At 38.9% G+C, this 144,179-nt stretch overlaps 2 protein-coding genes, 1 long non-coding RNA gene and 1 other non-coding gene across 6 annotated transcripts; 2 read left to right on the top strand and 2 right to left on the bottom strand.

The window, feature by feature from the left end:
- Nucleotides 1-11,418: 11,418 nt before the first annotated feature.
- On the bottom strand, nucleotides 11,419-52,038 carry LOC140847950 (uncharacterized). Its single transcript, XR_012128298.1, has 4 exons — nucleotides 51,951-52,038; nucleotides 21,554-21,689; nucleotides 19,603-19,726; nucleotides 11,419-13,825 (listed from the first exon to the last, which is right to left on the bottom strand). It is a non-coding gene; the product is annotated as an uncharacterized lncRNA (long non-coding RNA).
- Nucleotides 29,767-39,374, top strand: LOC108401867 (carbonic anhydrase 3). 3 transcript variants are annotated; one of them, XM_073229784.1, is made up of 7 exons: nucleotides 29,878-29,926; nucleotides 30,682-30,879; nucleotides 33,009-33,127; nucleotides 34,811-34,903; nucleotides 35,963-36,025; nucleotides 36,871-37,026; nucleotides 38,401-39,374. In XM_073229784.1, exons 1-7 carry the CDS (start codon nucleotides 29,893-29,895, stop codon nucleotides 38,518-38,520), a joined length of 783 nt encoding a protein of 260 aa, XP_073085885.1. In that variant the 5' UTR covers nucleotides 29,878-29,892; the 3' UTR covers nucleotides 38,521-39,374. The 3 variants fall into 3 exon arrangements, with proteins under 3 accessions (XP_073085883.1, XP_073085884.1, XP_073085885.1); XM_073229782.1 differs by lacking the exon at nucleotides 34,811-34,903 and having other exon boundaries at nucleotides 29,767-29,926; XM_073229783.1 differs by lacking the exon at nucleotides 33,009-33,127 and having other exon boundaries at nucleotides 29,767-29,926.
- On the top strand, nucleotides 51,886-67,605 carry LOC108401866 (carbonic anhydrase 2). Its single transcript, XM_036998260.2, has 7 exons — nucleotides 51,886-52,058; nucleotides 53,147-53,344; nucleotides 60,274-60,392; nucleotides 60,890-60,982; nucleotides 62,017-62,079; nucleotides 63,864-64,019; nucleotides 66,833-67,605. Exons 1-7 carry the CDS (start codon nucleotides 52,025-52,027, stop codon nucleotides 66,950-66,952), a joined length of 783 nt encoding a protein of 260 aa, XP_036854155.1. The 5' UTR covers nucleotides 51,886-52,024; the 3' UTR covers nucleotides 66,953-67,605.
- A 13,818-nt stretch (nucleotides 67,606-81,423) lies between these two features.
- LOC118968344 (U1 spliceosomal RNA) lies at nucleotides 81,424-81,587 on the bottom strand. The gene has a single exon (XR_005055962.2). It is a non-coding gene; the product is annotated as a U1 spliceosomal RNA (small nuclear RNA).
- Between the last annotated feature and the right edge of the window lie 62,592 nt (nucleotides 81,588-144,179).

Genomic DNA, 144,179 nt, shown 5'->3' on the forward strand with positions numbered 1-144,179 from the left:
TAGTACAAGAAAATATCTAGATCTTTATAATGAAACATGAGCAATGTCCATGAATTTAAAGCCATTCATTCATTTATTCAACAAATATTTTTGAGCTCCTATAGTACTTCAGGCACTGGGCTGGATACATAGACCTTGAGAAGTTCACTAGTAGAGGAGAAAACACACTGACATATGGTAAGTGTGCATGATGAGCTCTGCTGTTCTAAAGATGCACCCTTGGCACAGTGGGGAAACTTACATCTGTTTGGGAGCAGAGGAGGTAGCACTTGAAAGGTAAGTAAGTTGACAAATGAAAATAAGGATTCTCACAAGTGGGAACAAAATTGTAAAAGAGTGGGATCTAAGAGAGCCTGTCAGGTATACGAGGCAGAATGCTTTTTTGCAATTAATAGAAACTGACGCTGGTTAACTTAAGCAGAAATTGTGATGTATTGAAGGGATACTTGCACAGCTCCCAGAATGCTCAGGAAGTCTAAAGAACTAAGCACAGAGTAGAGTTAAAACTGGGAAGACTGGGTGGCTAGACTGGCGCTGGTGGACGTGGCTGCCTCCCCTTGAGTCCTCCATGACCAGCCCTGTCACTGGCCACCATTCTGCCTCTGAAACCACTGCCCCTTGACACTGGACTCTGCTGTTGCCAAAGCCACAACTGATATGAATTCTGTACTGTGCCCTCTTCTTGGGGACTCTCGCTTCAGGGATAAAGTCCTTGGAAGAACATGCACATGGCTGAGCCCAGGGCTGTGGCTGCAGGGGGCTCAGGATGGGAAGAGCTCTCCTCTTCCATCTCAGAGTGAGAAGCACGGCTCACCTCCCCAAGGTCTTGGCATTTCGTCCAGCAGGAAAGTGGTTTGGATGGTTGTTATTCAGCTATTGCACCATTCTCTGCTTTATGGTGCTGGGGCTGGGAATCTGCAAACCATGTGTCCCCTTGGGCAGCTGGGGCCCTGATAGATTCTACTGATAGGTGGCACTAAGGGGATGAGCAGTTGGAGAGGAAGCAGGAGTTTCCGCTTTCCTCTTCTGCTCCATACTCGTGTCAGTCACCCCAGAAATGGGTTATTCAAATTGATGGAGATAGTTGTTCCAGTCTTGAGTTTTTTCCCACAACCCAGGACTCATCCTCTTTGCTGCCTGCTGCCCTGAGGGACCTGCTCCACCCGCCAGGGCTACCACTTAGGCATCTGGGACTTGGCCACGTGGCGACCCCTTCCAAGCTGCCCAAGCACCGGTAGGACTGCGCCCTTTCTTCTGGCATCTGGATGCCAGCGCTCAGGCCCTTTCAGTAATCTTCCAGGCCCTGCTAACCCACCCTCTCCACGCTGTCCGCATTGCCCTGATTACTGCCTTTGCCTTTTCAGTCCCCGGATGCTCAACTGATTCCTCACATTCAGTTCTTTCTATTAACAAAACATAATTGGTTTTGTTGTCGTTGCTTTTGTTGTGTCTTGGATCCTGAATAACACGGCATCACAAATGACACATATGTAAGTAACTTGTGTTTCTGGAGCGTGGAGTGTGCACACAGCGAGTTGTGCTGCCTGCGTCCAAGGGTGAGCTGTCCGTGGAACTGTTGACCTTTGGGAAGTTTATGCTCCAATCTTTAGACAAAAGAGGGGTAGCAAATAGTTCTCAGTATGGAAGTGACAGTTGAATTTATCTGTTAGCACAACCCTGGTAATAATTATGGGATGAACTGGGAGGGTGGGTTTAAAGAGAACACTAAAGAGCATTGCAAAGGTACTGAAACTACTGTAGCAAAAACATAACTGGTTTGGTGACCAGTAAGTCATTCATCAAGAAAGGGAATATTGAGGAGGAGCAGATTTGCGGGTTCAAATGAGGTGACCAGTTTAGGAAATCTCAAGTGTGAGGTGCTTGTGGGACATGCTGGTGGAGGTGTCTGGGAACTGGAGACACACTTTTGTGAGGCCTACATTTGTTAAGTCTTTTGCTTATGAGTGGGAGGTGAGTAATCTGGTGAGATGATAGAAAGTTGAGATTTCCTGCACCTGTCAGTGGGTCCAGGTGTGCTAGGCTGGCGTGCCAATCACGCAGGCAGGCACCGTGGAACCAGAGCCTTCCTGAGGCCTGGAGGAGAAGAAAGAGCAAGAGAACAAGAGTTTGTAACCAAAACATGTATGAGCCCAGCCCGTGGAGGAGACCAAAGGGTAGGGGAGGGATAGAATTGGGAAAGAAGTCAAAGTCAGGCCCTAGAAGCAGCAGAACAGAGCCAGAAGGCTGAAAAGTACTCACTGGATTTAGCAATTAGTGGATCCCTGTGGACCTTAGAGAACACAGATTCAGAGGGAAAGGGGTGCAGAAGTCAGTGGGTAGAAGAGGGATGGGTGAGGGAACATATCTAGTCAACAAGGCAGGCCTGCTGCTTCCCGGAGAGGAGCTGTGGAGGCTCGAGGGAGTCAGGGCAGAGTGACTGGTGGCTTTTGGGTTTGCTCATTTTCAGAGGTGAGTGGATAAGATTGTTTACCTGCTGAGAATAAATAGGTGAAGAAAAAATTGTTGAAGACGTAAAAGAAAACTGAGAAAACTGTGTTGGTAGGGTTGAAGTTCAGAGCTCATATAAATGAATCGTGTTAGGTTGATGAAAAGAGTTGTGTGTCTACCAAAGGAAAAGAAGATGAGGGTGGAGAAGGGGCAGTTAATTTTGCATCTAGAAGCATCAAGTCATTGATGAAGATCAAGCCTGACAGCCTGAGTAACTCTGAAATTGCAATATGGGGTGGCAGTGGGTGCTAGGCAAGGCACAGAGATGGCAAGATGGCTGGGAAGAACAAAAGAAAGAGGTAAGGAAGAGAACAGAAGAGAATTTTCATAGACTGAAGAAAGCACAGCCAAGTCATTTAAAAACACATCTATTAAATTTTATCAGACATACAGGGAAGACATAATACCCATTCTCCTTAAAGTTTTCCAAAAAAATAGAAGAGGAGGGGATACTCCCAAACTAATTCTATGAAGCTAATATCACCCTAATACCAAAACCAGACAAAGACCCCACCAAAAAAGAAAACTACAGATGAATATCCCTGATGAATGTAGATGCAAAAATACTCAACAAAATATTAGCAAACCGAATTCAAAAATACATCAAAAGGATCGTACACCATGAACAAGTGGGATTCATCCCAGGGATGCAAGGATGGTACAACATTCGAAAGTCCATCAACATCATCCATCACATCAATAAAAAGAAAGATAAAAACCACATGATCATCTCCATAGATGCTGAAAAAACATTTGACAAAATTCAACATCCATTCATGATAAAAACTCTCAGCAAAATGGGAATAGAGGGCAAGTACCTCAACATAATAAAAGCTATTTATGATAAACCCACAGTCAACATTATATTGAACAGCGAGAAGCTGAAAGCTTTTCCTCTGAGATCGGGAACTAGACAGGGATGCCCACTCTCCCCACTGTTATTTAACATAGTACTGGAGGTCCTAGCCACGGCAATCAGACAAAACCAAAAAATACAAGGAATCCAGATTGGTAAAGAAGAAGTTAAACTGTCACTATTTGCAGATGACATGATACTGTACATAAAAAACCCTAAAGACTCCACCCCAAAACTACTAGAACTGATATCGGAATACAGCAAAGTTGCAGGATACAAAATTAACACACAGAAATCTGTGGCTTTCCTATACACTAACAATGAACCAACAGAAAGAGAAATCAGGAAAACAACTCCATTCACAATTGCATCAAAAAAAATAAAATACCTAGGAATAAACCTAACCAAAGAAGTGAAAGACTTATACTCTGAAAACTACAAGTCACTCTTAAGAGAAATTAAAGGGGGCACTAACAGATGGAAACTCATCCCATGCTCATGGCTAGGAAGAATTAATATCGTCAAAATGGCCATCTTGCCCAAAGCAATATACAGATTTGAAGCAATCCCTATGAAACTACCAGCAACATTCTTCAATGAACTGAAACAAATAATTCAAAAATTCATATGGAAACACCAAAGACCCCAAATAGCCAAAGCAATCCTGAGAAAGAAGACTAAAGTAGGGGGGATCTCACTCCCCAACTTCAAGCTCTACTATAAAGCCATAGTAATCAAGACAATTTGGTACTGGCACAAGAACAGAGCCACAGACCAATGGAACAGACTAGAGAATCCAGATATTAACGCAGACATATATGGTCAATTAATATTTGATAAAGGAGCCATGGACATACAACGGCGAAATGACAGTCTCTTCAACAGATGGTGCTGGCAAAACTGGACAGCTACATGTAGGAGAATGAAACTGGACCATTGTCTAACCCCATACACAAAAGTAAATTCAAAATGGATCAAAGACCTGAATGTAAGTCATGAAACCATAAAACTCGTAGAAAAAAACATAGGCAAAAACCTCTTAACACAAACATGAGTGACCTCTTCTTGAACATATCTCCACGGGCAAGGAAAACAACAGCAAAAATGAACAAGTGGGACTATATTAAGCTGAAAAGCTTCTGTACAGCAAAAGATACCATCAGTAGAACAAAAAGGAACCCTACAGTATGGGAGAATATATTTGAAAATGACAGTTCCAATAAAGGCTTGATGTCCAGAATATATAAAGAGCTCACACACCTCAACAAACAAAAGACAAATAACCCAATTAAAAAATGGGCAGAGGAACTGAACAGACAGTTCTCCAAAAAAGAAATACAGATGGCCAACACACACATGAAAAGATGCTCCACATCACTAATTATCAGAGAAATGTAAATTAAAACTACAATGAGGTATCACCTCATACCAGTAAGGATGGCTGCCATCCAAAAGACAAACAACAACAAATGTTGGCGAGGCTGTGGAGAAAGGGGAACCCTCCTACACTGCTGGTGGGAATGTAAATTAGTTCAACCATTGTGGAAAGCAGTATGGAGGTACATCAAAATGCTCAAAACAGACTTACCATTTGACCCAGGAATTCCACTCCTAGGAATTTACCCTAAGAATGCAGCAATCAAGTTTGAGAAAGACAGATGCACCCCTATGTTTGTTGCAGCACTATTTACAATAGCCAGGAATTGGAAGCAACCTAAATGTCCATCGGTAGATGAATGGATAAAGAAGATGTGGTACATATACACAATGGAATACTACTCAACCATAAGAAGAGGGCAAATCCTACCATTTGCAGCAACATGGATGGAGCTGGAGGGTATTATGCTCAGTGAAATAAGCCAAGCAGAAAAAGAGAAATACCAAATGATTTCACTCATCTGTGGAGTATAAGAACAAAGGAAAAACTGAAGGAACAAAACAGCAGCAGAATCACCAAACCCAAGAATGGACTAACAGGCACCAAAGGGAAAGGGACTGGGGAGGATGGGTGGGTAGGGAAGGATAAGGGGGGGGAGAAGAAGGGGGGTATTAAGATTAGCATGCATGGGGGGGTGGGAGAAAGGGGAGGGCTGTACAATACAGAGAAGACAAGTAGTGATTCTACAACATTTTGCTATGCTGATGGACAGTGACTGTGAAGGGGTTTATAGGGGGGAACTGGTATAGGGGAGAGCCTAGTAAACATAATATTCGTCATGTAAGTGTAGATTAATGATAAAAAAAAAGAAAAAAGAAAGAAAAGAGGGATTACTCCCTGATAGGATAAAACTAACTGTAAATCAACGATTAATGCATGCTTTAAATATCCTTAATTTTGACCACTTAAAGGGTGTTAGATGATCGGCTATGGAGGTACATTTTTCTGATAATATTCCTTTCTCTTAAAAAAAAAAAAAGAAAAAAAAAGCAGTTCCTGTTTGGTGACCTCCAATGAGTTCTACACAATGGTATAAAGGGCATATAAAAGTGTAGGCAAAGGGTCTGTTTGTGTTTATACAGAGGATCAAAGCCTAATTTGGCTACCCAGAAAATGAACTAAGATACAATATGAAAAAGAACTTCCAACATCAGCACTCTCTGGAAGACTCATACCAGAAGATGATCATCAAAAAACCTCAACAAAGATCCAGGCGCTTCTACAGCTGTAGCTGCATTCATCCCACCAGTTCCTGAACTTACCATGGGAATGAAGAAGGAGATATCTAAGCTGGCCTGTGCATATAGTAAAACAACAAATTTGACTGGATCTATACTGTTGGAACTCAACCAAGAATTAGGAGAAGTGCAAATTGTAGTGCTCAAAAATCTTACAACTACAGACTATCTACTGTTAAAAGAACATATGGGATGTGAACAGTCCCCAGGAATGGGTTGTTTTAATTTGTCTGATTTCTCTCAGACTGTTCAAGTTCAGTTGGACAACACCCACCATATCATAGATAAGTTTTCACAAATGCCTAGGGTGCCTAACTGGTTTTCTTGGTTTCACTGGAGATGGCTGGTAATTATAGGTCTGCTTTGGTTATGTAACTGTACTCCTATTATGTCAATGTGTGTGCGCAATTTAATTAGTAGTTTAAAACCTATACATGCTGAAGTTACTCTACAAGAAGATATGTCAAAGAAATAATCAATCTTCCCATGTTTTCTTACGCCTGCTACTTCTATAGCTTTTCTTCTTCCTTCCTAATTACAACCCTTAAATAGAATTCGTGCCTCATATCGAATTTACCGAGTATCATAATTCTTCCAAGTGGTAAAGATACCTCAAGACAAATGCTGGGCATAAAAGCTGCAGGGCATAAATCTGCAAAGAAGTAAAAAGCTAACCTTTTCAATCAATAAGGCTTCTCTCTCACTTACCAACTTTGCATTTCCCTGTATGGCCCCGGAAGATGACTGGTTAGCCAGAGATGGGTAAGATTCCTCAAAGGAGGAACAACCTAAGACAGGCACAGTCGCAGGGGGCCCATCAGGTGAGAAATTGGGGATCAACAGAGGTGAGGCTTAGAACCTCACCCCCCCTGTTTTGAGAGAAATCTTCTGCATCCGTGGATGTTTTATTGCCCTTGACTAGCTTGGAGTAACACTTAGTCTACAGGCACACACCTGATCATCTACATTTGCTCTCTTACAACACTAAACTATGTTTTCTACCTTTATCTTGCATCTACCTACCACTTCAGCATTTTATTAAAAATAATAATAATAAAGAGAGAAATGTGGGATCCACATATAAATCAAGTATAAAAATCAAATGAATATTCATATTTGAACTGATTGTTTATAGTTCATAATGCATGATCAAAACTGAAAGTTTCTGTGATGACTGCCCTTATACTGTTCACCATGTAACTTATTCACTATGTAAGAACTCGTTCTCCATGTAAGAACTTGTTTGTTATGCTTCAGAATATTGGAGACTGACGAAAATTAGGCTTGGGATGGATTAATGATTGTGCATTGAGCATTGACTACCCTATACAGAATTTTATTGTTGTTAACAACCATTTGATCAATAAATATGAGATGCCCTCTCAAAAAACAAACAAACAAACAAAAAAAAAAAGTACAGACTTCCAATTGTAAAATAAATAAGTAACTGGGATGTAATGTATAGCATAAGGAGTATAGTCAAAATATTGTAACAACTTTGTATGGTGATAGCTGGTAGCTAGAATTATCATGTATATAAATGTTGAATCACTGTGTTGTACACCTGAAACTAATGTAATACTGTGTATCAACTACCCTTCAAAAAAAAAAACACATGTATTAAGAAAAATGTCAATGGAAAGAAGTTTTATTCCTGTCCTTCTCTTTGAAACAAAGGCTAAGTCAATGATAAGTATTTAAGGACCCAGAGGAAATGTGAATTTCATTCTTCAATGTTATGCTGACACAGAATTCCTTTCCAAAGCAGCGAGGTAGTCAGTGTCGGCCCACAATTTAGCAGGAGACCTGCTGTGGAAAGCTATAGCCAAATGTGAATTTGAATTCAGAAACAAGATGTCAATCAGCGCTGCAGCAGAGGGAGCAGAAGTTGATCAGCTACTCTGGGAGAAGTCATGAGGGAGGTGGGCCAAAATTATGAAAAGTTTAATTTAGGGGCAAGCAGAAACCTCAGGGCATGGAAGAAGAGAGTAAATAGTCCAGACAGCACCAGGATGGGTGGACAGGAGCTGGGCTAATGGCAGAACACACAGAGCCCCGCTGCTGGTGGGACCAATCATATGATTAGCATCCTTCTGGTTCCCTTCTAACAGAGTTGTCCTGGCTTCCTGTCCTTGGAGCCATTCAAGTGAGGATCCTTTTGGCCTTAGTCTCAGTAGCCTTACAATTATCCTCCACCACTTGAGCTCTATGGATGGAGTCTTTTAACTCCATGCATCCAAAACAACCTTCTTAGCATGGGTGCTGTTAAAAAGGAGAGGACGTACTGTAATATTAAAGCAAGTAATCAACTTCATGAACTTATCAAATCATCTCTCCTAGTCAAAAATATGTTCTTTGAGCAGGAATTACACGTAGTAAGTATGTTTGTCAAGACAGAATTGCTATGCAAGGAAAATCCTTTTCTTTCTCATATCTTCCTTCTTAAATATATTAGTTCCAATAAGAATATGCCCTCTGGGTCTTTAATAAAAATAATTTGATAGATCATTTGGGGGTTACCAATCCCACTAATCTTTATGATGAGCTTAATCCATCTCCTTTATAGGCTTACTTATGACCTGCTTTTTGTTTTCTGAATGCTAGCATGGTGCTAATGTGATTGAAAATGAATTTAATATTGTTCTCAATTGTATTGTGTAACATTTCCGTATCTTTATCTGAAGTGTAAAGATTCATTGATTAGAAACAAACTCTTAGTAGAAAATTAATGCTGTCTGCAACCCAAATATGTGGGCCTGTCTTAGCATCTGGCTACTCTAAAATGAATGGCATGGTCTCTCGTCTCGGAGCTTTACAGTCCAGTGGGAGAAGTAAAAATGTAGAGTAAGTCCAATGTCATGTATCAACTGCAAGAATGCAGATAGGCACAAAGTGCTAAGAAGGACTGAGGAGAGAGTAACTCTTAGGTAAGAAAGAAAAGGAGGGATAAAGGAGATTTCAACCCACCTACTCTTGCTGAGTTTGGGAGGGGCACTTCGAGCTGCAAGATCCTGAGAAGTAAGTAGTGTTGTGTCTGGCTGATGAAGACAGGGTGGATGAATGTTGGGGAATGTATGTGACATATTAATGACTTTGGACTAAATTGAGACTTATTCTAAGCAGAGTGGATGGCATCTTTAAAAACAGTGAAGGGGTAAAAGAATACTTGTGTTCAGGAAGTATAAGTAGTTTGGTATGTGTATCAGTTATCTTTGGTCTCACTAAAGTTGTGCAACAAAGCATCCTAAATCCAGTGGCCTACACAGCAGCCATTTATTATTTATCATTAATGTATGGGTAGTGTGGGTGGTTCTGCTGACTGGGCTACATGCTGCCCATCTAGGCACTCTTAGGTCTGTGATCAGCTGGCCTGGGGCTGGGAGATGGCCGGCCCAAGGTGATGCCAGCTAAGATGACTTGCCTCTGCCCTGCGTGGAATCCCATCCTTCAGCAAATCAGCCTGAGCTTGTTTTGTGACTGAGCAGGGTTTGGAGAGAGCAAGTGCACCAGGCGTGCGGAGGAGCACTCATGGAGGCGGCGCAGCACCGCGTGTCCACAGCTCACTCTGCCAGGCCAGAGCAGAGTCTCGCAGTGGGAAAGTCAGCAGGTGCTGAGTGCCACATAGCAGAGTGTGGAGAGATAGGGAAGTGGGTCATTTTTGCTATCGATTTGTGTTACTATGTAGGAATGGAAGGAGCATGTAACAAGGTGGCAGGAGGTGAGTCTGGGAAGTCTATGGTACCCCAGGCTTTGCAAATGGAGGTAAGAAATATGAACTGGTGGGTCCAGTGAGACTTGGAAGGATTGGAGGCAGAGAAGTGAAAGGATCAGCTTCTCACTTTAGGAAAACAACTCTGAGAGCAACAAAAAGGATGGATTGGAAGGACTATACCTTTTCCTTGTAAACAAATATCTGAGATGGAACTCTGCATAGTTATCTATTTATTTATATCCCACCTCATTCCAAAAAAGATATGATGCTGCAACTCTTCCATAGTTGCTCTGAAAAGTATATGTATTTATGCCCTGTCTACTTCTAAAAAGAATTTGAAGCAGCTCCAGTTGAATTCTGCCCAAAGGCCATCTTGGAAGTATGTCATTGTCTGTTTTCCTGAACTACTATAAACGAAGCTCCTGGACCGTCTGGCCAGTGAATATTCCTGGAGGAGAAATAAACTGAGGTGAATTTGGCTGCTTAAAAACACATGTAAGTTCTTTATTTAGAACCCTGACTCCATGGTGGCTGAAGAGAAAGAGGCACGACAGGCAGGGTGAGCTCAAAAAGAATCGTTACCATTCCAATCATCTTAGGAAACATGGCAAAAGTTTCTGCTGGTAGAACCAACAGCCTGCTTGCAGAACAAGGCAGAAGTGACCAAAAAGGCACTATAGAGAAAGAACCAGCTGCAAAAATTTAAGTTGCTCTTCAGTCTGTTAATGTTGGAATAAACTCGAGACAGCCTATTTTGCTTTTGCTCTTACATCTATGTACAGAAGCAGAGTAGAAGTGAGGGTTAGGAGAGCTCCAAGTTTCACAGGATGGTCTTTCCCCAGTAGGTTTTGTTTTGAATAAGCAAGAAGAAAAATTCATTTCTTAAATTCAGTGTTAGTCAGTGTAGTCAGTCCTACGGTTTCAGGATAAGAACCCTGACCCTACCGTTTTTATTCACTTCACATACATTTATTGATGACACAGCGTGCAGCTGTGTGCTAAATACTGGGGTTACTGAGATGAGTAAGATAATGATCTTAGTTCTTGAGTAGCTCACAGACAGACACAGAATAAGACAAAGGGCCACAGATCTTGTTAAGTGCAGAACCTAAATATGAACAAAATGCTGTGAGGACAGAAAAAGGAAGCAGAGCCTTGCTCTCTCGGCATTACTGCCCTTTGGTCTCACAGTTCATATTCTTGAGACAAAAGGTGAAACAACAGTGTTCTAGATTGCTGCACCCTAACATGGCCAGAGGTTCCTTTAATCATGGACCTCTGTTACGCAGACAATAGGCTGTGCTTCTAGCTGGTGTTAACACGTAGACTTCGTTCATCCAAAATGATCCCAGAGAGCTTGCAACATCCATAGTGCGTACGGACAGTTTAGATGTTAGTTTTATTTACAGAGATGATACTATTAGCTAAGTTAATGTAAGTCCTGCACTTCCTGGAGCAACTCCAGTTTATGCCTCTCATCCCAGAGAATTTATTAATAACAACCCCTGAAAAGAGTACTAGTTTCGATAATAAATTATATGGTCATCATACCAATACCAATGACAGATCCTTGTTTAAACCCCAGCAACCCAGCTGTTTTTTCTCCAGATTTTTTTCCCTTTTTTTGTGAGTTCCAAGTTATCCACATGCTCTTGCACAATCGCCTTTTTGAACAGCGATGTGAACTTTCACAATGTCTGGCCCAGTAAGAATGTTGTTTTTGGTGTGTGACCAGGTTTTTCGCAGTGCAGAGTTGACTGCTGTGCGTGGAGATCATGCCCACAGGCACCCATCACTCCCCTGCAGTAACGGAGAGGGAAGCTGGCCCCGGGGACAGCCTGGCAGCCACAATCTTGGCAAAGGGGAGGAGAGGCACTCCCTCAGTACACGTTGCACAGAAAAAAAATTCACACACCAATCTTGAATTTTCAACACTGTGTTATTTCGATACTTGAATATATTAAGTACTTGTTATGATTTCTAAAATACACTGAGAATAAAAAGTTTGAAAGAATTTCTAACGGTGCTAGGACAAAACCTTTTCTACTTTGAGTATGTGTGGAGGGTAGGGATTTTGTCCTCTCTTTTTTCCTCTCACAAATTATGCATTGATAATTCATGCAAAGTAATCACTCTTCAATTGGCTGTCCTTGGGTACTTTACAAATCGGATGTGACTCAGCTATTTGTTTGGTTAGTAAGCTTTTATGGCTTGGATTTCTCTAGTAACCACTAGTTGGGGTGGGTTTACATTGCGTTCTATTATTACATGAACTCCTAGAAAGACTATGCTTTTTAGGCCAGTTTTGAGTCTGAGCTTTGCCAGTCTGTAACTGCAGGACCTGAGGTAGGTACTTACTTTTTCAGCCTCAGTTGCATCATTTGTTAAATGAGGATAGTAGGGATTAGCTCTTTATGTTGTTGTGAGGGCCCTAATAGGGCTTTATATCTTGCAGAGGTGTTCAGCAAATGCTAATTTCTTTCTCTTTGCACTCTACTAAAGAAAAATCTCTCTCCTAACCTTTTGACTCTACAATTTTGGGGATTTGATCTTACCTCACCCCTATGAAACTAAATATAATAAAACAATCTTTGAGTATGATATCCTTAGATAATATAAAATATACATCCTAGGAAGAATGACACCATTGTTCCTCAGGCTTCAGATTTGGGGGACTCTTGTTAATTCAAATGAAAGCGTCAACCTCAAGGACATAAGAAACTGACAGGCTACTTTTCATTTGTAAATGTGAAGTATTGGACTTAACGTTTGTTCGTTAAGTACAGCTTTCTAAAACTGGCTTTTTTTTGGTAAAAGTTTAAAAACATGTAAGAAGACAGGTTGCTTTAGTAGTAGAGAATCAGGGCCCACACAAAAAGACTAGAAACCGGCACTTGTGCAAGAAATACACTGCAGCATGTGAAGAAGATTTAGAGGGTGAACTTGAGAGATCCAAAAGGTGAAATCCCTTAGAGGACATATGTCTATTACAAGTCACTCACAATATAAGTCAAATGTTTTTTTAAAATGCCACTCAGAGGAACAAATCTCTCTCCTGCTGGGAACACACACGCCCCATAGCAAGTGCAGTGGAAAGATATTTGACGAGGACTGGAAAAAGGACAAGTATGCATGGAAGTGCTGGAGAAGGAAGAACAGGGCACAAAAACAGTGGGATATTTTACATGGATGGAAGGCAGGTGCTGTGTGCCAAAGTGAGACTTATAAGAGGCAAACATGGTGATGATACCAATTTGAACAGGGAAATTAATCATGAAAATAGCTTCTAATTATTTGTGCAAATGTTACCTTTGCAGGGAAAAAAATGAGTACCCTTTGTGAATCATGCTCTTCCACCTCTGTATTAGCCTCTCACCTTTTCTCTTTTCTCCGAAATACAAATCACACTTTACAATGCTTCACAATTCACTTATCAATTTTGTGTGGTATTATCTCTTTCCCCTTGCTAGAATGAATGAGAGCATGTACGGCGGTCGATTTTTTCCTTTGCTCACCTTTATATTCCTGGTGTACAGCCATACACATTTCTTGAACAAATGAATGAATGCTCACATAAATCAGCTGTCTTAGGATGTAACAGGTGATGTCTTCTTGGACAAGGGAATAATGCATGTCAATGTTATTCAAAATTGATTGAGTCATACACTCGTGCATAAACATTGGTAGAGTATGATGTGGATGGAAGATCTCCAAAAGCTGAGAATTTCCATTGTAATGTATAACTAGGAAAGATTCCTTAGAATGAATCCTTTGTTAAGGTGCTTTTTGTACATTTTGGTTGTTTTTGTTTATTTGTTTTCTTTCCAGATGTAAATAGTATCGATATGGTGTGTCAGTTTCCATTTGACACGTACAAAAACGGCAGTGAGTACATCCCAGATGTAAAAGGACCAGAGGACTGCATGACTTTAACCTTCAGGAAAGACTGAGAGAGAAAAGCACAAACACTGGGGACAAGGTCAAACAGAGAAGAGAGTCACACAAATAGCAAGAGTGAATGTGTCGTAAATTCTGGATAGGCAGTTCTCATCTTCATCCTTACTTCCTTCTCCCTGCAAAGAGAACAGTAAAAAGCACCTGGTTAGAACTTTAGTATAAAATTTATAAGTTCTATTATTCAGTGACAATTAGGCAACTATAGTCCTAATGTTTAGCAGGTCAATTCTGACTAAAGATAAATGCAAAGTCACTTAACTAAAGGAAAAGCCAAAAAGGGTAGAGACATATAAAAGTAAGAATTGTGTAGGAATACTACCATTATACTTGTTAGGATCCTGGCTTCCGAGGCTTCTCCAGAGAACAAACTACACAGGCATAGAGATGTAAATACAGGCAAAGTCTTTATTCAGCCAGCAAGCTGGGGTCGACAGCACCTCCCCTGACACGCAGGCCGAGTCCGAGCTGCCGACCCCCAGGCAACTTTAGGTATTGCTTATATAGGATTTTCACAGCGTCACACCGAAGCCCGCGCATTTCTACAACCAATAATTTTTAAACACATTCTATATTGTAATCTTTCAGGAAACACTCCAGCTGCTTGACCCCTTCAATTGTTATCTCTTGCTTACCCAAGCATGTCTATGTGACTTATTACGGATCACGCCCCCAGGCTGTTGCCCACCTCTAGTTATCTAACTTAAAACAGGCGCATTTCTAAGCTTAGCCTCGGATTGTTTATTCAAAACTGGATGGCCCATGCTGAGAACAAAGCACACAGGCAGTTAGGTTAAATGATGTTATTAGTCCTCTTTCCTGACTCTTGATGCCCCCTGCCCTCCTTTACATACTAACATTCAGAATGAAGTAAACTTTGTAAAAAATGTGAAGAACAACACATTAGCTATTATGCCTGACATGTCAAAGCAATTTTAATAAGTCATGTTTCTCTGATTTTTATTAATCCAGGTATTTTGCAAAGACTATTTCTTAGAGTAGATGCGAAAACTTTAAGAGGATAAAAGGGAAATGGTCATCTGTTTACTATCAAGGGGAATGATCTTTAAATTATAAATGGTACAACAAATAAAAGGATTATAAAGAATACAATGAACAATTATATGCTAACAAATTAAATAATTTAGATGAATCAACAAATTCTTAGAAATACATTAAGCTAGCAAACTAAAAAGGAAATAGAAAATCCAAATAGACCTATAACAAGTAAAGAGATTACACCAGCAATTGGTAAACTTCCAACAAGAAAGGTTTAGAATCAAATGGCTTTACAAATGAATTCTACCAAACATTTAAAGCATAATTAACTCTAATCCTTTTCAAACTCATCAAAAGTGAAATCTTTTTCAAACTTTTCCAAAAACTTCCAAACTCATTCAATGAGACACTCAAGCATGAAAAACAGATGGCAAGAAACCTTCAGACCAATCTCCCTCACGAATAAAGATGTAAATCAAAACCACAATAAAATACTATCACACCACTAGGTTGGCCTTAATAATTTTTAAAAAGGGGATGGAGAACAGGATGGCTATTCCTCAGAAAGCCAAACAGAATTACCACATGACCCAGCAACCCTACTCCTAGGAATATACCCAAGAGTATTGAGAAGAGAGACAGATGCTTATACACCAGTGCTTATTAGAGTATTATTTTTAACAGCCAAATATGGAAACCATGCAAATATCCATCAACTGATGGGTCTTATATATGGAAAATAGTAAAGAAGATAAAAAGAAAATTAGAGCCAATAAACAAGTTCAACAAAGTTCTGGCATACAAGATAATGCAAAAATCAATTATATTTTTATATAGTGGCAATGAACAACCTGAAAGAAAAATTTTTTTAATTCCATTTATAGTAACATTATAAGAATAAGAGTGTTACAAATAAAATCAACAAAAGGAATTTGAGACTTAATAGCCTGAAAATTAGAAAATATCCTTGGAAGAAATGAAAGACTGAATAAATGGAAAGACATCCTATTTTCATGGATAGAAAGACTTGATATTGTTAAGATGGCAATACTCCCCAAAGTTATCTACATAGGAAATGCAATTCCTATCAAAATCCCAGCTGTTTTTTTTTTCTGAAACAGGCAAGCTCATGCTAAAATTCAGATAGAAATGCAAAAGACCCAGATAGTTCTTTCTTGAAAAAGAACAAAGATGAAGGACTCACACTTACCGATTTAAAAACTTGCTACAGAGCTATTGTATTCAAAGAAATGTGGTACTTGCATAAGGATAGATGTAAAGAATGCAGTTAGACACATTTGTTGTTGACACAAAGCTGGAAGTGATAGTTAACATGCACAAAGAAAGAATCAGGATTCAAACAGATTTCATTAGACTGAAAATCTGGGCTGATACTAATACAGGATGCAGGGAGAATTGGTTTAATGGGAATTTACATGAAAAAGACTTAATCTTTAATTGAGAGCAAGCTCAATATGATCAAAAGGTGTGAGCCAAAAAAGCTAAACCATTCTTATCTTGCATTAAAAGAAGTGTAGCATCCAGGAAAGGGAATGTAATTGAACTTCCGGGCACTGCTGTTGTCAGACAACTTCTGAATTATTTTATGAGTTTTGTTCAGCTGTTGTTAAGAGTACTGACAAAGTGGAATATGTTCAGAAGGGAGACATCAGGAGTTAAACTGTGTCATGTGAAGAATTGGAGATGCTTAGCTTAATATGAAGCCTTGGGGAGGGCAGTAGAGGTGGGAGGAGGGACATAAAACAGCTATTTTCAAAGATTTAAATGGATATCCTAGGGCTGATGTTTTAATTCTATTCTGTTTACTCTCACAAACAGAACTAGAATCCACATGAGACAAGAAGACAGATTTGTGCTCATAAATTATTTTCAAATAATTGGAGTCATGGGAAATAGAAAAATTTACTTTGTTGTTTAATGAGCAGTTGTTCACGGGAATCATTCAAGAAGAATCTGGATGACCATCTGTAAATTGGGGTTCCTGGAACTTAAAGGTTGGACTCAAAGACCCATAAGATCCTTTTGAACTCAAGGAGCCTAAAACAATCATCCTAGTCATTACTATTGTATCAGCTAATATGTAGTGGGAAAGCTACTATAGTAAATACCCTATAAGCATTACCATATTTAACACTGAGAAGGACTTAATGAAATATTTTGTGATCCCCATTTATAGACAAGGACACTGGGATCTTAGAGTAACTTTCCCAAGGATACATCACTTGTAAGTGCTGGAGCCAGCACTCAGACTCAAACTGCTTTGATTTCAGGGTCCTGGAGCTTAAATGCTCTCCTGAAAACTCTTTAATCTGTGATACTTAATGGGTTATAATTGACTGTGATTGTGAGATAATTTGGTCTGTTCAGAGTGAATTTAGATCATATCATTAGAAATCTGAATAAGTCAAGGTCAACAGGAACTCTTATCTTTGTGGAGAGTAAATGCCTGTCCAGCGGAATTGACACGTTCAGTGTTTAAAAAAGCAAACAGCTTAGCTCATATTTTCATTCTTGGATTATTTTAAATGAGACAGTGCCAGAATATGCAAAAGAAGATAGCTTGGTTTCAGATTTTCATTCCTGAATTGGGATTTCAATATGCATGCCATGCTGGCAGATGCCTATCAAGGAATGGAAGGAGTAAGGGATGGAAACTACCGTATTTAATCTTCCATTAGGTAGATTACTTTTGTATAACTTGCATGGTGATTTTAATTTCCTATAAATAGTGAGTTGGTGACTGATATGTTGTTTGGGAAAATGTGTTTAACTTCAACTTGTCAGTCCTGCCACAAAGTTTAAATCTTTGAAAGAGAGGAAGGTTAGTAGTGTTTTTCTTCAATAAATTTTCATCTAGTTGACAGCCTCTCTCTTCCTCCCTGTCTCTCCCTGCCTACATCCTTACATTCCTCCTTCTTGCCTGCCTGCTTTCCTTCAATGTATATATTACATGGCTACTTGATGTCAAGCACTTGGCTAGTTTTGGGCTTATGGTTTGAGCAAGGCAGTCCTGGTTTCTGCCTTCATGAAGCTGTTATTTAATTGGGACCTAATTAACCCAGGACAAGTTTTACCTATTTTACATTTCTCTGTTTTTTTAAGGTAGTAATTACTGAATGCTTATTAATACCAGGCAGTATTCTAGGCACTTTACATGTGTTATTTTAATTAATCCTTAAAACAAACACTTCCCCATTCTACTAGTTCTACTAATGAGGAAGCTGGAGCTCAAGGAAGCTACTGGCTCTAAGTAAGTGGCAGAGCTGGAGTTGGTACCTAGGTGTCTGGAACTCCTGAGTTCCAGCTTTTAGTTGCAATGCTTTGAGGCCTCTCTAATTCTATTTCAAAACTAGCTAACCAAATACATACAGGTAGACTAGCTAACCAAATACATACAGATAGGTGACCCTTGGTACAAAATGGGTTTGAACTGAGCAGGTCCACTTATACATTTTTTTTCCAATCAATATATTGGAATTATTTTTTTGATATTTGTAATAATTTGAAAAACATTTTCTCTTTTCTAGCTTACTTTACTGTAAGAATACAGTATATAATAAATACAGCATACAAAATATGTTCCTTGATTGTTTATGTTATTGGTAAGACTTCTGGTTAAGTAGGCTATTAGTAGTTAAGTTTTGGGGATGCAAAAGTTATATGCGAATTTTCGACTCTGAAGGGGGGCAGTGGCCCAGCCGTTGTGTTGTTCAAGGGTCAAATGTCAATAAAAGCAAAGGAATGAACAAATGAGAATGTGCACTAGCATCAGCTGTTCTTGCTACAGCTGAATCTATGTCTTCCTTCATTTGGTAAGCAACTGGAGACCTTATGCCTCCTTTTCCCAGGCTGCTCTGTTCTACACCAGAAATTTGATATATTTCAAGAAAAGTCATAAAATGGAGAATCAGCAGAGGCAATATCAATAACCTATTGGGTTACCTAAATCTCTAACTGATAACCACTCCCTATATCCTAGTGTAGAGGAGAAAAAAGCCTTTTTCTGTATTTCTGTTGTCTTGTTTTTAATGGCAATCAGGTTGAAATGCAGAATTGAGTTTTGTTTCTTATTTCTTCCTGTGCAGCCGTACAAATTCCAGTGATGGCACTATGGACTCCCTTTGGGGTCTGAAGTTTCATTACATAAAGAAAATGTTTACTAGAATCATAATAATGTAAATTATTAATCCCCCCTTGCCTTCTGCTACCTCTACTGCCACTCCATGTAGTAGTCAGATTGACCTGCAAAGGCAATGAAATCATATCACTTCTCAGCATTATACTCTCTAGTAACTTGCCATTACACCAAAGTAAAAGATCAGCTCTTCACTGTGACCTAAATAGCCCTACATGGCCTGGCCTCTACCATTACCTTGCACCACTCTCTCCAGGATTACTGCCCTCCCCCACAGTGTTCTTGGCTTTCTGTCTGCTTGAAATGCTCTTTCTTAAATTCTTCCAATGGCTAATGCCTTTCCATGCTTTGCTTCTTTTATTTTATCTTCCCAGGAAACTCTTCCACAATTGTCATAGCTAAAGAAAATCTCTCTTTTCCATTCTGTCCAATGGATTATTCCCTATAAGCCATATAGTTACTGTCTGTTCCCTTGCTTTTTGTTGGTACCACCCAACAAGAATGTAAGCACAATGAGGAACACTCTCTCATCTCTAAATGTATCTCCAGTGCCTGGAACAGAGTTTGATACATAGAAGGCAATAAATAACAGTGTCAAATGTAGAAATAAGTGATTTTCTTTAGTTCAATTGTAAAACCTATTGAATTCGATAAAATGCTGTTCCATTAGGAATTCATAGAATTTGGTATGAGAAATGTACTAATAGGACTTCAGAAGTAGTAGTGACTATGGTTACTCACCTTTATCACAGGCTGGAGAACAGTCCTGAACCAGTCATTGAACAAAATAATTATACTTCTTTGCTGCAGTGACTTAGACCTTATGGAATGGAGTGTAGTGACCTCAGAAGTTTCTGTCTGTTGGCTGGTAAAAAGAACCATTTCTGAGAGAGAGGATTTGTGCTAAGATCTGTGACATGTCATTTACCTATATCTGTAGTAAAATCTAAATTGAAGATACATGTTCAAGTCAAAGTATATTGAATTTATGAAATAAATTATTATAATTTGAATTCTCCATTCAGTTCAATGCTTACATTTCTGGATTTTAAAGTTGTTCTACCTTGTTAAAAGGACAATAAAATTCTTTACAGGGCAAGTAGTAATGAAGAATTCTTTCTACTTTACTACTGCCAAAAAGAGACCTCCTTTATTTCCTTAAATAATGTACTTAGAAAAGTTAAAATAGATTTTAGTAACATAGTATTTCAACAGTGTGAAATGTGAAAAAATGGTAGTTCTTAAATCAGATCTGATGGATTGCTTTTTTAAATTCAGTTTTGGGCTTGTACCACTTTTTAATTATGGCAAGGGGAAAGTTCGTGCAGTATTGAACATACTCGGCTTCCATTTATTTCTCTCATCACCCTGTCCCAGACTAGACAGTGTAGTTGGTTGCAATCTGACTAATGAACCCGGGACAACAATGCCCATTACTCATCCTCTCAGTCAAATATCAATGTGGGAAGTTTGTGACTTAGGTCTAAGATGAAAAGATCTGACCAGCTCTTCCTCTCAGGCTGAGTTCTGATGCTTGTGTGAAAAAAGAGTATCTTAGAAAAGTAACTGTGAGTCTGAACACAATGACTGCCAAATAAAGAATATAGCCTTGTTTATTTTGGAAGAGCGTGTGCATCAATCTGGCTGTGAGCAAGGAATTCATGTGTGTGCTTCTGCCCAAGAGGGACAGCAAGGTTCATCTATATCACTGAAATGGAGATTTCTCTGCATGAATTGCCTTCTCAATCCCTTCCTTGGCACCCACTGAAAATAAAAATGTGTTTCAAGTCAATAATAAATGATTACTAACTATGCATGAAACTGAAAACCAAAAATCTGGTCAGAATGGACACCCTTGGGGATTCAAGCTCTGACAGAACAGAGAGATGAAGTATCCTAAGGGTTAACATCAGTAGAATAGGAATTTAATGAGGGATTAACTGGGGAGGCAGGGGGATAGATCTTCTCCAAGAAGGAGCAGGACACTCCTGGTCTCTGATCATATTGCTCCTCATCTGACCCACCGTTTTTCCACTAGCTCTTGTCTGTTCTTCTTATGTATCAGGTCTTGATTGAAACTTTCTTGGCTTTGAAGTGTGGATATGCTTTCCAATTTTTCCATGTTGTTGACATGGACATAAATATTAACAATGATAAGGTTCTCTGAAGAGTGAGACATAAAATGCTTTCATTGCTCTGAAAAAGCAGCTCTGGCTTTTCCATACATTGCAATTCTCTTTTAAATCTCATACAAGTACTTTTCATTCAGTTTATTACATTTTCAATAGGATATTCTGAAAAATCAAAATTATGAAAACTAGTTCTGGCTTCTATTATATAATATTTTGTTTCAAGGTAAAAATATATTAGATCTTACAAAAGAATTTATTTTAGTGCTAAAGTCCTTAAAGTCTTTTGAGTTTACAAGATACTACCGATGTATGAAGAAAAAAACAAACACTTTACTACAGAAAATTCTGACTTGGAACTACAATTCCAAAAGTTTCAGTTGTATGATACACTGAATTGGCTCCAGAAAAATATTTACTCTAGCATGTAACAAAACACATTTGTTTTAGTCATCAATATCTATATTGATCTCTTTCAACAAATTTAGCTTTACAGGGTTTCATATAATTAGCTAGTTATATTGCATTATGCTTTTCAAGGTCACATAGAGAGAATACTGTACCCTTTTCTTAGGGAGATGTTGAGCTTGAATTTCAGAGAGGATATATCGCGTCCTGCCATCTAGGGCGACGGCAGGAGACCGATCACCGAAGGCCTGGTTCGTTAGGAATCTTTATTATGGGTGTCCGAGCATCCATCTAGCGAAAGGCAAAAGCAAAAAACAACCACCACCACTTCCTCCAGGGCAGCAGCTTATATAGCATATCCCAACCAATCAGCTGACTGATCACGCACCAAGTTCAGTCTTATTGGAAGCATGTGAAAAGCATGCTATGAGCACGAGCACGGAAATGGGGACAAGCCAATCATGGAGACTTCCTTATGCGCTGAGCTGTAGGGCCAGGAAGGGGGGTGTCTAGGAAGCAGGCGCCATCTTTAGGGCATTGTCCAGCTAGAGTGGGGCTCAGCCTCCGCCGTAGGCCAGGCCCCCACAAGGATATATTAAAAATTTTACAATAAATAATTCTTCTGCTAACGCAAGGTAGTTTATATTTCAGAGCACATAAAAGCAATAGCTCTGTGCAGTTATTCATTCTCCAAGTGGAACTTCCCCTACCTAATTTTATGTTTTTCTTATATGTGAATATGTATTATAATTACCTTGAAGAGTATGTAGCTTACCATATTGTGTTCTGTAGTTGTATTTTTCTTTATAGTGATTATTACCAACTAAGGAAGTTTCTGGTTTAAGAAAATTTGCCTCAAAATTTCATACTAATTTTAAGTTATTTAAATGCCAAAGACCAAGCTATATGCCAGAGATTTCAGTTGACCATAATACATGAGACATTAATATCAAACAATTATTAGAGAATTCTAAGAAAAATGATAAGCCAATACATTGGACAACCTAGGAGATATGGACAAATTCCTAGAAAAGGGCAACCTTTTAAGACTGACTGAGGAAGAAACACAAAATCTGAACAGACCAATTACCAGCAATGAAATTCAATGGGTAAAAAAAAAAAACCCAACAAACCTAAGTCCAGGATGAGATGGCTTCCCAGCTGAATTCTACGAAACATTTAAAGAAGAGCTAATACCATCATTCTTAAAGTATTTCAAAAAGTAGAAGAGGAGGGAGTACTTCCAAAGTCATTCTATATGGTCAACATCACTCCAATATCAAAAGATGTTAATATCATATCACAGTAAAACTGTAAATAGGGAAAGGATGATAAAAGGGTACAAACTTAGAGCTATAAGATGATGAGGTCTGAGGATTTAATGTTTAACATGGTATATGTATAACAAGTCATACAACATAGTGATTAACACTATTGTATAATAAAAATTTGCTAAGAGAGTGGAACCTAAACGTTCTCACACACACAAAGAGATTAATAGGTGAGGTGGTGGATGTGTTAACTAACTAGATGGGAGGAATCCTTTCACAATGTATACATATATCAAGTCATCACTATATACAACTCTCAATAGCTGACAATTTTGTGAATTATACCTCAATAGAGCTGAAAAAAAACAAAATTATGCAATTATATCAACATAAATTATTTTAAGGATAGATTCTGTAAACTGCAGTATTTATTTGGCATAAATATAATAAATTAGTGTGGTGTATCTCACAAATTAAAAGATTCCTAATAATCTTGATTACTTAATTTTGGGAAAATAAAAAATGTTTACCATTAAAATATGCTTACTATAAAAATTAAAATAATTAGATATTTTTCTGCACTGTTATTCAGAAAGTTGATGAAAGGAAATCTCTACTGTCTCTTAATGTCTTTAAGACACCAGGAGTTTAGGTCTACAAGTTTGTGCCTTCTATTTTTAAAAATGACTCTTTCTTCTTGCATGAAAACTATGCAATTCTTAAGTATTTATTCAATTAAATATGTAAAGTGATAATGAGAAATGAGAAATGTTACTTTTCAACTGCTGGCATGTGTGTTCCTTCCTGTGGTGCTCAGAAGTGAGGGAAGCACCCAGGGCAGTTATTACTCTGAGATGTTTTCTGACCAGCCTGGGGTGGCAATGCTTTACAGAAAAAGCCAAAAATGGAACTGAGGTTTTTCTAACTAATATGGAGGTGAGGTTGGTGTTTTTTTTCCCCCCAGGGAAGCAAAGTAATATACAACACACTGAAAACAGTACCTCCACTCACCCCCAGAAGAAATGAAAGTCATAGAACAAATTAATCAATACAACTCTGATAGTGACTTGGCCTTGAATTAGAAAGGCAGCAGGGAGGAAAAGAAAGCAGGCTTAATAGAGAGCTGATCTTAAAGATGAAAGAATAACTTTCTGGTGTGAAATCTTATATTAATGCTCACTACACAGTCTATACAACTGTTGATATAAAGAATTTAGCTTCATCAGGCATAGATAATAGAAAAGGATAATTGAACCAAAGAGGACAGTGTGTAAAAAGGCACAGAGGTGGAAAAGAATAGTGTTTTATGGGAAGAGTAAAGGATGCTCTGTATCTGAAGCAGGTGAGTGGGTGGTTTTGGAAGGAAGAGACAGGGACCATGGGCAGTAGGGTGAGGGCCTCTGGAAAAAACAAAACAAGATAATCCATTGTGGGATTTGCTTTGGCCTTCTGGGAGGGCCCAGATTATTTTTCTGACTTTACCCAGGTGCTGCTTTTCTTCCTCCAGCCCTAAACAAATGATTTGCAACCTGGGCAATGTAGCAAGCAAGCCCAAAACAACATAGTAGTAAAAACAGGAAGGATTCCATCTTGAAAATAAGATTTCATTTTAAAACCCAGTTTGTTAAAAAGTAACTTGCTCAACATACTCTTTAACAAACAGACAATAACTCAGCCCACCTTGCAAACAAAGCAGGCAGTCTTGAGTGATATGCTCCCAGACCAGGAAGCTGCTATCCTGGGAGGAAATAAGAGCAGTAAATTTCTTATAACCAGGAAGACTAATAAGAAATGTCTCTTCAAAGATAAACATTTTGGGACCACTTAGTAGGCTATATCCTTAGCCCTTTGTCTCCCAACTGCCTATAAAACCCCTAGAACACACCACCCTGGGACTCTTTTGTCCCCTCCTGGCCTGAGGCCTCAGCTCTGTCCTTTTGCTTTATCTCTAAATAAATGCCTCTGCCTTGCTCTCCCTACCTTGAGTGTTTGCGAAGTTCATTCTTTGACTCTGCAAACACGAACCCCAGCATCATTTTGGGTGGCTCTCTTGTCCCTTCCTGGCCTGAGTCAGGAGCTCTGTCCTCTTGCTTTATCTCTGAATAAAAGCCTCTGCCTTGTTCTACCTTCAGTGCTTGCGAAGTTCATTTGACTCCACGAACAAGAACCCCAGCATCAGAAAGGCTGGGATAAGGCTGAAAAGTGGGTAGGGGGTAGACTTCTGAAGACTCCTGTATGCCATCTAAAGGAGTTTGAATTTCACTTTTAAGAACTCGTTTATCAAATAATATACCAAAGAAGTGTTAAGCTTTGTAGGAATTACATTCTTTTTAGTTCTTATTACAGTGCTTAGAGTTTCAATTAATTCTGACCTACTAGATTAATACATTTTGCACCTAATTGGCCACATATGATTAAAAAGATTGCTTCAACTCCCACTGTGGGAAAGGTCAACTGGCAATTAGATTGAGCAGCTCTAAAGAGTTCAAAGAAAAGGTGAATGCTGTATCAATTTCACCTTATAAAAGCAGAATGTGTCCTTCACCTAGTATGTCTGCAGGTTTGTATCTATACTCAGTGACATGCACAGAAGTCACTGTTTATGCAACAAAGAGCAAGGATTATTTAGGGCAGGTGACGGCCCAGAGAGAAACTGAATAAAAGGACAGAGAAGGGTACTCCCTTTGTTGAGTGTCAAAAACACTGGCCTGCTCTGTGATAAAGGCTTCCCCATATTATGTCATTTAAGCCCCACAAGCATCCTGCAAGACAGACATTACTCTCTCCATGTCACAGATGAATGCTTGAGGCCAGAGAAAAATTTAGGCAAATGGCCACCTAAACGCTTTGAAATGTTAAAAAAATACTTAATGCCATTTGTTAATTTTGCAAACAAATTCTATCAGTAAGTTATTAGAAACTAGACTGGATAATATAAATTTCATCCTAAAAAAGGTATCATAAAGTTTGATTAATGAGTTTTTCTCTGTTTGAGATGGTAATAATATACTGTATTTTAAAAGAAGAATTTGTATTTGTAACAAAAATAGTTTAACTTCATGAACCCTGCTGATCAAATCTCACTGCATAGATTTGGAGGGTCCCCACCTTTGGATTCATGTTCTCACTCTCAAATAAAGTGACCGTCTTTTACAGACACATTTAACTGAGGGACATCAGTTGGGACAAGGCCTCAGGCTGCTCTCCAACAAACTCACCATTACAAGAATCAAAACTGAAGATCTGATCAAGGGACCCAACTGTCACTGGTGACAGATTCATAAACTGGGCCTGTCACACTCTTATACAATATGGTCAGTCAAGCTTCTCCTGACAAGGTTTTTGGAAAAAGAAATAACATGGTCAGGGAGGAAGGTAAAAGTTATATATGAGAGCTAGATTAATTTAAAATTCCAATTTTTATTAGCCATTTTTACATTTCTATTCCAGAACTTGTTCCACACACACACACAAAAATGTAATAGAAAATACATGCCCCTATAACATATAAAATATTTAGGCAATTAAAATATTATGCAATTACTTTAAATCTTAATTTATGCTTTGATGAGAGCTTAATAAGTAGGCAATTTCTCTGCTTTTTTTTCTGATGCACTAGGACCAAATGGTATCAACTTGCAGAAGATTTGACTTAGTTATATTACCTTTTATCTTGCAAAGTAAAATGCCAAATCAAGTTTAAAAACATGTTTAAATTTTACCTTTAATAGTAAAATTAGATCTTTCAAGTTTGTAATTTTAACATACAACCCAGTTGAAACTTCTACCTCCCCTAAATGACTTTTGTTAACCCAAATTATCCTCCTTGGTTGCCTGCTCTCAATCTCTCTCTCCCTCCATTCCACCTTCCTTTCCCACTCTCTCTTCCTTCCTCTGTATGAGAACACTCATTTTGGGGCAAAAATCATACAATTGCCCAATATATCAACTTTCCAGTAATAGTGCGGGGAAAAATGCTGTCGATATGTTATGAGATAATTTGTAGTTAATCATTCTAGCTCTTTTTTTGGCATTATTTATCTCAGCACATACCCAACAGTTTTCTTTTTTAAGCCTACCCCTCAAATATCAAAGTCCTGGACACAATTTAGAAATATCTCTTTGCTCTGTCGACAGGGGATTTTGAAAGTTACAGGCAAACATGCAGGAGTAAATTAAGTTGTAGGTGATTAATTTGTGTGGGTTCTGAAAAATGTATTATGGTCTAAAATTACTTGATTTGATATAAATTGTCTTGAAATTCCAATTTTTATTAATTTTCTTATAAGAAAATACAATGAAAACACCAAACAACACACACCTAAAACTATTAAATATTTCACTTTGCAAATTCCACCTACTGTGCCATTGTGAAGTCTTCAATTTATTATTTACACATAGTGCATAGTCTCTTATTTATTTTTAATTAATGACTTAAAAATTTCTTTTATGTTTAAACAGTAACAATATGAAGAATTCTTAGACTATTGACCTTGCTTGGTATAAAGATTTTATTAAAACCTTTATCAGGACCTGAATAGACATTTTCTCAAATAAGACATATACAGATATCCAATTCATATGAAAAGATGCTCAACATCACTAATCATCAGGAAAATGCAAATAAGTATCACTTCACACCTGTTAAAATGGCTAACAGCAAGAGAAGAAATAACAAGTGTTGATGGGGATGTGAAGTAAAGGGAACCCTCACAGAGTATCAGTGAGAATGTAAATTAGTGCAGCCACTAGGGAAAACAGTATGGAAGTTCCTCAAAAAATTAATTCTTCTTCTTGGTATTTATGCAAAGAAACACTAATTTGAAAAGATATATGCACCCTTATGTTTACTGCAGCATCATTAACAGTTGTCAAGATATGGACATCAGTCCATCAGTGGATAAATAAAGAAGGTGCATATATACAAGGAATTATATTCAGCCATAAAAAAAAATCTGGCCATTTGTGACAATATGTGGACCTAGAGGGTATAATGCTAAGTGAAATAAGTCAGATAGAGAAAGACAAATGCCATATGATTTCATTTATATGTTGAATCTAAATAACAAAAAGAAAAAAAAAACCGAGACAGACTCTCCATACAGACAACTAACTTGGTGTTGCCAGAAGGGAAGGGAATGGGGGTGTGGGAGAAATAGGTGAAGAGATTTAACAGGTACAAACTTCCAGCTATAAAATAACTACACCAGGATGTAAAGTTCAGCATAGGGAATACAGTCAATAATATTGTAATAAGTTTGCATGGTGACAGGTGGTAACTAGACTTATGCTGGTGATCATTTTGTAATGTATATAAAGGTCAAATCACTATGTGGTATACCTGAAACTAATATAATTTGTATGTCAACAACAGGTCAATAATAAAGTTTTTTATTTGTATTACTACTGCATCAAATAACATGAATTTAGTTGTCAGTCTTCTAACTACACATACCAGAAAAAGAGACTGCAACAATTTAATTTACTAAATCACAGTTCACTAGTACAAATAATTATGTACTTAGTAAAAAAATTTAAACACCATCATCAACCACAAACTACAGTGCCACACTAACACAGTAAAGCAGAAAACTATCCCAAGGCATCCCAGCTCAGTAGACTTTTTCATCTAACAGTGACATATTTAAGCTCAGAGTCTATGGGCATTTGATTTGCTGTTTTGCTTGGTTTTCCAAACTATTGCAGGTCCTGATTTCACATGGCTATTGTGTGGATCAGATGATCCCTGGTCACAAGAATACGCTGGAGAGTGACTCCCCTGGCTATGAGTGTGGTCAGTCACTCCACATGCTTTGGGGATGAGCTATCTTTTCCACGATGAGAGATTTCCTTTTCAAGTTTTGTAATCCCCAAATACGAAATACTAGTATTTAAGTCAAAGTAATTAAGGAAATACATGTTGCAATATTGTTCAAGATAAGCACTGGAATTTGGCTTCTCTCTCCTGTTGTGCTTTTTAAAAAATAAAATTATTACTGACCTGGAACAAAGAAGAATTTTGCAATATATGCTTAGAATTATAAACATGTACTACACTGACTTCTTGAATGTGAAACATAACCAGACATTTAAAAATACAGACATTTGACTTGTGCACACTGCATATGATAGAGTCTCCTTTCGCATGGGTCACTGTATCATAAAACAACTTGGGCAGGGGAGAAAAAAGCAATTCCGGAAACTCTTTCCTCTCTCTTTTCTTCCAATCTTTCATTATGTTTTGGAAAAATAGATCCTAACGTTTTCAACAATATGACTCACTTTATGTTTATGGACTTCCAACACTCCAGAATATTCTCGACTTTTCCCTGAGCACTACAGCTCACGGAGTAGGAGAAAATCGGTGTCAGGTTCCTGCTCTGCGTTAACACGGGATGCAGACGGCTCCCGAATTCCGGGAGCTCTCGGTGGTGATCCAGCGCTCAGCGTTCTGCAGACCAAAGGGACGCGCGCTAGGTTGGGAAATGCCTCCTGGGGTGGTTCCGAGGACTGGGCATGGTCAATCTCTTTAAGGATTAATTGGAGTTACAGAAACTGCCCTTCCGGCCTCTTGCTAACCATCCTTTGCTCCTAGGGTTTTACAAGTTGCCTGCAAGGGGCTCAAACATGGGTCAGGCAAACAAATGTGTTCTTTCCAGCCACCGTAACCGGATCGCCAGGGCGAAATACCGTCGCAGAAGCGGCCGGACACCGCAGCCAGCCAGCCTGCCCGAGCTAAAAGCTACTTCTAAGTGAGGCTGCAAGCGCCGCCGGGGTGCAGATTTCAGGCGGTGGCTAAGCACAGCTACCACACCCCATCCCCCACCACACACACAAAAATGCATGAGGGAGGGAGGACCAGACAGACGAAAGTCGTCCGCATTTCTGCGCGTCGGCGCCACTCGTTAGAAAGTTCTGCAGCTTTAGGACACGGGAGGGAGAGGCAGACTGGCCGGGAGCCGCGATCCAGTGAGACGGCAGGAGGGGGCCCTCTGCCCATCTCCCCCACCTAGACAGCTGTCCAGCTCTTGGAATTCATTGGCTTCCCCCACCCCGCCTCCCAAATACCACCCCAATCCAGTTTAGTCCCCCGCCCCACCCTCGCTGACCGAATAAGGCCATGTAGTGTGTGTGGGACCTATATAAAAGGTGTGGGCTCGCGGGGACTCTGCACGACGCCGTGGAGAGAAGGCAGCAGGCACCCAGTGCCCACGAAGACGACCATGGCCAAGGAGTGGGGCTATGCCAGCCACAATGGTGAGTGCGGGCAGCTGCAGCCCCCAGCCCCCGGACCGTGCCAGACGAACTCCTGGCTTTGCAAAGACAGTGGGCAACTCTAGGGAGTGCGCTGGAAATTGTGGGTGGAGTAGTCCATGGAAACTAACATTTATTGAGCACTTAACCAAGTGCCAAAAGCTGCTGACCCTTTTTTGTTTGACTCATTCAGTGCTCCTGGTATGGTGCTGTTACCACGCCCTTTGGAGGAAGTGAAGTGCACAGAGGCTCTGTAACTTGCCTAAGATCACATTGCCTCTGACTGAGGAGTCCAGTTCTGATTGTCCCCTACTCCGTGATTTTGGGCAAGCACTTAACATCTCTGAGCCTGGTGCACGCATTAGAATCCGTGCTCTGCCTGCTGCTTCTGCCTAGCCTATGGAAAGAGGAATACAGGTGTGCCCTGAAAACCACATATGATCAGTGCCCTGTTTTATTTCCACTGTATGATTTAAGTTGGCATTGATAAAAGGTGATGAAGTCCACTTCAAAACAAGCCTTTGAGGCCATATTCTTGAGCAAGCAGAGGGAATACACTGAATTAAATAGAGTCTCCAGGTAAACTGTTAACAAAATTATGAACAGGTCTTAAATGCTGAAGCTTGCATTGCCCAAATTGAAATCCAAGACCTTTTCACAATCACTACCTAGTTTCTGTGTATTTTGCTAGTTTAGTCAATTAGAAAGAGAACTTGGAATGTGCCACCAAACAAATCTTCCTTAACTTGATTTCCTAGGCCCTGACCACTGGCATGAACTTTACCCAATTGCCAAGGGAGACAAACAGTCGCCCATCGAACTGCATACTAAAGACATCAAGCATGACCCTTCCCTGCTGCCATGGTCAACATCTTATGACCCTGGCTCTGCCAAGACCATCCTCAACAATGGGAAGACATGCAGGGTTGTGTTCGATGATTCTTATGATAGGTCAAGTAAGTACAACACTTAGGTAGGGGCACAAGGACATTTACAATGTTTATATTGGCAAAATGTGATTTATGGCACTGTAGCATTAGTGGGAGGAAGGGGCACTTCATCCCTGAAAATGGGGGTATTTGGTTCTGCTCTGGGCGTGAAGAATTATATTCATGCATTAAAGAGGAATGTCTCACTTTCTAACCTGGGGCACTCTGCTGCTGTAAAATGGTCTGATGCCTAAACTAAAACTTGGCAATACATTCTTGAAATGGAGCTCAATTTCCATGAGTGTTCTTCAGGCTCTGTGACCACCTACACCTGAGGGTTCTTGGGTTCCTTGACCATGGCCCATAGAACTAGGCTCCCATTCCCAAGCGAGACAGAGATTCCATTCTACAAAGCAAGGAACATAGCAAAGAAAGCGGGCATTTTCATCCCCTGGTGTGTGGGTGGGGCCCAGTCCAGGGGAGAGAACAGGACCATTGTGTGAGTCAAGAAGACTTGTCTTCAGCGCTCCGGGGTCGGGGGTGGGGGTCATCAGATTAATCCTTTGGTGAGTTCTTTGGAAGTATCTGACAATCTCTTCTTGAGCAGTGATTTGTATCTGTGTGAAAATGAAAAATCACTAGTTCAAAAAATTTATTTTACCTACACTCTTAAGCAAATCAGTGAAAAAAGAAGGTTAATTAGAAATGCTTTATTTCACTGTAAGGAACCTGTCTTTAATATTTTAGTGTCTGGTGTCAATAATATATTTTCTTACTATCACATTTGTCAAAAAGTTAGAATATCCTTGATGTACATAAAAAAAATACTCTCTGTGATATGAAAAGTTATCGAGTCATATTTCCTACCTACTAGAGGGTTCCAAGTAAGAAGTATCATAGAAAGCCGTATTTTCTTAAACAATAATTTCATGTGGTGATGTTACTTTTTTCTCCCTTCTCCATTTAAATCAAGCCATATTGAAGGATAAACAAAAAAATTAAACACTATTAGATTGAACCACATGAAAGTGCCAATTTTGTAAGCGAAAATGGTTTAATACTGACAATTTCATATGTTGATCCTAATAAACCGAACTCATATGTCCAGATAACATGTTCCTAATGGTTGAACAGGAAAAATGCAATGAATCAAACCACTTATTCCTACATGACCAAGCTCATGCAAATCTAACTCTATTGCTTTAGACCTCTTCTATGGCTTTCAGTCTGCCATTTCAGCACCAATAGTTGGTCATCCTTTCTAGAATAACTACTCCCTGAATTCTATTTTTACGTAGCTTATATTGCTAAATCTTTATTTTAAGGTTTCTGCATAGTTTTACTATCATTTAGAAAATATACGAACCTCTAAATCACTCTGCAGGCTGAATGAAGTGAGACCAAATTAAGTGATGGGTTGAGATATTTGGATAAGCTTGAATTAATTCTACTAAGAATTATCTAGTTTTGCTGTCCACGTTGATTGATTCCCTGGGAAATTTCTGAATTTTCCATTTCCTCTCATTTGAATAGACACAGTGTAAATTAGATGTGGCTGAAAGCTCTTGTGTGCCTTCTTGAAGAACAGTGTAGCTGGGGGCAAGACATGGAGAAGGAATTCACATTTGCCCAGTGATTGCTGTGCTGGGCATTGCGATGAGCACTTTAAAGTCCTTAATCTCATTTAATCCTCACAGCGGCACTGAAAGGTTGGTATTATTATCACCTTCATAGAAATGCAAACATGAGTTCAGAGAAGTTTAGCAACTTGCCTGCGATCACACAACTAGCAAGGGTTGGCGCCAGGACTGGAACTAAATCTGCCTGTCATGTTCTTCCCACTGACTGGTGCTTTGGTCTGTTCTATCCTTATTGCCCATCTGTTGTTGTAATTTTAGTCTCATAAATGTTAAATAGACATTTTAAAGATAATAAAATGAGCAAACAAAACAAGAAAGAAAAGAGAAATTATTTGTTTGGGTATATCCCAAGACTGAATTTTGGTAGAAAGAGACCAGTGTGCTTGGGAATGGCATCATCTGCCCGGCTGACCAACCACCTTTGGCTCCTCCGACCCTGGCTGTACGGGCCCTTGTTGAGAGCCGGGCTCTGGAAGAGAAGCGTGAGCTCGCTGACCTAGCTTCTCTGCATCTCAGTGCTGAGAGGCGGCCCGCTCACGGGACCCTACCGGCTCCGCCAGTTTCACCTCCACTGGGGCTCCTCAGACGACCACGGCTCTGAGCACACTGTGGATGGAGTCAAGTACGCCGCGGAGGTAGGAGGAACCACCAGAATCCATTTTGGGTCTTATATGGTAAAAAGTGAAAAATAATGACAAAGCAATATCCACTGCTTTTGTTTCAAGCCTGTGGTAGTTTTTAACATAAGCAGAAGCTGCCCAGTATTCTAGGCTAGACAGTTAAGAAGTGTAAGTGTATTGGTGGTGTTCATGAAGACTTTCAAGGTTAAGAAATTGGATATTGGTTTAATTTCAAAAAAGAAGCCAGGATGCTGAATGGCACTAAAAAGGTAAGGTAGCTAACACTTATTAAGTGCTCCAAGTATTAACTCACTTGATCCTTTCTGCAACTCTGAGGCAGGTCACAGTGGAGGAAACTGAGGCACAGAAATGTTACATAACAAAATCACACAGCTGGTTTGTGTTAGATCTGGTGCTCTTCCTTATTCAGACTGGCTTCTGAGTTCATCTTGTCCAGTACCCTAAGCTGACTCTTTTATAACATTGTGGTGCTTTAAAAATAGCACTTTATGATTCTGGCTAATGCTTATGTTCTAGTTTCTTAATAAAGGGTGTGCATGTGTGTGTGTGATTATATATACATATGTATTTATACACACAGATAGATATAAATACAGATACACACAGCTTAACATGAGGAACTACTTACTACTCTTTCAGTTCATCCATTTAAGAAAAGCATGATTTGTAACACAGATGAAGGCATAAAATTATAAGGCAATAAGACAAGCCCCCTGCATGGTCTCTCTATAAAGCCAAACCTGTAAGGGGTGACAAAGCCCTGAAGGTGAGATCCAAGGTCAAGGATCTGGTCAACACAGGACAGTGACAGGAACTTTGGAGGCATTGTGGACATTCTCTTAGGCAAAATCACCAAGTAACTTAACTGCTGGTGAAACTAAACTCTACAAGACCCACAGTACTTCACGGTGGCCACTCCATTTCTCTATAGCCCATCTAGAAAGCCAGTGACAGGATAGATTAATTACTAAGAAAGCCTTCTAGACATTTTTCCCTGCAAATGGGGAAAGTTTAGTATGTTTCTTATAAATGTGGGCAAGACTGTAAAGGCAGTTTGGCCTTCACACATGGGATTGTCTCACACTTTTGTTCTTGAATAAAATGTTTTTTAATTGCTATGAACTCTTGAATTGTGTTGCTATCCTATGAAATTCAATATGGGAAATTTGACTAATTGTTGCTTATGTTATAAATTCAGATAAGGTCACCACTGGGTTCCAGAGCACTGGCTGCACAAAGGAAGTAGATATGAAAATGCCTAAGGATTTTCCCCTTATTTTTCCTCCCCTACTTCCCAATTAATTGTGACTTTAGAGTGATAGCAGATTTTTTTTTATAGCTCTGTGTTTCACTGTTTGATTTGGTCAGAAAAAGAACTGATGTTATACAAAGCTAAAGTAAACATTCGAATTGGCTTAACCAAATTTCAGTTTTTACTGATTGCTTTTTACAGAACTCTAAATCTATTTATGATAATTCTATACACTTTTTATTTGAAGCTTTAAGAATTTCACCAAAATACTGTATGCTAATACTTAGAATTCTATCAACTTCTATGAGAGTACTCAGCAATCATAGGCTGTACAATTCTTGGGTTTATTGTGAATACTTTTATACTTATTTCCTTATTCTCAGAATTGACTTCATAAATACATAACCTGTGTTTGATGGTTTCAGCTTCACTTGGTACACTGGAATCCAAAGTATAGCAATTTTGGAGGGGCTCTGAAGCAACCTGATGGAATAGCTGTGGTTGGAATTTTTCTGAAGGTAGGGTCAAAATTGACCATATTTTTTCTTTCAAAACTTAGTTCCTTATGAATGCTTAGGATAGCATGAGTTTCACTGCCTCCTTCTATTTAAAGGGGGCAGAGAAATGGATTTCAGTATGCATTCACCTAATCAAGGTATTTCTGCTAAGCTCAGCTCAAAATGTTTTGCTTTCCCTTAGAAATGTATGTTTTGCCATCTTCCAGGACTCCAGCACTTCTACGTTTTCTCAAGATGTGGGGTGTGTGTGTGTGTGTGTGTGTGTGTGTGTGTGTGTGTGTGTGTGTTGGGTCAGTGGCCAGAGAGCCTTTGGAGGAGCTTCTGCTGGTGGCAGTGAGGGCAGGGGATGCATTTTTCAGTACCCGTTCCCACTACTCCATTTCAGTTGCACTGAAAACCAGAGAGCTGATGCTGGGAATCAGCGTGATGCTAAGTCTGGCTGGACGTCTCCTGGGCTTAGGGTGGCCACCACTCATATGATCCCAGGCTAAGACAGCACCATGGAATGTGTGTGTTGTTGAGCCAGCCTTGGTTTAAAGAGGACTTAGTGTCATTATCACATGTATTTAGTGGTAACATAGCCTAAATTTTAAGCCCGAGGTGAAAATCTAGCTTCTTTCTTTTCGAATGACCTAATTTGTTCTATGTTCTGAATTCACTGGGCCCTTTTCGGTGCTTAACCATAGCAGAACAGCAAGCAGAGTGAGTCTGAACAGAAAGACAATGAGTTTACTTTTAGATACACTGAGTCCATTTAGTTTTGCTACTATAAAAAAAATAAAAGTAGAATGACTTTGCAGAGAGGGTTAAAGACACAGAAGTAAATCAACATGTAATTTTGTGGTTTGTGCACTGGAGGCCTAGAGTTCAAGTTTAGTTCAGAAAAAACATACTCTAAAATCTTGAGACAAAATAAACTTATGTTTTTGCTTTGTAGAAGATATTCTGGCAGATTTATAAACACTAGATGCAGATGAATGGATCAGAATCAGTTTTTAAGACAATCCTAAATTATGGAGAAGAGAAAAATAAAATTATTGGTCTTCTATTTTCTTACAGATAGGACCTGAGAAAGGCGAGTTCCAGCTGCTCCTTGATGCACTGGACAAAATTAAGACAAAGGTAAAAAAAAAAAAAAGTTTTTCCTCCTAGAACATAAAGCAGGTATGTCAATTTTTAATTTTTAAATTTTTAAGTGTATTTATTTTCTCTAGGGTCTGTTACTAAGTTTCATAATTATGCTCAGCATACATATAAAAATAAATAAATGCTATTATATTTGTATGGTTTATAGTTATTACAGCAATTTCACGTACATTGGCTTATTTAATCCTCATAGTCGGCTTGTCAGATATTTACTTAATGAAGTGGCTGAGAGAGCAGTTAAGTGGTAATCTCCTCTCCCCAACCCCCCACCCCCCACACATGCGCACACGGCACACCTACAGAACTAATGAATGTTTGCCTCCTGGTACCCTTTTTCTCCTGAGCTCTAGCTATATATTTTAAATCTTAACAGCAGACTCTTCTGATTAACAGACTCATTTTAACTGACTTTGGGATTGTTCTAATCCAAATGGCTATTAAATTTTATCACTAGAGAAAGTATTCCCAATGTAATATTCAATAAAAATGCGACCCTGGCTTTTTTATCTCAGGAACGAAGCGTGAACTTATATGAAACATTTCTGTTAGCGTTTTGATGGAAGTTTCCCCTTTTTCTTCAGAAGTGATAGAATTATTGCTCTCCCAATAGTAAGGAATAAAATATTTACAATGACTGTGCTCAAATTACAGCATACAAACCGCCCCCATCCCCGGTCCTTTATTTCTGAAAGGCGCGTACTTAGTTTAAAAGCTCCGTTTTCTCCATTGCATCTGAAACCTTTTCCCCAAATGGTGAGACCCTCGGAGCAGGCGGGGTGGGCGGGTTGCGCCCGCTCACCGCGCCTGCGCCCCGTTCCCAGGGCAAGGAGACGCCCTTCACGAAGTTCGACCCGTCCTGCCTGTTCCCCGCCTGCCGGGACTACTGGACCTACCACGGCTCCTTCACCACGCCGCCCTGCGAGGAGTGCATCGTGTGGCTCCTGCTGAAGGAACCCATCACCGTGAGCTCCGACCAGGTGAGCGGCAGCCCCGGGTGGAGCCTTGTGAATACACGGACTTAAATCGCTGGCTGGCTATATAAGATGAAGAAGCTAAATTGAAAACTGCTAGCTGCTAAATGGGTGTTTACCGAGTTCAGACGGTGCAAAAAACCGATGCGGATCACTAGAGAGTCCATAGTTTGCCCTGGTTAATTACAATCAGTAGGTTTAACTTTCTAAAGCTTATTTTCCAAAGGGTACCGGGATAAACGCAAATCCTGTAAAAGTGGCTGTGATGCTGTACAATAACTTGAGTTTGTGTTGTAGAAAGGCTTAAAGGTTTAGGTGAATGAGTTAGTCTTTGGAGGACCCGCAAATACTGAGCTCTGATTAGGAGGTGGTAATGGTACCTGCAGGCCTGGGGAGAAGGATGCTAATGGAAGGGATTTAATATCCCTGTGAGATGTATACTATTTCTCCGGTTTTATAGACAAGTTGAGGCTCAGAAAGGTGAAGTAATTTGCCAATGATCCATAGCCAGGTGCAGGACCTGAGATTCTAACTCTGGTCTGTCTGCTCCCAATACCCCTTGATTTCTTTGCCTGCCTTCTTAGAGGTTACCTCAAGAATGTCCTTGCAGCATTTATTAAAGACTTGCAAGGAAAGACTGTTTGGGAGAAAATATGTGGGCAGGGATGTGGAGATGAGCAGATTAAAGCAAGTGAACAACAGCGCCTCACACTACAGGTCATAAATATTTACTGAAATCATAAATCAGTTTGCCAGTGCGTCTCTCTTATTTAAGACAGCATTCCTATTTCTGCCAGTTGTAGACAAGTATATATGACCATTTCTATCAAAAGAGATGTAATGTTCAGGTTTATTTGTATTAATATTTTGAAAGGGGAATGAAATTTTCTTAAGATGAAAGGCTAAAAACATTTTAATATATAAATACAGTATTACTAATAAGGATTTCTTAAATTCTTCTCCCTTAAGAAAAAAAGTTCTTAAATTCAAAATGTAGAGTGACTCCAACTTATTTCTGCTCTTTTAAAAAATGTTGATGCCATAAACTTTTGCAATGAGGGCCAGTTAAGCTTATCATTTGCATTGACCTTGTCATCCCTCCCTACATAAGGTATAGACTTCATACTGACCCCTCAAATTAAAATGATTGTTTCAGAATTCAGAAGGAAAAGGTTTTGACCAGAGGACATGACAATGCTGTATAAAATGAAGTGTTTTTACAAATAAAGAAAATGTTTCTATTACTCTAGACTAAACGTTGGAGACAAATCTGATGGTTTGGTTGCGGTGATTAAAAAGCCAGTGATTTCTAACTCTTTGTCACCATGTGTGACACTTGGTCCAATGTCATGCTGACAACATTCCCTTTTCCTCTTACAGATGGCCAAGCTGCGGAGCCTCCTCTCCAGCGCTGAGAATGAGCCCCCAGTGCCCCTGGTGGGGAACTGGCGTCCTCCGCAGCCTATCAAGGGTAGGGTGGTGAGAGCTTCCTTCAAATGAGGCTGCAGGAGCTTGCCCTCCTCAGGAAAGGAGACCTGCCACCGTTGGAGAGCTTGGTTCCCTGACTCCTTTTGGCGCTTCTTACTCCAAGTATATTTCAGTTTTCCACACTGAGCAATGAATGTGAAAGATGCTCTCACCAGGAAACCAAAGTTACTTATGACAAGATGTAATGTGAAAGCATCTGGCCTTTGTAATAATTACCTTTCCTATAAAAGTAGCATTTCTAGTAAGGTTTCAGAGGAGAAGAAACAGAAGGAGAAGGGTAATGATGTAGAAAAATGGCTAATGGGCACCAATTTTCTGTCACCTTAAATTTCATAGAACTTCAGTATTACTGTTTTCATATAATGAATTGTCCATCTTAAAGAAGTAATGGGTAATTCTATTAATAATAGAGGTAAATGAAGATCATATGGCAAGTAAAGATAAGCCAGAAATTAAAATTACTCTAGACACCAAGAATTGATATGGTATATTTTAACCCTTCTATAAAACCAGCAAGAGTTCCATCATTCATTAAGATTTTAACTTCCGTAATGATAACCTGGTTTTGATTACAATGAAAAGGAAAATACATTGGATCAGTTTAAAAAATTTGACCTGTATTTGAATTTCTTCTTCAAAAAGATGATTGACTTTATCCTAATACTTTTCCTTACCTGAAGGAGGGCCATTTATTTTTAATTTTACCACTTTTATCTGTGCATGCTTATTAAAATAAAAACTGCCTCTGACACCTTTCTAACTTGAGAATGGAATTAATGATTCTTAGAACATGCAGGAGTGAATGACTGCACTACAGGTAAAAGCAGTTGTACTGATCAAGACTAATAAAGACATGAATACATGAAGTTGTGTTGTGTTTCTTTAATGAAAAAAGGGTTATTAAAAATGACAAAAATGGAGTAAAACTAAAAATGGCAAACTCTGTAAGTTTGTTTTCATAACTGAAAGATGGTGATAACAGACCCAAGTTCTGAGTTTGATTGGAGGTTACATTCTTTATGAAGTGGCTCAGGCAATCAGTGAGGCCTCAGTCGGATTAGGATTCTGGGGTCCATGGATTTAGGGGCATGGAATCAAGCCAGACTGTAGCTTTTATGTCCTTAGTTTTCTCAATATCCATCAGGATGATGCTGGTGTATTACTGCAAAAGTCCATAGGTTGACACGTTTAAAACATTTGATATCCTTAGATGTCTTAATTTGCAGTTAATGGCTTCGACAGCTCTTTCATCACATCACTGGTTAATAAGTTAACTTACTTTAGAAAATACCAGCAAAATTTTCATTACCCTAAGGAATGAAAAGGGTATTGGGTCAGGAGAGTCTTGTGATGCTGGAAGTCAAGTAATTTGATGGAGTCCTAGGAGGCTAAAATTATTTAATAGATTACCACTTGGGTGAAGTAAAACCAGGTTGGTCAGTGCAAATGGATGTGTTAATTAAATCCCTTGGAATTAGGAGGTGTGGAGCATTCATCAATTAGTGGTAATACACAAGCTGATTCTCTCAGGGTACTTGCTTCATAATGCTCAGAGCACTGTAAAACTCTATCCAGAAGACACTCTATGCGGGGGAGGAATGTGTAACTTAATACTGGTGCTTTCTCAAGTGCACAAGCTCAACATGGCTCAAACTGTTTTAAGAGAAAATGTCCGTTCAAGGTTGGTTATCTACCTAGACCATGAGTTCCACGAAGGCATGGATATGAGTCTTGTACACTGATAGTCCCCTTATTGACTAGTATTGTGCCTGGCCCTTAAATAAGCACTCAACAAATATTTGGTAAACAAATAATGTCACAAGCATAGATAAGCCCAGGACAAATACTCGCCTTCTTGAACAATACATAACATGATTAAGACTTGTACTAGTTTTTGATCATCTTGTTTAGTTTGGATCTCTTTACCCTCAAGTTGGTAGCTTTCCAATAGAACATATTCCATCCCCCGCCTCCACCAGGTCATCACCAGTACTCACAATTATCACCCAACTTAAAATGTGTTTGACACTTCTGCCTTCACTCAAAGTGCTGAGTTATGATATGACATATTGAAGGCACAACGTATGTCCTTATTCAGTAGAGGGATCATTTTCATGATCATGCACAGGTTTCCCAACAGTTGCATTTCAGCATGTAGAACGTGTAGAGGGGACATTGCTAAGAGCTGCTGCGGTGAAAATGCTTCGGCATCTACTGCGTTTTGTTCTTTAGGGTATAATCATTGCAGGTATTTAAAAATTTCAACCTAGGGCAGAAACAAATGTGAACTAAGGGTGTCATAATATTTCTCAGATTATTATATTTTTAAAAGTCTTTGAATGGGGCATCATTAACAAGAATTTACTGAATATAGGGTACTGTTAGGTCTTAAAAGTGCTCATGCTTTAGAGTCCCTTCCCCTTTAAGAGAAAGACAGAATGTATTCATGAAAGGGTACGTAACTCTTCAAGACCGCTGATCCACAATTCTTTATGTGCAATCAGTGAATATCTCTGTAGATGAATGGGAAATATTCTACACAGAACATGTAAAATGTGGATTTCAGTACCTAACTATAATCATTTATATAATTAAATAAATATGGATGATAATGATCAGCTATAAAGCTCGGATACTTGTGAAAAAGTATTGTTTCAGTTATCAGATAAGAATTGGCACAAATAAAATTACTCTAAAAAAGATACATATGGTCCAAACCACATCACAGATCACACATAAAATGAGATTTTTGTTTCTTTTCTAATGCCTTCTTATTTGATATTAAAAGGAACTCTGGACATGAGCACAATACATTATTTCAGCAGAGAAAGAGTAAGTGAGAAGAGGTAGAAAAAAATGGTAACTCTAAATGTCATATTTAAAAATGTTTCATTTAATGTATGAAAATATAATGATCTTTAAAAAAACCATCCCCTAAGGTAGCACTTGAAAACATAAAATGCAAATAAGGCCAAATCATGTTACACGTTATTTAGGTCACTAGATGGCAGCAAAATTATTACAAAATGACTGAAATGACAAGCTATGCTGTTTTATTCCTGTTGCAGACCAATGAGGTTTCCTTTTTTAATCCTGAACATCCTACTTCCTTTTCTCAAATGTTTAATATTAACTATTAATATCTATGTACAAAAGAAAGATGGTGAAGGATTCTTACTTTTTTTTTGAGACTTTTTAATAGTCAAAGTGAGGCCTAACATCAGAAATTAATATGTATTGCGCTAAAGCTTAAATAAATGAGAAAACATTTTTACAGCCCTGTTCAGTCTTTTGGAGGCCTGGGTGCCAATCACGCACCACTTGTAGGCATGTGGCCTCAGGCAAGTTAATTTCTTGGTGCCTAAATTTCCTCATCTGGGAATAGGAATGATAATAGTACCTGCCCAGGTGGTTGTTTTAAGGATTAGATGAGTTACTATATACAAATCTCTTAGAATAATTATTCTAACATGTGGTAAAACTCTCTATAAGGGTTAGTTACTATACTCTGCAAATTAATTTTACTTTAGCCAAGAAAAATTATAATGCCTACCTGATAGGTAAATCATGTTTTTCTTTCTGTATTAGTAACATTGTGAATCCATATCTTACCAGTTCAGCTATTACTAAAGGAGTGACTATAATGGGGCCTCTTGCCATCTTCCCCCTGTGCTTGGCATTAGAGGAATGGTATTTAAAAACAATGACGGTAACTCTTGTCCCAACTACACTGCAGGAAGAACAAGATGTGGGCATGTTAGAAACCAGTAGGAACCCACAGTACACTGGAAGGGGGATTTGGGGAGGGTCGGATAATTTTTTCTGAAGAAGGTTGTGTTCCAGGAGGTCTGCACCTTACCTGAGGAAGTAAATGACCAGCAAGACATCCAGAAATAAACCGAACAAGAGATGTGGGAGAAGTATAGTATGCATTCTGTTTTACTGACTTCTCAGTGTTGGCAGAACAGAGTCCCTACAAGTGCTGCCTGAAGTGGGAAATCTATCCTATCATGAGTATGGAAAATCCCCTGCCATGAAATTAATTTGGGGCTTGTCTGGGCATGTCATAAAATCAGAATCCTGAACGAGATGCATAAATCAACCTGGGGGAAGAGTTTATCCATTTAGGGGTGACTCAACTCCAGTTGGACTAAAGGAAATAAAGCAGTCTAAATGTAAAATCTAGGATCAAGGGAATGACTGGAGAACTAATGAACTTCTTCAGATTCAAAGTGTTTAATGGCAGTGGTCTGAAAACTTGACAAGGCAGGTAATCACAGGTAATCAGCAGGAGTAAGAGCGAGTCTAACGGTGTAGTCACAGGGGATCAAGTGCACTGCAGAGGCATAAAACCCAGTGATTTAAAAGCTAATTTTAGCCAGGTGAGAATCGACTCTTTGCAGTAAACAGGAAATCAGATTCTCTCTTGTATTTAAGTCATTCCCAGGTAGAGGAGCCTGGAAACTCAAGGAAAACATTTTGGCCATTAATTGTACATATTCTCTGTTTTAATATGTCCATAAATTTCTATCATACTTGACTCATTTGAAATTTGGATGGTTCCAAACACATTTGCTAAGGGAAAGTCATTTCCCCAAAGGGCACTTGACTCCCATGAAAGTGTATTGCAAATGGAAGTCCTTGAAGATGCTATGCCACGTAGGTAGAACTCACACTTCGCTCCAATGTGGGTTTAATGGAGAACCTAAGGCAGTCAGTGGGCAACATGGATGGAGCAGGACCCCGAAAGACAGGGCCTCGCAAAGGAAAGAAGATGGTATAAGCCGAGCAGAGCAGGAGTAAGGCAGAACCCAGTCCTGGGAAGAACATATAACTAAGCAGGAAAAGGTGTAGGTAAAGAGTTAGCAATAAGGAAGTTGCAGTTCAGTGAAGATACAGGGGTTGGGTTCTTGCACCAGGAACTAATTTTTGGAGTAACAAGAGTACTTTCAAATTATCTGTAAGCTATCTGTAATGTAAGTTGTGTGGTGTGTGTGTGTGTGTGTGTGTGTGTGTGTGTGTAATGAATAATGGGGACAGGGAGGTGTTAGGAGGGTAAGAACTTTGTCTTGTTATACTGCTGAGGCCCTAGTACCTAACCGTATCTGGAACCTAGTCAGCACTGAAAAAGTATTTGTTGAATGCCGGGAGGGATTGGAAAGATGGATGAGCAGATGGATAGGTGGACAGATAGATGGATGGATGGGGCAATGAGAATCCTAAACTACTGAATGCCACTCTAAGAACATGAGCTGGTGGAAGCTATGTCCTCAACCTAGGAATGTCAGAGACTGCATCTCAAAGAGCTCCTGGAGGAATGCAGGCCTTCCTATTGCTGCAACTTGGGCTTCTCAGTAAAGAGAATGGCAGTGGGAAAAGAGAAGCAGCCCTACATTTATGCAAACATTATCATTTGAAAATTTAAATTTTAGAAATGAATTTAACATAGTATAGAAGAGACATGCTTTAAGAGATATAAAAGGATATCCTCTACCCGGATATTTATCTCTTTTAGCACCCGTGCTTCCAAATGGTGCCAGTTGAGGCCGTAGGTTGGCAATGAGCCGGCAACATTGGACTATGCTATAGTAATTGGCATGATTCATTCATACCAGTGCTTAAACTTTCATAAGTTTGCCTTAAATTTCTAATTAGTGACTTTAATTCTCCATGTCATTCATTCACCTTTGTATGAAGTTGCTCACAGTAATTATGCATATGTAATAAACATTATTCTTCCTAACTCAAATATTTGTGTCATGGCCAGAAATGAGCAAAGTATGAAACTTGAGAATTTGAGGAAGGTTTTCAACTGACACATTTTGCCTCACCCCAACCAAATAGTTGGTCAATTCAGGGAAATTTCCTGCTCTCCACAAACAACACAAACATATATGCCAATATACTCATGTACTTGTAATTACTACCTACAGATTACTTTATAGTATAGTCAAGAATTCTTTGAAAAAAGCTTTTACTCAGACAGTGAATTTACTAGAAATCAAACTCAGGATCTATTTTGGTGGTTGTTGTTGGTGGAGATGGTATCTTCTGGCTTAACCCATAGTTTGATATGTAAACCCCTGACTGCCTATAATAGTTTTTTTATATAAAGGGCTATTTTAATGATATTTCATCAGAGAAGGTCTAATCTGTTCCTTTTAATTTGTTTTCTTTAACAAAGGGCCTGTTGTCAAGATTGTGAGGTGTACTAAGCCTCTTGTCCTTAGCAGCTTAATTGATATGAAACATTGATTAGGCCCCAAGAGGGCTAGAGTGTTTCAGAGGAATTATGAAATAACCACAAGATGTAAAGTAGAAAGTTTGCAGCTTGCTGAAGAGCATAGTGCCTTTAACTGGGCAAATGAATTCAATATCTGATACGTACTTTAAAAAGTACATGCAACTGATTAAAGAAACCCTCTTTCTGAAAGAATTTCATACTTCCTAAAAAGCATTTAGGTGTCAAGTGGGAAAGAAAGAAAAGTCAAGGAACTACCTACCTAGAAGCCTCAAGGAGAAGAAAACAATAGAAAGAAAAGGGCAACCTTCAAATATGACTCAAAAGAAACTGTACTATACACGGTGGCAACTACAGAAGGGAAGGGCTTATCAGGCATGACCACAGTGCCCAGTATGCTGGGCATGAAGTACATGTTCAATAGTGATATCAGTGCAGTTTGAAAGAAGGAACAGATAGCGGAACCAAGGGTACAAGTGACCCGCAAAACACGGCTCTAGGTCACCTGGACCTCTGGGCCAGCAATGGGCTCCAGGCTCCTTCTGGATGATGCAGGTGCAGTTTAGACCTTGGACCCCCATCTAGCAATTCTAGAAATCATATATGTACAGTATTATACAATTATATATATTATAACATATAAACAAAGTAGACTTTTAGAGGGCAAAGAAAAATAACTATAAATACAAGTGCTCATATTTTCTTCCTGCCGTGGAGTGGCCCTTCCTGGCACCTCCAGGGTGTGTACACTGCACTGTGGGGACAGCTCCTTTGAAGCCTTCTGCTAACAAGATCAGGTGTCAGTCTCCTGCCACCTGGTCAACTTTTTCTGTTCTATGGGTCCTTTCTGTCCTGGGCCACTGTTTCATTCCTGCCTCACTGAGTGGCGATTAGCTGAGTATGGAACAAGAAGAGGAGCATTTGGGGTAGGAAAATATGTTCTGCCTCTAGTTTAATGACTCTGGTTGAATCCTGACCTTTTCCTCTTTGCCTTTGATTAGGAGGAAAAATTTACTTGTAATGCCTACAATTCTCTTTGCATGGAAATGTTCAATTGTTCTTGTTTCTAAGGAAGTACAAAACTCCCCATACAAGGTAGTGATTTATAGCAAAAGAGAAGTTTAATAATGTGATGAAGCTATTATTAACATAATCAAGCTATCACGATCTGGATAAGAAGGCATCACGGAAAGTATGTGCGGCAAAGTGAATACACAATAATCTCAAGGTACAGGGGCCGAATTTCATTCTTTTCTACCAAATCCAAACAACAAAAGATGAATGAGGGCATGCTATGGGCTCATATGTTGCTGGACACATATGCATCCCTTTTTCAGACCTGTCACAAAAGCATTACCTTATAGGTACTCTTCAGGCGGGGTTTCAGGATCTTGGCACTGTGGACATTCTGGATTGAAGTATTCTTTGTTATAGACATATTGCAGAATGGTGAACACCATGGCTGGATGCTAGCAGCACGCACACTCTTAGCTGTGACCACCAATGTGTCTCTGGACACGTTGCCCCCAACTGAGAACAAATACTTTCAGATGAGGTGGACTTTAATTATTGAATTGAGTATTTCTTGGGGCCACATGTGGCAGCTGTCATGGAACATACAACATTTAAAATGTATAATCTGTATTTCTAGCATAATTGTTCCACTTAATATTTCCATCCCAGTTCTGGGTTGAAATTGAAATTTGGTAACAATGTTTGAATTCTCCAGCTCTTAAAAAGGAAATGGATTTAATTACTTGTAAAAAAGGTTAAATGTTACTAGTTATGAAAAAACAAAGACACATTTAGGAACTAAATTTAAAAGTCTGAATAACAGTTCACTAAGGGAAGTAGAACTCATTAGATGTAGAGTTGGAGCTATTCTTGCTACTTTTATGGTTAGAGGGGGGTTTGGTAGAAAACGTTAAAAATGACCAATGTTGATATAAGTTTCTGTTTTACAGAACAGTATTGCAGACATAATCCTAATGCATTGCTACCCTAACACCAGGAAGCAGGAACCTTTATAAGCTCCTGAAAGGCACTTAGCTGGCTTTCAGTGAGGCATCATCTCAGATAACTAAGAGCTCAAACTTCAGAGTAGGACTACTTGGTTTCACACCTAGCTCCATCACTTCCCAGAGGATACCTGGGGCAAAGTGACAGACATCTATGCCTCAGTGTCCCTGGCTGCAAAATTGGAACTTGGAGGACATTCAGAACTGTGCTTGAAGCATAATTAGTTTTCTGTCTTACTTTTACAAGAGTACAAACTCCAAAAACATTCACTGAGTAAATGTGAAGTTTTTCATCCAAGTTAGAAAATCAAGAAAACCAACTTATTGTTCTTAAAACGGGAAATACTATGATGATAATAATACCATTTATTCTTTTTTAAAAAAGTGTCAGGCCATATCTGGTATCTTCCAGACATCAGCTCTCATCATAATGCTCTGAAGCTAGAATTTTCTCCCAATTTACAAAGTAAGTGAGGTTCAGAGGGATTACTTAGCTTGCTCAAGGAGATGCAGCAAATGAAGTGTCGGAGCCAGAGTATGAACTCAGATATCTTCTTACAAAGTTGATTCCCATCACAGTTCTAGGTTTCTTTACTAAAGTAACAAGAATTCTACTAGCGACTAACAGCATACGAGGAATCATGCTAATGTACATGACTGAATTACATGACTTTTAATCCATTTAACATGCTGAACAGCCCTGGGAACTCTTTATATTTTGGATGTGAAAACTGAGACTTGAGGAGGTGAAATAAATTGCCGAAGTTTATGTAGACGATAAATCCTAGAAGCTGAATCCAAACTCACAAACCTGGGTTCATGGCATCTGTATGATACTGCCTCCCAGCCTATAGTTGAAGAATGTCAAAGGGATTGGATGCCAGCAGGAAAGCCAGAGCCAGGATTAAACTGACCTTGTATGTTAGGAAAAGAAGTTTGGGTCTTTTTTTGTGATAGGTCACTGTCAGAGGTCAGAGACAGCAAGAAGCATTCTGGGAACTTCTACCAATTTCCTCCTCTGTAAACTGAGGAATCTTGGACCATAGAACACTAAACTCCTTTTTGCTCCAAAACAGTATATTGTTGCAGTTTGTATCATTCCTTACAACCACCCAGTGGCTTCCCTGTAAAGTTAGCATAAAATCCTTCCCTTGTATCATGGTCTGCAAGACTCTGCCGGCTGTAGCCCCTGCCTGACTCTGACTTCACCTATTTGTCGTAGAATGCTCCAGTCACAGCTTTTCTGTTCTAGAAATGTCTTTTATCATGACCTTTACATTTACTGTTCTCTTTGCATGAAGTATTCTTCCCCAGACCTTCCCTTAGCGGCTCCTGAAAGGTCACTCCCTTTAGTAGGCCTTGCAGAAGCATTGCCTCCTCATATCCTCTCCCTCATATGCTCTCCTTCATTCCTGTTTTATTTTCTTCATGTTAATTACCACAGTCGGGAATTCATGCTTATTCATGGATTGTATTCCACCCACCCATCCCCAGCTGAGCTCCATGAGAGCAGGGATCCTGTGGATCTGGTTCATGGTTGTAGCCCCTGTTCTGATGCTGGGCTCCTAGTAGTACTTGATAGATTTGTTGAATGAATGCATGAATGGGTGGATGACTACAGCTTTTACTATAGTACCCGAAAACTAGTAAGCACATAAGAGCTCAAAAAACATATAATGGTAATAATGGAAACTAACACTTATCAAGCTCCAATTATTGGCACTGTACTAAATTCTTTACAGGAATTATCTCCTTTAGTCATCACCCAACTCTATGAAGTAGGAATTATTATCATTGTAGCTTTACAGATGAGGAAACCAAATCTTTGCAGAATCAAGCAATTCACCCAGGGATGGAGAGCCAGGAAATTAGTCCAGATTCAAAACCAAGTTTAATTTCAGCACAATCTTATTTGTTCAATGGTTGGCTTCTGTAAAGAGAGACTGCTATTACCTTCATTCGGATTAGTGACTATGTAATGAACAAGAGCATTACTTGGATAGTTACTACTTGTGTGCTAGGGCTCAGGCTAGGTAAAGGTGATCAGAACTCAAGATTCAGAGGAGAATAATGTGACAGTTCCCACTGATACAGGATACAGGGGGCTCAGTTTAATAAGAAAAACAAATACTGAAGTGTGCTATCATGGATATCCATCATCCAAACACTCTTCCCTTCCCCCACAAGAAACCATGTGCTGCTGGAGGCTTTCTTCCTACTTGTTCCCTTGACCCATGCCCAGGTATTTTACATTCATTAGATTATATTCTAACTGTTTAGCACTGTCAAGGAAGAACTGAAGAGCCATCATTTACTGAGTGCCTTTTTGTAGCAGGTGATTTATATATAGTCACTAATTGTAAAGACCATAACCCTGAGGTGGGTGTCATTATTTTTACTTCACAAATGAGCAGCTAACAGATTATTGGGGTGGTGAATTACAATTTGATGATTACAATACAGTGTCTGATTAGAATGTGATCTCACAAATACTAGAATAGAGGGATTTGTGTGCAAAGACTTATGGGAGCCCTGAGAAGGGATTGGCTCTTAGTTTTCATAGATATTTTCTTTAATACTTATGTTCTAACAAACATAAGACTATCTGGTTTTTCATTATCATATTAGTTTTATAGTTAAAAATTTGTGAACCATGTATATCTCACTTTGCAAAATATATTAATATCTTTATTTTGGGGGGAAAGCAAATACTTTTCCATTTCATTTTATATTTTTAGCAAAATTAATATGTGAGAAGCATTGAAAAATTATAATAAACACAGACTTCTCAATTTTTACATTATGTTTTCCTGGTAGATAGCCTGACATTATACTTTTCTTCAGGTACAGTATAGTTTCATTGTTTAGAATTATTCTTTAATGACTGCTAGTCTGTCCCTCTAGTAAAAATACAGATACATGATAATTATTATTTTTATCCTGAAAATCTAATATTAGAGTAGTTGTTTGACATAACTGAATCACAACCACCTGCTAAACGTGTCCTCAGTAAAATAAAGTTAGATTCTGAATGATTAAGGTGAAGGTATAAGTCATCTTCATTAAAACAAACAGGCAAAAAACTGGACAGATATAAATGTTAAGACATGACTGTAGTACAAAAAAGTTAATAAAAAACACTCGATCTCTGCTGAGCATCTAAAGATGAGCCACTTTCTGCCTGTAGTGAGCATGTGGCATTCTCCCCAACAGCAGCTCTGTGGGGAGGGCCTGTTGCACTGAGAATTATTTCATTTTCTTGAAGTAAGAAAGAAAAGTCAAATAATAAGAAACTCAATTAATAAGACTTGATTTGGTGAATTGCAGTTCGGTAGTGTTTGAAGTTTTAGAGATATTTGCTCCTATTATCTCCATGTCAGTAAAGCCACAATCCAGGTTCACAGGAAAGGACAAGGAGCCCAGCTAATCTAATAGCCTGGCTACCTTCACAGAATCTTTAGGACCCACTTTACATTCATGGACTTTGTACTCTTAGCACTTATCAACTATATCCCCAGGGCCTAGTGAAGAATCTCATTGCAACTGAAGGCCCTCTCCTTCTCAGTTAAGTAGATACTTGAAAATTATGCAAGAATCAAAATTATTCCACTAGGTCCCATGAAAGACTATGCAGTTACAGAAGTACAAATGAAAGGTTCTTCTTAACTACAAACTACATCTGGGATGGTCCTATATACACTGTTATGCTTCATCCTTTTACCTGTAAAGTAATATCATATTAAGGTTGATATAATTGCATAAACTTGTATCCTACTTTCCCATTTTTAACCCAAATACTATGGTCTCAAAGATCATAGAGATCCAAAAGACAGAAAATCCTCCTCCCCAATTTGTGGCAAAGTCCCTTGAAGAAAATGAATTCTATCCCTAACTCAAAATCTCTTACCTATCTACTAGATATAGAAAGGACAGTACCTCAGGCCCACAACATTTTTAGATGTTCAAGAAAATGTTTTCCTTTAAAATCAGAAGAAAAAAAAATGAACATTTAGGTCAAAGAAAATGTTTAAATATGTAACATTAAGATGGTAATCAATACAGCTGTAAATATGCATGCGGGCTTATGAAGAAGGAGGCCCAAGGAAGTCATAATACTGTGGCTTTCCCAAGTACATAATATTTTGACTTTCCTCAAAACTGTACTCTCTTACATTTTTTAAAATTATTTCTTAGGTATACCAGATGCCACATTTCCTTTGTCAGCCAGGGAAAAATCTCACTTTGCAAGAAATTATTTTACCAGGTTCCTCTCATCAAATCCCCTGATTTTTTAGACGTTTGGGGACGAAGTTTTAAGTCAGTATGTACTCATCTAGGAAGTTTCTCCCCCAAGGGCAATTTTTTAAAGAGAATAAAGATGGTGGGAGGAGAATGAGCACTTCGTGTGACACCCTGACAGCTTGCAAGGGGACGCAATTTCCCGTGCTCGCCTCCGTTGAGTACCTCGGGCCCAGCGGCTATCCCATCGCCTTCTCGCTTTATTCTGCTGCCGTCCAGTAGGCGGCGCGTGGCTCTAACACCCGAAGCTGCCGGCTTCCCAGCGCCTCAAGGACCGTATCCCTATTTGCCCCAAGGTCATAGCTCCTAACCGCACTCGCCAGACCGGGGCGGAGGACGCCACGGAGTAAGCCTGCGGGTCTCGAGACCGCGGTGCGGGTGGGCCCGAAGGGGCGGGGCAGCAGGGCTTGGGGTGCGATCACAATGGGGAAAGGGGTCGAAAGGCTCCGGGGGCCCGGGTCCCGAGCATTCAGCGCCGCCGCCAGACTCCGCGCCCAGGAGGGGGATGGGGTTCGCATAGACGTTCCGCAGGCGGCGTCCGATCCAGGAGCCGGCAGCCGCCGCCACCCCCGCCATCGCTCGCGCCGAGAGCTCGGAGTCGTGTTGCCTGCCCAGGGACTCGGGACCCGGGCTGCCGGCCGAGGGGAGCAGGGCGGCAGGAGAGGAGCTCCTGAGCCCAGCCGAGCGCCCGCCGAGGGAACGTTCTCCCCGCCCCCCGGAGCCCGGCCCGCCCGGCCCGCCCCGAGCACCGGGCGATCACCTCCACCCATCTCCTCCCCGCTGCGTCGCCCGGGTCCACCCGGGGTCTCCTCCCCCGGGACGCCCCCGAGCACGAAATTGGCGGGAGCCTATAAAAGCTGGTGACAGCGCGATTGCGGACAAACCGTGCAGGCGTCGGAACCGCCTCTGGACCAGCGCCAATTCCTGCCCTGCTCGGAACCGCGGCGCGACCACGACCATGTCCCATCATTGGGGGTACGGCAAGCACAACGGTGAGTGCGCGCGGCGGGCGGCCGCGGCCGGGATCCCGGCGGGGCCCCGCAGCGCCCGCACCTGCGGTTTAAGCGGCGCCCGAACACCCGAGGCTCAGGTGCCTGCCCGGCGCCTGCCCCTCCCGCCGCTCCCCGGCCCGGGGATGCCCCCATCGTCCATACTCCGGGACACTGTCCAGGAATCCCCGTGTCCGGAGGCGCGCAGAGCCCGAGGGAGGGGCGCCCTCAGCCGCAGAACGCGAGGACAGTCCCTCCGAGCCGGGGACCTTCCCAGCCGGCCCGAGGAGGAAGCAAGGAAGCGTTGTAACGGAAAATTTTAGTTCGTTGATCTCAGAGAAGTTGGGAGACCCCCTTTCTCTCCCCCCCCACATTCATCCTCAGCACCACCTGTGGCTAAGGCGCTCTACGCGTACTTTCCCGGGGCATTTTCGTGGTACGGTTTGAATTCATTGCGCTCACTGCTGAATTTGCCTTTTATCTCTGGACTTAAACGTTAGGGGGTCACCAGGAACCAACCGGGCCGTATAATGGCTCCGGAGCCAGCAGATGCAGGGGAAGATGTGTCTGGCACATGTCACCTATCTTTGGAGATTTGGGGTTTCCCAAGTAGTGAGGATCTTGACCATTAAAGGAGTGCAGGGCGCGAGTAGGAGCAGTGACTCTGCTCCTACACCCAGTATGAGGACGTGAGGGAGGAATCCGGACCTGACTGATGTCTTAAGTGAGCTTGCGTATCCCACATCCCAACCACAGCCACTGACGTTAGTGTCTGCGCAATTTCAGTTGCTGGATTTCAAGAAAATGAGCATAAAAATAGCTAATATTTATGTGGTGTTCATTATTTGTTTTAAACTTTTTTCATGTATTGATTCCAGTTCCCACAACAACCTGCATGAGGTACATGTTACTGTAACCCCATATAAATAAGGGAACTGAGGCACAAATTATTTTCTCAAAGTTCATTCATCTCAGTGGTGCTGCCAAAACTGGAATGGAGCACGTTGACTCCAGAATCGATGCCCCTTTCTAGGGGTCTAGGTATGCCCTTCCACGCATGGGGGCATTCACGCAGCTCTTGTCAACCCTAGGACCGGAGAACTGGCATAAGGACTTCCCCATCGCTAAAGGAGAGCGCCAGTCTCCTATTGATATTGACAGCAAAGCCGCCAATTATGACCCTTCCCTGAAGCCTCTGCACATTTCCTACCAGCAAGCAGCTTCTCGGAGAATCATCAACAATGGTCACTCTTTCAACGTGGAATTTGATGACTCCCAGAACAAAGCAGGTCAGAATTTAAAATATAACTTGTGTCTTTTTAGCCAGTAGCTGTTTCCTCAGCTTATTGGGAGGAATCGTGAGAGCAGAGGCAGGAACCCTCCTGACACCAGGTACAGTTTGTCTCAGTACTTAGATGCCACTCTGGTGATGTTCAGCAGGACCCAGGCTCTGAGAAGTAGGCTAAGTACTTTGAAGTGGCCTGGAGCTGTGTCTCTCCTGTAAAATTCCTGGTGTCTATGTAGGACATTGAATAACTGTGATATGGCTGTGAAAAGTCACAAAACGCAAAGTCCCCTGGCAATAAGGAGCAGCAAGAGGAGATATGCAAAAACTGAACTTTGAAGGTTCTTTCTGAAATATTTCTTCCAAAATTGATGCCTATCCACAAAAAGTGCATCTTAGTGAGTTCTAGGTAGCAGTAAGAAGGGTGATGAAAACCTGACAATTTAAAATACTGAATTCTTGGAAACACTGTATTTATGAATATTTTCTTGGCATGGGGCTCATTAATAAAGGTGGCAGTGTATCTTGGTATTTTTCCAAAAGTTCATTCCACAAATGAAGATGTTTTAGAGCTGGTGGGCATACCTGGCCCACTACTGACAAGACCAATTACCCCAATTTATTTCTAGTAGAGTTGTTTGCAGCAGGCTTATTGAAAGTTTCTTTTTTTTTGATTTAGAAAGAGGAGAACAGCCCCAATCAGACATAGTAGCAGCCTTCTTTGCCGGCTGGCTGATTTAATTGTCAGTGCCCTATTTTCCTGAGTGCTGTCCTCTGAAGGTCATTGAGTGAATAGTGCTGCAAACACGCATGGTGGTGGCATTGGAGTTGGTGGTGGGGGAGACATTGGGGCAAAATGAGAAAAGATAGAGATAGAGAAAAAACATTAATAATGCCATCAAAATTTTGGTGTCATGACTTAAATGGTACTAATATATTACATAATATGTAATTATAGCCATTACAGTCAAGTTGTCTGTTGTATCCAGTGTATTCAGTCCAGTTCGTTAAAAATTCTTCCCTCTTCCCCATTTTTATAAATTTGTTGACACTTTGCTTTCTGAAACACTGATTCTAGAAGACAATTTGATGGAGGATAATGTGGAGATCATCTGAGAAATGTTTTCAACCTGCTTTTGCCTGGTGTGCACCTTACCGTAACACACAACACACACACACACATATATACTTGCCTGCATGCACAAATGTGTACACATTCTGGCATAGTACCATAACTTACTAGATTTTAATTATTAGAGTTAGTAGACGATGTTCATAGATGACACTCCTTCAGTGATTCTGCACATGGACTTCCCAGGCACACCTCCCACTCTGGGGAAACAGTGCTCAAATGATTAAGTTAAATATAAGAAAAACAATTTCTTTCCTTCATGTAAAGAATACCATATATTTTAGATTATAATACTACCAAGAATAATGGGCAGTGTTATTCATATAGAAAGGATGCTATAAAATTTGTTTACTTATTTAGAAACTAAAAGAAGTGAACTACTTTAGTCTGTAGCTGTTCCATTTTTTTTTAAAGAGACACAATGTATGCTTCAATGTTACCAATGAAATAATTGTTTCCAATGGGTATGATGTCAGCCAGTTATATACTTCCTTGGGTGCTGCATGGAAATTGGGTCCTTAAAGTCTTTTTTGGAACAAAGAAACGTATGTCTAACACACAGAACCAAATCAGGTAACTTCTTATATTTCTGAAAGAATTGATCATGAAATGAATTGTTAAAGTGGATTTCAGTATTTAGTCTGGCAACTATGAACATAGGGGTCAGACAGACTTGGATTCAAGTTCCAGCTCGTCCGCTAAGTAGTTCAGTTGCCTGGGAACAACAGTAACTTAACCTAAATTTTAGTTTTTTAAATGGTAGAATTGGAGTAACAGTAATATCTCCCAAAGAGGAAGGATTAAATAGAACAGTAGAAATAGATGCTGACAGTGACTTTGGTTAAGTGCAACAGGGAAGTATTCCAAGAACTATGGAAACAAGAGGCTTAAGGAGTCAGCCTGAGTAAGTCAGCAAGGACTTTCCAGGGTAAATAAAGCTTATGCTGAGGCTTGAAGGATTTTGGTGTCTTGGAGGAGACGCCAGGCAAAGGGAAGTAGGAAAGACCAGGGGTCTTAAAGAGAGAACAGTATGTGCTCTAGACAGGCCAGGGGTGCAGTAAAAACTGGGAGGGAGAGAAGTGCCTGTTGGAAAGATTTGCTTTCTTTTACATATGAAAGATCCCCCTGTAATTTTGGCCATTTTCAGTTGTTTTGGTTAAACAAGGAGACACTTTTTTTCTAGGATGCAGACTATATTAAAATGTTGTTATTAGGGGAAAATGCATCTACAGAATAAAACAAACAATCATACCATGCAGAGAAACACCCTTTAGATTGTTTTATTTTTTTTTAAAGAATCCTAGACTAGACTCACAAGTTAGAACAAATGGTAGAGATACTCTGTTCAAACCCATTTAAAATAAACATGGAGAAACAGAATGCTAAAGAGTTTACGTAACTTTCTAGTTGGCTCCTTCCTGGTTTGTTGGAGTTGGGCTAAGTGATAATCACTTGCAAACAGAAGCTGAATAAGAATCTTTATAAATGATAACCGTAGTTAATAATTTAGTGTGTACATACCATGTTTTACAAAATCAATATGCTTTTCCACACACTTAAGTCTAAAAAGTAAATTTTCATTTTGGTCACTCTTTTTAAAAGAATTGACACATCTCTTTTATTAGGAATTATTTTTATGGTGTTAACATTTTTAGGTGTCCTTTACCTCCTGTTTTCTACATTTAAACACTTCAGTTTATTAATTTTTTTTTCCTCCATGAGATTTCAGCTTTCTAGAAATTCTCATAGGTTTAGATTTTCAAACGTATGTTACCTTATACTCAAACTGAAGTACTTGGGTATCAGGAACTGAGCTGGTAGAACTTAGTGCTATATTTAAGCTCAAGAGAATTATTTTTAAATGTGGAGTTAATAGACTTTAACTAGAAATGTGGATTAAAGCTTTTATCAATCTTCTAAATTCCTTTAAAAATAAACCACCTTAAATTAATGAAAAGTTGCTAATCCTGTTAGATTATTATTATTATTATTATTATTATTATTATTATTATTATTATTGCAAAATAACTCTCTCTGCTTGAGATCTTTTATTACTAGCTTTATCTGGGAGAAAAGAATAGTACTCAAATGATTAACTCCTGCTAACTTATTAACTTGTATTAATGAGTTTAAAACTCTCCTGCTTAATTGCAAAGTTAGAGGCAAACATCATTGAAAAGCGAGTGCCTGAATCATTGGACAATATATGACCTCTCATATCATTTCTGTGTTTTAGAAATTGGAATATTTTTATCTGTTTATGTTATTATAAGATAAAAGAAGGAAGGAAGCTGAGTTTACCTGTGGTCCTTTTAAGCAGACCCTTGTGTGTGTTGTGTAGGGGATCTTCACACATTAGTCCTGCTCAATTGGCAGAGACTTGCTTTTGAAGCTTTTATCCAATCATAAAGTAAAAGGAAACATAACAACAAATGAAAGGACTTGTTATGCATACTGCTCATACGTGAGCTTAGAACCTTGAGTATCTATAAAACTGACCAATGTATTCCAAGCAGTATATTTAATTATGTTCATGTTAATATTCTTTTTTCACCCTCATGATTTCCATATACCTGAAATTAAAAACTTCTGTTCTCTTGAATTTTAATTGTGTTTACTCCAGTAAAAAATGACAGCTAAATATCTACTTTAAAAGAAGTGGAATGTGGGCATAATTTCCTGAGATATTCACATTCTTAACTTTAGTATATAAACACCAGTATTATATATTGCTGCCAAAAAAGCAAAACAGGGATAATGATTTAATAATTTTCAGATTATTCATAGTGAAGATTGTTCACTGGCTGGAAATTCTGTTTTTTTTAGTTGACTTATTCATTTACTTCAGTAATAGGAAATCCCTTATATTTTAGTTTCAAACTAAAGATTATTGGGAATAGTTTATTTATATTTTGGATTTAAGAGAGAGATCAACATTCACTAAGGTCTTTAGTCCATTATTTGGATATATCTTATGTTAAGTAGTAATCAAGTGATTAGGAAGAAAAATTCAAAAATTGAACTCTCCATTTTAATTTGTATAGGAATTTTGATTTGCTCCAGTGTTACTGGAGTGAAATCTTAATTTTCCCAAGTAACATAATTTACATAATTTTCTTAAGTAATATGGATGGGAAAAGATTATCCTATAATATATTTTGTGCTTATTTTGTGCTTTATATATACAGCATGTATAACTATATATCTATATATATATATATAGATATATATATATAGTATGTATAACTGATGGCATCAGATTTTGAAAATTAAGATCAGTTAGAGCTCTTGTTGGTACTGAGATTTGGGTTTAAATTAAGTTTTGGGAGTCTTGAAAAGGATATCGAATTGGCTCTTTAGAGCTCCACTAACAGGACTAGATTTTACAGAGAAAAAAATGTGCAGTCAGCAATTTTTGCTATTTTTAAAAATTACTTTTTACATTAAACTGGGATAGTTTAGAAAATGGCATTTTGCAGTCAAAAAAAGGAATAAGTAAATAAATAAGTCCATCTAGACTATAGTGGAAACTCCCTCTCTTTCAACCAAATGTTGCCTTTTTTATTTCTCAGATAAAAAGATGTATGCTACCTTTATCAGAGTTTATGGTAATTTATGACTATTATTATAACAATGTTTTCAAGGGACTTCATTGACTAAACACTATGCCAAGAATTTGATAAAAAATAACCAACTAGGTGAAGAGGACCAGAAATGCTGTTGTAGCAACTAAACTGTAAGAATTGAATATCCTTTCCTAATTACAATGGGCTTCTAATCTACATAGCAGCATAGTTTAATTTTAAAAAGAGCTAAACAGGTGTCTGGTCATAATGAATTAGCACTGAATGTGTTCAGTTGTTGAACACAGAGCATTTCCTTTTTTTTTTTTCAGTATTAGCAAGTCTTGTTTAATAAAAGCTCATACACACTCTTGTCTAATTCTAAATGTTCTAGAAATAACTAAATTGGTATGGAATCTTAATATCTGTAAGGGAGTGAATAAGAAATGGCAATAAGTTAGAATTAATAATGTTATAGATGGCATTTGCTTTTTATGATCAGCCAGTTGGTAGCTTTAAAAAGTTATTAGAAAGGAACTGTTTCAGTATCAGTTTATTTCATAAACATGTATTTTGTCTTAAGGGTATTTCATTATGAAAAAAAAGGGAATTCTCTCATTTTTTAGAAACCCTATTTTGGGGGTGGGGGATAGGCTTATTTCCTTACAGAATTATCAGATTAAAGAAAAATTTTTACCTGAGTTGCTTTTAAGTTTAAAGAGATATGATTTTATCAACATATGTTCAAATTCCTGTTTCTTAGTAGATGTGTAATATAACACCATTTATAATTGGTTTTTTTTTTTCCTCATTCTTTATTTTCCTCCTGGCCTGTTGTAAGGCCAAGCTGTCAACAAGAGGTTGTATCAGGAGCCATAGAAAGGCCCCACCTAAATATCTTCCATTCAGCTTCATTTTTCATTTTGAATAGATGAACGAGTGTTGTTATAATCTCTGCATTTACGTGAAGTTAAGTGAACAAACTTTGTTGTACAGACTTTACCCTTTGGTTTGGCAAAGCCAAAGTGAGTTTCTTTTGGCTCTTTATTTTATGGAATTTTAGACCAAAGCTAATAAAGTACACTTATAGCAAGCTTTAATTCCAGTTCTAGAGAAAAAAAGTTGAAGTAGAACTCAACTAATTTTAAAAGCTTTTAAATACATTGATTAAATCCCATTTACATGTAAGTTAAATAAAAAGTTTTGTGGAAAAAAATCCATTTAAGTTTTTAAAAAATTGGGGAAAAAAACAGTGATTTCTTACTGTTTTAATCCTCTCTTAAAACATAATTTGTGAATTATCTCCAAATAGACTATAATCAAAGAATAGGACTTCTAGTATTGATTCTACTGTATCAAAGTTACATTATTAATACCAGAATAGTGGACTCTTAGGATGATTATTAAGTTCAGAATTTTAAGTTATTGGTGATACCAGAGTACTATGCACTGCATATAGTAAATGATCAAAAATTCTTAATGAAGTGATAAATAATTGCATATATCCACTTTACAGGTGAGAACATTAAGGTGAGAGAAGATCAATAAACAATTTAAGGGGACAAAGCTAGTTAGTCATAGTGACAATCCAAATTCCAAAGAATATGGTAAGCCTATGTACAGAAAATTGGATTTTATACTGTTAGGATCAAGAGAATGTTTATTATTTGTAAGCATTCTTATCCTGGTATGTACGAAATTGTATCAGAGGTGAGCAAAGCATGCTGTGGGACAGTTACAGGCCATGGCAGGAGAGGGGGTCCCACGTTCCCAAGTGTGTGTGGCAGACTAGTGCTGGCAAGCAGCTGCACCCCCATTTCCTCAGTGATTCATGGAGGAATTAATAGCTCCACTTAAGATTTCCTCTCCCTGAACCTGAACCTATCACTCTAAAACACTGAAGAGAATTATCACTGTGCTCATAAAACAGATGGGAAAAACATCGATCCAACACAAGTGAGGGAAAAGAAAAGTTAAAATGATTTTGTTCAGCACTGTAGACTAAACCTGAATCTGGATTTAATTTCACAGTGGAAATGTCGCTACTGGTATAAATTTAGTACTATAAAATAGGATTAAAGACTGTAATACTTAGTAGTGTGTGTGTTTTATGTGCATATGTATGTATGTATTTGAGTGTATATACACACATATACACATACACTCATGCACACATATGCCCATGAGTATACCTGTATGCATATTATATATATATGTATATATATTTTTTAATTTTAGTGCTGGAAGGAGGACCCCTCACTGGCCCTTACAGATTGATTCAGTTTCACTTTCATTGGGGTTCATCTGATGGATTAGGTTCTGAGCATACTGTGGATAAAAAAAGATTTCCTGCAGAGGTGAGGTGTGCTTTCTTTTCTTTCCAGGGAAAAATGTAAATTGGTATTTAGTGTTAATTTCAAAAGCCTAAGTTTGTAAATTCAACTCAAACCAAGTGAGTTGAGGGCCTTTTACAAATGACCTTCACATTTTCTTCTTATAACCTTTATTTGTGATATTAATGCTGCAAAACTTTCTCTACTACCTCCAAGGACCCCATTTGCAAAAAATGTAATGAATTAAAATTCAAGGATCCTTTTTTACTATAAATCCAGAAATAAAATTTGTCTTCCCCCAAAAATAGTTAACTCTTTGTTTTGTAGTTATTGATGAAATCACTTGCTATTATTCCAAATAGTGGCTAATTAGAATTAAAATGAAAGAAAATTTAATTTAAAATTATCCACATTTTCACCCTCTTTAGTAACCTCTACCTGTGAGAAAAAGATCACTGGATAAAATCTGTAGGCTTAATTATGTAAATCATTCATTGTGGGTTTGTCTCCTACTGTTTTAGCTCCACTTGGTTCATTGGAACACCAGATATGGGGATTTTGGAAAAGCTGTGCAACATACTGATGGACTGGCTGTTTTGGGTATTTTTTTGAAGGTTAGTTGATGGCCCAATTCTTTTTTCCCTTGTTTTCAAGAAAGATTAAGAAGACAGAACATTCATAGTGAATAGGACATTCTGCAAAGAGTCTAGATGCCTTTGGCTCCAAAACATTTTCAGGCTTATTTCCCTTTTCTTATCTGGTACTATTGGTAAAGCTGGAGGACAAAAAGGTAGTTGGAAAGGTATTTTTTAGGAACTATTTAGGTGTACATGTGAAGGATGTGTACATGTGAAATGTGAAATGACAAAGAGGTACAATTTGGTTGACTACTAGCTTTTAAAAGAAATTCAACCTCAATCTAGATAGTACTGTTTTATGATAGACAATGCTAAATTAAGATCATGTTTTGGAGGGATGAAGGTCAGTGAGTCAATATTGGAGAATTTCAGGCAACAGTGGGACGTACAGGTTGATCTGCCCTCTAGACCGTTTTAGAGAAAGGTCTGGGCTGGAGATTCATAGGCCCTGACATCATATGCAAAGGTAGAAGCTACAAGTGTACATGAAATCATCCAAGGGAAGCAAGAAGACGGAGATGATAAAGCTTCTGAGCATGCAACTCTAAGAAACTGCAAAATTTAAGGCACTTAAGACAGTGGGAAAGATGCTAATTAGAAGACTAAAAAGGAATAAAAGAGTCAAGGGAGATTCTGGATGCTGGAGGGTGGAAGGAAAGCCAAAGGAGGAGAGAACTTAAAGGAGAAGGGAAATCAATAGTGTAAAATCTTGCAAGAGTGAGGTAAGTATTTGAACAGTGTTCTCTGCCTTGGCAGCTGGAGGTCACTGCTGACATTTGAGATGCTGCTGTTATATTTAAGAGGAACCATAGGAGCAGAAGCAGAGGGAGGTTGTCAGGGAAAGTAGAGAAGTCTATGGTGCCGATATAATCTAACTACGGTTGATTGCATGTAGCAAGTGGTGGATTTTAGTTTACTGTTTGGAGAAATTTTATGATAGAACTATACAAATCAAAACTGGCGCAATACTAACTGGATTACAGTATCTTGTACATTGTGTCTGTCTCTAGATTGGTGGTGCTAAACCAGACCTACAGAAAGTCATTGATGTGCTGGATTCCATTAAAACTAAGGTACTTTGACTTTTCTGCCACCTCAGTAGGGTACCTATGGTCCACATGCCATTGATTTGAGAAAGTTCATTTGATCAAATTGGATAGTCTCAGTTTGATGTGTGGTATTTGGACGAGCAGTTAATAAAGGTAAAATGTTGCTTATTTATTTATTTAACTTTTTGTTATCCAAAAGTTGATCCTATTACTAGTATAATTTTAATAATTTTTTAAGTAGAGTATCATTAATATGTAATCTTATGTTGGTTTCAAATGTATGTCACAGTGGTTCAACAGTATGTGTATTTATTTAATCTTGTATTTAATTTTGCATCTCATCATTTGAACATACACAAGAGTCAGGGAATCCATGATTGTAAGGAGGCTGAAAGACCATCTTGTCAAGTTATTCACTCACTGTGCAGGATGTATTTGTCGAGTACTTACTCCATACCAACCACTTTGTTAACTTAGGAGATATGATGGTGAACATGAAGAATAAGGCCCCGCTTAATGAAGATTCATGTTCTGTGACCTAACTGAGTGCACTCACCCCTGTGTAAGTTCTCCCGACAGCACTTGTTGAGGTCATTGAGCATCTGCTTAAATACTACAATCACCAGTGGCAGCCCTTGCATTATAAGCTTATCTTCAAATTGAAGCAGCACCTATCTTCTGAAATGCTTGGCTATTACTCTTACCTTAACCCCCATGAGTATAAAGAATAAACCTGATCTGAAAACACTAGTTCAAGAAGATACCTGCACCCCCATGTTTATTGTAGTATTATTTACAGTAGCCAAGATATGGAAACAGCCTGAGTGTCCACGAATGGATGAATGGAAATAGAAAATGTGATATATATATAAATGTTATATATATATAATGGAAGATTATGCAACCATGAAAAAGAATGAAAATTTGCCATTTGCAACAACATGGATGGACCTTGAGACATTAGAAATAAGTCAGACAGGGAAAGACAAATACCATATGCTCTCACTTACATGTGGAATCTAAAAACCAAACAAATGAAAACAAAAAATGAGCTTGCAGATACAGAGAACAGATTGGTGGTTATCAGAGGTGGGGTGAGGAGGGGTGGGAGAAATGCGTGAAAGGGGTCAAAAGGCACAGATTTTCAGTTATGAAATGACTTGAGTTGTAGGGATGTAATGTACAATATGGTGACTGTAGTTAATAGTGTATTGTATATTTGAAAGTTGCTGAGTAGATTTTTCAAGTTCTCACCACAAGAAAAAAATTTTGTAACTGCAAATGGTGACTGATGTTGACTAGACTTATTGTGGTGATCATTTCACAATATATACAAATATTAATCATTATGTTGTACACCCTGCAGCTATAATGTTATATGTCAAATGTCTCAATTAAAACAAAGCACAACAAAAAAAACCCTGATTCCTCTTCCACTTGACTCTGTACTGTCTAATAGCCTTTGCCTTCTCCCAAGCTAATTATCTTCAGTTTCCTTCAACTATTCTCATAAGACAATTTTCTCTTTGCAATGACTTGTCACCCTTTTAGTAACTCATTCCTTTTTGCATATAAGGGATTATTTTAGAGGACAAGATGAGAAATGGACGTGTGTAAATAATAGGTTCTCTCGCCGATCTGTATTTCCAAGTCAAATGTGTTCCTGTTAATTTCTTTTTATTTTGTTTTTTGGTGACCCTCTCTGTAAAAAACAAAATTTCTGGCTACCAAAGAATATTTATGTTTCCTCCCTTCTTGCCTTCCTCCTGATCATGTGACATCTGTAACATATATTTGCCTTGTTCCAGGGTCAGAGCGCTGACTTCCCTAACTTTGATCCTCGTGGCCTCCTTCCAGAAAGCTTGGACTACTGGACGTACCCAGGCTCACTGACCACCCCTCCTCTTCTGGAATGCGTGACCTGGATTGTGCTCAAGGAACCCATCAGCGTTAGCAGTGAGCAGGTTGGTTTTCTAGGGAGATGGAGTGTTTAATCCAGGCAGAAGAGCTCAGCCTTTGGAGTCAGACAGACGGGGGGGTTAATCCTCCTCCTGCTGCTTCTAGCTGTGGACCTGGCACCTACAACAGTGCTTAGCAAATAAATAGCATTCAAGAAATACTTGGTGTTATTAACCATAACCTTACGCAGTCTATTCACTCTGTAAACTTGGATAATCGTGGAAATGAAATGAGAAAAGCAGTCACCTACTAAATGCTTTTTTTTGTGAGCTACGAGGAAGCTGAGGCCCAGAGCAAGATTTCATATTCGAGGTTACCTAGGTGTCAGTGATGACTCCCAGCCTCCGGCTCACTCACAAGAGGGCTTCCTGTAATTCTGTGTATTGCAGAATACATTTCTGAAGTCTGACGAAGAGGCATCCCTTGGAGATAAAGGATCTATCAAAACTCACTCCAAGTTGCTGTAGCAGCCTAGATCTGAGACACTTACACTTTCCACACAGTGTAGCTCATGATGTTCAAGTGATTGATGCAGCTTCTGAATCCCTGATGAGTATCCACAGAAGTAGGCACAAGTGAATGCTTCCTAGACCATCTCTTTTGCACATAGGTGAAGTGTAGAAAATGGACATTCATCAGTAGGATCCATAAAAACTTGGATCTTTAATAATTTAAGGAGACAGCCTCAAACTCCTGAAAATTTCAACTATTTAAGTAATGGTAATGTGATTGAAACTTACAAGAACTCCTAACATATTTTAATATTGAAGTTGAAATCATAGAAGTTTAGAGCTGCCATATGTGACAGAGATCATTTCATCCAACATTGTTTTACAGAAAAAGTCTGTGGTACAGAGAAATTGAGGTGCTTTGCACCCAGCTACCTCATGGTAGAATCAAGTCTGACAGCAAGGATTCTATTTCTGCGTTCTCCTTTAGAATATTAACTTCTGAATACTACAATATGTCACATCTTTCTTTAAAGGAAATCTATATCTAGCACTGGAAATTTACTTTTAATGTATCAAAGTGGACCAAGGAAAAATAGTATGCTTGGCTGGTATATGACTTGAAAATTGGCTTTGTAGTCATAACATATTTGAGTAAGCATCTTGAAGGAGTAGCATTAGGAAAGATTATTATGCCCTTTCTTATTTGTAAATGTAGTGTTTGAGTTAGAATTTAAACCATTACAAGTTCTTTGAGATCCACAGCCTTGACATTGAGAGTTATAACAAATGCATTTATTGTGTGTACACACACCAGTAGTACCCACATAGTTGGGGCAATTGAAACTGCTCCATTAATTCCTGTGCACTGAATTTGCCCTTTAGGGCAGGAAGTAGTTTGAAACCAGAAATATATCAACAGGGACACTTCTCATGTCCTGTAACACAGAGTCCAGAGGAAAGGACGTGCTCAGCTCTGTAAGTCAGGGCTCTGGCTCCTCTGCCTTGTGATTCCCCTGGCTCTGCCTTGCCCAATGGGGGTGTCATCCTTGCAAGAAGAATTTGAGCATCACATCCAGACACAAGCACATCCCGAGGAGAAGAGGGACAGCAGGCAAGCCTTTTCTTGAAGTCCCTTAGCAAACCTTTCACATCCGACTGGCTCCTAATTCAGTCCCTAGCAAGGGAATGTGATCACCATGGGAAGTTAAACTTACAGATTTACCCCTCTGAAGCCTGAGGGAGAGTGCAGATGCCTACTAATGAGAAAATATGGGTGATGAAGGCTAAGTAAGCTATATCAATGGATCTGCTACATTCTGTTACTTTTATTTTCTATACTTGGGCTTTGACTCTGTGATGTTAATATGATAAGTCAAGTAGACCAATGTGAAAATGCAATTTAATCTGTGGAGTAGGGAGTAGAAATGGGTCCTACTGGTTTGGTCCAGGAGTTTGATCTGATTGCACTTGATAAACTGATTCTAGTTCTTTCAGATTCCTGGGGTTTTGTTGTAATGAATCAATCCCTAGATATTAGAGATTTCCTTCGCATTGCAATAACAATGGTTGTGTATGTTAACAATAGTCAGCTGGCACAGAAGTTGACTTCATGGGAGATGACTGAGGGAATTTTATTGGACCAAAGAGAACAGGATAAAGGCTATGGATTGATTCATGGGCTGCTACATTATTGTCCAAACCACCTTTCTTCATTTAGATTAAGGCTTCCCTAGGGAAAGGGAAAGTACCACTTTAGCAAAAACAACCCTAGAATCTTACGAGAGTGGTTGAGGGCTGCCTGTGTCACATCACTGGGCCAGAAAACTGAAACAACGTCAAAAGCGCATCAAAATAAGCCAATAACAAGATTTGAAGTCTGTTTGGTCACATTCATTCCTTTGTTTCTATATATTTAAGCAGAGATGCCAGCCACTCACTCACTCATCCATGTGGGTTTGCAGTTTCTGGATCATTTATCTGATTGTATATATGCTGCAGTTTATCTTTTCTAGGGCAGGGACCAAACTTTTATTTGGATCTAGAACTATTATTATTTTACATTTCAGAAGTATTTTATAGGTTTTTGATATTTAATTATGAAATAAAAAGAACAAGCAAGCTCACTGAAAATTTCTTTCCAAGTGACACCAACAATTTTGTTTTTTATGAAATTGATTTGTTGAATTAAAGACATATGCAATCTATATGTGATTGTATATGTATTGGGAGTCAAATTGAATTTTGAATATTGATATGTGGTGCCATGAATATTGGGGAATATACTTTAAGATATAATGCAAGCACATAAGAGAATGCTATTGTGAAACTTGTATTTTTAATTTTTTATCTTTTAATTCATCTTTTAGATATTGAAATTCCGTAACCTTCACTTCAATAAGGAGGGTGATCCTGATGAAGTCATGGTGGACAACTGGCGCCCAGTTCAGCCACTGAAAAACAGACAAATCAAAGCTTCCTTCCAATAAGATGGTCCAGAGCTGTCCAAATAATGGGTTTCCTTTTAGTTAAGCACAAATCTACCTTAGTGAATTGGATCCTGGCTGCTTTGTGTCTGATTCTTAGACCCTTCATCTCTTGCCTGATGTGCTTATTTAAAAAATGTGAAGAGCTAGAGCAATTGCCCAACTTGACAGGAAAGCTTGACTGTGCTTTGCTAATGGTAGTAGCTTTTCTGTAACAAAGAATATAATGAAAGGGTAGGAAAAAAGTACCTTGGTTCTGTTTATAGAACATGGAGTGATGAGAACTTATAATTCACTAAAATGCTACTTTTAAAACATGGGAAAGTAGAATGGTAGAGTGCAAATCCATGTCTTGAGCCATGAAATGTAAATCAGGTGAAAAAGTCATGATTCTATGTAATGTAAATCAAATAAAATAAATGCTCATGATTCCAAGAGATTATATTAAAGATTTAAAAATTCTTATATATTTGTAGCAATGCTATCTTAAATATAAATTATGTTGTATTTTAGTGACTCGAATTACAGATGTAAATCAAGTATTATGTGTAAAATTGTTATAGTTGTGATACAGAGTATATTTCCATTCAAATAATATATCATAACTTAATAAATATTGTATTTTAGATATATTCTCTAATAAAATTTGAAAATTCTCTTTTGGGTTATTTTATGCTGGGCAGTGGGTAATAATGGAAGAGCAAATGTTTATTTTATAATTCATATTACTTAATAATAAGGCATCATAATTAGCTTACTCATAATTGAAGGAGTCTCAATAAAAGGAAAAACGCTGAAGGTCATTTGCTGTTTGCCAAGTGCTGTTTTAAGTGCTTTCTGAATATTCATTCATGTGATCTTCATAAGAACCCTATGAGGATTAATCCTGCAAGGGACAAATGGATTAAATTAAAAGCAGCAAGGGGGAGAAGGGTATACCTATGGAATCAATATATGTTCTTTGGAAATAAAGTTCATTTTATTAAGAAAGGGAATTCAAGTGGTACCCAGAAATAAAAGAGTAATCTAAATCTTAGGTAGGTAAATATAGCTATTACAGATAGGAAGAAAAGTGAATAAATGCAATAAAAATCTTCCACCATTGTGGCTGTTACTGGATTTTAGCTTTGTGCCTAGACCATGACATGAATGTTTGGCTGATGAATTATTCTGGAAAGTGAAGTGTATAACTCAAGTTCTACACTTCAAGGGATAAAAACTCTTTGCTACTTAAGTTAGAAAATTCTCTAAGCTCATTTACATTTTCACCTACTTTCCTAAAGAATTATGAAGAGTTGTAGAAGAAAGATCACATGCTTTGGAGTTTAATGATTTATTTGAAATCTCTCTGATCCTGGAGGTAAAAAGAGGATAATACCCAGGCTTGTCATAATTATATGAGGTAATGTCTGGTATATAGTAGGTGGTCAAAAATAGACACTTTTTTTGGTGATTCTGTTAACTGTAACATCAACTTTAATTTCCTGGCATGAAACTTCTCTAGTTCATTGCTTATTGCTTTAGGTATGGGAGACACAGACAACCTTAAGTGGAATTGTGTATAAACTAAAAGTAAGTGTTCTCCAGGGGAACTGCTGAGGACCTCTCCTAAATATAAAATGAAGAATTTAGTTTGCGCATATTTTTACATATTGGTTTTCATTTATATACTGAACCAGAAACGTGTCAACAACTGAGTTCTATATATAGAGAGATGAATTGTCAGGTACTTGGTATGTAATAGATGGATGACCTCCAAATACTGCAATGAAAACGTGTTTCTCTTGGCTAAAATCAAATTTAATCAGGAGATATTTTTCTTGATTTTTTTTTGGTAAAGTTTTTGTCATATTACTCTAACTTATATTAGTGCTTTTCAAATGTTCCATCGGTATATTACTTAAAGTAGAGAACTATATCCTTAGTACTCAGGCTTCAGGAGGTTTCTTCAGCTTAGGTAGAAAAATCTAGAAGAAATTTAACTTGTGGTTCTTCCCCTTGCTCTCCATTCTCTCTCTGTCCCTGACCCCTATTGCTGTTATAGGGGATACAGAGTGCTTAAATATGTTAACAAAAGGTAGCATCGTTACTTTTAATCTAGTGTTTTTAACCATTTGTTTGATGGAAAGAAACGAGAACTCTAGAGGTTCAGATACTGAAAAGTTTATGCTCCACAAATAGAGAATCACATAGTTTCTTGTATGCGCATGAAACTCTAGGTTCAGGATGGTCCTCCCATGGGATTTAGCGGGAGACTCACAGAACGCTGACTTGAGGCCACAGCCAGCATACCTGGAGGGCGTTACTTTCTGTAGTGCAGCATGATGGCCCCAAAGCTTAAGGACTTTTCCTGCAAGTAGAGAAACCTGGAAGAAGGTTAGGAACACTCAGTCGGCCCTGCGCTGACAGGCGCCAGCAGTTGCCCGTGGAGAGGGTGCTCCAGTGTCGTCCTGGGTTCCCTGCGCCCTCACCACCGCTGCTGCAGTGCCCATCTCTGCATATTTTCTCCACGCACCTTTGATCTCTGCAAGGAAGGATGCTCCTGATGTGTTTAGAGAAGGTAGCGCTTCTGGTCCATCTCTTAGAAGAATGACTCTGGCTTGTGGGGTAGAGCCCAACATGTCCTCCTAGGGCAATTCTCCCCAGTGCTCAGTCACTAGTCTGCCCCTCCTAGCCCTTCCTTACTCCACCTGAGTTACTACTTTCTAAATGATTTCAAGTATGCATGCTTTGTTTTGTGAGGTCTATTCTCCGAAAGTTTTGGCAGGAGGTATGATGCCATTCAGCTCTGAGATCTGTGCATGGACATGGGATACATACATGCAGAATTGAAAAACAATTTTTTGTTACACACACACTGGCTGGCAATGTGTGTGTTCATTCATGATGTATAGATAGTTTAATTATGGCTCTCTTGGTGAGCCACTTGGTTCTATCAGGACCCAATAATGAAGTAGAATTTAGCGCTACATCTTTTTCCATGTCACTCTCCTTGCATAGAAAATTCAAGTATTACCGAGCAATGCAGGCTGAAGGTGTCATAGAGGGAAAAGAAGTGAAGTTTTTCATCATACAGTGCATAGAAAGGAAAAAAAAAGGGACTCACCAGCCTTTCCTCTTGGCCCTCAAGGACTCTGAGTCTCCCCAGGCTGCAATCTTGTACCTGGGCCTCCCTTGGGCCTCATTTTCTCCTATTTTGAACACAGAGCAATTTGGTTCCATCCTCCCTTCTTTCTCCCTCCTAATACACGCATGCGCACCCTCGTGTATGCATGCACAAGCATGTGTGACCATACACACACACTTGCACACACACATCTGTCTCTTGATACTCCATTGCACATAAACGTGCTAAAGGCCAGCAAAGGAGAGTTCCCTGAGTTTCAAAATCTCCTCATAAAGGTGGCAGGAGAAACACAAATATTTATTTTTCTTTCACTATTTTTAATTCTACCATGCATGCATTATGTGTCATGTTTTCAACACATTCCCATTTTACAACTGAAGCCTTGGGGCTCAGAGGGACTAGGAACCTTATCTAAGTTCCCACAACAAGTGCACAAAAAAGGATGCAAATAAAAGTTTGTGTATTCATGTTTTCTGCACAGTACATGAAGGAGGATAGTTGATGGCACGTGGCCTATTCTTTAACTGGAGCAAATCCCTATCCCCATCCCTGCCCATGTCTAGACTGCTGGGTTTTTTGGAGACAAACCATAAGGAACGGGTTTTGCCTGGTACCACGTCTGTTTCAGAGCAGTTCAACCAGAACTTGACTACATGTTACTGAATGAATATATGTGTATTTTAAAATTAAATGGAATGAAGGGTTCTAGAGTTGGATGTTGGTGATGCTTACAGCACAATGTGAATGTGCTTAACACCACTGAGCTATAAACTAAAAAATGGTTAAAATGGTAAATTTTATCACCATTTTTGAAAAAGTCAAACATAAATCACTTTTATATTATTCACTATTTCATTATTTGTTTCTTTCCTGTTACTTGAAACAAGCATATTTTGCACAAAACAAACATATATTCACAAATCTCACTTAGAAGATGGACAAGGCCCTGAACAAGACCCTGGCCCCAGCACGAGCCAGATCTAATGACAGCAAATGTCATGGTTCACCATTATGGGTTCCGGAATTAGATCATCTGTTCAATGCCTTGCCTTTTTTCTCTTAGCTGCATGAACTGGGGCAAGTTATTTAATCTCTGTAAGTCTCCATTTCCTCATCTGTAGAATGTGAATTACAATACTAGCTATTACATAAGATTCTTGTGAGCTAATCCATGTAAAAGAAATACTATCATGCTTAGAAAGCACTTTAAAATACCATTGTCAATTAATAAGAACTATGGACCCCCAAACTGACCAGGAATGAAAAGTCTTCAGTATTAGTCCAGTTCAGACTGGGTGGGATACTGTCCAATGTCTGCTCCTCCACAGCATGCAAGCTCAACATTCTTACAGATTCTTTGAGTGGAAGAGGATTCCTGAATCCATTCAACAGCAGCTGTCCTTCTGCATTAGTGAGCTAGGGCTTCTGGAGCACAGTACAGCCAACTGAGGGCCTCAAACAGCCCTCTCCTGTCCTCCTGTTCTGGAGGCTGGAAGTCCCAGATCAAGGTGTTGGCTGGGCCTCTGAAGGCTTGAGGGAAGGATCTGTTCCCAGGCCCCTCTGCAAGCCTCTGCTGGTTCTTTGACTTATGACAACATAGCTCCAGTCTTTACACAGTGTTTTCCAGTGTGTATGTATGTGTGTCAGAACTTCCCCTTTTATATAGGACATCAGTCATATTGGATTAGGGACCCACACTACTCCCATGTGACCTCATCTCAACTAATTATATCTGCAACAACCCTACTTCCCAATAAGATCACATCCTGAGACACTGAAGGTTAAGATTCCAACATTTCTTTTTTTCTTAGGGGGAGGGACAAAATTCAAACCAAATACCATTCAAACATACTTTTACATAGATTGTGTCATATGACAAAGTGAAATTATATTCCTCAGAAATTCCAAACTGTCCTTTTTTTTGGCTTCTATTTTATTTATTTATTACATTTCTACCAAAGGATTTTATGGCACATATATGGCAGATTTTACTCACTGCAACAGAAATTCAATATAAATTTTAGAAGGGAAAGAAGTACAAACTAGAGTCCCTAGGTGTTTATATTGCATGTGAATTTGTGTTTCACAAGAAGCAGGAAGTTTTATAGTACATTTGTGTAGGTACCAATCTAAAAAACATAAACACTTCTCAAATTACACTCATGTCCCTTATGTCTTAAAATGTATTTTCTTATTAACCTTCATTTTTCCACCAGCATGATTGATATTGTAGAGTCTCAGTTACAAGACACATTCTTGTACCATGAAAGCAAAGGCATTTCTATATGCCTCAGAATATGACCTAATACTACTTGTGTATCAAACTTCTATAATCTTTAGATAAAATAAAGCTCTAACAGCTTTGTTAGCTAGCAAAAATGCTTTTTTGTATAAAGTAAGTAGTGCGTGAATTTGGTTTCATGTCAGCTCTGATCTACGAGGAGCAAACACTTCACTTTCAAACCTCCTTCTTAAGTATCTAACATTCTGGCACATCTGGATTCCAGATATGCCCTTTAAAAGGAATTCACTTCATACAATTCTCCTGGGCTTTTCAAGGACAGAGAGCAAAGCATTAGAATTGTAACTCAGGCAGAGAGTTAGCTAAACTCCATGCTATTGAGTGCTAATAAAATCAGACCCTTAGGTTGAAGATTGTAAGAACTAATAATCCGTAAGTCATGATCACCCTGCTACATCCCCTTCCACCTGAGGATATCTTTCCACAGTTCTCTGTTCAGGAAGGCAGTGCTTGGTTGCTCTCTGAGTGCCACTGCCACTTCTTGGATTGAGGAGACTTAGCTCAAATTTGGGCCAAGAAATGGCCTGGAATTAAGATTTCTGCCCCAAAGAGATAAAAGTAAGTAGGTGAGTCTATGACTCAGTCTTCCTTTATGACCTAGACTACGGACTACAGAGAGGATTTTCCAATAGCAGAGACAGGGGAGCCAAAGAGCACCCGGAGCCGTGAAGAAACAACCTGGAGGCTCAGAAGGCAGGAGGGGAAGCCGATGCCCAGAGCTGCCCGGGTCTCGGACAGCTCTTTGTTTCTGTCTGTTCGTGTGAATTCTTAGCTTCCCTTTTCTTCGGGAGACCTGAGTTATTCTTTCCTTTGTATTATCCAAAGTACCTCACACACACATAACCAGAGATTGCTTTAATCCATGAGTATTTATTGAGCCCTTCCTATTAGGTAGGTACTGGGCTCTGAGCTAAAGACTTCCAGTCTGCCAGGAGTGCACAGGAGAAACCTTTTATTTATGAATCTTTTAAAAAAAACTAAACAAGAGACCACTTAAATGTGTCTCTTCCATTAATATAGTAGCAAATCTGTTCAGTTTCCATTTCTGTATTTCTGAAAGGCTTTGCAAGTGGATTACAAATCTTTTTTGCACCAGAGGTGCAGGGATTTCTTCCCCCATGTGTCATGTTCCCCTGAATGACATGTGACACACAGCCACAGCTAAGAGGGAGTGGAATAGTGTTTCCAATACTCTTCCTTCCTTTCTTCCTTTTTTAATCTCTAGCCTACATAATGCCATTGTTTTTCTTCTTCAAAATAAACCTAGGCAAGAAATAACATGATATATCATAGTTCCGTGACAAAATTTTTGCTAGCATATAGATGATAATATTATGTTTAATTGTTGGAGTTGGAATTTGGTCAGACCATGCACTGGTTGCCTGAGTTACATAAGGAATTAACTTCCCTGAACCTCAATTTTGCCACCTTGAAAAATGTTGATAATAACCTTAAAAGACCTTTTGTGAGAACAAAGAAGTTGATGCATTTTAAAGTACTTAGCATAGTGCCTAGCACATGACTGATCAATAATTGTTCATTTCCTTGTTTCCTTCCCTCCCTGCCCTTCTTCCTTTCCAATTCTTGTTATCAATAAAATCACCTACAGTATTAAAAAGTCTGCCTTTAAATTTTACCTCAAGAGCCACATCCCCAAACCTAAATTGCAGTGTATTTTATTCTTCTGAGTTAGTCCTATTCATGTGGCCTTCATTTCCTCTATCACATATACTGTCCCACCTCGACTGCAAACCAAGGAGAAATCATTTTCTTATTGTGCCCTATATAAGCTTTCAGGTGAAGTGTGATGAAATCACCTTTAGCTCTACTCTTTCTACAACAAGGATTGCAGTTGGGAAATGGGAAATACTTCTTTTCTGGAAATGAGACCCTGAAAGTGTGCAACATACTGTTAATTCTTCCTTGTGAGACAGATCTCTTCAGTGATAAAATCTGTGCCACACTGTAGCAGTCTTTGGACCCCTCCCAGCTATCTAGTATTCCCAGGCCCCTTACCTAAGAATTGGCTCTGACAGTGTCTCTATATTGGGCAACTGTCTAACTGACTGTAGTAACATGTAGTTCAATGAAAATTAGAGAAAATGTGTGTAAATACTTTGAAAATGTTCTTTAGGTACAAATTAAAACATAGTATATTTGGCTAAGAGCTTGTTCCATTTGGGGTCAGATCCTCTGAGGTTCAATCAAGGACCTACCTGCTTACTATCTGTGCAAACTTGGGCAAGTTGCATCAACCTGTTCAGCCACAAATCCATGTCTTTGTTCACAGCAAATCTCCTCAAAGAGTTGTCTGTACTTGTCTCGGATTACTCATTCTCTTCTCTCCTTGGTTCACTCATTCAGCATTTTGTCTCCACAGGATCATAAAATGGCACGATGTAAGACTACAAAGACCTGATATAAGGGAAGAAATTCTCTTTTCTGTTCTTATCTTGCTTGACATCTTAATGAATTTGATAATTCCTCCTTTTTTGTGTTATTCTATTGTTTTAACACTTATTTCAGTTGGCTTTGATGACTCTATACTCACGGTTTTCTTCCCAGTTCACTGTCTCTCCCTTACAAGCCTCACTGGCCAGCTCCTTGCTCTCTATGATGGAGTTCCTCCAGACCGACTCTCTGCCTGTGTCTCATCTGGCTACACTTTCTGTCTAAGCGATCTCATCCAGGATTTCAGCTGGAAAAGCTGCTGACATGTTGAAGACCCTCATTTCTTTCTTTATCTCCATTCCAGACCTCTGCCCTGAAGCACAGCCTGTCCTGTCCAACTGTGTATTCAACTTTGCCACTTGGATGTCCTAGTGACACTTTAATATGATCATAAAGACCAGTTGAGCCTGTGTCTGCAAGATTCTCCATTCTCAGCTTTCTCTAGATCGGCAAATTGCATTTACCTTGCACATGGTCCCTCAAGCCAAAAACTGCAAAATCCCATCTGATCGTCTCTTCCCCCAACACTTTCCATGCAACCTTCATCCAAGGCATCATCCTATCTTCTCCAAACTACTCCAGTAATATCTCAACATGCCTCCTTGCCTTTATTCTGGCTAGACTGCTGTTTATTGTCCACACAGATGTCAGAGTTAGCCATTTAAAGCATAAACCAGATCATATTACTCCCCCCACTAAACCTTCCAATGACTTCCCACAAAATTGACAAGGAAATCTAAATTCTTTACCCTATCATCAAGGTCCTATGTGATCTGGGTTCAGCCTTCCCCTTTGAACTCACTGCTTTTTCCCTATTTTACTTCATTCCAATACTCTTCCTTCCTTTCTTTCCATTTCAACCTCAAGGCCTATACACCTGCTATTCCATCTTCTTGGAATGCTTTTCTCTGAGATTTTTAAAAGGCTACTGCCTTTCATTTGAGGTCTCAGCTGAAATGATGCCATTTTATAAAGACTTTACCTTGTTGTCCTAGTTAAAATAGGTCCCCCAATATGCTATCTCTACCACTTTCTAGCATACCATTCTATTTTATTTTCTGAAAAACACCTAGCATTATTTGAAAAAAATCTTTCTTATTTATATGCTTTTGTTAACGGTATTTCTCTTGACTCCACAATGTAAGATCCTTTTGTGTCAGCAGTACCTGGAATAGGTTGTATAGCAGGATCTTCTTTCATTAGTAGTTGCTGGCTGACAACTGGATGCATCAAATTCTCTGTAAGATCACAACAGAAATAAGACTTACAGCTTAGGACTGTTTGTAAGGTGTTTAGCTGGACTCATAGGAGGTGGTCGGTATGTTAGCCATTATTGTTATTAAAATATAAATTTCCATTTAGAAATTTTGATAGTAGCTATTAGTAAATGCTATCTACTACTGAAAGGGGTGGTGAAACAGGCATTTTCAGACATCACTGGCAGAAACTTGTATCCGTTCGGAAAGTTGTTGGGCCTAATGGAGAAAGACCTTCAATTTGTTATGAAGGACTTTAGTAATTTATGTACCCTTTGGCTCATTAATATTCAAAGTAAATATTTCTAAATTTTCAGAAAATAAACAATAATAAGACTTTCATCCATCATTATTTGTAATAATATGAATCCAGAAGCAACCTCAATAGGTTAATAGTTGAATATAATATGTTTATAAAATTTATACAATATGGAAACTTCATATATTCTTAAAATTAAAAATTTATACAAATTTTATTATGGCAAGTTCCTCCCCCTCAAATACAAATACAGTGAAAAAATGGGAATAGAAATACATAAACAGTGGTTTTTCTCTAATTTCCAACTTTCTTTAATTATATTTTTATTATATTATAAATAGAAGTGCATATTTATAATAATTTTTTCTAAAGCAGATATTTAGTTCCACCTTATGTATCTAGTAACCTAACTGTCATTTGTTGATTACTTGAGAAGATTTTTAAATACTGAAAAAATATAGAAAAATACCAAAAATATTATAATAAACACCGGTATTCTCACCATCCTCTATTAACAATGGTTAATATTTCCTTATCTTTGCTTGTCTTTTCTCCTCAGTTGCTAATTTAAAAATTACACTACTAAGTCATATTTCTTTGTTGATGACTAGGCATATTTTCACCGGCATTAACATAGCTCACTTTGTCTCTACAGTCCGTTAACCAGGCACTGTCACAACCCTTACTTGAACTACTCTTTCTGGGCCCTTGAGTTTGATAGGAACTCTTTGCCTTGTCTTTGGCTGACATATTTCCCATTTGCTACCACAGTTACTTCTAAATATTTATCTTTCAAAGTCTCAACCATGCCCTAACTTTCCCTTTCATCTTCTTACCTTCGTACCTTACTTATGTACATGCTTTTGTTTGTGTTCTTTCTCTACCTTACCTTACCTTCTACTTCAGTGAGAAAATAAAGGCCACTGGTCACACACATCAGCCTTCTTCCCCATCCCTCTAGACTGATACAAACCTGGTAAGAACCTGATTCATATGTACATGGGTTGTCTCCATCAATCTGTTCCATATCATTAATGTCCCCAGGTCAAACAGATTAATCAATATTTTGAATATCACCTCTAACACAAGTTCATAATTTAACAATACTTTTACTCATCATTCTCTCTTGTCTCAAAAGAAAAAAATATTCACCTTCAGCCAATAGCTAACTTCTGTCTCCCACCTCTTCTTAATTTGGCACCAGTAGTTTTTCTGCCTTCCCTTTTATTTTCAACCTCTTTCTCATCACCAGCAACTTTTAACTCCACATGTGATGTATTCATATTCTCCCCATTATCCAAAGAAATCATTTATGTGGGGTTTCAGGCTAACTTTCACTTACAGGAAAAACATGAGAGCACAGGAACTAACTGATTGTATCAAGAAATCTGAGGCATAAGAAAATAAAATGGGCAGGGGCTGTTTTAGATGGCCAGACACTTGAAAGAGATATGATAATCAAATGTACTATTTGGCACCTGTTTGGATCTCGATTCCAAGAAACCAATTGTAAAAGGACATTTTTTGAGACAACGGGAAAATCGTAAATATGGATTGGGTGTCAGGTAGAACCAAGAGTTATTGTTAATTTAGTTGGATAAAATAATGTCATTGTATTTATAAAGGAAAACTACATATTGTCAGTGAGGCATAGTGAGGAATATGGGAATGAAAGAACATGATGTCTGGGATTTGCCATAAAACAGTTCCAGAAAAGAGAACAAGAGAAAGGAAAATTGCAGTAAATTCAGTGATATGATTGTTGGTAATTGTTTAGCCTGAGTGAATTGTGATGGTTCATCTTAATTTCTACTTCTGCGTATGTTTGAAATTTTTTTCTTGAAAAAGCTGTTTTAAAAAAACTGTATGAACTAATATGTCTCCTTTAACCTCATTTTCCTTCAAAGCTCATTCTCAGCTCTCTCCCTTCCTTTCTCTAGACATTTTTAGAAACAGCTGTTTGGCTAACCACTTCCACTTCCTTATTTACCTGCAGCAATCTGATTTTTACGCACACAGTTTTCCTGAAACTGCTCTATCAGAAGGTGTCTTATGTCTCTGTCATCTTGCAATTCATTCTCTAACTTACTGCCAGAATAAGAAAGCCTGTCTTACTACAGAGAGAAGGAGACAGAGAGCACAGAGGGGGCTGGTAGGCTGTACTCAAAAAACTGTAACAGGCCAATTTAAATTGCTCATAAATGTAAGGTAATAAATGTAAGGTCAACATGCAGGATGTTATAATCCTTTTGAAGAGGTGAATGTCGACAATAAGAACCACAATAGACTTCATTAGAGGCAACGATCAATTCCTTCTCTGTGCTTGCTAACTGATCTGTCCATCAGAACAAACAGGATGTGTTCAGCCCTCTTCACCTAACTTGTGTAAGGATTTTTGTCACAGGAACAAAACATGCTCTTAAATGAAGAACAAAGACTCCCATGTGACCTCAAGGCCTGGTATGATTAGCTCCAGCTTCTCTATCCCCTCACCCCTTCTGCACCCCACTACCCTGGCTCCGCCTGCTCCCCAGGCTGCAGGGTCCTTCAGAGTTCAGCAGGGGCATTACCTTCTCAGGGAAGCCTGTCTTCCTTAAGGAAACCAGCCCTCCTATAACAGCTGTCCCCTTCGCAACTCCTTGTACTTTTTCCAGCTTCTATCAGGCTATAACCTTACATTTGTTTGAGTCTTTGACAATGTCTACCTCCATTATACTATAGACTTCATGAGGGCAAGGATAACATTTTATTTTTTTTTTTGCTTTCACTAATCCTTAGTATCTTGCAAGTAATAACCTCTAAATTAGTTCTGGATCAATCTCCCAAAATACAGGCCTCAAGAATCATTTCTTCTCTCATCTCAACTCATACTGCTCTATTCCTCCCATTTATGACCCCTTTCTTCTGTTCCTTTTCAGACCAATCCCAAGCCTACATACCATGGGGGCTCATGAACTCTGAGGTTAAAAGGTGGAGTCCATATTATCCTAAATCCTGGTTTCTGTATCTAAACCAAATTGCTTCTCCTTCCTTATGTAAAACCTCAGTTTCTTTAGTATCAGCTTTCTTAGGGGTATTCTGTTCCCTTCGTAATCATAAAAGATTTTGAAACCCATCTTTCTCTGTATCTCATGTCCTGCCAACATATTAGGGCCTTGTATGGTCATGTGGATGACCCACATGAAACCCTGGCGATGCAGTCCCCTGATTTCTTCATCTCCAAAGATGTTGACCTTCATTCCACCTCAGTCATATGTGGTCATACTCACACTCTGGGCATTTGTCACTAACCTGGCCTAATTCTTATGAAATATTTGCTGTTCCAGTATCCCACCCTGATCATAATCTCCAATATTCCAGTTTTTATTTTAGCCCAAATGTAGGCATTATCTTCAGCTCTCATCTTTCCTGACCACTTTATAGTGTTTGGCAGTGTTGCGCAACTATTTCTTATAAAAACTCTTAATTGTCATGAAAAGCATCTATCCTGGTCATTCTACTTTTCCCTCATTCCCTCTTAACTCGTACAAGAACTTTTCCCCCTGCCTTTCAAATATTGTTTCTCCAGCTTCTGACTTTGCCCTTTGCTCTTCTAATTTGATACCTCTTTCTGGGTGATTCACATGGTTTACATAAATCTCATCTTAATTGAGTTGAAATGAGAGAGACAGACATCTCCTTTAAAGTTCACTAACTGTCTTATTCCTAGTAGTTTTGTTGAGAGCTTTAATATACATACTAACAAGGACACATTCTTACTCACAATTTACCAGGTAATAATTACTTCCTGTCCTCACAAGTTATGAAACAAGTGATATATTATAATAAATACTGTGATATCCCACCATTTATTTCTTCTATCAATTTTGCGATCTATTAAAAAAACCTACAGATGATCTAATTGATTTATAAAGTCCAATCTATCCTAATATCTGAATCTAACTCTCTGAGCAGATGGATTAAGAACATACAACATATAATACAATAGACATTTACCTGAGACTAATCCAGAAGGATGAGAATTCTAAATACCTACTCTGAAAGAGTAGCTTTACATAGTCACTACATACATATCATCTAATTTACAGAATGTAACATAGTTTCAGATTGAAAATAAAATTAAAAGTATTCTGACTGCAATGGAACAGTTCTTTTCATTTTTTACCAACACACTCCAGTATCACTCTTGTTTGTAGTCCAATAGTTTTTGAGTCAAGTTGGTAGCCTCAGAAAGAGGTGACTTATGTTTGTGCAGGATTCAGCAAAGCTCTTTTCAGTAGTACTTAAATGAGCTCATTCCAGAAGGAAATAAAATGATAAAACCATGGAAAACCTCTCAGGTACAGATTTCAGAACTGCATCCACCAAATCGTTTGGTCAGTAAGATATTCATTGAAAAGCCCAAAAGAATGGCAGGAGCAAAATGTGAGCAAACCTTCATTGTTTTTACCTGACTATATTGAGCACTCAACTTTCTGGGAAGGGAGCCAGGGTAGGAATGGCCTAACGAACAGCATATTTCCTTTAAATGTAAAAGTGGAAGTGATTGCAACGGTCATGATTTGTGAGGCTCCAAAGAGATATACTAGATATTGCTACATAATATATTCATCCTATGAGTTCCCTGACATGAGCTCATTAATACTCAGTTGATTATTTTGTTCATCAATTAAATGAGGTTTTAGAACTACAATCTTTTCCACTTCAGAGTGTACTTCTTTGACACTAATTACCCCATTGACTCTTGGTAAATAGAATAAATTCTATATAACATGTCATTGTGTATTATTTATTATATAATTTTTTCTCATCAGGTTAATGTTTGAAGTCATTAGAGGCAGGATTCCTCTCAGTTAAAGAGAAAACCTTAGTGATCTGTAGAGACTTAAGGAAGAACTGTAGAAATTTAATGATCTGCAGGTTAGTGATTGGTTTGGTGGCTTTAAGAATGACTATACTTTCTATTATGTTAAGCTTCCTGGGGAAACTGAGTTTAGATAAAGAAGCTGCAAAGACATTCTCTTATATTAAAACAATGGAAAAATGGAAAATGTTATACTCTAAATTGGATTTTTTTTTCAGGGAAAAGCGAGAACGCAGTCCCCCACTACCACAAATAATGCAGTCGAGTTTCTCACATTTGGGGAAATCGCAGGGGTCAGCACATCCGGAGTGCAGTGGATAAGCCTCATCCTGGGAAAACCACCTTCATGATCATGGTATCTCCCCTGCCAAGTAAGTATCTAAATTGGATTTTTAATTTTCATTAAATGGTCTATTAGAATCATCTACCTTCAGGATCTCTACCTCACAGTGAAGCACCAGGACCAGGAGTAAGATTGCAAAGATTAACTGATTGGACATAAATATCAATAGAGATTTAACTGCACTCAGATTTCTATTAGGATTGTTTATTGCTCTTTTTAGTGCTCTGATTGGAAAGTTCCATAGTTGAACAACTGGCTCCAATCCTATTCTTCTCATAAACTCTCTTATTTTTAGAGCACAATTTTATAGAAAGTGAGCATGCACTGTAGTAGAAACACTTAAGTCAGTTTTATTTTATAAGCAGGAGAAAATCTAAGAGTGTGACAGATTAAAACCAAGTCACCATCCAATACAGAGGTGGAGTAAATATTAGGATTTATGGTTATTAATTCTCACGATTGTTTTAAGTAGTACTTAATCATCTATACATGCCTCTAGAGATATGTGGATGAATAAAAAATGGAAACTTTTCATCCACATGAATTTGCCTTCTGTTTTTACATATTTATTTCTTTCCATGAAGACTGATGTATCACTGTTGAGGGAATCAATGTTTTGTGATGTCACAGATTCTAAAACATGGTTAAAATAAAGTTTAGGCAATGAAAAACACCCCATATCTTTAGGATTGTGCTAGCAACTTTCCAAAAGATAAACGCCAACATTCCAAAGACAAAGTGGCAAAGGGTGGAGATATAAATTCAGCATCTGATGGGAAGCTGGGCTAGTAGAGGGTAGCACCTTCACGGTGGCTGAGAGCGTGGAGGGTGGTGGTGGAAGCCGTGCACTGTAGCACAGAGCAGCACAGGCAAGAGGTGCATGTTTTGCTAAAAATGAACCCTCATGCCATTTTGCCATTTGTGTATAGGTTGCTGAATTTCTTTGCATATGACATTTCTACACTAATTAATTATGCATTTGATCCAAGAAACATGTATTATACATCTACTTTATTTTAGGAACTGTGCTCAGCATGAGGTAGAGAGATAAAAGATACGTATCTAGTCTTAAGCAAGCCCAAAGTCAATTACAGTCCAGCATGGTGGTGGTTATCCGGTACTGTGGAGCAAAGAGGCACCTTTAACTCAGACTGTGGTCAACAGAGGCTTCAAAGTGATTGTGGTTAGCCTCCAGGAAAACCAGGGAGACTACTGAATACTAAAAAATATTATTATTTTCTATCTGAGTAACTTGGTTGGGCAGAAAATAAATCTTTTGTGCACCAGGTAGTCACTGACTTTTTGAAGGACACGATTTTACATTTATATATTTATTGAAGCCCCAACTTATTTCAAATTATTTGATGTGGGCCATTACATATGCTAGAGTGATATCTTATCCCTAAAAACAGGACATATTTCCCCCCCAAAATAATTGAATCTCAGAAAATAATTTTCACAAATAACTCAATATATAATTGCATTTCATGTTTTGTTTACAATGACATTTTTAAAGCAGTGATGCTTTATTACTATTGTTAAATTTTATTATAAATAATTTATTGTAAATAATTTTATTATAAATAAAAGGGAAAAGGGGACTTCCAGGCAGAGAATGGCAGGTGTAAAGTCATGAAATAAATATGAATATGGGAGTTTATGGAAAATGCAAGTGAGTACAGTTGGAGCATAGCCTGTGTCTGTGTGTGTGTGTGTGTGTGTGTGTGTGTATACACAATAGGTGGGCACTGGGAGTGGAGGGGAGGAAATAGGGGGTTGAAGGTTAAAATAGAAGTCAAAGAAGCAGGCAAACTCCACGTCAGAAAAGATCTTGTTTATCAAGAGAGTGAACCCTCTACCTTTTGACAATCAGTTTATTCATCCCCAGTTGCCTCCATTATGTTTCCCCTACAGAATTTCCAAACCTTTACTAGAGATTCGGCTTCAGCAGGTGGTGGCCAGGAAAGATACAACTTTCCCATGGTTGTATCTCTGGTAATAAACACAGTAACTGACATATGGGGAGTGTTCAATAGATGGAATGAATAAAGAAACTATCTCTCTACTCAAACTTTTAGCTCTATGCTAACTTCTTCCCCCAGAAGATAACTTTAATGTCTTCTACATGGGGAAATAATGACAGCTAGGCATTGTATTAGTTTTCTAGGGCTGTCTCCTATAGTAAGAAAATACCACAACCTGAGTGGCTTGAACAAATGTAAACTTTTTGTCTCAGAGTTCTGGAGGCTAGAAGTGTCCAAAATCAAGGTGTGATTGGGGTTGTGAGGCAGAATCTGTTCTGTCCTGGACCCTGAGCTGCTGGGTGGTTTGCTGGCAGTCGGTGGTGACCCTGGTGTGCTGAAACAGCACCTGACTTCACAGAGCGTCTCCCCATGTGTGTGTGTGTGTGTGTGCCTCCAAATTCCCCCTTTACATAAGGACACCTGAAATATAGGATGGACCCACACTAATGACCTCATTTAACTTGATTACCTTTGTAAAGGCCCTGTCTCCCAGGAAGGTCACATTTTCAGGTCATGGGGGTCAGGTCTTAAACATGTGAATGTTGGGGTGGGGGACATGATTAAACCCATAACAGGTATGAATTTCAAGAACTACCTTTATCACTTCACAAATTTCTCTGTGAATAAAATTTTCCCTGTTATTTTAAAAAGGAGAAAACTAAGGCTTAAGGCCATCATCTGATTATATCAAGTTCCTTGCAAGGAATAGAGTTTGAACACTGTTGCAACCAGCCATACTGAATCCAACTCAAAGAAACATCTTGGGAAGGAATTACTTGTTTTATATGTGTGTGGTATGCAATGTAGGAATTGTCCACCTGTCACTTCATATATCTGATATTTACTGAACATCTATGTTGAACTAGGCCCTTTGCTGGGTGTTAGAGGAAAAAAGATTAATAAAACGTAAAGCTTAGCCTTCAAGCAATTTGCTATTTGCAAAACCCAAACTTCAATGTTAGAACACAGAAGCACTGATTAAACATAGGAGATGGTTTTCTAGATTGACTAAAAGCATCTCAAACTATTTCAGCTGAAACAATTTCTCTTAATACTTCAGCAAAACAATAAAGGAGAGAAATGTGTGGGACTAATAATACAATGTAATTTGAGAAAATTGGCCTCAACCATGCTTAAGGAGTTAAAAAAATGGCAGACAGCTTAATATCCTGTTCAGAAAAAATAACAGATTACTTACAAAAGAGGACATAAATAAGCCAGAATGCTTGCCAAGCCTAATGTTTACTCCTTCAGTGTGGCAGATAGAAGACTGCTGAAAAGGACCAATTTTGCCTTAAAAGGCAGTAAGAGTTCAGGTTTAGCACCACTTACTGAATGTCTGCCATGTGTCATTCTGTTTCTTAGGCATTTTTCATTCTATTTGTGTAACAGTAAGCAATTATTTAATCCCCATGAAGCTCAGTTGCTCATCTGTAGAAATGAGGTGCTAATAATACCTTCTTCACCACATCATGCTAAAGTTCGAACAAGGTATAACGAGAAAGCACTTGCACAGTGGCTGGCCTCTAGTAGCTTTTCAATAAATGTTTGTTGAATCTGAATCATATAATTTTTCCTATTATTCTGAGAATAAGACTGATGTACTTTGCCAAATCTTATGTGTTTTAAAGCTGAAAGTTCTCCCATAGCCTTATTAAAAATACATATGGTCAGAGAGAGATGTAAACATTTTTGGGCAGAGGAACAAATATAATACAGATAATTATAGCAAAGATCTGAAAATAAAAATAAACTGTGGCTTGAGTTACAACATTTTAGACAAATTATTCTTAAATGAATTTGAAAGGATGGATGTTTCTCAGCAACTTAAAAGGGACACACTTTTCATAACTTTGCTCTATTATGCATTGTATTGGGTTAAGATTGGAACTATTTAAATAAAGCAGTCACATTTTCTATTTAGGGCATAAGGTTTAAATCTCTTATAAAGTAAGGCAGTGTATCCATCCTATAGGTAACAAAATGGATCAATTTAATCTCATAAACATGAAACAAATATACCAACATATTAAGTGGCATAAGTGTGTTGACAAGTGCACTTACTGTATATAGATTAAATTGTGCCTTTATTTATTTTAAATTAATGTTGTATCTGTTCTGAAAGGACTTGAGTCAGTGTACAGAATGTAGATGGTTTAAAACTGCAATAAGACACTGAAACATAACACAAATAAGTCAATAAATTCCATCAAAAACTGCATTAACCTGTGCTTATCAGTTTCTGGGGAATGTCTGCTTGTTTTCTTGAGATGAAAAATAGACTTGACTTCCTCTTTTCCATTCTAATTTCCTCAGAGTCTATGAGAAACCTAAAGTTATTTGCATTGCTGCTAATAAAGTCTGCTCACCCTCGTGGGGTAAGAAGGTGGAGGTCTTATATTTGGCTCACAGCAAGGATTGCTATTGAAATCCCACTATTGGATATTGTTAATGTGGATTTGATATCAGTGAATATTAATATTTTAAGATCATAGGTCTGGAATATGTCTATTTTCTTATACTTAATAAGTGTAAGAAAATAGATAAGGAATACTTATATATGTTAAGAAAATAGCTCTAGACTCTTACATTGGAGTAGAAGTAACTTTCTACAGCAATTTTTATTACAGTAAATGACATCACAAATGATGATTCATTTTCTTTTTGGCAGAACCATTTCTATGAGAAACATTTTTGAGCACTTCGCATATGCTGAGCCATGGGAAACACTGAGGATGCAGTGACAAGTGAAGCATGGCCACTGGCCTCAGGGGCTTTTAGTCTAGTGGGGAAATGGGGTTGTCAGCAGACTTTATATCATAACCTGTTCAGCGCTACGGGAGCAGAGGGGGAGCTCTTCACACAGATGAAGTTCAGCACACTGAAGGAGAGGACAACTTGGAGAGCAATTAGATGGTGTGAAGTCATTTTTCACCTGGAAGGGACACCTGGGATAGTCATTCCAGTTCACACAGGTTGAACATAATGTGGTGGCAAAGAGGTAAGCAAGCTGGAGTCAGGTTTAAAATATTTACCTAAGTTGTATTAAAAAGACAGCCTTATCCTGTAGTCGATGAGGAACCACTGGAGACATCCAACACGCTCACTGCTGAGTTTTTGAAAGAGTTCCCCAGAGGTAGATATGTGGAAAATGTACTGGAGTTGGGAGGGTCAGGAAGAGGCAGACACAGAAATACCTGAGGGAAATAGAATGACCTTACAGAAACCTTATATAAAATAACAGTTGTAGGGTGGAGATTTATAAGTCTGGATTTTATGGTAGGGAAAACAAATCTAAAGAATTTTTTAGAAATTTACATTATTTTACAAATTTACAAAGAAATTTACATAATTTTACAGAGATTCCCATATCCTGAGATTGCTCTCCTGTCATTAACATTCAGCCTAAACTCAAGTATCATCAAGCAATAAAGTCATCCCTGTTTTCTTCCTTTTCAGCCTTTATCTCATGCCTTTGCTCATTTGCCAACTTCCCCATTAATCTTTACAATTCTACAACAGAAAATCTGGAAACATCAAAACAATGAGAACTTTTCTTTTATTTAATTCCCACAGGCACTGAAAAATGAAATGCTGTGAAAAAATATATAAGGAGTCCTCAATTCTAAGTTTTTACTTCATAAATCTAGAACTAATACTTCTAATACTTAAAAATAAGGTGATTATAGAAAATCATATAGTGTTAGGAAAGATAGTGACCTTGCAGTTAACTTCACAACAACTACCAGTTTATACATATAATTTTTTTCAGCTCTTAAAATATCGTCAGAAGTTGGGCCAGATAATAGAACAAAATGGACAAAATGCTGAGAAACTGTTGGAGAATTTCTGATAATGGATAAAAGTGCTAATAATTATTGAAGCTGGATAGTGTATTTATGGGGGTCCATTACTATTTTTTCTACTTTTGGTTGTTGGGAGTTTTCCATAATACAAGGTTTATTGCTATGGCAATATTATGTGTGGTGAGTATCCATAACTGGAAAAACTGTATATTAATTTTATTAAATTACTTGGCCAATTTATGGAGCCTCTGGATTTAAGAAAGGTTCCCCAAATCCCTTTCCCTAGAAAGGAATTTACAGTAAAGATCCAATCAAATTCAACTAAGGATGATTATAAAAAATATTATCATTTTCTATTTGAGTAACTTGGTTGAGTAGAAAATAAATCTTCTGTGCACCAGATAGTTATTAACTTTTAGAAGGACACCATTTTATATTTATATATTTATTTAATCCCTAACTTGTTTCAAATTATTTGATGTGGTCCATGATATATGTACTAGAGTGATCTTTTATCCCAGAAAACAGGACATATTTCCCAAAATAAAATAATTGAATATCAGAAAATGATTTTCACAAATACTATATAATTGCATTTCATGTTTTGCTTAATAGTGACATTTTCAAAATGGTAGTCATTTATTAGTATTGCTTTTTAGTCAAAAAGGTTTATGAGAAGTTCAAAGTGAAAATCATCTTAAGAAAACTGAGAAGATGGTGTGAATTAATTTTTCTCTTTTTTTTGTCAGATAACATTTTAAAACAAACTAAACAAGACCTAATAATTGTAGATCCAACACTATATAATGTAAATAACCACTCTCAAATGGGTTCTGCTAGTGGTAAGGCTCCATGTACACTGGCAAAGAAAGAAATGATAAGCAAAAATTCTCCTTAAAGCCTCAAAGATTCAAGTAGTCTGCAGTTATCCATTTTCCAAAATTTGCCCTCAAGAATAAAAGGAAACAGTGATGCAATATAGGGATAATGCTCAAGCCAAATTAGAGGAAGATACCCACTCAGGTTGCAAACGGATCAGATCTAAAGAGATGGTACAAATGTTTTGTCTGAAACTCAGAAAGCATTTTCTCATAGAAGTCTTCCTTCTCATGGGAGTTCGGACCCTAGAAAAGTTCACAAACTTTTTAAACATGTTACAGAGTCCCAGTAGGTACTGATAATGCTAGCGGAATACAATGTCAGAGGGCTGTAGTACTCCAACTCCATGACTTCCTCTTATCCTAGGAGTAAAGCTCAAGCCCCTTACTATCCCATAACGCCTTTCATACTACACCCTCTGCTCCCTCTCAGACTTCATTTCATTTCTCTCTCCGCTCACCCTCAGAGCTCTAGCCACACTGTTCTTCGCTGAGATCTTTGAATAAGTCAGATTTGCTCCCACCTTACGCCAGTTATTTTCTCACTTAGATGCTATTTCTCTCTGATTTTAGTAAGGCTGTCTTTTTGTCTATCAGACATTCAGAAAAATGTCACTGGGTATACCTGCCTAAGTGGACTCACCTTGACTATTCGACCTCTGACACCCAGTGTAAATTAGTCACCTGCTCATTCTATTGTGTTATCCTGTTTCAATTCTTTCTTAAGCTCAAACAATCTGCCACATGATACTTCCTTGTTAATTTCTCTGTGTATTACGTGTGACCCCTGCTAATATGTTATCATTGCTTTCCATAGCCTAGAAAGTGACCGACAATAGTAGGCCCTCCATGCATGAATGAACGAATTAATTCTACAGAACTACTGTATTTAGAACTGGAGACCCTAACTACTGCCAGAATGTTCATTCAGAGTTGCATCTTAGACAGCAAAGACTGTATCTTCTGTTTCATCCTTGGTGGTTTCAAGGCACTAGAGTTGCCATCCAGCATTCTGGGGTAAGGGAAGCAGTACTAAAGATAGGCCACTGAATACAGACTTGGTGGTACATGGTGTGAGCATTAAGAATGGCATAGAGATGCACTGAGTGGATATGGCAAAATGCTCTTGGGCATTTTTCTCTGCTTCTCACTTTGTCTCAGCCTTTTGTCCTTTTATTCCCTCCATTCTTGCTAAACAAAAACATGGCCAGGAAAGAAGCCAGCTAGCAGCACTGAACAGCCAACGATGGGTCAATCTTTTCCCCATTTCCCTTATCTCTTGCTCTTCCTCTCTTCTCTTCTTTTCCTTCCTTCTTCCTTCTCTCCTGCCCCTAACTTCTTCCATTCCTCATTTTCTTCCCTTGCATCCTTCAGTTGATGATGCCGGTGAAGCTGAAAATTCAGACTGCTCCAATCACCATGCCGGGCATGCAGTAAGTGCACAAAAAGTGCTGGTTGACAGATCGAATTAATGAATTGCCAGATTCCACTCTCCAGCTGGTGGAGCTTTAGAGAACAGAATGTACAGTATATGCCAAGTAGGACAGAGTCTAAAGCTTTGCTTAAGTGAAAACAGGTTACTTTTCTTACTTGCTCTAGGCACTGACTTATCATTCAGCCTCTGAGAAAAGTTTGATGATAGAGTATGATGCTTTTTTGTGAAGCTGACAGGATTTATTACTCAGTTTTAAGAGACTTCACATGAAAAGCTTCAAAGAGGAAACACTGTGAATTCTATTGTTTTAAAAGAAGAATTTCTCATGCGAAATAGGTAATGACTACTTCTCTTCCTAAGCTGCTAAATTTACTATCTTGGTTAGTTTAGGACATCTTTTCGCTTTCAGTAGAGGTACCAGAATTCCTTCATTAGATGGTTATATTAACGTTATTGTCTTCTCTAACAGCCATTAAAAGAAAGAAAATCCAGTGATCAAGTTTAGTAGTACAGTGGGGTGTTTCTGTATCAGAAATGATTTGTTTGTATGGACTTAACCTGAATAGACTTGCTGAGTTGCACAGATCCATTCTTCTACTCTCTAGCACTATGGAAGATGAAGAGTTTGGTTTAGCAGGTGTCTTCGTCTCCATGCCCCTGACAAGGATGTATTACATCATTACATATATCACTAACAAACAGCGGCCTCTCAGGACATTGTCAAGGAGGTGGGAATCTTCACACCTCTGATTTTTCTGGAAAAAACAGTCAACCTGGGTGCCAGTTGCAGTAGGTTTGTGAGCAAAGTTTCTTTTCAAAATGTTGAGAAAAAAAACTATCAAAAGCCACATTCACTTTGATTTAGAATTCAAGTGAATTTCAGTGTTTAATACTTTGGTAAAATCTCAGAAGTGGAAAATTGGGACTCATTATAATATTTAAGCTTCTAACTACAACAATTACTTTTAACTGCTTTTGTGTATGCTCAGCTTTCACATTATGCTTGCAATCTTTACCTGTGAATAAAGTTAAACAAAAGTACTCCTAAAGAAATTGAAGAACTGCGATGGTGACCTAGTTGTCTCCCTGGAATCCATTCTTCTCCTGCTGGGTGCAGCAGCCTGCATTCTGGGTGGGATTTACCCCTCTACTTTGTCCAGTGAGGTGCTGTCATTGGTCCAGGACAGTAAGGTCGGTCCCACCCCTCTGACCATGGTGACTGGCTAAGGAATCTGAGTACAAGCCAATCAAGACATGGCAGACCTGGCATTTCTTTGGCCACAGAGATTGATTCTATAATGAGCATGTGGTCCAATTCAAACCAATGAGATGGGAGTTTTTATTGGGAAGGGTTTGGCCTGCTTTTCTGAAAGAGTAACTCAAAGAAATAATCTCTTCTGGATATTGTGGTGTGTCACTGTGGCGTTGGAAATATATGAGTTACTTTGCCATTATGCGGGGCTGAGGGTAGGGGTTTCCTTCTGATGATAAAGTCAGAATATAGAGGAAGCCACCAGCTGAAGGAGAACAGGAAAATGGAATGGAAATGCTGAAGCCGTCATACCTGAGGACCCAGTTATATGAGTCAATCAACCCCTACTGCTATTTAAGCCAATTTGGAAAGGTTTTCACAGTGACTCACAACAGAAAACAATAAATGGTGTATGTATCAACTGTGATTATGATACATCTTTTAATTTTTATCTGTCATTAACATCGATCAGAAAGAGTTGCACAAATGACTCATGCAAAGAAATTCTTGGGTTGGCTAGGTCACCACTCCCATAAGTAGAATGTAAGAGGGACCACAATTTAAGATTTGATGACTTTGACACAGAATTCTGAAGATCAGTAAAAATATGTTTAACTGGATTTCTCTTGTAAGCATATCTCAAGTTCATCTTAATATAAAGATATAGTTTATCTAAGTTTAAAATCATTATACCAAGCAACCAGAGATATAGCCAGAACCTTTCAAAAATGATGGAAAATATGCTGAGATCAACAATTCTAATAGTAGCTTATAATTTCCATTGTCCTTTCTGAAGACCTTTAAGGAACGTTGTTTTGTCTTGACAGAATTAAGTCTTCAATTTTCTTTGGAAATAATCATGAAAAATCAATGAGGTTATTAACTAAAGGGGGTCTCTATTTAGAGAAAAAGTATGATAATAATTGCTATGGTGTAAACATTATCTTTTGCAAGTAACTAGTCAAAAAGTTCAAAACATCTATCCTCTCCCTTGTATAGAAAATTAAAGTTTGATAGGAAATGAATTCTAAACTTTTTAGCTGAAATATAGTCAGTAATTGAAATCAGTTAATGCTTTAATTGTATTCTACTCTGTGAATGCAATTGCATCATTGCTCTTGGGATAGGAAGAAAAGGCTGACTTAAGTAGCTTTACAGAAATTGCTTAATAATTAATTCACCTTCTCAAAAGTAGCCAAAGCACTTAGTGAGTGAGATAAACACTCAAAATAACAAAACCGAATTAAACATGTCTGTTACAGGTAATCGTGACTAATTGCTCAGTGTGTTACTTTTCTGGGTAGAATAGGATAGGTGGCCATCATTGGCACCTTTGGCCTGCTTTGGGGTTTTGTCATTGCATTTTGTTTTTTGTCAAATGAAAAGGTCATATAAAGTCTAATTCATTCCCCTTCTCAGGCTTAGAAGTCCTGGCATATTACTCAGGTGAGAAAATATAGTTTCAAATATTAATTAGTGTCTCTAAAGATGTTAAAGAAACTTTATTGGTGATTTGCCCTACTGGAGCCATGTTCATGAATGTGTTTTGGTTGTAGTTGATCTGCACACCCAATGCATTAAAATGTTTGAACCAACAATACTCAATGTAGTTCAAAATAAATTAAAAGGCCATTGTGTGTTGTGATACAAGAAAGCAGGAGACCAGAGTCTATATGTTCCTGTGAGTCTTAGTTTTACATTTTTGGCTAGATACTGTGTGGCTAGTGGAATAAGAAGTAGAGTAAGAAGATATATTTCAAACATCAGAATAATACATGGTTATGATGCTGTTTTTCTTTTGGAGGTTTCAGTAAGAATGCAATGCCTAAAATAGTTCAGTTAATATAGTAAACACTTAATAATTTCTTGCCAAACAATTCAACTACAGTCAGATTGAATATATTTTATTTACTTAATATAACCAGCCTGTTTTCACCAATAATTTGAGTAGGTTTAAAAAATACATACAGTGAAAAGTAACTGAAATAAATAAATGAGAGGATTGGGGCAAAAGAAAAGTATGGGCAGGAAAATTAATGTATGGTAAAACTGGTATACAGAAATGCATGTGTAGAGTTGCTAGAACTTGGCAGCAGACAACAGTCACTAGAGACAATTGTCTCCATGCTTCCTAGTGGCCAAAGCAAAGAAGAAAACAGGATCAATTACATGGAATTTGGTGTCCTTCAGATAAAACAAAAATAATTATTCAAAAGAACCTAGGCCTTTTTTAACCAAGAGACCTAGGAATCATTTCTGATAAGTCCTCATTTATGTAACAACCATCATCAACTTTGTCAGTATTGCATTTTTTTTCGTAACTAATGATTTAAAAAAAAATTTTTTTAATTTGGTATCAATAATATACAATCACATGAGCAACATTGTGGTTACTGGATTTCCCCCATTATCAAGTCTCCACCACATACCCCATTACAGTCACTGTCTATCAGCTTAGTAAGATGCTATAGAGTCACTACTTGTTTTCTCTGTGCTATACTGCCTTCCCTGTGCCCCACCGCTACATTATGTGTGCTAATCATAATGCCCTTTATTCCCCTTCTCCCTCCCTTCCCACCCATCCTCCCCAGTCCCTTTCCCTTTGGCAACTTTTAGTCCATTCTTGGGTTCTGTGAGTCTGCTGCTGTTTCATTCCTTCAGTTTTGCTTTGTTCTTATGCTCCACAGGTGAGTGAAATCATTTGGTACTTGTCTTTCTCTGCCTGGCTTATTTCACTAAGCATAATATCCTCTAGCTCCATCCATGTTGTTGCAAATGGTAGGATTTGTTTTCTTCTTATGGCTGAATAATATTCCATTGTGTATATGTACCACCTCTTCTTTATCCATTCATCTACTGATGGACACTTAGGTTGCTTCCATATCTTGGTTATTGTAAATAGTGCTGCAATAAACATAGGAGTCCATATGTCTTTTTCAAACTGGGATCCTGCATTCTTAGGGTAAATTCCTAGGAGTGGAATTCCTGTGTCAAATGGTATTTCTATTTTGAGTTTTTTGAGGAACCTCCATATTGCTTTTCAGAATGCTTGAACTATTTTACATTCCCACAAGCAGTGTAGGAGGGTTCCCCTTTCTCCACATCCTCGCCAGCATTTGTTGTTCTTAGTCTTTTCTATGTTGGCCATCCTAACTGGTGTGAGGTAGTATCTCATTGTGGTTTTAATTTGCATTTCCCTGATAATCAGTGATGTGGAGCATCTTTTCATGTGCTTGTTGGCCATCTGATTTTCTTCTTTGGAGAGGTGTCTGTTCAGATCCTCCACCCATTTTTTAATAGGGTTATTTGCTTTTTTGGGGTATTGAGGAGTGTGAGTTCTTTATATATTTGGATATTAACCCCTTGTCGGATATGTCATTTACAAATATATTCTCCCATACTGTAGGATGCCTTTTTGTTCGGCTGATGGTGTCCTTTGCTGTACAGAAGCTTTTTAGCATGCTGTAGTCCCATTTGTTCATTTTTTATTTTGTTTCCCTTGCCTGAGGAGATGTGTTCAGGAAAAAGTTGCTTATGTTGATCAGTATTGCATTTTTAAGTAAAAATAATTTACAAAGGTCCAAAGCAACAATCAAAGCCTGCAGTTGTGTGATAAGGAACACTTTGATATCATGATAAAGAGAACTCACTTTGGGCTCAGATACACTAACGTGAACACTAGTTCACTTAGAAGCTATGTCACCTCCATGAAATGAAGATGATTAATAGATACACATAATATTGCTATAAACACACAACTAGGGAAATGTCCTAGCACAGTGGCATGGAATAACTGCACAAGGGATGGTTGTTTTTATTTGTACTGTGTGTTTGAGTCCATAGAAAACATTTAGAATGACTGGAGTAGTCAGTATATAAGTCTGTCAAGCATTTCTTCATAAGTTCCAGCTCTCATGATGAGGCTTTTACTGAGGAGTTGTACCAGAGAAGGTTGAAGTTGTCATTTCTGCCAAAGACCTTAAGTGCAGGTAGGTGAGAGATCACTGACCAAAGGGACAGCGAGTAGGGGCGAAGTTCTCTTACTAAGACAAATGCCTGAAAGGAATGGCTGCCCCACAGAAAGGTGGGCAACAATAGGAGGCAGTGTCGAAATCCTCTTCAGTAAACACTTCTGCCTCTGCTCCAATGTGTAGATCAGTAGTGACTGAGTCTCTAAAGTTCTGGGCCATATGTTATAACTGCAAACAATTTGCCCTGGAATTTTGTAAAGCAAAACTATACCAGTTGTTCATGTGGCTACAGAAATACTTCACAAAAAGACACCCATAGAACATATCATTTTAAACACTATAGCTAAATAATAAACCCTCACCGATGGATTTATTACAGTTATATTCTGGTAACCTGAGGCTCATAGGAATAGCTTGACTCTGGTGCTCTCCTGGTTCATATTAAATAACTCTGCATCATTTTTAAAGGCTGAAACAGTCCATTTTTAAACATAAGATACTTTGAAGAAAACAATAAATTCAACTGCCTTGCTATCTGAGAAAAAAAAAGTATTGATTATTTGGCTAAGTTAGTTGAAGGAAATCATTAGAGTTTTATGTTTCTCAGTCTCCTGCTCTCTCACTTGTTTTCTTATTCGTGTCTCTTTAGCTGAGGTGTCTGCAATAGAGGAAAAATGAGCCTTTAGAATATAAGCTCCAGGATAGTATCTTTGTTTGTTTGTCTTTTCTGGTTTGTTATTGTTATGTCCCCAACAGATACAACTGTTCCTGGCATAGAGCAGGTCCTAACAAACTTTGTCGAATCAATGAGTGAAGTAGCTACTTTGGAGTTCTAGCTTTACAATTTGGTGATTGCACACGATGTCCAAGAACTTGGCATCACACAATCTCAGCTTCTTGTAACATCTGAGCAGAGTTGACTATGTTTCAGAGTAGCTCAAATAATTAGTTTAACATCTATGAAAAGAGTGTTTTTTTAAGGCAATAAACTATTCAAATGCATGTTATTCTGCTAGGCCAAGGGTCCTTGACTTGTCAGGGCCATGGGCTATTCTGGCATGCACTGAAGCCTATGAACCCTTTTATCAAAATAGTGTGTTTTAATACATAAAACAAAATGCATAAGATCACAAGAGAAATTATTGAAAATAGTGAAATATAGCTACCAAAATATTAAAAAACAAATGTGTGCTTTAGTAATATACATGTGTTTTTGTTAACACAGCAGAGAGCAAGACAAAACACTTAAAATACAGGCAAGTTCATCTTGTGTCTTAAAATATCAGTATGAAAGGTGTTGTAGCTTAGCTAAAATAAGAATATTAAACCCCCTGGTAATCACTGTTCTGTTCTCTGCTTCTGTAAGAGTTTGTCTATTTTAAGTGCTTTTATAAGTGGAATCACACAGTATTTGTCCCATGGCTAGCATATTTCACTTAACAGGTTCATCCATATTGTTTCAAGTGGAAGGATTTCCTTATTTTTTAAGGCTGAATAATATTCTCCTCTACTTACAGGCCACATTGTCTCTATCCATTCATTCTTCAGTGAGTGTCTGGGTTGTATCCATGTCTGGGCTATTGTGATTAGTGCTGCATGAACATGGGAGGGAAGATAGTTTTTGAGATGCTGACATCAATTTTTTTTTGGATATATATACCCAGAAGTAGGTTTGCTGAATCATGTGGGAGTTCTATTTTTAATTTTTTGAGGAAAATCTGTGCTATCCTCAGTTCACACACAGGTATATTACAAAAGATTATTTTGAAGTATCTTACTTGGAATCATGATGGACAGTCTAACAAAAATTATAGAAGTGCTTGGTTTTCCAAAATAGCAAGCAAAACTTACTTAATCTCTGATTTTTGTTCATCTGCAAAAAGGAAGAATAAGGCACTGTTATTGCAGCACTAACTAAATGAATAATAAGAGGAAATACTACTGACACTGAACAAGAGATAATGATATGTGCATTTTAAATTTTGGTTTAGTTACAGCAACATGAGGGAGCACCCTTTTGTGGAGATCATAATAATGTTGCCTTTTATTATTTTGAACAATTTCATTTAAAAAATTGGCTCTCTAATTTTGGATCTAAATACACCTGGGTTCCAGTGGATGTCACCCAGGCTCCTGGTCCCTTGGGGATCTGCCTGGATCCAGAAAGAAAAGCCCTTCTCATGATTTTTGTGGCTTTCTGATACTATTTTATCTTATTCCTGTCTCTGTATTCCTGCACCCAAACCTGTTCTCTCAGTTCTGCCCTACTCTGATTTCCATGAAAAATAAGAATAAAGATCCTCCTGGCAAGGATTTCATGGTGTTTGTAACTTTACTGAAGATCCAAAGGTGGCACTGGAGGGGTATCAGATCACATGTTTTGCTGACTCATTCATCGCACTCTGCTCCCTCAGCAGTTTTCTCTCTGGACACATGGTCCCCAGGAAGTGCCCTCTTAGCCTCCCTTCCTGTCCTGCCCCAGTGGCTGCCAGCTAAGCAGCACTGCCAGGACCCTAACTCCCAGCACTCTTGGATCCCTGTCTCCTCCTGCCATCCCACTCCTGCCAGGGGGTCCTCCCCACATGCTCTCTGGGATCTAGGCCCTGCTTCTCTGCCTTGCCCTTCAGGTGCTGTGGGAAAAGCCCCTCTTGTTTACTTGCCCTGGGGGATCGCCCTACCCCAGGGAGGCTCTGCATCCCACCCATACTTTCTAAAGAATCTCTTTATTAAACTCATCAAATTACCCAATTGGACATGCCTCTGTTTCCAGCCATTACTCTGGCAGAAGTGAGATTGCACTTTAGCAAGTTGTTCCTGGGTCATAAATCGGAAACAGAGCAGGTCACATCAAGCTGATGTGAGATGGCCTTTCTAGGTAATAAACATCTAACAATAGTTTTCCTTGGATTATTGAGCTTGATCTTCTCAGCTCAGCAATTTGGCAATAAAAGAATCAGTACTGATACTAAGGAAATGAAGTACAACATGAATGAACTTTGAAAATATGATATTAAGAGAAAGAAGCCAATAAAAAAGATCACATATTATATGATTCCATTTACATGAAATGTCCACAATAGGCAAATCTATAGAGACAGAAAATAGAGAAGTGACTGTCAGGCACTTGGGGGGTGGTGAAAGGGGGTGTAATTGCTAACAGGTGTAGTGTTTCTTCTTGGGGTGATGAAGGCATTCTAAAATTAGACAGCATTGATGGTAGCACATGTCTTTGAATATTCTAAAACCATTGAATTAAACATTTTAAAAGGGTGAATTTTGTGGCACATGAATTGTATCTAAATAAAACTGTTATTTAAAAATTTAAGTCTCAGGAGAGTTAAAAAATCAGGTTAATTCACTTTTTTCATAACAAAACAAAAAAATTTTTATTTCCTTTATTACATTACAATATGGGCTGGTAAAAATCAGTATTCATTTGTTTGATAACTTTTTTCTTTACAGTCAGTACACAAAGGGCTTGAATATAGAAGAACTTACAAAGGAAAGATGAGTGGTAAATTTTTTTTTAATTCCTATTTTCAGTTAACTCTACCCACATGTCTAGGCAAGTGCAGGAATAAAACTGAAATCTCTGAGAAGGAGCCTTTGACCTCCCCCTGGGACCACATCTCCCAGTCTTCCACCTCCCTTGGGTCAATCTCTCTGAGTCCATGACTACACTTTTATGTGTTCTTTTAGGGAAAACCAATATTTTGCACTCTGATATGAGTTTCAGATCCTAGTTTTGATCCTGACTTGGGTAGATGAATTGTAAGCCATGTGTTATACACCGTCTCATGGAACCTCCATGTTGGAGACAGAGCAGGCAGTTCTTTCATAGCAAAGTCTCTGAAAATAAGGTGAAAGAAAACTCCTTGAATCCAAATGTTGGTTTCAGCAGAAACAAAGCAAGTGCCAACCTGACCCCAAAGGATAATCAATCTCAATGAATATCGAAATATCAAATAATGTCTTAGAACAGAACACATTTAAGTTACTTGCAATTAGTTGACTTTAAAAGTCATGAAGATTAAAACACATCAAATGGCCTTTAGAAGTTGATTCAGTGACTTTGAAAATACTATCTCTGTATTGACATGGTACAGGTAACCTGCCCACCAAAATGCTCCTTGAGAGCAAGGAGACTTATTATCCTTCAAGAAACAAGTGTAAATTAACAAATGGATCTCATCTGGGAGGCAGAAACCAGGCTCAACTCTTGCAATATTCACTGAAAGGAATCTAGCACAGGAGTACTTACACACTGGCTTGTAAGAAGAAAGCAAAAGTGATTATACCTATTCCTCTACATCATTGTAATATTTATTAGAGTGTAAGAAAACACAGGACTGAGCAGCAGCTCATTGCCACAGACTTTCATACGATCTGTGAAAAGTTTACTGATTGTTTTGTTCCCTTTTAGCCACATCTAAGGACTCTGAGGTGACTGCCATGTCATAATGGGTTTGTAGAGCAGACAAATATGTTGAATAGAGAAAGGATTTAGGTTCAACAATAACAGTGACCTAAAGCAGTACAGGACAGTTTTTAGGGAGACTAGAACAGAAAATGAAAGCACTCATTTCCTGAACAGTGACAACTCTCAGGTGAACCAAAACAGGCAATGGATTGAGACAATTATAGACAGCTTGCCACTTTGTTTTCAATCAGAATTAAAACATAAACTAAGTTTTGTTTAGCATTTCACTGAACTCCACAGAGAATTATTCTTTACATTGTTTTAGATCATTTAAAAAACAAATAGTTTTATTTTTTAAAAATAATTTAACAATAGAGGCTCTGTTTCATGTAGTTCTGAAACACTAAAATATGTTTCTACTTTGAAATGTCAGCTAATAAATAAAGTCACTTTGGGAATCTTTTCAGGAAGTCTGATTTTAATGCCACCTTAACAAATATTTAAGCAATAACATTTCTTTTTAAAAAAGAAACTGGTGCTCAGTTAATCCTTGGTATTACGGAGAAGCAAGTGTATGAATCAGTAGATATTGATACATTAATCGGAAATTTGGTTATTTTTGGATTAAAGTGAAACCTTACTTTTTGAGTATGTTTTAAGTTAATGCATATCTTGATTGTTATTTGAAAAGTGTATGTCTCAGACTTTGTGTTTCTTTGGAGGAAAGGATAGAAAAATTTAATGAATTTTGTGTTGATTTCAGAGATTTTAAAAGTGTTTGAGTAGGGGGAATTACTTTTGACTTCAAGCTTTACTACAAAGCCACAGTAATCAAGACAATTTGGTACTGGCCTAAGAACAGACCCATAGACCAATGGAACAGAATAGAAAGCCCAGTTATAAAGCCAAGCACATATGCTCAATTAATATACAATAAAGGATCCATGGATATACAATGGGGAAATGATAGCCTATTCAACAACTGGTGTTGGCAAAACTGGACAGCTACACGCAAGAGAATGAAACTGGATTATCTATTGTCTAACTCCGTACACAAAAGTAAATTCGATATGGATCAAAGACCTAAAGGTAAGTCGCAAAACCATTAAACTCTTAGAAGAAAACATAGGCAAAAATCTCTTGAACATAAACATGAGCAAATTTTTCATGAACATATCTCCTCGGGCAAGGAAAAAAAAAAAAATGAACAAAAGGGACTACATTAGACTAAAAAGCTTCTGTACATCAAAGGACACCATCAGTAGAACAAAAAGCCATCCTACAATATGAGAGAATATATTCATAAACAACATATCTGACAAGGGCTTAACATCCAAAATACATAAAGAGCTCAACACCTCAACACCCAAAAAGCAAATAACCCTATTAAAAAATGGGCAGAGGATCTGAACAGACACTTCTCCAAAGAAAAAATTCAGATGGCCAACAGGCACATGAAAAGATGCTCTACATTGCAAATTAAAACCACAATGATATATCACCTCACGCTAGTTAGGTTGGCCAACATCCAAGAGACAAACAACAATAAATGTTGGTGAGGATGTGGAGAAAGGGGAACTGTCCTATACTGCTGATGGGAATGTAAGCTAGTTCAACCATTGTGGAGAGCAATATGGAGGTTCTTCAAAAAACTAAAAATAGAAATACCATTTGAGCCAGGAATTCCATTCCTAGGAATTTACCCAAAGAAAACAAGATCTCAGATTCAAAAAGACATATGACTCCTATGTTTATTGCAGCACTACTAACAATAGCCAAGATATGGAAGTAACCTAAGTGTCCATCAGTAGATGAATGGATAGAGAAGAGGTGGTACATATACACAATGGAATGTTACTCAGCCATAAGAAGAAAACAAATCCTACCATTTGCAGCAATATGGATGGAGCTAGAGGGTATTATGCTTAGTGAAATAATACAGGCGGAGAAAGACAAGTACCAAATGATTTCACTCATTTGTGGAGTATAAGAACAGAGCAAAACTGAAGGAACAAAACAGCAGCGGACTCACAGACTCCAAGAAGGGACTAGTGGGTACCAAAGGGAAGAGATGGAGGAGGGCAGGTGGGGAGGGAGGGAGAAGGGGATTGAGGAGTATTATGATTAGTACACATGGTGTGGGAGATCACGGAGAATACAGTGTAGCTGTATAATACTGGGACTCTGTGGCATCCTACTATGCTGCTGGACAGTGACTGCAATGGGGTATGTGTGGGGGTCTTGATAATATGGGTGAATGTAGTAACCACAATATTTTTCATGTGAAACCTAAATAAAAAAGTTAATTTTAAAAAAAGTGTTTGACTAGGTAACATGGTACAGATATCTTAAGAAGAAAACCATTATCTTTAGGTGTTGGGTGTCTTATTTTAACTGCAAGCTTTTCGATTTAAAAATATTTTCTTTCCAGTGGGCCAATAGGCTACCACATCCAGGATTCTGGAACATTTAAACTTCCTGCATGATTATGATCTTTTTCTTTCTACAGTAACAATCACATAAATTTGAAATGGTTCCTTAACCTTTGGAGTGGTCACAAGCTTTGTCCCTTGGAAAAGCTGGAGTAGCACGAGATCCTTTGTGTGATCAGGCATTGTTTTTGTTTTGATCACATTCCAGTGGGAAACATCCACTTAGCCAAATTTACATCAGCACTTCCTACGGTAGCTACTGGAAACAAAGCACAGGCAAAAATGTTGCTAGTTATTGCATTTGTTAGGCTCTGGCAGCCTGTTAAAAATGAATAGATGTATTTTGACTCCTCCTGTCTACACTTTTCCTCTATGTTTAAAAATATTTTGAGCAAATAATGAAGTGTTGGCGTTTGATCATTCTTAAGAACCCACTAAGTAGGACATTGTATCATGCTGTATTAGCTTCCTAGGGCCTCCAGAGCAAAGTGCCACAAGCAGGAGGCTTAAAACAACAGAAATTTATTGTCCCACAGCTCTAGAGGCAAGAGGCCTAAAGTCAAGGTGTCACAGAGCCAGGCTCTCTCTGAAATCTGTAAGAGAGAATCCTTTCTAGCCTCTTCCTGGCCCCTGGTGGTTTGCCAGCCATCTTTCACATTGCTTGGTTTGTAGATGCATCACTTCATGTGGCACTCTCTTTGTGTGTCTTCACATCATCTCTCTTCTGTGTCCAGATTTTCCTTTTATGATGGCACCAGTCATATTTGATTAGGGCCACCTAATTATCTCATTTAAACTCAATTACCTCTGTAAAGTTCCTAAAGGCCATATTGTGATATTAGAAATTCAACATATTTTTTGGGGTGACACATTTCAAGCCATAACACATGCCATCTACACACCTTTCTGAATAATCACAGCACACAAGGTACTATGCTCAGATTTAAGGAAAATAACCATTGGTTCACAGTTTCAAAATGTTCTATACTTTTGGAATCAGGATGTAGGGCTTGAATAGGAAGAGGCTGGCTGGTTGTAGAACTGCTCTTGCAGATGCTGAGTGTCCTCAGGCTGACAATATGAGTTACAGTCCATCTGTCAGCTCTCAGTCCCTCGAGATTCTTCCAGCACTCTTGCTTGCCCTACTGCCAGCCAATAATCCTCAAACTTCATTATTCCTATTGAGAATTTAGCCGAGCCTTTAAATGATTGGTAGTGAGGGTACGTAAGAACATCTAAAGTGAGTGAAATTCTTTGAGCATAAATATGTACAGATCTACATCTATGCCAAGCCTCAGGGAGACAGTACCTGCGCCAGCCTGGCTAAGGTGCGGGAGAGCCTTTGACTGCCACTCTCTGTTTGCTGCTTCGCACCTGCGCGGTGAATGCGTGCTTCCTTCTTTGACTTGGGCGGTGACACTCCATGTCTCCTTGAATTCCTCCCAGGTAAGGTGGAGGGCTCAGAGTTCCTTGTATAAATCATCGCAATATTTTGACATGTAGTGATAGGGCCACAGGATTTAATATCAAGAAAAACTGGGTGTCTGTCCTTCCCTTTGAAAGGGACCTAAAAAACGCTAAGGATTATCTTTCTGTGCTGAAGACCCAGAGTACTTACTGTGCATGACAGTTCTTTGAAAGTTATATAAGTCACTTACTTGTGGTTATCTTTCTTTTCTGTCTATGTATTATCTCCAAATTAGGATACATGGATATTTAGAGGGCAAGAATCGAGCCTCATTATTGCATTTCATTCATTCTAAGATGCACTTTCTCCCCTGTTTTTTAATATCTCTGGAGGCAGTATGTGCTCCACAATCAAAAGGTTGTTAACACTGTTGTGACAAAGCTGTCGCTGGTGAACTGGGTTGTGGCTCCTGATGATATCATCACATCAGTTGAGTTATGGGTGTTGTTGATATTATGTTATACATGTTAAATATAATTGTCATTTAAAATGTCTATGGAAAGATTATCTTATAATTTAGCAATGATATGAAAATTATTTGTATAGAGAAATTAAAAAGTGGGTCATACATTTAATGGAAGTGAGGCAGGTATTTGTGATTGGAGTGATGACTGCAATTCCATGTTTTCTTGCAGAGCAACAACTAAGCCTTTTAATATCCTCAGAAAGGAAGAGAGCAAAATGTTGTTGAAGCTCTGTTATATTTTGTACTAAAATACGGGCAAAAGACTGCTTATCATATGCCAAGCAAGGAGACTGAAGAAAGGAAACATTTCAGTTCCCTCGCAATAGATGAAAAAAACTTCACTGCAACAAGAATTATATGACAAAGTCATGCATTCATATGAACAATCAGTATGGCCTGTGTCAGAGCTTAGCTGGAAGTGTTTCTCCTTTCTCAGCTGAGGTAAAATAATGGTGCGCTTTATAACTGAGGGTATCATGGGTTCAGTACAATGTGGTAGTTCACTGCCATCTGCATGAGTCCTAGTCCCTTAAACTTCTTGGGAAGACAGTACTTATTTATTAATTAACAGCACAGGTTTTATTGATTAAATAGAAAAGTCCTCCCTTTGTTGTGGCTGGCAGATTTGAATCTACCTCTGAGTGTAAGGGAACAGGATAGTATTTTCTTATTTATAATCTCCTTAGTTGCATGTGTCTTGAAAGCAGTGTATCTTCTTAGTTGCATGTGTCTTGAAAGAAAGGTTCAAGTGAGGATGAACTAGATGGGGGTGGCTGTTTGTAAGAGAAGATCAAGGTGCAGGAATGGAACAGGTTGGCCAGAAAGGCCATCAGTCACTATCCTTCCAGCCCCTGTTGTCATTCATAGTGACAGCACGGGGAAAGCTGTATCATGCTTAATTCTCTTTCTATTCAGATCCTGCTTAAAAGCCTTCGCTTGTAGCTTAAATGTAAATACATGTACCGGTTTAGTTCAATGGATAAGTTTATCCCATTTACAAGATGACTTTTTCTTAATATATTTATCAGATCATGGTTAATATTAATATTTCTAACAATGGCCAACCCCCTTTTTAGTTCGCTCTGCGTCTCTCCGTACCCTTGCCTTGTAACAGGGGAGGATGTCTTCCCCGCCCTCCAGGTGTATATCCTAAGGAATCATATCTGATAGTCTGTATGTTGTTATTCCCATCATTCCACTTGAATAATTTTGATATCACTAATATCCATACAATGCTCATTCTTAAAACTATTATTATATCTCTGGCAATAACCTCAACTTTCAAAAGTTGTTGTAAAAGTATTTCCCCTTTGCTTGCTTTTAATAAAATGTCTATTAATTCCATCATGTGTCTTGTCCTTCCCTTTGTAGGATTAATTGAAAAGTTAACAATTTACAGACCTTGAGTTGGGGCCAGGATTCCGATTCAGACATTCAATCTCAGAGCCTTCTTGCATGATCACTTCAGAGCCCCACCTTTTCATTTCACAATTTATGAAACTAAAGCCCAGAGAAAAAACCTTTGGGGAAGAGGGAAGAATTCTGGGGTATGTTGGTCTTTATTTTCAGGCTTTAGGAAGGTGGTAGATCTTTCTTCACCTCAGGATTTTTGATGAGTAAATGGGGAGAAGTAAAAGGCAGCTATGAAGATGTTCCTCCCTTCCATCCTTTCCTGCTGTTCTCCCTGATGACACAGTGAAGGCTGGGCCTGGGCACCGCCTCTGTGCTCCCACCGTGCCCTGCGCCAGCACTGTGGCTGTATTGATCGGACTATTTTATAAATCATCCCTTAGTTAGCTTCTTGAGGGCAGACCATAGATAGTTAATCATCCCTAGGGTTTAACAGAATACTTGACACCCAGCTGCCCCTTAAAAGGCATATGTTGAATAAACGAATGAATGAAAATGGAAACATGGGATGAAGCTGGGAAATGACCACATTTACTAAGGGACTTCATCCATCTAGAGTTTATAAAATGGGTGAGAAATGCCTAGTCATATATTTTGAGGATAATTTTTCTGTCTGCTCAGCCAAGGAACTGTTTAGAGGAGGGGGCTAGGAGAGGCTGGAACAGGTGTGGGGAGCAGCAGCCGCCGTGACAGAAGCTGTCCGGATGGTCAGAGAACACACTGCTCCTCACCCTGGTGGCAGCATCCTGAGCCAGGTGAGACAGAAACCTAACCTGAAGTGACAGATCACATGCAACCGAGGACTACCCAGAGGGCCGCCCAGCATTTTAATGTGTCTTATGGAAGAAAAATTCATCTCCACATGTATTAAAAGTGATTAAGCAGGAGAACAAATTATATACGGACATTTGAAGTCGTGAAGTAGAATGTTTTGAACTGTGGGAAGAAAGCTCATATAACCTTCAAGCCAGCCTCCTCTCCACTGCTTGGCAAAGTGTTAAAGACATTTTTTTTTCTTTTCCAAGGCCTTTTACAAGTGGATTGATGTTTGACTAAATCAGACTCTGGACTGTGCTGCCAATTTTCACTGCCTACTCACTGTGGGGGCTGTAGAGTAATTCTAACAAGAAAGATTTTGACTGTCTACTAAAAAGTAAGGTTACCAAAAATATTATGAAAATTTGATAATACATTAGAAAAAACCTGAATTTAATGTATTTTTTACCACCGAAGAGAGAAATCCTCCCCTGTTAGTCTAGGGAAGAGGTAACAGCTCTGGACATGGAATCAGAATGCTGGACCTGAACCTGAGCTCTGTCTTTTACTGGCTGGGTTCTTGAACAAATTATTCAACTGCTCTGAATATCAGCTGCCTCATCAACGAAGTGGTAAAACGATGCCTACCTCACAGGAGTATTATGATGAGAAAATGAATCAGCATAAGAAAAAAACTAAGCTGTGTTTGAGACTAACTGTTAGTATCTTCATTAGTTAGAGGACATTAATAAATTACCTGCTTTAATTACTTAGAAATTAAGGTTCACCAAATATAGCATTTACCAAAACATGTCTTCTTTTTTGAGTTAATAATCTCTAATATAGTTTTAATCACTGACAAAATTAAATATTAGGTTCCTAGTATATTTCTAATGTGGTATTTTTAAAAATGTTCACTATTTATAAATACCCAGAAGAAGGGGCTAAGTGTGGTTAGTGGGCGATCCTTGAATAAGGGAAGAGCAACATTACAAGTAAAAGCCAGGACAGACCTTGTAGCAGAATCATCTCTCAGCCGTGGCCTGATCTTCCCTGGCATTCGTTGAAAAATAGGGGAGAGACATGAATATAATACAGCTGAGTGGTTTGGAACACTTTTAAATCAGTGGCCCTGGATTAAAGAGTAAAAAAATTGAACCCAAGAACACCCAAATGCAAACTTCTTTGTCCCACTTCAGGTGTGAAGAATCAGCATCTCTGAGAGTTAAGGCCAGGATATATGATTTTTCAGATTCCCAGGCGATTCCGATAATCGATGATCGGCCACTTTGAGGAGGCTCTGTGAGAGGTAACACTTTGAGATCTATAGATAATTTTTTCTGTTGTCATTGATAAGAATTTCAAAGAACAGAGCATGGCAGAGGATAGTAGGGGTCAAATATGTAAAATTCTATTTAGAGCTAAATTGTGAAGAATATTTATCTGTTAATGTAAGATGTCCTTCTTTCCTTTCATTTATCATTTAACATGTGGTTTTCTTTTGAATCAATAGACCTTCAGTAATAAAATTTTAAGATTTCTTTTATGTCAGTATTATTGCCTTCTTCATGCAAAAAATAACATCTGTGAGTTGGATTCCTCATTAAATTGTTTCCTGTTGAAGCTCTCTACTTCTAACATTTAATCTGTACAACACTGTGAAAGAGGTACTATTACATCCTTGAGCAAACAGGTACCAAGAGGTCAAAGATCTGCCACAAATTATTGCACAGCAAAATATGAACACCAAGATTTGAACCCAGGTAATCTCGGTTTTAAGGCTTTTCACTAATATTATCACTAGAAGGAAAATCATTCATTCAGAAATGTTTATTGCTCATGTACCATGTAGCAGGCAATGTGCTAGGCACTGGGAATACAACTACAGCTAAAAAATATTCATGCCTTCAAGCTGCTTGCAATATAGTAGGAGAGACGGGCCATTGAACAGGCAGCCACTGTGCAGTTTTAAAAATACAAGGATGGGGGAAACCCTAAGATCCATGAGGGCACATAGGAAGCCCCTAATCCTGGACTAGGCTTGATTGTATCATGTTAAGCATAGGCACTGTGCTTACAGGTCAAATGTAGGTAACCACGTTACCCATATTTTAATTCCATACATATAGCCTAACAGCTAAGGACATGTGGCTTTTAGCATATCATGCCTCAATTTCTTCCACTCTAAAATGGGGTTAATATTGGTGCCCAAGTCATAAAATTCTGCTAAAATTAAATATGATAGCACATGTAGATGATCAGATACCCAGTGTGTGCTTAATACACAATAGCTACTGAATGGCATGTAATTGAGAAGCTGTTTCAGAGTGAGCCCTGTAAACAGAACACACCATCTAGGTCTGTTCAATCCGATAAGGTCTTGTGCTGTTAACACTCTTTTGAAAAGCTAAGAGCTTCCCTCACTAGAAACACATGTATAACCCAAAAGCAGAAAAAAACTAAATTACCAGTCTGTCAGCAGAGCTATAATATACCCATTGCTGTTTAGCCAATGGACAAAGTGAAATAAATAGAAATGGAAAACAATTTAAGTTTTCATACAGATTTCATTTTATTTCACTGGTCTTGCATTTTTTTCTAAGAGTATTTGTGTGAGAACTTCGCTACATTTATTGATTTAGAGAAACACAACACAACAGTTTTGTAATCCTAAAATCATTCAGAGCAGCCTGGAGGGGGCTTTGGCAATCTACTGTTCCCTCCCACTTCTTTTTCCTCCAAGATCTATCTATTTCATGATTATATTAAGCTTGAAGGTTAAATCTCAAAGTCCCTGAAAAAATTATCTAGGTTTTTAATATCCCTTAGAGAAGAATCCTGGTCCTCATTTTTTTGTATTTGTTATAGTCATTTGTTTGAGATTTTTAAAACTCAGTTTCTACTCTGGTGCTATTCCATCACTGAGGGAGGAAACAGTGTTCCGCCCCCAAGGGCTGACCTGGGTTAGAAGAGAAGTGCAACCTGAGCACTTCAGTGACAACAGCAGTGTATTATTTAACTTTTACTGACAGCTAGTTGTGTAGCAGGCTTTATATATCCAGTAGAATTAGGGATAGCATTTAGCCAGTGGGTTTATTTCAAACTGGTAAACTGACAGTCTGGACTGACAGGTTGGTAAACTAAGCCCTGAGAAGTAGAGAGTAAGTGATACTCACAGGTGAAATCTAACTGCCAAGTAACTGAATTTTGTAAGTAGGAACTATGTCATCTCTAGTCTTAGGCAAGGTGGGCCCAGGCAAAATGAAGTTAGAAGAGATTATATCTTCAGTGTCCCTTCTTTCCTTCTGTCTTCCGTATTCCTCTACATCTCAAAATGGGCTGTATTTATTCCTGCCGATCCCTGTGTTTAAATTATTGGTGGAAACTACTGTAAAATTTATTGATGTTGATGGGTGGGGGAGGCAGATATGTTACCTACTGAGAGCATTTATTAGAAAACCAAACCTCTTCAACACCTCCAGCAATTATGCTATAGAAATTGAGGCTTCATTGATTATGGAACTGATACATTTGAGCAGGGATTCCTGCCCAACTTCCCACTCAACTTACTACTCAAACTTCCTTACCTGGCTCCTAAGACTGCTTCTGGCATTAGTTTTATTCAGGAAATAGGAAACTATCTTGAGAAAAAGTGGCTCAGGAGATTTTCTCAAAGAAGCATTTTGAAAAGAAAGCATAGTTATTTGATACATAAATGTGAATTATATTTGCTCAACAAATATTTACTGGGCAAAAAACCATAACAAACAAAAACCTCTGCCTTCAAGTAGCTCACCTTCTAGTAATATGATAAAGGCTGTTCTAGGTAAATGTTTTGGTAGGACAGTTCCTTGTAGAAAAGCCCAAACAATCTATTGAAATTTTAGTTGTAGTTATCTTTTCTAGAGAAATAGACATGTGTATAAATAAGCATGTATACATTATCATTGCAGCATAATTTCTACAGTGAAAAATTGGAAACAATCTAAATACCCATTGATTGGGGAATAGTTATATAGCTGGTATGATTTTGGCAAGCCAGAACTTCAGATATGAAAACAAAATTGGTAACATTCTTTATTTTTTTTGTAACTCAAGATAAAGATTATAGGTTGAGCTCTATTTAGTCTAATGGCATAAAACTTAACTCAGTCACTTCCAGACAAACTTGGTCAATTCAGGACTTTGTTTTCCTCCTTTCTTAGCCCTGAATGCCATGCAAATTCCCAGGAACTAAGGGAACTTCAGACTTGGGGTGAGGATGGCCATCGCTTGGTATCTACCACACTGGCATCTCCTGAAGAGTATGATACCATTCTCAAGACACAAACCCCTGTTATACCTGCTTCTTGAACTTCACTCCCTCCCCCAGCACTCTAATCTTCCCTAAGGTGGCTCTGACCCTATTTGCTTCTGGTTCACGGGTGGCACCACTTTCTGTGCAGGAAGCCCTTCCCTCTCCTCAACCAAGATGGACCTGCACAACATGCAGCCTCTCTCACACCCATGCTCTCTCTCAGCCTATTTTCCCTGGTTTGGGGGAGCTTGTGAGGATTCAGCTCTTCTCCCTTCCCACTGAAGACAGCAGCAGGTCTGGCCCAGCATAACCCCTCTCTTCTCAGAACTACACTTGTCATCTTTGCCCAACTGCTACTGCATTCACTGTGATAGGGAAGAGAGCAGTGAGGGGCCTCCTGCCTCTCAGGGTCCCTGACAGAAAGCGGGGAGCAAGTTCTCTCTGCTCTCAGATACCACAAAACTTATCTGAAGGTCTGCAGTTCTATTGTTCTCTCCTGCAGCAGATAGTATTTTTAAAAAACAGCCACAGCCCTACCTCCCAGTTCATACGCTCTTCTTACAATAAGACTTTGACTCATGGAGAGGTCAGGTGGCTGAGGGCCTTCTCCCCTTGAGCGTGGGCAGGACTCTGTGACCACCTCTGCCAGGAGAGTGTGGTAGAAATGACACTATGTGACTTCTGAGCTACATCATAAGAATCACATACTTCTGCCTTTGGTCAGGGCGCTCGCCTTCTGGAGTTCTGAGCTGCCACATCAGGGGCCTGGCTGACTGGGGCCCCTGTGCTGTGCTGGGAGGAAGCCCAAACTAGCACATATGTAGCAGAGCCCATGAGGGGAAGCCCTGAGCCTCCACAGGGAGAGACAGCTGCCTGGCGCTTCCCAGCTGCCACAACCCACTGCTCCACCTGAGCCCTGTCTGACTACAACTGAAAGGGAGGACCCTGAGCCAGGGCCATCCAGCCCAAACCTTCTGGAATTACTGAATTTTTTGTAGATGCTATGAAAAAGGTGATTGATTTTAGTTTGAGCTATTGAAGTTTTATGGAAATTTTTAATGAATTAATAGGGTTGGAACCTCCCTCCCTCTATCAATTTAATAGCACCTAGTCAGAGTGTTCTATTCTCAAAAACCCGCATGGACACCTGACTTTCAAATCCCTTCCTTTCTCAAAGCTAGCAACATTATCTGCTGTGCTGGTGGGAGCGAGGACGGAAGGGAAACAGTTATTCTGACTTTTCAGCTATTCCTTCTTTTTTTCTAAGCTATTATTTATCATGTTTCTTTTTTTTTGGATCACCTTTACCCAAATTTAACTTTTGAGCATCAAAACTAAACACAAAAGCAAAAATGACAGAAAACACCTCTATTTGTCAAAGAAAAAAAATGGCTTTTAAGACTATAATTTTTTTGCAATGACCTTTAAAACTGTTTTTTTCCAAAGCTTAACATAGAAACTTTAAAGTGAAAAAAATTGCTGTTAGGTTCATTGGGGTGTGTTAACACTCCTCTGAGGCAATGAGTGTCGCTAACTTACTGGAAGCAGGAGCCAGGGAATAAATGTATGTGCGGGGATGAAACTTTATTGATATCTTAATACTTGATCTTACTGCTGTTAAAAAAAACACACAAAAACAACTGTGAGTCTGTGCTGTAAACTAGCATGCATCAGGTAAGAAGAATAAGGGAAGTCAGTGTGTAGCCTGGAACTGTTAGGTGAAGAAAGCAAGCTGCAGAAAAATAAACATGTTATCATACCACTTCAGTAAAAACATTTTTTAAACAGAAACCAAAATATATACATATATATTTTCATATGTCTATTCATGAATGTGTGTATAAGCTCTGAAACAATCATTTTTTAGTATGAGGAGGGCAACTGGTTTGTAAGAAAGTCAGGAGCTTTGCTTTGTATAATTTGAATTTTTATTTTTAGAGTGAGTAAATATTAATCTTGCAATTAGAATTTTAAACAAATACACTAAAGTTAAGATGAAAATGCTTTTGGAGAACTGAGCCATCAGTCTGATATCAGTATTAAAAATGTACTTTCATGCCCACAATCATTCAGATATAGTTTATGGGGAAATGTAACATAGATTAAAGTTCAAGTCAGTTTTTGAAATAATATAAAAATCTTGTACATACAAGTTTTTAAGTTTTAATATAGAAGAAATTTATGACATGTCTCCCAAAACATTATGTCTTTTAGATATCGTTGAAGTTTATAAATATCATTTTTGTTGCATAGCCAGAATAATCGTTTTTGTCATGACATGTGACATAGACACTGACTAACCCAGGGTCCTTTAGAATTACTGCAACAACTCACAAATATAGCCACATCATTTACTCACTAATTATGTCAGTATACATTAAATGAATGCCTACTATGTGCCAGGAACATACTTTAAAATAGGGAAGTCCCTGCCCCTGTGAAATTTACAGTCTAGTGGAAGACATGATAATCACACAAATAAACATATAATTACAGATTTATTAAGTTCTCTAAAGTGGTATTAACAATCTCAACAGGGGTGATTTTGTCCCCCAGAAGACATGTGGTAATGTCTGGTGACATTTTTGTTTGTCACAAAGGACCAGGTTAAGGGATGGGGTGGTGGTGTTGGCATCTAGTGGGCAGGGACCAGGAAAGCTATCAGCATCCTACAGCAAGCTATGGCCACTCCCCACAGCAAAGAATCGTCCAGACCCAAATGTCAATAATGACATGATTAAGAAAGTCTAAAGGAAAAACATGGAGGATTTAGGAGCACATAATGGTGGGAAATTGGAATTTAGGTAAGGCCTCTCTGCTATCAGTATAGAAATTCACAGAAAAGTAAATTACTCACCAAAGACAAAGGGTATACTTGTTTTGCCCTGATGCTTTTATTTGTCAACATAAGCAGAAGTAAAGACTTCAAATAGGGAAGACCCTTCATTCCTTTCTCTGATGAGAACGTCAGCAAATGAGGAGATACTTGGCAAGCCCCAACTTGAAGAATGAAAGAAAGGATGGAACTAAACGCCCTCTCAGGAATCTAATCAGCGTTGTAGGGTGAGGACAATGATCACTAGAAACTCAACTTTGTTTCTTAGTTATTTCTGTTGTTTCAAATTTTCTCAAGATTAAAAGCAAAAGCAGAAAAAAAACCCTCACAAAACCTTGAAAAACCAAAGGGCTTATGTGGTTGATATTGAGAGCAACAGGGCACAGGGGAATCACGCAGCTTAGCTCTACAAGCACAGTGACAGCTGACCAATGCCAGGAGTTCCTGGGAAAGGAGAGAGGACTGTAAAGTGACCCAGGGCCAATAACATAAAGGCCCACCCAGCATTTGCCCATGGTAAGCAGGAGGTCTAGTGGAATTACCAGCTCTGCCTCTTAGCCTCTACCTTTATTGAATTTTCCATCTGTACAGGAGGAGGAATGTGAAGGAATAGAGCCAGAAGAACATTCCTGACAGGTGAATAGGTATAAATCTATCCAGAAATTATAAGTTCATCACAATCCAGACATGAAATGACAAGTGGTATGTTTGTTCCTATATAGTCAAATTAAGGCCAGAGAGATTTTGTAATTCTTGCCAAATTCCTACCTGGACAGGTCTGCTCCAACATACCTTGGAGAAAGGAAAATGTAATCTTTCCCCCCTTTCTTTACACATGTTGTTCACTACCTCTCAGATTTTCCATATTGCATGACCTCCAAACCAAAGGTATTAACCCTGGGGTAAATAGCTAACTCAGGATAAAGTAAAATGGCTGATTCTTTTTCACTGTGATGGAAGGAGCTCATCTATGAGACGTTACAGCAATTTTTCATGAAAAGTATCTTGGGCCACATGTGAATTACAATTCGTTACCAAAGTATTTTCTTTTTAATTTGACTTTAGAAAAATTATGTATAGTGTAGGATTGTTTCTTATTATAAAAATAACATGTAAGAACCACAGAAAATTTGGAAAACTCCAAATAACACAAAGCAGGAAATAAAAATTTTAATTTCATCCCAGGGCAATAACCATTTGTTACTATTTTAATTGTATCTCATTTCTATCTTTAGTTTATAGATATATTACCATATAGTTTAAAATGAGATGGAATGGATATAAAGATTTCATGTTCCAAAATATGTGAAGGATTTCATTTTTGAAAATTACAGGTAATCCTGACATAATTCTTATGCCCTAATACATAAATAAGCAAGGAAGCTTGAGAAATGACACAGAATAGAGTAGTGAAAGTATCAGTCATATGGTTTCCAAGGTTCTAAAATATGGTTCAAATTATTGTCTATATGATTAATTATGGGCCTAGAGTTTTTAATATTTAACATTTCTATAAATAGGTTCTGACAGAGGATTCTGTTTCTCCTTCAGAGAGTTTTATTGAAACCCCCATCTTTGCAACTATGCACCAAGTACTTATTTGCAACAAAATGAATCACTTAATAGGACCACCTACACATAATTCAATTATCTGTTTTCTGCAGAGAAAGCTCATTAAAAATGTATTTGTGCTAATCTATAAACTATTACATTAAATTTGTTGTGACTCTAATACTATTAGTGAGTAGAATAGCATTCCATTTCTTTATTCTGTCATTTCCTGACAATAGCGTCTTAGATGCCTCTGTTGCCCAGCTTCATCCTGGCGCCGCCATCACCAATTTCAGCTGTGGCTCTTGCAGACAGGTCTACACAAGCGTCAACTCACAGAAGAAAGGGAGAAGCTGCTGGCACAGAGATATCCTCGGTATGCTGCCTATCTTCGCATTCTGCCCTGGGGCTCTTCAGACCCCAGGTGCTGCCAGGATCTAGCTTGGTTGGCACATGTATAACACAGAACCTTGGGGCAGTTAACATCACTGAGGGCAACTCTCAATCAGTGGGACCAGAAACTGACAGAAAATCTCCTCTGCCTTCCACTGTCAGGTAGCAATTTTAGCAGGTGTCTAGGACACTTCCTGAGTAGGGATGCCAAGAGGTGGGCAGTCTATGAGAACAAGCACCATTGTCATATTGTTGGTATTGTTAATACATACTTTTATTGGCTAGTCCTCCTTCTGGGCTGCATATTCCCTCTTACTCCTGCTCCCTGGGCTCACTTCCCAAATAAATTGCCTAGACACAATTCCTTCATCACGCTCTATGTACAGGAGAGCTCAACTAAGATAACAGGTTAGGTCTAACAATTTACATGCAAGTAATGTTCTCATGAAGTTGGACCACGTTGCTCTGTATATGAGGCCAGAAGTATGGGACCTTAGAATGCTTGCAAACCTGAGGAAAAAATAAATATTCAAACTTCAAAATTTGAATCAAACTTCTGAACACTATTCAGACTTATAACATAAATTCACCTCTAACACCCCAACTCCTGGCTAAATCACCCCATTCAAGGTTTTCAACATCACAGAGACATAACTTAATCATCTCCACATTAAGGGTCATAATATTTACCTCAGTGAATGGAATTCAAGGGGAGAAACTACAAAAGTTAAGAGATCATGAAGTGCTTTATAAATCATAATAAGGTTGGATTATATTCTGAAGCAATGGAGACTAGTGATGGGCTTAAAGCAGAAGAATAATTGATTAGACTCACATGTTAGAAGATGACTGGCAATAGAGTAAAGGATGGATCTAAGGGAGCTAACAGGGACACCTGAGAGGAGACTGTCATCAGTAAGTGAGAAGTGATGGTGACATATCCCCTGAGTCAGAAGAGTTGAGGTAGGAAGGGGCAGAGGGGGGCAGACTTGACAGAAACATGGCAACAAAGTTGATTATAGGAACAGAAACAGTAGAACTAAAGGTGGTGTCTGTGCTCCTGCCTTGGACCACTAGACAGATGTGGAGCCGTTCATGAGGTAAGGAGCACGGGAAGACTGCAGTGGGCTTGGATCTGTGTGGGTCAAGTTTGAACTACCTGTGACTCAGTGGCACGGGCATGCAGTTGGGAGGGGAGGGGGCCAGAAGGATTTCCTGTGAGTCATAAGACCTTAGAAGTGAGTAGAAGTTATCCAGATGAAGATGGGAGCAGAAGTAGAAATTAAAAAAGAGTAATCTGGTAATGACAAGGAGGGTGCATGTGCGGTGATGAGGAAGTGGCTCACTAGAATGCAAAAGAACTGAAGGCCTGCTTACATCTAGAACTGCTAAGAAAAGTCCTTCAGTTTTAACACTAAGGCAGCGGATCTACCTTTGTGATATTATCTATATTTTTTCAAATGATTGTAGACAAATTATTCTGTGCTAGATACAGCCTATTCTTTTCCACCACAGCTTCTTTAAAAATATTCTTCACCCCAAACACTGGTATTATTATAGATCTCTTCCATGCCTTTTACTTTATAGCAGTATGTGCGTTGAGCTGTCGCACAGAGGCTGCCTAGGCAGAAATGGTGTTCAGAGCATTTTCCAGAGACAAAGATGGGGATGTCCTTCACCTAGAAACTTTATTAGGATTTACCTACCAACAGAAGTATAGGTGTAGAACACTGAGTGGCACACTCTGAATTAAGATTAGAATTTGGCTGTGAAATGGCTCTTCTGTTTAAAAACCACATCTTTTCAGAAGGACTCAGAGAAAGCAAAAAGCTTCTATCTTTTTCTTTACAAATATAAAATATTAATGGCAGTTCGTTCACTTGGATGTCTTTTATTACACTGCCCACAGAACTGAAACGTACTGTAGATTTTAAAGCATGTTTGACCCTTGATATGTGGTGAATCATGTAATAATGACACTGCAGTTAAGTTGCTAGAATGGATGCAATCAGACACTTGGAGGGGAGGAGAAAAAGAAATATCTTAGATGGCAAATCTACATAATTAGCTAAGAGACAGTTGACTTTAAAAGACTTTGCTGATAAGGAAAGGCATCAACGCCTCCAACTAAAGAATCTCTGTTTCCTTTTGCCTTAATTCAGTTACATGTACTGTGAATGCGTAATCATTCTGATATATGATATTTCTAGCTGGAAAGTGTTAATATGCTAAGGCCCTGGAGTTTGGATTTAGTTTTGCCCTGAACAAGCATTGGATTTGACTTTTTTGGTAGTTAACATTTTAAACATTATATATATATATAAAGGTATATGGACATATATACATACAAATATACATATAGATACATAAACACACATATACAGATATTTTTGTATACATACATTCACAGACATGCAAATTTATATATAATTCCATGACTACCAGGAAAATACTGGAATTGGCTTCAACATTTTTAATGCAGAGAAATATAATGTTAAGTAGGTTTAATGTATGTTTGTGAAAGAAATAGTTGAGCCAGTTGCTAGTCTGTGATGATTTCTTAAGAATATCATAAAACAGTTTCAAAAGATCAAAGAAAAAGTAAACTCGAGGACATTTTTTAAAAAGATACTGTGATTTCTGAATCAAAGGGGCTTAATGTATAAATGAGCTTGGTTTGGTTGACAAATATGTAGTATGATTTCTTGGAGTTTCTTATTTGTTTGACCTTTCTTGGTTTTCAAAAGTTCCTTGATTGTGTCAACATTGGCACACTCTGAAAGGTCATCCTGATACCCTTGAGGTTTTACTAGAACTTGAACTTGCTATTATAAAATACATTTCTGCCCAGTAAGGCGTGTCAGATCGACACATTTCCTATATATCTCATGGCCTTTCAACATATTCCAAGAAAATTAAGAATTATGTGGTTGTCCTGGGATTTGGTTAAAGCTCAAGGACCATTGATTTTTGTTGCTGCTTTTATTTGGTGATTGCAAACTACTAGATAAATAAAATATGTTCAACAAAGATGTTTGTGTTTTATCCTAGCTATCTTGCTATCCTCCTTGCTATCTTCTGGGGGTAGTAAATGATTGTGAAAAGGGAATGTCTGATTTTGTGGACATGTTTTCATCTACAAAATTTTCATTTCTGAAGAACAAAATCTGATCCCCTCAGACTCCAGGCTCTGTCTCTCTAGCCATCTTTAGGAAAGTCCTCTGTGACGCATCATCAGCAGGTCAGGCTGACCTGAAGGAAGGCAGAAATCGGTGGCTATTGTGGCTAGTGTGTGTCTTGAGGGACAAAGATGTTCAAGAGATGCAGGAGTAAAAAAAAAAAGAAGAAGAAGAAGAAGAAATAAAGTTATTCAGGAAATGAGATGTATAGTTTATAATACAAAGTAAAGAGGAATTTTTAAAAATTGGAATCCATTCATGCAAAGAATATGTAGTTAGTATATCCTGACACAAATCCCCACCCCCTTGGTATGGTTAGAGTCTATTAGTGGTGTTGGTTCATGTAGGACTATGCCTCTCTTTACTTGACCTTCTTACAGGGCTATATTATTATATTCCATATGCTTTTCCCATGCTGTAGCCGACATTCAAGTCATGAAAAAGGAAATGTGGTCCAGCAGAAGATAGTTGGGGAACCCAAAATCCCTGATCAGATTGATTAGCAATGTAAAGAAGCACATACATTTGTCAGAGGTTCAGTGGCTTTATCTCAGAATCTTTCTAAATAAGCAGGGTCCCTCTGCCATGTCCAGATTTTGTAATTAACAAATTAAGACTGACTAATTGGGTGTCAGTGTGTCAGTGTGTGTTCATTTGGCTATCTCCACATTTAGCAGTTTGGTTGGGTGATTAACTGGCTAGTGCACCCATGCATGAGCGAGTAAATGTACATTAGCTTCTAAAAGCCTGGGCCCCAGGCAGGCCTGGAGATGCATGATTCTAGGATAACACTAATGGTCAATACCCTATCAGTAAAAGAAGTGAGTTGCCCACTTTAGGCCCTCTCCCGTCCCACCAGATCTATCTACCTAGCAGATTCCACACTTGACTGATAACAAATATTTTACATTTTAGATGAAATATGTCCCAGAACATGGAATATTGGAAATAAATTTCTAATCCAAGGTCTAGAGTCCTTCTCCCCTAAGGAAGGCCATTCCATCAGTCTATCTAGATCTTCCCTATTCCCTCTCTGCAAAGGGGCCTAATATCCCATATTTCATTGTCTTAGACATCTGGTGGTTTTATCTGTGAGTTCTTTCTTTGTAATTTATTTTATCATATCATCTCTATTTTCTACTATTTTATCTTTCTTCTCTATAAATATAATGCTATAAGCTATCTGCAATTTATTTTTATATATGGTAAAAATGGAAGAAGACCACAAAATACTATTTCCTTGTCTTCTTGAAGTTATCCTAACACCATTTACCCAATGGACTTCCATTTGTCCATTGTTTGAAATTGGCTACATTCTTAATTATAACTGAATTTAGAAGTTTTGCTTAAAAACCAGTCTAAGTTTCTATATTTACACTGGTATACTACTGTATTATTTTTCTTATTTTTCAGAATAATCTTTGAAACCCTATAAGTTTTAGAATAATCTCAGAATCATTCTTTGGATTTCATGTTCCTTTTTTACAATTAGATTTTGATTAGGAATATGTTAGCTCTGTACCATCAAACATGGTGTCATTAGGCACATGTGGCTACTGAGGAACTGAAAAGTGCCTAGTGCAAACTGAGATGTACTATAGATGTAAAACACACACCTAATGTCAAACATGTAGTACAAAAACAAGAAAGGAAAATACCTCATTAATAATGGTATAATGTTTCATGCCAAAATAATAATTGAGATGCATTGATTTAAATAAAATATTAAAATTAATTTCACCTGTCTCTGTACTTTTTCTTTTTTTTCACTTAGTTATTTAATCACTTTTATTCTCACACAAATACATATTCCCATGCAAAGTGGTTCTGTGTACTTTTTCTTAAGTTCTAGAAGAAAGTTTAGAATTACACATGTGGGCCACATTTTGTGTATATTGGACTGTACTGAGTTAAATACCTAATGATGTAGGAGGAGATTTACATATTTGTTTTCCCCTTGAAAGCATGTAGTATGGACCTGCATTTAAGCCTTCATGCATACAAGCATATATAGTATGTTTAGCTTTATCATCGTCACACATATGTACACAAACACTATCAGGATTTGGGCTTTGGGCATGTGAGTAGATGGCATGCCATTTCAGTCATTTCAGTGCAGTAGGGAATATGGAAGACTTGAAGGAGAGAAAGATGAGCTGGGCTTGGGACATGTAGAATGTGGTCAACATCTAAGAGGAAGTACTCTTTTATATGTAAGTCTGAAGCTCAGGAGAGAACTGTGAGTTGAATATACTGATGTGAGTGTCATTAGCTCATTATTTAGCATCCAGCATAAATAGTATCTTGTCAACTGTTTGCTTATTAAGATATTTGCTAACAAGTCTTCATATTTTTCAGGAATATTTGCATTTTAATGAAATACTTAAAAAAAACCTTTGAGAACTAGAAGAGAATCTATTTTGGGGAAAAGATGGGCAATGAACTGGGACTTATTTTAAGACTAACCTTCTCCCAGGAGGAGTGCAAAGAAAGGGCTCTAGGGCTCTAGAAAGCCCTCTACATGGTTTCGTTGAACCAGAGAGGAATTCAAGGGTAATCATCTGGTCTCAGCAAGGGGAGGAGGATTCAGCCAAGGACAACCAACCATTCTACTAAAATATTTGTATTTATTGATGGAAGCACTTTCAGGATCGGGTGGAGTGGGCAAAAGGGTCAGGATGGAGGCAGTACATGAGCCAGGGAATCCAGCTTATGACAGGGATAAAAATAGAGGAGACAGTTCAGAATAGCAAGTAAATTGCAAAGTGGACTATTACTAAATTAAGAACGAGCGGGAGCCCACAGCTGTGGGGCTAGCTGGAGTGAGTGACCTTGCTGGAAAGGTGAGCCTCCCTCCCCACGACTCAGAAGGTGAACCTACAACACAACAGAAAACAGCCTAATCAAAAAGCCATAGCTGCTTGGGAAATCTGACCCCTTTTCTGGAACTTTTTTCCCCAAGGTCCACTTCTCACTTTGTAAGACCTGCTGGCAAATGTCTGACATCACAGATCCAATTCTGTCACAACTTAAGCATTGTCACATGGGGTACAGTCTCAGTCTGGGCTATGGCCTTCTTGATGGACTTCTTAACTGGTGGCGGTCACTTGGAATCTCTGTGTGTCTTGTGCAAACAGCAACCAATTCTCTAAGAAACCCTCAGACAATTATCCAGGGACTTGCTGAAGGAGTGTTCTAAAGCAGCCATCTGACCAAGACCCTCCCCATCCCCTCCAGGAATCCTGGCTGGATTTGATTACTTCCTGGATGATTTCAGTTTACAAATGGAAACTGCCAATGTTAAAAGACTAAGAAGATTCTTAGAACATTTAGAATAATTGAGAAATGCTTTTTAAAACTTTTTTATCTTCCCCTTTTAGTTAAAGATGTCATCCTTAGCTTCTTCACCTCTTAGCTTTATATGTGATGAAGGTGAGAGACAGTGAGTCACTTATCAGCAAGTGGGGAAAGTTGAACTATAAGCAGGGGCTCTGATTTTCACACCGTCTTACTTTAATTTTGGATAGAGGTTTTTTTAAATTCGGAACTTCCATATGGAAAAAGTTAATGAACAAAAAGTCAATGTATAAAAGCTTCTCAGTAGGATATAGAGAAAAATATGTAAGCAGACAGATAAATGGATGGGCAGATGGTAAAAGAGAAGGAGGGAGAGAAAGAGACTGGCTAGGGTTTCTTTTCAGTCCTAGGAGTGACTTTGGTTCAGAAGTATTAGCTGATCTAGAAGGCTCTGTATGGGACACACTTTGGGATTTGAAGAGTTCCTGGTCTTTCTGACCAGTTTCCAGTAGTTTGCACTGTTGGAATCCTTACTCTCGCTCACTCTTCAGTGAACCTAAGGAAAAACAACTGTGATTCGAGAAAAATTGGCCCACTTTAAGACCAGTCCCAGTTTGGTATGACATACAAGAAAAAAGGGTAACACAAATCCATCTCCAAAAATCATTGAAAAGTAATGAAGGCCTCTACTGAAAAGGTCTTGAAGATATCCAAGTGAGAATTATGCAGTGGGGTTTATACAGCACATTGTAAGTCAAACTACCTAAAATCCCTTACTAGACATCCCTTCTTTTCCCCCAAATTCTCTGGGGTGATACAAATCTCTGTATATCCCTAACCCCACTATAAGCCTTTCTTATGATCTTTCTTTATGTAAAACAATCCATTCCCTCCCTTAAAAAGTATAATAATGTGTGTGTGTGTGTGTGTGTGTGTGTGTGTGTGTATTTTGCGGGGTGGGGAGGGGTTTGCAATTCTTATTTTATCATACAGAGATTGATTTTTTTCTCATTAGAAGCAAAAGTTATAGATGTGTGTAAATACAAATTTGTCTTTGTAGTATTAAAGATTTCTCTCAGAAGTTATAAAGAACGTACCTAAGCGGTTATCCGCCCTTTGGTCCTGAGAGCTGGCATCTCCTTGGCAAGGAGGGAGGGACAGGAAGGAAATGAGGAACCACCTGGGGCTGCAGAGGGAGTGCATGCCTTTCTCCTGTGGAGCAGCGGAAACCTCACAGGATTGGGTCTGGAGACCTGGCCTCAGGCCCGGCAGGCAGGCTGCTTCCTGCTGGGCAGGCCTTCGGCAGTCACCCAGTCACAGGGTGCCTTGCTGCTCCTCAGTAAATGTGGGATGATGGTGTACCTATCTTCCTCAAAACGTGGCTCCTGCCTCACATGGGAATCAAGAGGCTTTGGTGCTGACACTGAACCCATCACTGAGCAAGGCAAGTCTGCTCTCCCCTCGGCTTCAGCCTCTCCATTCACTAAACAGGGTTGTTGTGGGAAGCACAGGAGATAACAGATATGAAGCTGCTTCAAAAATTATAAGCACAATCCAAATATAAGAGACTTCATGGATCCAAGAGAAGGAATTATGGTTCTCCCTCCTTTGTGTGAACTTTTTGCGAAAGTTTTTGGTGTAGGGGACTGATTAGTTTGTCAGGACCATCATACCAAATACCACAGACTGAGTGGCTTAAGCAATGAAAATGTGTTTCTTCATAGTCCCAGAGACTAAAAATTCAAGATCAAGGTGTCAGCAGGATTGGTTTTCTTCCGTGGCCCCTCTCCTTGGCTAGTAGATGGGCAACAACTCCCTGTGTCTTCACGTGGTCTTCCCTCTGTGGGTGGCTGGGTCCCAATCTCCTCTTCTTATAAGGACACAGGTCATATTGAATTTGAGCCTTCCACCCCCGAGTGGTGTTAATTAATTACTATAATTACCTCTTTAAGGCCCTGTCTCTAAATACAGTCACATTCTGAGTTATACGAGTGTTAGGATTTAACATGGGAATTTTGGGAGGGACACAGTTCAGCCCATGACAGGGACTATTACCTTTCTGAGATGTTAATTTTGCTTTCAAGATTTTGTTATATGATTAACTTATTGTAACTGCCTTGAGTTGTTTCATAAACAGTCAGGCTAATGTCCTGATTTCTTCCACATTTGTCCACTCCCAATTTGAATAATGAAATTCTAAATTCTATAATTTTTGAGTTGGCTAAGGTTTCAGGCAGGAGCAGTTATGTCCTTGAGACCTTATTCACCAGTCTCCTCTGAGATTTGTTTATGGTTTTCCCGCCAGTTCACAGAAAAGTAAACATTATTAGTGATTCATCCTAGTTGATAACCAGCTTCCAAAAGGTATTTCCATTATATAAGATTTGCTTTAAAGTAGTGATTCACTGTTAATTGTAATTACTCAAACTATCTTCTGGTGACAATGAAATCTAGCACTTTTCTGTGCTTTTGTAAATCAAAGATACATGGAAACTATAATTTTCATTAGTCTCAGCAAAAATGTATAAGTTAATGAAGCATACATGATATAATTTCTTGGGAAATGTTACCCCTACTTACAGAAGAGTGGCAAATATAGAGTATGTTTAATATGTATTCCATATATATATATATATATATTTAATGTAATTAATTTTCCCAGGTCTCTCCACTTGGTACAAATGCAGTCACCTTAACAGAAGCAATTCAAATTCCACTAGCTTTTCAAAGCTTGTCCCCAGTCAAGAAGCTCAGCTTCCTCACCAGGTATTTAAGGAGATGTGAGCCCAGTTAGGAGTAAGCTTAGAGCTATGTCATCATATTGAACTGAAAATCAATCCTTTCTGAAGATTCAAGCTTCCTTACTGAGTCAAGCACCCTGCATCTGAATCTTCCAGTTAACGGGCGGTCTTTCTTGGAAGACTCCTCGACCCTCTTGTGAATAGATTTTAGTTGGCCTAGAAGGCGAATTCCTCAGACACATCCCTGGACTCCTGAATTCTGGCGACAGGTCAGGTGAGGACTCCTGCCACATATGAAATACCTTATATTGAGAACTCTTTATGAAAAGTTTCCCTTCATATTATCTCTTTAAAATCACAAGTTAGTGATGTTTACTAATTATAATCATTCTAATTATAGAGATGAGAAAACTAAACTGCAACAAAATTGAGTAGTTCACGAAGGTTACAACTAGCAAGTGGCAGTCTAATATTAGAATCCTGACATTTCAGAATCAAGTCCAGACACCTATGAGTCTCTCCATATATTTGGGATACGGGATTGGGTGACATCCTTTTGTCTTGGTTGTCTAGTTGTGTTGGCTGACTTTAGAGTGACAGAGGAACTACTTGTAAGGAGAAACAGAAACTTGCCTACAACCGGGACCCAATATGTATTTGTGTCTGACTAACTAGGAAGGGGGAAAATGACAGAAGGAAAGTTGTAAGAAGGAATTGTAGAGGCCTGAAAGAATGAATCCAGGCATCGGAGATCTGGGTCCAGTGCGGGGCTGTTGCTGAAACCCACCCTCATGCCAAGTGACCTGGAAGCAGGCTGGGAGATTTATGTTTAAACTTAGGGAGTTCGCATAGTTTGGGTCGCTCACAGTCTGCTGGTGGACTATGCTGAGAGAATTAATCAAGAGAAGGAAGAAGCTGCCTCCTCAGATTCCAGAGGAGAAAGCTTTTAATCAGACCAAGTGATGGTTTGTGGTGAGGAGAAGCATGTGAAAGATCAGTGGTCCTGGGCACATTGCAAGCGTGCAAGTGGCATCTGCCTGAGTAGAGAATCATGAGCCTTGATCTGGGGTAACACGCAGACATAACGCCTGGGGATTCTTCACAGGCAAGAGACAGGGAGAGACACCCTCAGAATTTGCTGAATCGTGTCATTGAGCTGAAAGGTGAGTTAAATAACACAGTGACCTCAGTTGTATTCGCAGGCTGATGAGGTCTGAAGACAGACACAGTATTTCTGGCTTTAGCAATAACAGTTTATTCTTTGTTCCTAGTTAATAATTCCAAGGATGAGGTTAGACTATACCTTGTTTTCTAATCAGACTTTTGTTCATTCTAAATCTTAGCATGAGTGAAACACCCCATGACTGCACACATAAATTCCCTTTTTCTTTTACTTTTCCCATGGCCTCGGCTGGCCTGGAGGTGTGCTCTTACAGTAAATTAATGTTCTTTCTCCAGATAGTGCTCTGAGTTAAGAAACACATATTAGTATATTTTTATTTTCAGAAGGCCATGCCTGTGAATTCAGAATTTGTAAGGGTTTCATTTCAGATGTCATCTGAGGTGTGTTGATATTTGCCTATTATAGGCCTAGGGACTGAAAACTTTAAGACATTTTCTTTCCTTTATTACTCAGTATCGATTGAGACCTAAAGAACATGCAGAACTAGAGCTCCAGAATCTGCATTTATGTGATGTTTGCCTTCCTGGCTCTGGCTCCTCTCACGAGATTTTCTAAAGACCACTTTGAGCTCCAGGCCCAGACAGTTTTTGAGCAAAACCATTTCTTTGAAGGGAAAAGATCTGAAAGCATCTCTTTTCCCTGTTGTCTGCCACTACAGGTACCCAACACTGGGAGCAGTTGGCTTCCAAGAAGGATTTTCTTCATTGAAGGTGGTGCTAATAAATATTTCTGTTTTCTTACCCTGTTGTCTAAAGGAGAAATAAAAGTTATACTCTCAGAGTCATCTATTTATTCTTTGGACCTTTCTTCCACTGCAGATTTTGGGGCTTCTAACTTAATCCCTCTAGTTTTAGGGCCTCTAATTTAGAAAAGGGGAAGTTCAAATTGAAAGCTAAAGAAACCTCCTCTCTGTTCCACTTAATTACAGAAGTGGAGAATGAACAACCTGGGAAGAATCTGTATATGTACAGAGTTCTCTTTGAATTCAGAAAAGGGTTTTGTTAAATTTTCAAGTGCTTTCAATTAAAAAGTCCTTTTTAAAAAAGAATTCTTATTTGTCTTTGTAGCCAAAGTTATGGGAAGGAAAAAACAAGATCACAGATTTAAATTTTAAAAAACAATTTTGCCATTTATAAGAATACTATTTCAGGAAGGAAGGTGGAGAGTGGTCTCAAGTGAGGAGTTAGGGATCATGCCATCCTGTTCCTACTACTTGAAAATTACCGGTTTTCTTTATACTTAAGTATTCACAGGTCCACCCCACTGCCTCTATCATCAACACATGTATTTGTTACAGGAATCATGTTATGGGAATTATCTCCAGGAGAGAGAACTTTGTGTTCACAAGCAAATACATTTTAAAGTGAAAACTAATAATACACATTTGAAAATATGAGAAGTCAAAATATTGAAAAGAACAAAAAAGAATATGATATTAAAAGTCAGTAATAAGCCCCTGATGGTTTTTCAAAGGAATAAGACATAAAGGATTTATTTTGGTGATTGAATCATGCCAGGACATATAACACATAGTTCTGCCATGTCACCATTTACTGAGTCTTTGCTGTGTGTCTGAATCCAGGACAATCATTGGCTCATCTAATACCCTCAGTGACTCAAAGAGGTAGGACTGTTGTCATCTCATTTTGAGAATGAGGAAACTGAAACACAGAGAGATTAAGCAACATGTTTAGGCTTGTAAAATGGGAGAAAGGATTTAGCGGGGAGTCCAAAGCTGCTACAGTATACCACTTTGAGACAACTGGGACATGAACTTGGAAAAATTTCTTGCTTCATTTTATTATTAAAATTCATGCACAGCTTCAATAGCAAATGGATTGAAATTCCATCTATTAATAATAGAACTTTCACAAAACTTGTTAAATTTAAGAAACCATACAATGTGTTTGATGAAGATTATCTATTTGTGACTTTAATTTTAAGTAACCTCATGAAAATTTCTAATTGTATCAAGTGTGCTTTTACAACAAAAATCAAGTGCTAAGTTCTTCTAAGTATTTCAAGGTTATCTTCTAGCATTTTATATATATATATATATATATGTATGTATATATATATACATACATACATACATACTTAATTTAAATATTTGATTCAAAATTTCAATACAAAATTATAGATTTGTTTCTCAGGGTTTGGAAGCTAACAAATGCTAACTATGTACAAAATGATTCAACCTGTTGTGATAACAATGTTGAGCACCTGCACTAAAATATGACATGACAACAATATCTGTGTTCAGAATTTACTGGGCTCAGAAGCCAGTACTATGACTGACATAAATGATTTTGTGAGAACAAGCAGGCCATGATGAACCGTTTCATTTTCTCATATTTTTGTGCTCCATTAGTACAGATCAATTTAAACATTATATTAACTTGCTTTTTTCCTAAAATAAAGTTATCTTTTAAAATGGAAATATATGTTTTCAGAATTACGATGGTACTAACTTGATCAATAGAGGAATTTTAGAAATAAAAAACCACTGAGCTTAATGAGTTAGATAGAAGTCAAAGAAAGATACAAGTGGTTCACATCACCTTATAAAGAGAGATTCCAAGGAGCTATTATTGCAAAACATGTTCATCTTTTTAAAGAAGCAAGACTTAAAACAGCTCCATGAATCAGGAACTTAATGGTTATACTTGAGTATGCCAGATCTTTGGAGAAAAGCAGGATTTGTTTTTGCAAAGTAAGAGTTAAAAATAATGACTAACTAGGGGCGGGAGCCAAGATGGCGGCGTGAGTAGAGCAGTGGAAATCTCCTCCCAAAAACACATAGAGCTATGAAAATAAAACAAAGAAAAATCTTCCTAAAATAGAGACCACAGGACACAGGACAACATCCAGACCACATCCACACCTGCAAGAACCCAGCGCCTTGTGAAGGGGGTAAGATACAAGCCCCAGCCCGGCGGGACCCGAGCGCCCCTCCCCCCGGCTCCCGGCGGGTGGAGAGAAACCGGAGCAGTTTTTTTTTTTGGCGAGCGCTTTTTGGAAGCCTTAGAGGGACGGGCCCCCGTTGCTGGGGAGGCGGGGTGGCGGGACCGGTGAGGAGGTGCCTGGGAACGGCGCCGGAGGACAAAGAATATCCCGCGTTTCTCCCTGCGAGACCTGGGGGCGGGTGCCTGAGACCGGTGCCTGAGGACGGAGGAGGTCGCGCGTTTTTCCCCTTTTTTTTTTTTTCTCTTTTTGGCAAGCGCTTTTTGGAAGCCTTGAAGGGACGGGGACCCCAGTGCTAGGGAGGCACGGTGGCGGGACTGGTGAGCGGGTGGCTGGGACCGGCGCCTGAGGACAAAGAATATCCCCCGTTTTTCCCTGCGGGACCGGTGGGCGGGTGCCTGAGACCGGCACTTGAGGACAGAGGAAATCGCGCGTTTTTCCCCTTTTTTTTTTCTCTTTTCTGCGAGTGCTTTTTGGAAGCCTAAAAGGGACAGGGACCCCGGTGCTAGGGAGGCAGGGCAGCGGGACTGGTGAGCAGGTGCCTGGGACCGGCACCTGAGGACAAAGAATATCCCGCATTTTTCCCTGTGGGACCGGTGGGTGGGTGCCTGAGACCAGCACCTGAGGACGGAAGAAATCGCGCGTTTTTCCCCTTTTTTTTCTCTCTTTTTGCCAAGTGCTTTTTGGAAGCCTTGAAGGGACAGGGACCCCGGTGCTAGGGAGGCAGGGCGGCGGGACTGGTGAGCGGGTGCGTGGGACCAGTGCCTGAGGACCAAGAATATTGAGCGTTCCTTCCCTGCGGGACCGGTGGGTGGGTGCTTTTTGGAAGCCTTGAAAGGACAGGGACCCTGGTGCTAGGGAGACAGGGCAGCAGGACCAGTGCGCGGGTGCCTGGGACCGGCACCTGAGGAAAAAAAAAAAAATCGCGTGTTTTTTCTTTTTTTTTTCCTTTCTGTTCCCTCTCTCATTGTTGCTGTTGTTGTTTTGGTTTGGAGAGTGCTTTTTGGAAATCTTAAAGGGGCAGGACAGGTCACTTAGACCAGAAGCAGGGAATCTGGGGATCTCTGGGCACTCTAACCCCCTGGGCAGCAGGGAGCACAGAGGCCCCTTACGGAGATAAATAGTCTCCTGGCTGCTCCCCCTCTAACGGGGCTCCACCATTTTGGAGGAACAGCCCCAGCCAGGCCAAGCCCACAGCAACAGTGGAGATAAACCCCAAAGCAACTGGGCAGGAAGCAGAAGCCCTGTCTGCGCACAGCTGCCCAGCACAAGCCACTAGAGGTCGCTATTCTCCCAGGAAAAGGCTACAAACCAACAAGAAGGGAAGCTCTTCCAGCGGTCACTTGTACCAGCTCTGCAGACTATCTCTATCACCATGAAAAGGCAAAACTACAGGCAGACAAAGATCACAGAGACAACACCTGAGAAGGAGACAGACCTAACTAGTCCTCCTGAAAAAGAATTCAAAATAAAAATCATGAACATGCTGACAGAGATGCAGAAAAAAATGCAAGAGCAATGGGATGAGATGCAGAGAAAAATGCAAGAGCAGTGGGATAAGATGCAGAGAAAAATGCAAGAGCAGTGGGATGAAGTCCGGAAGGAGATCACAGATGTCAGGAAAGAGATCACAGAAGTGAAACAATCCCTGGAAGGATTTATAAGCAGAATGGATAAGATGCAAGAGGCCATTGAAGGAATAGAAGCCAGAGAACAGGAACGTATAGAAGCTGACATAGAGAGAGATAAAAGGATCTCCAGGAATGAAACAACACTAAGAGAAATATGTGACCAATACAAAAGGAAAAACATTCGTATTATAGGGATACCAGAAGAGGAAGAAAGAGGAAAAGGGATAGAAAGTGTCTTTGAAGAAATAATTGCTGAAAACTTCCCCAAACTGGGGGAGGAAATAATCGAACAGACCATGGAATTATACAGAACCCCCAACAGAAAGGATCCAAGGAGGACAACACCAAGACACATAATAATTAAAATGGCAAGGATCAAGGACAAGGAAAGAGTTTTAAAGGCAGCTAGAGAGAAAAAGGTCACCTATAAAGGAAAACCAATCAGGCTAACATCAGACTTCTCAACAGAAACCCTACAGGCCAGAAGAGAATGGCATGATATACTTAATGCAATGAAACAGAAGGGCCTTGAACCAAGGATACTGTATCCAGCACGACTATCATTTAAATATGATGGTGGGATCAAACAATTCCCAGACAAGCAAAAGCTGAGGGAATTTGCTTCCCACAAACCACCTCTACAGGGCATCCTACAGGGACTGCTCTAGATGGGAGCACCCCTAAAAAGAGCACAGAACAAAACACACAACATATGAAGAAGGGAGGAGGAGGAATAAGAAGGGAGAGAAGAAAAGACTCTCCAGACAGTGTATATAACAGCTCAATAAGCGAGCTAAGTTAGGCAGTAAGATACTAAAGAAGCTAACCTTGAACCTTTGGTAACCACGAATCTAAAGCCTGCAATGGCAATAAGTACATATCTTTCAATAGTCACCCTAAATGTAAATGGACTTAATGCACCAATCAAAAGAAATAGAGTAATAGAATGGATAAAAAAGCAAGACCCATCTATATGCTGCTTACAAGAAACTCACCTTAAACCCAAAGATAAGCATAGACTAAAAGTCAAGGGATGGAAAAACATATTTCAGGCAAACAACAGTGAGAAGAAAGCAGGGGTTGCAGTACTAATATCAGACAAAATAGACTTCAAAACAAAGAAAGTAACAAGAGATAAAGAAGGCTACTACATAATGATAAAGGGCTTAGTCCAACAAGAGGATATAACCATTCTAAATATATATGCACCCAATACAGGAGCACCAGCATATGTGAAGCAAATACTAACAGAACTAAAGAGGGAAATAGACTGCAATGCATTCATTGTAGGAGACTTCAACACACCACTCACCCCAAAGGATAGATCCACCGGGCAGAAAATAAGTAAAGACACACAGGCACTGAACAACACACTAGAACAGATGGACCTAATAGACATCTATAGAACTTTACATCCAAAAGCAACAGGATATACATTCTTCTCAAGTGCACATGGAACATTCTCCAGAATAGACCACATACTAGCTCACAAAAAGAGCCTCAGTAAATTCCACAATATTGAAATTCTACCAACCAATTTTTCAGACCACAAAGGTATGAAAGTAGAAATAAATTCTACAAAGAAAACAAAAAGGCTCACAAACACATGGAGGCTTAACAACATGCTACTAAATAATCAATGGATCAATGAACAAATCAAAATAGAGATCAAGGAATATATAGAAACAAATGACAACAACAACACTAAGCCCCAACTTCTGTGGGATGCAGCGAAAGCAGTCTTAAGAGGAAAGTATATAGCAATCCAGGCACACTTGAAGAAGGAAGAACAATCCCAAATGAATAGTCTAACATCACAATTATTAAAACTGGAAAAAGAAGAACAAATGAGGCCTAAAGTCAGCAGAAGGAGGGACATAATAAAGATCAGAGAAGAAATAAACAAAATTGAGAAGAATAAAACAATAGCAAAAATCAACGAAACCAAGAGCTGGTTCTTTGAGAAAATAAACAAAATAGATAAGCCTCTAGCCCAACTTATTAAGAGAAAAAGAGAGTCAACACAAATCAACATAATCAGAAATGAGAATGGAAAAATCACGACAGACTCCACAGAAATACAAAGAATTATTAAAGACTACTATGAAAACCTATATGCCAACAAGCTGGAAAACCTAGAAGAAATGGACAACTTCCTAGAAAAATACAACCTCCCAAGACTGACCAAGGAAGAAACACAAAAGTTAAACAAACCAATTACAAACAAAGAAATTGAAACAGTAATCAAAAAACTACCCAAGAACAAAACCCCGGGGCCGGACGGATTTACCTCGGAATTTTATCAGACACACAGAGAAGACATAATACCCATTCTCCTTAAAGTGTTCCACAAAATAGAAGAAGAGGGAATACTCCCAAACTCATTCTATGAAGCCAACATCACCCTAATACCAAAACCAGGAAAAGACCCCACCAAAAAAGAAAATTACAGACCAATATCCCTGATGAACGTAGATGCAAAAATACTCAATAAAATATTAGCAAACAGAATTCAACAGTATATCAAAAGGATCATACACCATGACCAAGTGGGGTTCATCCCAGGGATGCAAGGATGGTACAACATTCGAAAATCCATCAACATCATCCACCACATCAACAAAAAGAAAGACAAAAACCACATGATCATCTCCATAGATGCTGAAAAAGCATTTGACAAAATTCAACATCCATTCATGATAAAAACTCTCAGCAAAATGGGAATAGAGGGCAAGTACCTCAACATAATAAAGGCCATATATGATAAACCCACAGCCAGCATTATACTGAACAGCGAGAAGCTGAAAGCATTTCCACTGAGATCGGGAACCAGACAGGGATGCCCACTCTCCCCACTGTTATTTAACATAGTACTGGAGGTCCTAGCCATGGCAATCAGACAAAACAAAGAAATACAAGGAATCCAGATTGGTAAAGAAGAAGTTAAACTGTCACTATTTGCAGATGATATGATACTGTACATAAAAAACCCTAAAGACTCCACTCCAAAACTACTAGAACTGATATCGGAATACAGCAAAGTTGCAGGATACAAAATCAACACACAGAAATCTGTAGCTTTCCTATACACTAACAACGAATCAATAGAAAGAGAAATCAGGAAAACAATTCCATTCACCATTGCATCAAAAAGAATAAAATACCTAGGAATAAACCTAACCAAGGAAGTGAAAGACTTATACTCTGAAAACTACAAGTCACTCTTAAGAGAAATTAAAGGGGACACTAATAAATGGAAACTCATCCCATGCTCATGGCTAGGAAGAATTAATATCGTCAAAATGGCCATCCTGCCGAAAGCAATATACAAATTTGATGCAATCCCTCTCAAATTACCAGCAACATTCTTCAATGAATTGGAACAAATAATTCAAAAATTCATATGGAAACACCAAAGACCCCGAATAGCCAAAGCAATCCTGAAAAAGAAGAATAAAGTAGGGGGGATCTCACTCCCCAACTTCAAGCTCTACTACAAAGCCATAGTAATCAAGACAATTTGGTACTGGCACAAGAACAGAGCCACAGACCAGTGGAACAGATTAGAGACCCCAGAAATTAACCCAAACATATATGGTCAATTAATATTTGATAAAGGAGCCATGGACATACAATGGCAAAATGACAGTCTCTTCAACAGATGGTGCTGGCAAAACTGGACAGCTACATGTAGGAGAATGAAACTGGACCATTGTCTAACCCCATATACAAAGGTAAACTCAAAATGGATCAAAGACCTGAATGTAAGTCACGAAACCATTAAACTCTTGGAAAAAAACATAGGCAAAAACCTCTTAGACATAAACATGAGTGATCTCTTCTTGAACATATCTCCCCGGGCAAGGAAAACAACAGCAAAAATGAGCAAGTGGGACTACATTAAGCTGAAAAGCTTCTGTACAGCGAAAGACACCATCAATAGAACAAAAAGGAACCCTACAGTATGGGAGAATATATTTGAAAATGACAGATCTGATAAAGGCTTGACGTCCAGAATATATAAAGAGCTCACACGCCTCAACAAACAAAAAACAAATAACCCAATTAAAAAATGGGCAGAGGAACTGAACAGACAGTTCTCCAAAAAAGAAATACAGATGGCCAAGAGACACATGAAAAGATGCTCCACATCGCTAATTATCAGAGAAATGCAAATTAAAACTACAATGAGGTATCACCTCACACCAGTAAGGATAGCTGCCATCCAAAAGACAAACAACAACAAATGTTGGCGAGGCTGTGGAGAAAGGGGAACCCTCCTACACTGCTGGTGGGAATGTAAATTAGTTCAACCATTGTGGAAAGCAGTATGGAGGTGCATCAAAATGCTCAAAACAGACCTACCATTTGACCCAGGAATTCCACTCCTAGGAATTTACCCTAAGAACGCAGCAATCAAGTTTGAGAAAGACAGATGCACTCCTATGTTTATCGCAGCACTATTTACAATAGCCAAGAATTGGAAGCAACCTAAATGTCCATCTGTAGATGAATGGATAAAGAAGATGTGGTACATATACACAATGGAATACTACTCAGCCATAAGAAGTGGAAAAATCCAACCATTTGCAGCAACATGGATGGAGCTGGAGAGTATTATGCTCAGTGAAATAAGCCAAGCGGAGAAAGAGAAATACCAAATGATTTCACTCATCTGAGGAGTATAGGAACAAAGGAAAAACTGAAGGAACAAAACAGCAGCAGAATTACAGAACCCAAAAATGGACTAACAGGTACCAAAGGGAAAGGAACTGGGGAGGATGGGTGGGCAGGGAGGGATAAGGGGGGGGAAGAAGAAGGGGGGTATTAAGATTAGCATGCATGGGGGGGAGGGAGAAAGGGGAGGGTGGGCTGCACAACACAGAGAGGACAAGTAGTGACTCTACAACATTTTGCTAAGCTGATGGACAGTAACCGTAATGTGGTTGTTAGGGGGGACCTGATATAGGGGAGAGCATAGTAAACATAGTATTCTTCAGGTAAGTGTAGATTAAAAATTTAAAAAAAAAAAAAGAAAGAAAGAAAGAAAAGGGGGATTACTCCTTAACAGGATAAAACTATTGGTAAATCAAAGATCAACGCATGCTTTAAATATCCTTAATGTTGATCACTTAAAGGGTGTCAGATGATCAGCTATGGAGGTACTCTTTTCTGATAATATTCCTTTCTCTTAATTAAAAAAAAAAAAAAAAAGCAGTTACTGTGTGCTGACCTCCAATGAGTTCTGCACAGTGGTATAGAGGGCATGTCAAAGTGTGGGCAAAGGGTCTGTTTGTTTCTACGCAGAAGATCAAGGCCTAGCTTGGATACCCAGAAAATGAACTAAGATACGATATGAGGAGGAGCTTCCGGCATCAGCACTCTCTGGAGGACTCGTGCCGGGGGATGATCATCAAAAAGCCTCCACAGGGATCCGGACGATGCTGCGGTTGTGGCTGCATCCAGCCCACCATCTCCTGGACTTGCCATAAGAAGGAGGAGGGAGATGTCTAGGCTGGCATGTGCATACAGTGAGACAACGAATTTGACTGGATCTGTACTGTTGGAACTCAACCAGGAGTTGGGAGGGGTGCAAGTTGTAGCACCCCAAAATCTCATGACTATAGACTATCTATGGTTAAAAGAACATATGGGATGTGAACAGATCCCAGAAATGGGCTGCTTTAATTTGTCTGATGGTTCAAGTACAGTTGGAAAATATCCATCATATCATAGATAAATTTTCACAAATGCCTAGGGTGCCTAAATGGTTTTCTTGGCTTCACTGGAGATGGCTGGTAATTATAGATTTGCTTTGTTTATGTCACCGTATTCCTATTATGTCAATATGTGTGTGCAAATTAGTTAGTAGTTTAAAACCTATACATACTTAAGGTACTATACAAGAAGATATGTCAAAGAAATAATCAATCCTCCCAAGTTTCCTTCATATGCTACATCTATAGCTTTTCTTCTTCCTTCCTAATTACAAACTTTAAATAGAATTCGTGCCTCATATCGAATTTACCGAGTATCATAATTCCTCCAGGTGGTAAAGATACCTCGAGACAAGTGCTGGGCATAGAAGCCACAGGGCATAAATCTGCAAAGAAGTAAAAACCTAACCTTTGCAAACAATATGGCTTCTCTCTCACTTACCAACTTTACATTTCCCTGTATGGCCCCGGAAGATGACTGGTTAGCCAGAGACGGGTAAGATTCCTCAAGGGAGGAACAACCTAAGACAGGCACAGTCGCAGGGGGGCCATCAGGTGAGAATTTGGGGATCAACAGAGGTGAGGCTCAGAACCTCACCCCCCCTGCTTTGAGAGAAATCTTCTGCATCCGTGGATGTCTTGCTGCCCTTGTCTAGCCTGGATTAATACTTAGTCCATAGGCACACACCTGATCATCTGATCATCTACATTTGCCTTCTTACAGCACTAAACTATGTTTTCTACCTTTATCTTGCATCTACCTACCACTTCAGCATTTTATTAAAAATAAAAATAATAATAATAATAGGAGAAATGTGGGATCAACATATAAATCAAGTACAAAAATCAAATGAATATTCATATTTGACCTGATGGTTTATAGGTCATATTGCATGATCAAAACCGAAAGTTTCTGTGATGACTGCCCTTGTACTGTTCACCATGTAAGAATTTATTCACTATGTAAGAATTCGTTCACCATGTAGGAACTTGTTCGTTATGCTTCAGAAGATTGGAGACTGACAAGAATTAGGCTTGAGATGGATTAATGATTGTACATTGAGCATTGACCCCCCTATACTGAATTTTATTGTTGTTAACAACCATTTGATCAATAAATATGAGAGATGCCCTCTCAAAAAAAAAAAAAAAAAAAAAATAATGACTAACTGAAACACCAAAGACTAATTATGGGAAGTAGAAAGGAGGGTATAGAAAAGAGAAAAAAATCATATGATGATTATCATTAAATACTCTTAATTAAAATAATAGAAAATATAAGAAAAGAAGAAATATTTGAATGAGATTGAGTCAAGAGTCAGGGAGTTGTGATGTAAAAAACAGGACTAACAAAATATTCCGAATATTCTGTTGCTGATGGGAGCAGGGAATGACCTTAAAATAAAGCCTTAAAAAGTACAAAAACAAATTACTTATGGTTTTAGAAATATCTTATAAAATTAAGCACTAGGATTTAGTTCATTTTCTTAACATGAACATAAGAAGCTAAATATGAAAGTTTAATTGTAAAAGATCTCAAATTCCTAGAACTCTTCTGTTCATTTAAAACTATAAAAAGAAATATTTTAATTTGGAGTTAAAATAATCTATGCATCCAAGAAGAATGTGGATCTAGTAACTTGAATTTAGTTGGGAGATGAGAACTGGCTGTCATAAATAATGCTGAGAATAACACAGCTTGGAAACAATTTCAATTTTCTTAACTAAAAGTCAATTAGGCAGTAATTTTTTAGGTCCAGCTATGTGCCTAGCACTGATGTAGGCATGGAAGTATAAAAGCAATAAGTAAAACACAGATTCTGGCTCAAGGAACTTGCAGATAGGCCGAATTGTCTATGGATAATTTACTTAATGTCTTAGTTCCTCTAGTGAGCTTTGAAAAATTAAAAAAAAAAACAAAGGTATAATGAATGACAGATGGAGACAACTGGAAATAATTTCGATAAAATCTTCTTGCTTATAATTTTGAACAGAAAGTGTCTACTATTAAAGTCTTCATTTCATTTCTAGGGTGCATATTATCTACACTCAGTTCTGGTCCACTGTGATCCAGCACCCAGAGATTGTTTCCCACACAATTTGTGGGAATGGGAGGGACTCTGAGAGTATCACTGAGCTGTAGTTTGGATGGTCACAAATGATCACATCACGTGCTTGAGCTCAGGCTACTGAACAGTCTGGCTGTGGGCAGTCTGCCCATGCACACCGCCTTAGCATTGTTCTGGCTTGTATGTCACAGCCTCATCAGCCCACTTAGACATGATTTTTGTCAACCACTCTCCTGGGATCTCCCTGCTGCATTTCCTTTACTTTTTTTCCTAGCCTCCTTTTGGTTTGTTGTTTATTTGTTTTTGTTTTTGTTTTTTCTGTTTCCTTCACCTTGTATCCCCACCTTGGTCCTCCATGAATTTTGAGTCTCACCACACTCTAGCACTCATATTTTAATTGCCCTGAATCAGAAACTGAATTCTAGCTACATTCACCCCTAGAAATACCAGATTTGCTTATAATAGTTCCTTTATTAAAATAAATAAATAAATATATATATATATATATATATATATATATACAAACTACATGTCTAAGATCTTCTGTTTCCCTCTGATCAACAGCTCTGCTTCCCTTTTCCCTCCTCTACCCTCTCATTGATACGGAGCTTATTTACAGAACTCTGGAATTACCCTGTTGTAGAAGAAGGGACATTTTTCTCATAACAGCTGACATTACATAGTCTGTGTAGGCAACACTTAAATGAAGAACAGTCTTATATAATTATGTAAATGCACAGTCTTATTGAAATAATTGCACCCCAAATCTTTCATTTTCTGTTTAGCGGGTTTTCCATATTGGCTCAAATGTCTACCCATTAAAAATGAAGAAACCCTGCTAGGAAAGAGAATTCCAAAGTCCAGGCTTCTACCCTGTTTTGTTTTACCCAGAGATAGTCACAAGAGTCCTTAGTATGCAAAGTAAATGAAATTTCTCTAAGACTAAAATTAATCCCCACGATAAGAAAGATGCAGTCTGCGAGGACAAAGCGAGAGGCCCTCATTCCAGTCTTGCCTTTCTCTGTTCTCTCCTTGAAGGACAGATTCCCAGCTCCATACCATCCCCCTCTCCCCACTGGGAGCCATCCAGCCCTCATCTGCCAGATTAACTCTCTTCCATCCACTGAGATCCATTACTCTTCTCAGTGATAGGACTTGGTCATCAAGTCAAACCTGATCTTCGGTGTAATTACTAGGAAATTGGCTCTTGCTTTGCTACTCTTTATGACCACATTCCCAAGGGCCTTATTTCTCCATGCCTGGGGGCTGGTTGGACTACTGAGATACAGGTGAACTTCTCTGTGACTAATGATTGTCTTGCTATAAAATTTAGAGTTCGAAGCAATCCTTCCAGGGACAAAAGTCTTATTCTTGAAATGCTGAATCTGAGCTTCTTGTGGTGCCCTGCCTATCTCAGCAATGAGTATTCACACACACACACATCCGCATTTGGACTTCCAACAGTACGCTCCCCACGTGGTTTCCTTACTCCTTCTGTCATAGTCTGCAGAGCATCACCTGCCTGTTCAGTCTTTTCTCTCCTGGGTTCTCTAAGCTCTGGTCTCACTCTACTTGTTCTGTGCATTTTGGGCCCACTAAGGCCTGGTTCAAGCAGCCAGCCATTGCACTTATTACACTCCTGCTGCAGGTTTAGAGACCAGGGCTAATGTGAGTCAGTGAAAATACAGAAGGCTGAAAATCAAGGTGCATGCACACTATCATTCCGAACGAAGCAGTATTTCTTTCTGCACCCAGAGGAGTTGGTTCTTATTTTCAACTGAATTATCTTTTATGTGTTTGGCACTCATTCATATGTTTTGTTTCATTTTTCTGGTTTAATAAAATTAGGATTCATTTCTTTTTTCCATGAGTGTTTATCTCAGCTCAGTCAGAAGGTTCAAAAAAGGCATTGTACAGGTGAATTGGATTTCATAGCAAGAGGAGGGCTCAACAAAACACACCTTCAGTTGTCCCCCTGTAGAAACATTTCTAAGGTATAATAGATCTTTTTTTGACATAGTAAATAAAATACAATAAATGGATTGATTCTTAGTCTGGGGATTTCAGTTCCTGTCATGCTTTAAGGCACTGAATCATTAGAGTCAAACTTATTCATGCTTTCAGTGTTTACTGTGTACTAGACCCTTAATGATGAATAGGCTTTGTTTTAAGAAAACTTAAGAGTCCAGTAAGGGCAAAGCATAAGTAGAGTAATGAGAAGGTGGGGCAGAATGCAAAAAGTGGCTTAGTAGAGAAACACATAATTTTTGTAAGTACATGAATTAGAGAAGTTATAGGACATTGGAATAACTAATTACTTATGAAGCATTCCATCCATTCATTCAAGGATAACTGACACTTGCTGTATGCCAGGACTTTCCAGGTCCTGACATACAGCAGTGAAAAAACAAAAACAAAAACAAAATGGCAATGTTCCTGCTCTTATAGGTTCACTTTCTAGAGAGGTTGGGGAGTAGACAATAAACCAATATACCTAAATGCATGAGGTATGAAGCGCTGGGAGGAGCTCTGTAGAAACACAGAGCTGAGGAAGAGGGAGTGTGGCTATAGGTGAGGCTGAGTGACTATTTGACACTAGGTGTTCAAGGAAGACTTTGGGGCTGGTGTGGTTTGAGCCAAGGCCTGAAGACAGAAAGAGTGGGTATGTAAACAGAATAAAGAAGTGTAATCCCAGAAGAGGGAACAAATGCATAAGTCCTGAGATTCAACCTTCTCAGAGCTTCTAGAGCTTCTTAGTGGTATCTGAATAGCAAAGGACCAGTGGCATTTAGCAGGGGAAGGCTGGAGGGCAGCCACAGGAGAGGTGATACAGAGCCTGGAACAGACAAATGCAGATCTAGGAGGGCCTAGAAGGCATGAGCTGTGAAGTCTCCCCACCAATGTAAAGGCACTATGTTTCCTTTTGTAATTAGTAAATTTCATGTTGAAATATGAGAATATCCTGCCTCTCATCATTGCTTCACTCATTAATTTCAGTCTCCATCCATGGTGTTCGTCTGCAGCAATCACTACTGTGCTGTTTGCCGAATGGAGATTTTCTATGTCCATTATTGTTTCTGTATTTATTGATTTGAATACAACTGTGGAGAAAAGCCACCCTTGTCCATTTATTTATTTAGTCAGTTATTTATTTCTAGATTAATTAGCCAAGATTTGTAGGTGTTTATTTTATTCTGTGAATTATAATTCAGTACTATCATTATTTACTTTGTTACTCAACTAAGTGAGAGTTCATTGTGAGCAAACCATGAACCAGAGACCAAATGCACAATGTAATAAACCCTAACAAGCACATGAATTCCTTTTTCCTTTTTGACAGGAGAACCTCTCTCCATGGCAAGCACTGTGCTTTATTCTTTTATCCTCTAGCACTCTGCCTGACCCCTGGTGAGTGTGCAATAGATGTAAATTGAAAAAAATAAATGAATTAATAAAAAAGTAACAAAATTAAATTCAGAGAAGGATTAATGAAATGATTTCACCAAATTTTCTGATTTTTATCACTTTAATTTTGTTCAGAATTCACCAAATTCCAACAAAACTAAATGTGATATCCCATCACAGAGTCCTATTCTTTAATGGTACCTAAATTAAGTTATAAACAATATTGATATGGGGTTTGCTTTGCCATCCCTATTGATTGTGCTTGATTTTAGCACATTAAGAATTTTTTTGAAGTGACTTTTATATATACTTTGAATAGCAAATGTATACAAACAATAAAACAAAGCATAAAACTATCTGGTGAAAAGCAAACCTCTGTTATGCATTTCTGTCTGTCATCCCAGTGTATGCATATACAAATGTGGGAATGTGTACCTTTTGATTACTTGTTAAACTCAAATGAAAGCATACTATACATATTGTCTATACCTTAATTTTTTAAAAAGTTAACAATATGTCATGAAAATTATTCCTTATTTATTTATTGAGATTTACCTCATTTTTTCAGTGGCCAGTTAATATTTTATTATAATGAAACACTATAGCTTTTTTCATAAGTCTCACTGATTTAAGAGTTTATTTAAGGTTATTTCTAATACTTTATATTTTAAATAATGTTTAAGTGGATATCTTGTGAAGCGTCCCCACCAGTAAGATGGCAAACTTCCGGCTTCTCTTCGGGGTCCTCAGTTCCCGCCGGCGCCACCTGAAGCCCAATCACCTCTCGCCCCCCTCCCAATCCCAACACCTAGCCAACAGCCACCAGCCCCGTAGAAGTGACACCTCAATCAATTCATGCCCCCTCCTATATAACCCAGCACCTTTCCCTAATAAAGCTGAACTCTCCGGTGAATTGCTGCTATGTGTCACTCCTTTCCTTTCATTGGTGCTGAAACCCGGGAGACGGGACACCCCAACTGGGCCCCGTCTTCCCCCGACACCAGCAGCAGCTTGCCCTCGTCCTCTTTTTCCGGCGCTGGCTCATCACACTCACCACTCCTCTCTGGCCTTTAGGTAAGTTTTCCCCCGGAGTGGGCCACTCTTCTCCGAGCTATCACAGTGCCATTGACCATGATCGTCCGGCAGGGCCCTGACGCTCGGGGATGAGGAGGGAACTCTCCCCGCATCAGGCCTTCACGGCTGTGGCGGACTCTCAGGGCCCTCCCCAAAAAGCCATAAATCCCCGCCTCAAGCCTTTACGGCTGTGGCGGATGCTCAGGCCCCTCCTCCGACAGTCAAACACATTCACCATCCCTTCCATCAGTGCTGAAAGTTTTTGAGCAAAATTTCCCCGGGTGGGCCACTCTTCCCCGAGCTATCGCAGTGCCATTGACAGTGATTGTCCGGCAAGGCCCTGACATTCGGGGATGAGGAGGGAACTCTCCCTGCCTCAGGCCTTCACGGCTGCGGCGGACCCTCAGGCCCCTCCCCAAAAAGCCATAAATCCCCGCCTCAAGCCTTTACGGCTGCGGCAGACTCTCAGGCCCCTCCTCCGACAGTCATAAATCCCCGCCTCAGGCCTTCACGGCTGCGGCTGACTCTCAGGCACCCCCCTCCAACAGCCATAAACGAGGTGACTCCTTTGTGGATGAGAACGCTCCCTTTTCCCCCCCTCCTCCTTCTGCTCCGTCCGCCGAAAACGCCTAGCGCTAGGTACCTCGTGACTCCGGCACTCTGCCTTCTTAGGGAAGTCTGGGTGACAACCCACACTTCCCAAGAAATTCCGACTCATATAGGAGTTTCCGCAGACCACCAAGGATCATCGGGGACGCCCTTTGTCTCCTTGTGGTCTGCTTCCAGTCCGAGGATCTCCGTTCGTCTTCCCCTGTTTGTCTCCTTCTCTGTCCTTTAGCCATGGGAGCCTCCTCATCCCTCCCTGAAAGTTCACCTCTTGAATGCCTGCTTAAGCATCTGGCTACCCTCTCCCTGATGCCTGATATAAAACCAAAACTTCTCCATAAATATTGCTCCGAAGATTGGCCGACATACCCCCTAGACAATAAAAACCAATGGCCTGCAGGGGGAACTCTTGATCCTAACATCACTCGCGATCTTTTTAACTACTGCCAGCACCTGAAAAAATGGAAGGAGATTCCCTATATCGAAGCTTTCCGCCTCCTCCTCTCCCCGCTCCCTCCCAAGTTCTCCTAGCCTGCAAGCCGCCACCCCCGCAGAAGCCTCCCGTTCACTCCCTTCCCCTTCTTCTCCTACAACAGCCCTTCTCCCTTCCTCCCCAACCATCTCCTCCCCCATCTCACCTCCTCCACCTTCATTCCCTGCAGATTAAGCCTGAGCCTTTCAGCCCCCCTTTAACTAGGTCCCAGGGGCCTCCTCCATCTTTGCCCTCATCACCTGTTTCTCCCCTGTTAGGGACCGCCTTTGTCTTCTCACATGTTTGTAGAGAGAATGGGAAAGCACCTCCCCCCATGTCTGAATGCAGCATGGGAAAGCACAAGCTAGAGAACAACCGGTGCAGTCCTTAGAAGTTATCTGTCCACAAAAACATATCTTGCCAAGACTCCTCACTCTGAAAATAGGGAGACCTTGAAGATGTGCAGAAACACCACCCCTGCTTCTAGCTATGCCCTTCCCCTACTTGCCGATGTGGCAGGAATAGAAAACAACGCATTCCATAAGCAATTAACTGGAGCCCTGCTGTAGCTCAGTAGAGCATGGGACTCTTAACCTCAGAGTCATGAGTTCAAGCCCAACTAAAGCAGCAGAGGCAAGCAGCTGGGCTGCTAGCTGGCGACATGTGGGTCCGATTCTATCTTTCTTTATTTTCTTTGCCCCCCTTCTGCACTTCAGGACCTGCTCGACTAGGCACGGCTAGACCGCGTCACTCCCCCACAGACTGAGCCAGAACCCTTCAGTCCCCCTCAGACTCAGTCCCGAGAGCCTCCCAAAATTATCGCCCCCCTCCGGGAGGTAGCAGCATCCGAAGGCATCGTGCGCGTTCACGTCCCTTTCTCCTTAAGAGATTTAGC

This window comes from Manis javanica, chromosome 2 (assembly GCF_040802235.1).
Source record: "Manis javanica isolate MJ-LG chromosome 2, MJ_LKY, whole genome shotgun sequence".
Taxonomy (NCBI): domain Eukaryota; kingdom Metazoa; phylum Chordata; class Mammalia; order Pholidota; family Manidae; genus Manis; species Manis javanica.

Excerpts from the sequence above, each read along its gene's own strand:
- LOC108401866 (XM_036998260.2), top strand. The coding sequence starts at position 52,025 with ATGTCCCATCATTGGGGGTACGGCAAGCACAACG. Across the intron at positions 53,345-60,273 it reads TGACTCCCAGAACAAAGCAG|TGCTGGAAGGAGGACCCCTC; the intron begins GTCAGAATTTAA and ends TTTTAATTTTAG. Across the intron at positions 60,393-60,889 it reads AAAAAAGATTTCCTGCAGAG|CTCCACTTGGTTCATTGGAA; the intron begins GTGAGGTGTGCT and ends CTACTGTTTTAG.
- LOC108401867 (XM_073229784.1), top strand. The coding sequence starts at position 29,893 with ATGGCCAAGGAGTGGGGCTATGCCAGCCACAATG. Across the intron at positions 33,128-34,810 it reads GAGTCAAGTACGCCGCGGAG|CTTCACTTGGTACACTGGAA; the intron begins GTAGGAGGAACC and ends TGATGGTTTCAG. Across the intron at positions 37,027-38,400 it reads TCACCGTGAGCTCCGACCAG|ATGGCCAAGCTGCGGAGCCT; the intron begins GTGAGCGGCAGC and ends TTCCTCTTACAG.